The sequence below is a fragment of the Anopheles ziemanni genome, chromosome 3 (assembly GCF_943734765.1).
Source record: "Anopheles ziemanni chromosome 3, idAnoZiCoDA_A2_x.2, whole genome shotgun sequence".
NCBI classification, from domain to species: Eukaryota; Metazoa; Arthropoda; class Insecta; order Diptera; family Culicidae; genus Anopheles; species Anopheles ziemanni.
In genome coordinates, this window is record NC_080706.1 from 13739153 (window position 1) to 13861048 (window position 121896).

Consider the following 121896-nt stretch of genomic DNA (forward strand, 5'->3'; position numbering starts at 1 on the left):
GAATTTATCGATAAAACGAGCATTTTAGATCCGTTGCCTATAGTAACAATTCTTGATCGTGAACATGTTACTTTGAGTAACTAATGGTGTAAAGATAATCGGATCGATTAATGCTGCTCGGGATTCAACAATCGCCTCATGATTGTTGATCCATCCCACGTTCAGCATCTCTCGGCTCTTGCATGCAGAAAATTAGAAATTCAAATGGTTGGTAGTATGTTATGTCTTTGATTAATATATTGTAACATTTTTGAAAGGAAATGGTATTTTCATGGAATCAAATTTACTTTCCGTTTTGTGTAAATCATTCAGTATCCTTTTGACCCACGAACAAAACAGAAGCCTTTTTTATAGATATGCAGCATATCGGGCAAGCTTATCACCATACTGTTTACTGATTAGAACGCACTTAGCCAATGTTGGTTCGTCATTCGAACCGACCACAAACGCGCTGGCGCCTATCAGTTCCGGTCTGAGCTTAGTGGAACCAGCATGCATTTACCTCTTTTTTATTTGCCAAAAGTTCACGACACGGGAGCGACAATATTTTTTTTATTCCGTCCGTCGTACAGTGGTACGCGTAACAAAAAACCCGCATATCTTTGATGGTTGCAGTGGAAGGGAAAAATAAGGGAGCTAGCGAAAAATATACCATTTATGGATATGCACGTTATTTATTCCCAGTACGAGAAACTAATGACGATCACAGATCTTAAAACATATGGCGATCGCATGCAGGTGGATATTTTTATTATGTAGATCGCTCGATCTAGCCGTGTTCTCGCTGTTTAGATGCAACATCCCACGCACAGCGGCAGCGTACAAAGCCCCGTGAATCCGCAACCATCCGTTATTTTTAGCTACAATGTCGAAGCTACATAAACGCAGTGTCAAGGGGTTTGCTGCTGAATGTTGCTGAACAAACAGCACACGCCTACGGGTTTGATCGGTGCGTTTGTGTCCCGATAGAATGCCGATCCCCGGAAGCTCCGTTCGAATGACGACCAAAACGCAAGAACAGCAGTTCCACCCACATGACTATGATTGCAAACACCAAAAGAAAACACACCATTTTAGAAGACTGTATTATCACAAGCTAGTGTTTATTAAATAATGTAAACGGAAAGGGTTATAAATTTGAGATCTAGAGAAAAAGAAACGTTAGTTTTTGTTTTGTTAGCGGTTGCTCGATAGTACGTTATCGTAAGGGGTTTTTGATGAGCATCGTTGAATAATTTGTATAAGCTTAATAAGCTGTACCTAACTAACTAAGCGCTACAATTTAATATACAGCTATGTTACGTATCACCAAACTCTTTCCATAAATTAGTTGGCCGTGCTTCCTGCTCGGGTTAGTGAGGGGGAGGGGAGAATCAAAAGAACATATACATATGTTCCTCCATCACCCATGCCCCATCATGATAAATATGAAACTTCTTCTCCAGTTCTCGCGGCACAAACCTGCCCTCGTGTAGTGTGATTTCATCGTTGCTTTGTTTTTGTTATTCTTCTTTTCATATCCATTTTTCTTCTCTGCAGAAATGGATGCGCAACACCTTCAAAGTACCTGTGCTAAACCAATGGTGGCAAACGGAAACCGGTTCCGCCATTACGGCGACGTGTGTCGGGTTCGCACAGAACCTACAGACGCCCCCGTTCACGACGGGACTTCCGTTCTGCGGATACGACATCTATGTGCTGGACAAGAACGGCCACGAGGCGAAACCGAACGAGCTGGGTCGCATCGTGGTGAAGCTTCCGTTGCCACCGGGGAATATGGCCACACTGTACCGAAGCGATGAGCTGTTCCGCAAGACGTACTTCCAACGGTTTCCGGTATGTTTGGACCGGCTGTTTTGGCCCTCTCGAATGGCTATTCACGATTCCCCTTTTTTCGGACTTCGTAGGGTTACTACGACACGATGGATGCCGGGTACAAGGACGAAAACGGGTACATATTTGTGACGGCCCGCGACGACGATGTGATCAACGTGGCCGGACACCGCATCAGCACGTCCAGCCTGGAGGACGCGATCCTGCGGCACCCGGATGTGGCTGATGCGGCCGTGTTCGGTGTACCCGAGCCGACCAAGGGCCAGATTCCGCTCTGCCTGTACGTGACGAAGCCGAACGTCTCGAAGCCGGCGGCCAAGATGTCCGTCGAGCTGATCAACATCATCCGCGAGGTGATCGGACCGATCGCAGCCTTCAAACTAGCCGCCCAAGTACAAAGCCTGCCTCGAACTAGATCCGGTATGCGGTGGCCTTCAAACACAAATACCCATCTCCTATCCGTCGATGGTTAATTGTTTTTGCTATCTTTGTCTTTTTTTTTTTGTTGCCTCTTCTTTCGGAAGGAAAAACGTTGCGCAAAGCCATGGCAGATCTGGCGGCGAACAAGCACATCACCCTGCCAGCGACGGTGGAGGATCCGCAGGTGTTCGGTGACGTCTTGCGAGCGCTCCGCGAGCTCGGCTACGCTATGGCCGCACCGGATCCGGAGCTACGACAAACCGTGCGATAGAAGACCTGGCCCATCGCTCCGCGTCGGGGCGCGCCTGCATATTATGTTGGTATTGTCTTTCGTGTTTAGCTCGACACGTTCCACACGTGTTTCTTTTCCCCTCTTCTGTTGTGTCCCACAGTTTCGCTGAACTTTTTTTTGTATTCCTTTCTGTAGTGATAACGTTATTATGCACGTAATAAAACTAGCAACATGGTTAAAGGCTTAGAAAGGAAAACTGAATAACGCATCATATCGCGTATTGGCCGAAAAGAGGATCCACAAAAAAGGGACGCGTTGGGGTTGTTGAACGCGCATTGTTGGCGTAAGCTTTTTTTTTTCTTCATCTCGCAAACCGAGCCCTGAGTTTTGTAGTTTCCCTCCGGCGGATTTCCGTTCTCTTAGGAACACGTATCGGGGGTACGGAGCAGTTCATGGACACCCTTTTTCCTCCCCCCTTCTCTGGATCGTGCGCTAATGGTGTTGGTCGATTTGTTGTTTCACTTCAGTTTTAGTACTCCAGATGCTTTATTTCATAATCGTGCCCGTTACAATCTTCGTTAAAGTAATCTAATAAGCTGTTGTCCGGCAAGTAGGTAAACATGGGCTTGTCCTGGGCACAATCCAGCACCATCCGGTGGCAGTTGTTGGCCGTCAGCACGCTGTCCGTGTCGGCGTCGGTGGTGAGCAAGCTTTCAAAGTCCATCGCATTGTCCTGGAACGAGTCGATCTGATCGCCAATCAGTGTGCCATTGTTGCTGGTGCTGGTGCTGCCGCTACTGCTGACGATGGAAGATGGAGCTGTTAGTTGGGACATTTGCTGCTGCTGCTGCTGCTGCTGATGGTGTTGTTGGTGGTGGTGCTGCGGCTGATGGTGTTGTAGGTTAAAATGTTGCTGCTGTTGATGGTGTTGATGGTGATTCGAATGCAATGTCGGTTTGCTGAGGTTGGCGTTTGTGGAGGAGATGGCCACGGTCTTGAAGCAGTTTGCAGGGCTGCTGCTGGTGCTGGTACTACTGCTGCTCGTACTGCTGCTTGCCACCGGTTGCTGCACTTGCATCGCAAACCGAAATGTCCCTATGGAGCGGTTCGCATCGTAGTTGCTGTTATTATTTGTGTCACTTTGCTGCAAGGCCTGCTGTTGTTGCTGCTGATGATGATGGAGATGATGATGATGGTGTGTTTGTTGTTGTTGTTGTTGTTGTTGTTGTTGCTGCTGATGCGATTCGAGTGGATTTTGTTTGACCGTTATGCCAGCCTGACGCACGCCATGGTTAAGTAAATCTAATCGTAGCGAGTTCTCGCTACCAACACCATTTAAGATGTTATTGTTGTTCACGTACGTTTGGTGATGATGCAGCCGGGGATCACTGTGCATCGGCTGACCGTGCTGTTGTTGGTGTTGATGGTTCGCAAACAGTTCGCCGCCTCCATTAAGATCATCCCGGCCCCCGAACAGACCGACAGTCGTCGTCGTCGTCGTCTGGCCCGTGGCCGCCGAGTGCGCCTGAACGTAGTGATCGGTGGTGGTGCTGCTGCTCGGATCCAGATCGTGATTCGTAAGCATCGGAAACGGACCATCACTGTCGAGCGAGTGCATTTGAAAGTCCACCAGATCGATATCGCCGAAATCGTTCAGCATGATCGTATCCTGCTGCATCGAATCGTCGCCCGTTCCAGTTACCGTGTCAAAGTTGACCGATTTTAGGCTCAGCGATAGATCGTGCATATCACCGACCACCGCCCGACCGCCACCGGGAACACCTCCTCCGACGATCGCAGGCAATCCGGCCGCCCCGTTCCGGATGGAACCGGACGACACCGCCGACCCGCCGACGGTGTTCCTTTCGCCCCCGGTCGGGTCGGCGTTCATCGCAATGCTGGAAATCGTTGGCTGCACCTGCCCGAGCACCTTGTCCAGTGTGGCCATATGCGTTGGGCTGCGATCTGGCACGGGCAATGTGCTAGCGGCACCGCCTGTCAGTTCCGGTGGCAAGATTTCCTCCATATCGTGCCCATAGTCGACAGTGGTGGAATCGGGCGCGGAGAGTCCATCGAGGAAGAAGCTGTCCTCGAGCACTGGCATTGTGGTTGTGTCGGGTGGTTCAATATTCGGAGCTTCTCCACTGTCCAGTTCCACCCCACCGCCAGTTTCCGTCGGTTCTCCGACGGGTATTGAGAACGGCGAACCAACTAACACGGCCGATAGCTGCGTTGATGGAAGCGGTGGTGGTGGTGGAGGTGCCGGAGACATTTGACACCCAACCAGGGCAGCCTCCGGTAGGACGGGCGCACTCGGCCCCCCAAATTGATTATTGCACAGTGAGCGAAATTGTTCCAGCTCTTCTTGGCTTTTCTTGAGCTGAAGCTGCAGCTCGGCTATTCGCTTCTGCTGCTCCGCCAGCAGACTATCATCCAGCTCCTGATCAACGGCCGCGGCACTGCTAACGCTCAGAGGGCCACTGTTTGCCGGGGATCCGGCGTTAGGATCGATTGACTTCAGGAACGGCTTTAGTCGTTCGATGAGGTTCGATTTCGTACCGGATACGGCCAGATTGTACTGCTTGCAGTACTTTTTCAGCTGCGACACTTTCAGCTTATTCAATGTGTCCAGCCCCAGGTCCGCTACGGCCAGAGGGGTCGTCGTTATAGCTGGCGCTGTACCACCACCGCCACCACTGGCCGTAGCTTTGCCACGTGAACTACTCGAGACTGAGCTACATCCACCACCACCAACCCCGGCATTGCTGAGCGGCGAGTCGAGTGGTGTTAAATCGCTCCCGGCAATATCCTCACCATCGGTTGTACCCTGTTGCTCACGGTTCGACGGTGATGGCATGCTTCCGCCGGCTGGCGTAGGCTGTTTACACATATCCTCCAAGTACGACAGTAAGGTTTGCTGCTGCATAATTAGCTGGTAGTTGTTATCACTCGACGATCCATGGCCCGGCGTGGATGACGACGAAGACATCGAGCTTTTGTACGCCGATGGCGGACCCTTGTACTCGTGGAACTTCATCGGTTTCGCCTTTGTGATGCTCTTCGATTTACTCTTCTTCTTCGACGATTTGTCCTTGCCGCCACCTCCACCACCACCACCACCACCGCCCGATGGGACGCTGCTGGCGCTGATGAGCTTTATTTCCGACGGGATCGTTGTCATGGTGAGTGTTGGTCGGGCCGAGAGCAGATCACCGCTAGTGTTGGCACTTGGTGTTGGCAGTATGGGTCGTAGGTTGGAAGTGGTGGTGGTGCTGGTGATGCTATTGATACTGCTGCTAGGAGTATGACTGGTGCCTTGATCCATGGGGACATCCGCAATGGTGGCTATGCTCGCCCCACCACCAACGGTGGCAATGGCGGTGACGGTTGTCGTCGTGGCCACGACGGGTGTGGCGATTGCCGCCAGCACCGTACCATCGTTCGTAACGATCGGTATGGTTGGTTTAAGGGCGAAGAATTCCGGCTGCGTCGTTAGCACCGCTTGTGGTTGTGGAACTGTCTGTTGCGGATGTGTGTGAAGCGGTTGCAACTGTATCTGATGGTGCAGCAGTGTCCCACCGCCACCGTGTCCCTGCTGGGCGAGCGGCTGGCTCACCAGTACCACACTGTGCAACGATTCACCCTCGGAGCTGAGCGAATCTTCCCCCTCACCGACCGTCGTCGGGGTGGACACGGAAACGTTCGATTCGTCGAGCGTTAGCGCATAGTCCACCAAGCGACCCTCCTTCACGATGCGCTCGATCGGTTCCTCCACGTGCAGGATGTTTTTACCGATCAAATCGAGCGGGCCCGGCCGATGCGATATCTTCGAGTTGAGATGATCGACCAGCAGGGCCTTCTCCAGCATGCGCCGCTTTTCCGCCAAACTCGGATCAATGTTGGAGTCGCAGTGTTCCAGGATGTGCCGCTGCTCCAGCTCCACCCGATCGGGACGCTTTTTAATCTTCGCTTTCAGCAGATCACCGGTTTTGGCCCGCTCCAGCTGCCTGCGCTGTTCGTATATTGCCGGTGACGTTTTCAATGCTGTGTGGTGGTATCATAACGAAGGACAAATACATTTCAATAAAAATACATTTATGCTCCACAATCATTTTCCGAGACACTCACGTGGCATTATTCCTTGCTGTACCAGCTGGTCAAAGGACCGCCGCACCAGCAGCTTCACTTTCAGTGCTATCGTATAAATAAGTAAAAACCCGTATTGTTGATAAAACTGAATACTGTAAAGCACACAGGCTTTTATCAATTGGTTTGCGCTTTGGTCGGCTACTTACATTCCTTGTTTTTGTCCATCGCGCTTTGCAGTGGACTGCTATCTATGACCGCCTTGGGGGGAGACACTCTGGAGTAGGAGGTGCTAGCATGTGCTCCTTCGTCTAATACTACGGTATGTTGTTGTTGTGGCCGATCCGGCATGTTCGGATCCATGTCCGTCTTGTCTGCGCGTGAAGAATGAGGGGGTAAGATAAAATCAGTATCCTGCCGAGACTCCCTTTCGCATTCCGCACACTCTCCCGTGCATTCGTGTGTGTTTGCGTGTGTGTGTTCACGTAGCCACCGGCACGGTGCGGCTGAAGGACGCATACCCAACTGGTAGGAAACTTTTATCACAGATCGGACGTTCTCCAATGCATCCTAAAACAAGCCATCTTTCACCGACACACAAACGAGATGATTTTCGACCGTCGCTAAAACTGTCCTCTATTCCGGCGGGGTAGACCCGTCTACAGGACGGCCTAATTTCGCACCAACCAACCAGACCGTCGTCATACGCGCATTTCGATACGAGCTTCGCCGCTGGGTGGTAGGCGCAGATTAGTCATATGTTTTTTTATAAGTCGTTTTTCCGTACGATCCTGGGGCAGGGACGGCCGGGGGTTATTTTAAAGGACGACAATTCTCCTAAATCCCGTATCTAGCACCGTTCGAGTCAAGTTGCATAAGTTTTACCGCACAAAAAGAATCACACAAGTCGCTGCACCGTATTTACACCGTGTACGCATAATTTGCTATTGAGATTTTTTCCTTCTATTCTTTCCTTCCCTTTTCTGCTTCTTATTAGCACACCGTGGGAGCAGCAGCTGCAGGTACACCGTTTCGGAGCCATCGCCCTTTTTGCGGAGGGCGCACTGCAGTTTCGCGGAGGCTATCGGCTCTTACCTGCCAGAAATGAGTTATCCTTGTCCATTTTACTGCTGCTGCTGGTCGTTTCAATGGTAAATAAAAAGTTTATATTTTAATAATACCGTAATTCAATGGATAACAAGTAAACACTAGATTTTTTCCTGACAAGCACGGCTATACGTTTGAGTTCAGGAATCCATCTGCATTTGGGCACGAAAGAATGATTCACCTAATCTAATCATAGAACGTGTAGAACGCCCAACATTGACTGAGGTATGACAGAAGAGTAGATTGTTTTTCAATTTTCTTCAAATTCAAAAGCATATTATTAAAAAAGTGTTGCAGTTTTTTACGAAAATAGCTTTTAAAAGTACATAAGCTACCATGTAGTGTTTACGAATCCTGCTATCAGGCTCATCAAGTATACTATATAAACGAACGACATATGTTTTGATCTCGCGCTTTTTAAAAGCTCCTCGGGCTTTTACGTTGTATGCACACCTTGGTTAAAGAAATAAAAAACGCTTCGACACATCAAATGCGGTGAGATATTTACAATTTTTCTTCTTCTTCTTCTTCTTGGCGTAACGACCTCTTGGTCATGCCTGCCCGTTAAGGGTTTACGAAACTTGTTTCCCTGTTGTACGTGGATAGTCAGTCCTCTCGTACAGGGGAGGGTCCGGTCTCGGTTGGGATTCGAACCCACGCCGTCGAGGTGGTGAGCCCCGGCGCTCATGGGCCGATTTTCTAACCGGCGCTACCGCTCGGCTGTCGCGGACCCAAAATTTACAATTTTGCATGGTCTATTTTTTCGACTCGATTTTGTTATTATTTACTACATAATTTAAGCAGTTCGCTACCGACAACACACTGAACCATAAATAGATCGTTGAGACTGTCTATCCATGGTTAGACAGAAACCCAACAAACGCTTCAACGCAGTGCGCTTGCGGGAATATTTACAAATAACTGAGGAATCGGATTATGCTTTCAGTTTACTAGCTTCTTTTATTGTCTAATGCCTAAATAAATAAGTTCGCTAGAAAGATTTACATGCTGAACAACAATTAAGTTAGAAAAAAAATTGGTCTTGGAAACACTGTAGTGCCGCTGTATTAAACCACCAGCAACTGTCTAACAGATGTCATTGTGAGTCGTCTGAAGAAATGTTCACCTGCTTTGCTCATGACTACCTTGGTCAGAACTCACGACAAAATATAGTAGTGGTGGACGCTAAAACCCCGGAAAAGAATCATATCTATAAACTCCAACGCGGCAACGGAGCAAATCCTAACCTGATCTCGGGACTCTAAACAAAGAGATTTGTTTTTTCATTATTCTTGCGACGTTCTCTCTTTACATGTGACATGTACACGAACATATTTCAATCTGAAGCGATGCATTGGCCGATATTAACAAAACTCCCGACCAATCACTTGAAAACTTCGCTTTAACCTTTATTTCGGTGTTTTGTAACAAATTGGTAAAATGTAAGGTTACTGCGAATGGTGGCGCGTCGGAAATCTGTTGCCAAGTCCACGGCAAGTGTAAGCACAAGCGAAAGCATGAGAACCGAATGAGAAGCCCAACTTATATTCAATATTGTTTATTGGGCGGAGCAAAAGACTATCAATTCTTATTCGAACCCGGAAATGAAATCGTGTTTGCACCAGGATAAGAACCAAGTTCACTTCCTCATCGAACAAAAGTCAAAGTCCCGCTCACTGCCGGAAATGTTCATACGTACGAGAAATGCCTGCAGTATGAACAACCAAATTGGGCTGATAGGCCTCTCAAACTGGGATCGGAACTAAAAACGCCAACCAGGATCGGAATGTGCAATTGGATCCAGCTCCGATCTCGCAACCCTACACTCCATCATAGCTACCTGCACTTAAGTTACAATCTAGTACTTTTCTTAAATACTACTAGTACTATATCCGGATCGCATCGTAAATATTACCGAAAACTAATCGAATTAACTCAAAAAGGCACCCGAAGCATAACTTCCCAAGCAGCACATCCATGTTGAGCTTTCTCGCTTGATGACTCAGTGCGAAACGACTGGATGCACAAATCCTTTCATATCGTATTTGATACGTCGACTCTGCAAACAGTGCAAATTGTACTGCAAGTGAAAATAACGCCCTGCGGCCCAATGTTCGCCGATGCCCGAAAGTGGTAGAAGTCAGGCTTTCCCTGATCTAAGTTAATAATTTTCTTTCTCCTTCCATTCGCCACAACGAACCGCTGGCTAGCTCAACCATCATTTCCATCGAGTCGTCAGAAAGGTCGGTGGCAATGGAAAACAATCGCCCGCAACCGAGTAGTGGCCATCGCCTAAATGCGAATGATTTTTACTTCGGGAAGATGCTCGGCGAAGGTAGCTTTAGTTGTGTCTATCTGGCCAAGGAGGTGCGAACGTCGAAGAAATATGCTAGTAAGTTGCCCAGAGAAAGCTTTTTACTTTGTTGTTGTTTTTGTTGTTGCACTCGGGATAGCGGGTCATGTCCAGCCTGCGCTTGTATGTCACCGGGCAAGAATGAAAGTGTGCTAAAACTTGTTTGCTTCGATTCGTTTTCCCCTCTTCAACACAGTAAAAGTTTGCGAGAAAAAGTTAATCATTCGCGAGAACAAACAGGAATATGTTAAACGAGAGCGCGAGGTATTGAACCGGCTGACGGGAAAACCAGGCTTCCTAGGGCTGTACTGCACGTTTCAGGACCGCACCAAACTGTACTACGTGATGACGTATGCCTGCAATGGAACGCTGCTATCACTGCTGTCCCGACCATCGTTCAACCTTGATTGCGCCCGGTTCTATGCCGCCGAAATGTTGCTGGCACTCGAAACGATGCACAACATGCGCATCCTGCACCGAGACATCAAGCCAGAGAACATTTTGCTCGATCAGCACATGCACGTGCTGATAGCGGACTTTGGCTCGTCGAAACTCGACTATCAGGAGGAGGAAGAGCTAAAAGATGCCCCTCCCCCTTCGCCAAAAATGTCCACCGCCCGAAAACACGCTCAGCAAGTGCTGGGGAAGGCGTACCGCGAAGACGAAGACGACGATACGGACGACACGGAGGATGTGCATCCGGTGGCCCGCGGCAACAAACGGCGCAGCTTCGTCGGCACGGCCCAGTACGTGTCGCCCGAGATCCTTACCGGCACCCCGTCATCTCCCGCGTCCGACCTGTGGTCATACGGGTGCACGATCTATCAGATGGTGTGCGGAGTGCCACCGTTTCGGGCCGCCTCCGAGTACCTCATCTTTCAAAAGATCCTCAACCGCCAGGTGACGTACGGCGAGGGATTCGATCCGTGCGCGAAAGCGTTGATTACGCGCCTGCTACAAATCGAACAGTCCCAACGGCTAGGGGCACGTGATAATCCTCGCTACACCTCGATACGGGAGCACCCGTTCTACAAGGGTATCGATTTCGAGACGCTACGCAGCAGTCCGGCCCCGATAGCGCCCACGGAGGAAACAGTATTAAACGGGGACGCCGGGGCCAACTACTTCCCGGAGGGCATGAAGCCCGGGCTGGACGATAGACAGATAACGCGCCTGCTCGACTTTAAGCTCGCCGATCTGGAGGTTTCGGACGAAGGGCGCACCGGCGACGGAGACATCGATGCGGGCGAGCTCTACCAGGGTGGCGTTACACGTAGCGTCACGGGCACGCGGTCCGGCTCGTCCTCGATGAAGCTCGTCACCAAATCGCTCACGGACGGGTCGACGTCGACGCCTTCGTTCGATGGCAGCAAAAACGATCCCGGCCCGCTGAGCGTATGGGAACCGTTCACCGATGGCGAAACGATCCTCAAGTACGGCTACGTTAGCAAGCGCAAGGGATTGTTCCCCCGACGACGCATGTTCCTGCTCACCACCGGTCCCAGACTGATCTACATCGATCCGGTGAACATGGTCAAAAAGGGCGAAATTCCCTGGACGGCGACGCTGTCCGTCGAGGCGAAAAACTTCAAAACGTTCTACGTGCACACGGTAAGTGGACGGTGTGGCGGGGAGAGTAGCGGCCAATACCAGCGCGAACCGAAACGGTTGTTTGATTCGTTTTGTTCTTATCTTTTTCGTTTTATGCCCACCTTTCGTTGCAACCCCCGGCAGCCGAACCGTACCTACTATCTTGAGGATCCGGAAGGTTTTGCACTCAAGTGGTGCGATAGCATTAATGAAGCTCACCGTAAGGCTTTCCTCAACAGTGTAAACGACACTGGTGGTGCCCCAAACGTATGAAGCGTGCGTGCGTGTGTGTGAGTGTGCGTGTCCGTGTGTTCTTTTATTTAATAATATGTAATAGTTGCAAGTTTTCCTTCGCCCGCCAGTACTGCGGCCAGCGGCACGGACCGTTATTGGGAGAGTTAACTGCATCGATGTAAATCTTAATAAGTAGGATAGGGGCGGAAATTAAGGGAATGTTGAATTAAGCTAACGGATGGAACATATATTCAATAGAAAACACGCAATTAGATCAACAAAAAATTATAATAATAATACCAATATAAATGCACATTACTCGACCATTTTTTTTTCTCGAGATCAGCTTCATCGATTGTGCAAATTAAGTAGAATAAATTATTGCAAATTCAATTTAATCGTTGTGTATCGACTCTTTGTTTTCCTACTAGAAACCATTACCGAAATTGAGAAAGACAGCAAGCGTCAATGCAAAACGACCGAATAACACCGGCCGATATGTTTTTATGGGGCGTAGGGCGTCAGTTTGGGCTGTTGTACAACCGTTGCACATGAAGAGGAAAGCAGACAACACTTGACTCTCATGTGAAGATGAAACAGTCCCCATACCTGACAGACATTAGCACGAAGATACGGGACAAATATACTTTCTCGAAGGTGGACCTTTAGGGCTGTGGGCCTTATGTACAAATGCGTAGCCATGCAGTTTAGACTTCGAAACGCTGCCCAAACCTTCTAAAGGCTGAATTTTAGATGCGCAAAGAGGACGGGAATTCGTGATCATCGTCTTTTCTTCGTTACCGGAAGTACACGACGGTCTGAGACCAAGTGCGACTTCTCCCATGAAGGCCATGATATACTTCTACTGGCGTTTCATTCTGCGCACCAAAGGAGAACTAGGACTTTTGCTGAGGACAACCCCGCGAAACAGACGATGGGGCAAAACGGTGCGACACTTCCGACATCACATGGAAGAATGAAGGTTCCACATCTACACGGACAACAATCCGCTGGTGTACGCAATCTATCAGAAGTCGCAGTCGTCAGAAAAGGCCATGGCAAGCGTGGAAAAAACGTGACGACCGACGTACTCTCTCGCATCGAGTTCATCAGATCTCCCTCAACCCTCGACTACGACGAGTTGACCGAAGATCAGTCTCATGATCCTGAACTTTTCAACATCATCCTTCCTGAGATAACAATTCTTTGCAGCACCGAGGCGGTCTACTGCGATTACCCAACGAGTATCATCCGTCCGTACATAGCAAAGCTAATCCGGTTGCAACTGCTACACGTTCCAACCACGACATGTGCCACACCGGCACGAGAACCACCGCCAAACTGATGTTGGTCCGATCCTCGAAATGTTGGTACTAGCAGTTCCACCGTTGATACCTAGATGGCGTTGGCGTCTGCACATGTGGGGACCATCTGCAGGTGTTTGTTGAACACTTAAATATCATATCTACTCAAGTAAGGCTGTTAATAGCAAACAATATTATTTTTATTTGATTACATATTTGCAACAATATAATTTTGGGAAACATCAACTGAGGAGAAAGTTTGACGAACTTAGAGCAATGAAAAAAGTTGATTTTTCTGTGGGAAAGCAAATGAGCAGACCATTGGAGGTGTCATTGCACAAACTATCAACATAGCACTAAATCAACGCCAGTTCTACATTGATAAATACTTTGGTTCTGATTATTACCAGGAACGATAAGCACCGAGTATGAACATTTCCAGCGAGATCTGTCTGCTTTTCTAAGAGAAAAGTAGTTAAAAAGCTGAAACTAGTGCGGATAATAATTGGATTATGTTGCACTAATACTCTAATTTCTGTAGGAGGTTTAGTTTTAGTCGTCGACACCCTTCTTGCAATTGGCTTCAAACTAAACAAATTCTATACTCGGTGATAATTCTTAAAGCTGCATTTTTATTACAAATGATTTCCTACAACAACAAAAATATACGAACACATGAGAAAGCCGAAGCTTAATTGGAAACATCCTTGTACAAAAGAAATCAAAAACCCTGCCTAGATATAAACTGCAGCCTTGTGCGTACGATTTCTCGCCAACGACTAACGTTCAACCTTCGATGCACTACGCACGAACCCTTTGTTCTTATCTTACAACTATCCTACATGGCTTTGCTATCGTCCCGACGAACTTTTACCCATCCACGGTAAGGAGGGAGAGAGGGAAGGAGGGGGTCCCGATTTCTTTCACCCCGATGGCGATGTCTATTCTCTTTTTCTCTACGCGGCTGCTGCCTTCTTGTCTTACTTGTTCCTGCTTAATTTTCAAACGCCTCGACGAGGACAAGATGTTCGCCTTCCCACTTGCACCGCGCGATAAGACGTTTCCGCCTGGGCGGAAACTTACAACCGAGACCCTAGACCGCATGGTCAGCGGTGGCAAACTCTCATACGCGACGTTGACCATCGAGAGGACAACAAGCGTTCTCCTACCAGCTAGTTTCTTTCGTGCGATGGTGCCACAGACGTTTTCGATACTAAGGGTCATTACCCTGGCCCAGTTATTACTTTTGGTAAGTTACACTCCTGCAACACGGATTAACTAATTGATACAGTATATCTCGGTTACTAAATAATTGCATAATGTAGCTAAACAGGGCACAGTCGCTCAAAACGCAGTATGAAGTGTAAATCAAATTTGGAATAACATTCATAACACCAATTTTAAAATTAATAGCTAAAACAGCTTAAGTTCATCTTGCGAAGCGAATGAAGGAATATCAAGAGCACATTGTTAATTATGTGCCCGAAATCTGTTAGAAAACGTGTATTTGAAGTGCCGGAAGCGGAAGTGAAATGCGCCACATCAACTAACGGCGTTTCGAATTCAGTGCTATAGTGGCATTTCCGACAATGCTATACAACCAAACCATCAGACTGTTAGTTAAGTTTTACACTTATATTTATCATGCACATCACAACGAGTATGGTGAAGTTTCCTATCACAAAAGGTTCTTTTGAATGTATTTTTAGAACACGAAATACAAAGCCTTCGCTACCGTCCTGTAACAAACATATTTTTATTTTTATATCGTTTCACGGCGGTAGGCCATAGATGATACCGCAGCTGGCGAACAATCTTACGCACTGCTGGACTGTCCACCGGAGTGTTTGTGTGATCGGAACCAAGCGGAAGTGTCGGCTGGGTCAAACGGAGCAACGAAATCACAGCAGCATGTTGTAAGTAATAGTGATAACAAAATGAGGAAGGCTTTCTATAGGGACATGCAGTAATGGCATCGCCTTGTTTTGCAGTACTACCCCGCCGACGGCCAACCAACGGCCGATTTCGACGATCCAGCCGGTGAAGACTATTCCGTCCACGCCCTGTGCATGATTGGGCGCGGGGCAGGCTTCGAGGCGATTGAGGACCTACTGTCGCTGGACACTTCGGTGCTAAAGATCGTGTATACCTCGCAAACGGAACGTTTCCAGTGTAAGTCGATTTAATTCTACCTCGTACGCACGTGTCTCGAATACGTTTCGCCCGTTATAGCTGGTGCTAGGTGGGCGTAGCTGGTGCTGGAAGCGTTATCCAGCACACTCGCGCCACCTGGTGTATGCTAGAGAAAACTTTATTTTTATGGAATGGTTTATGTAGAGCGAAGACGTTTCACAAAATTGTGTTGCTTTAACAATTAACATCAATTACAACATGTTTGAACATAAAGTTTATTTGGAAATTCTAAAATTGCAACCAAATTACCATTCCCCGCAGTGAACGCCTCAAACTTGGCCCGGTTTGGGCAGCTACGTGAACTCCACGTACAATCACTTCAACCGCAACTGCTTCGATTCGAAATCGACACCACATTGCCCGTTGAACGGCTCCATCTCGAAGCGGTCGATCTGGTGCGCACTAAGCCCCCGCTAATACTCGACCGTTCTGCACCAAGCGCCTCCGATCTGGGACTTTCCAAGCAGCGCACCACGGACGGTGACGTACAGGGGAACAATGAGGCAAACATCTACCATGTCGTTGGAGAAGAGATGGAGATCGTGATGGACGATGGCGCAGATGGAGGCGAGCAACTCACCGAAACGTTCGAGGTCGAGATCGTGCCGTACGAGGTGTACAAGCGGGAACTGGCCAGCACTAGCAACGTGTCGTTCTTCGGCTGGAACAACCTAACGGCGCTCTCCATCCACGATTGCCAGCTGGAATCGTTGCATCCCGACTTCCTGTACGGCCTGGCGCACCTCGTGCGCCTCTCGCTGCAGCACAATAACATCAAGGTGCTCCCGCCGTTCGCGTTCTACGGTGCACCGAATATGCGGTTGCTATCCCTGGCCGACAATCGCCTGCTGGAGGTTAGCTACTACTCGTTGGCCGGGCTGCTCGAGCTGCGAGTCCTGGACCTGTCCGGTAACAACATTTCCAAAGTGTCCGAGCTCACGTTTCCACCGTTCCCGAAGCTGACCAAACTCGACCTGCGTCAGAATCCGATCGAGTACGTGTTTGATAGTTCGTTCGCGATCGCCAACATGACCCGCTCGCTGTTCATCGGCAGTGAGACGGTCGGGCTGCAGATTCGTACTCCCAAGCCCTTCCAGGGACTGACGCAGCTCGAGCTGCTTGAGGTGCGCAACCTTCGGGTGGACGCCTTAAACCAGTACCTATTCCGCGGGCTCCGGGCGGTACGTACCCTCCGACTAATCCAGGGAAACATCCCCTTCGTCGAGTACGATAGTTTCGCTGAAATGAAGAACCTGACCGAGCTGTACGCGTCCCGCTGCGGCATCGGCGCTGTCTCTATGGACGCGTTCTTCGGAGTGAAGCGACTGCGGACGATCGACCTGTCGTACAATTTGCTCGCCGAGCTACCGGTCGGTCTGTTCGACGAGCAACTGCAGCTGCTGGAGCTGTACCTGCAGGGCAACCGGTTGACTAAATTGCCGACCGAGTTCTTCCGTCGGCTAGCCCCGGCCGTGCAGGTAGTACGATTGATCGAGAATCCGTGGCTGTGCAGCTGCACCATGGTCGAGTGGCGTCAGGCAGCCACTAATCGCCTCAAGGTGGCCTCCACCGGTTCCTACGTGTACAGTAGCAAGTTGACACCGCGATGCAGCGATCCAGCACAGGGCATCTACAACCGCACCGTGTACTACGTGATCCGCAAGAACCTTCCCTGTAACAGCCACAAAACGTTCCAGCCAACCCGTCGGATCACCGAGCTTAACCATCAGAAGCAGGAAACGCTCATCCGAAGACGGCTCATTACAGCCGCTAAAACAATCCCCCCGGCGGCACTGCGCCCGATTGTGGTGCAGCAGACAAGTTTCGAGAATCCAATTCCACGGCATGTACCGGAAGCGGTCGTCGTTCATCATCATCAGCGATCGCCTGCCGACGATAAGTCGCTCCTATACGAGCAGAAGCGTCGAAGGCTACAGCAAAAGTTGCATCACAGCCAACGTTATGCGGCGCCTGCTCCGCCCGGGCAGCGTACCCTTAGCAACGATATCGAATACTAATCGTCCTTCAGCCTCTGGATGGCATTACGGTTTCATGGGTTGCTCTTCTTCAATCCGCGCAACCGGGAAGAAACGATCGCCATCCTTAATCATTACTACTGCCGTAGAAGTGGATGGAGGTCAACATGTTTGTAATAGTTGTAACATACAGCTTGATGAAGCAGTTTAGCTTAATTGTGCATAACACTTGTACCAACGGGACGGACTAGCACAATTACTTAATAGTTAGTTGTAAGCCCAAATGAATTAGAAATAATAAACGCTTTTTTTTTTTGAAAATATGTCACCCGATTCAACATTCTGCTTAGTAAGGTCCCAAATTAATTAAATTCAAAATTAGTACCTTCCCACTGCCTCTCGGAATCATATTTCTCGCATGAGTGAGAGTGAAGGAGGGGGGAGCTAGGGGGAATAAAATCAACGCAAGTAAATAATTGTAAACGCACGCAATACCCTCTAAGCTGGCTTGTAAGTTATCGAACACAGATGCATTGCATTTTGTATTTCTTGTTGGTTTCTTGGTAGCTTTTTTGTTTTTGTTTTGCTTCCACTTTTCGTCCTGTTTCACGTCGGTTTATAAGTATATCTTTACAACAGCGGTAGTTTTTGTTCCTTGCAGTTTTACCTCAAACATCCTCTACTTCTCTTCTTCTTCTTCTTCTAGCAGTGTTATGGCTTGTCCTTCTAGTTCCCTCCCTGGCTGTGTTTGTATAAGCGATGCAGCTTTGCCATTTGGCCTTACATCTCCCTCAGCATGTACAATAGCTTCTCCATACTGTCTCTATTATCCTGTTTTCTGTAGGTTTTTTTTTTTACTTATACTTTTGTTTTGCGTTTTCACCGGCCAGCTCTGTCAGTGATGCGAACGATCGCCTTAAAATTATGACAATGTTGTATTAGATATTCCTTTGCCCACGTGTTTGCGCCTTGTTGGCCGGTGACCCTAACACACATCGATGCGTATTTGTTCCTTCTGCCTCACATATGTATATATAATATATATATTATTTCCCTCTATTATATATCTACCCCATGCTTTTTCCCCATATCCCGGGCTCAGCTTAGAATCTGCTTCCTCTTTTCCCTACTAAATCGCTCTAATGCTGCTGGTATGTATCTTTGTTGTTTTTCCATATTCGATTTTACCTTGCATTTTCTTGTAGTTTTTTCTGCTTTATTTGCGTTTATTATTCCCATAAAATACTTTGTTTTTTCCGTTTTAGCTGTGCTGTGTCATTTGCTTTCTCCCTGCTGTTGGTGATCCTTCAACACTCTTCTTCCAGCTCTTTCTTCTAGTCCCATTGCAAACCTATTTCATTTTGCAGCGATCTGCCTATTATTGGTAAGTATTATCGTTATATTATTAATATTAGTATTATTATTTTCATTATTTATAATAATAATGCTATATTATTATCAATATTTGTTATTATTATTATTAATATTATTATTACTTCAGTAATAGTAAGATTATTTTAAATGTTATCATACTTATTATCCATTTAGACTAGGATGACTAGGATTATGTCAAGATTTGATTGATTCCCGATCCGTGCGCCGTTCGGTGGACAGCTCGAGTAGTTTGTTAAATTCCGATCCTAAAATTTGTCTGGCCTATGGAAGAGAGACAGAACGGGATTAACATGCGTTCCGTGGGTAACGCAGTCCGATTAGGATAGCGTCACGTGGTCAGCTTGCTTACCTGTGTGTTTTGTGTTGGAATTTGGAGGGCTAGGGCCATCGAGTTTGCATCGAAACTTTCGTCCAACGCTATCAATGCCCCATGTATACCGGATTCTAGCAGGTTGTTTGCGTACTCCTGAAAAGAGACGATCAATAGAGAGAGGGAGAGGGAGAGAGATATGCGTTAATTGTGCCTTGCAGATGGTCGCGTATGACGTTGGTTGACTCACCTTCAGCCCAACGCTCTGCACCCAGCGCATGGTGCGATCATTCGTCCACACCAAAACATCACTGAGGTTGTTTTCCGACGCCTTCCGTCGCTCCTCCAGGGCCGAGCGGTCGTAGTTAAGTCGCTTTAGGCAGGAGATCCCAAACTGTAGGCTGGTCCGATGGAAGCTGTCCACCATCTTCAGCTGGCCACGGAGATCCTTCTTGTTGAGGTGATCCAGCATGCGAGCGTCCACTAGACACTCCATAAATGTGGTACGGTATTGAGGTAGACCCAAGCTAGGCAACCAGTAGTTTCCTATCCACTCGTGGTTCATATCGCCTACAAAAGGAGAAAAAAATGGTTCAATAAAAAACTGGTTCAACACGCTACTGCCGAGGTTCACTTTTGCAGTACCGAACGCTAGCGTTGTTCGCGTGGTTTGCGGTGCCGATGGTGACGTGAGCGACACCATTTCCTGTATGGCAAGACGGAGCTTTAGCCGGTGCAGCGGATTGCTGATGCCAATCTCGCGCTGTATCTCCGTGTCGCTGAGCGCACTCATAATGGCACCGGATTTCACGTTGGCCCGACACGCCGCCACGTACCAGGCCGGCATGCCAACCCACAGCTCGAGCCAGGCCACGATCGTCGGCCCATTCCAGAGGGCGAAAGGTGTTCCGGCTTTCATTGCTTCGCCCAGTAGATCGTGTCGATAATCGTGTTCCCTGTGGGTGGACGTCAAGATAAACAGAAATATAAAAATAAATTGCCCAACACAACACACTGCCAAAGCGATCGATGCATACTTTTTCTTTTGCCTCGTGTAATCGATCGGATTCGACTTGCCCGGTGGTTTGTAACCGGATACGCTAATGTTATCGTACGTGGAATCGATGTCGCTGATCAACGAGAGCCCGCTCATCGACATCATACTGGTTGAGCCGTCTGGCATTGAGGAATCTTTTACACCCTTTACCTAAAAACAAAACAACAAACAAAGAGAAATCATTAACACCGCTAATCCATGCACTTCGTTTCGAGTTTTTCTTTTCCAATTCATTACCTTTTCCTTTTTGCTAAAGAACCGTCCCAGGCTGGACTTGATGCCCTTCTTTTTCTGGGCCGCGGAAACCGAGTCGCCTCCCCGGCTGGCAGTTGGCGTTTGCAGTGAACTCAGCGAGCTAACCATACTTAAATGCTTTAGCGACTCCTGGCTTCCGTGGCGCGAGTTAAGCGGCGACATGCCATAGTTGTTGCTCGGTACAAAGTGGTTCCTGCAAAACGGATCGGAATGTCGGAAAACCGCCATTGAAGATGGATTAGTTTCGGTAGATGGTAACACGTCACTCAACAAATATCGCCCAATCAATAAATGCTACGCCGGACAAGCACAACTGCACACTGCCATTGAAACGCTACAACGCCTTTACCAGGATTGATAGTACTCTTTGAACTTTACCGATAGCCTTTGCCATCGTTAAGTAATAGAATAAATCACCATCAAGTAAAACCTTTCTCTACCTAGCGTTTCTACTTAATACTAGCGGGTAGCCATATTCATCCAGCCAAAGTTCATCTTAAATATGGTAGAATGAATGTGGATGATATTTTTCTAGCACTAATAGCCTCTAGGGGAGCGAGTTTTCACAACCTTTTTATACACATGTTTTGACACAAAATGAAGTATGAGCAATATGTTGAGTAGTGGCGGAATGCTACAACGTCCACATTAAACGTCGAGCCAACGTGCCGAATGGAATGAGACATTCGTGAAAGGGGCGCATATGAAAGGCATATCCGATAGACGGAAGAAATGTAGTGGACTTACGTCGTACTCCAGACCACTTTCTCTGTGTCTCATTTTTTTCCCCCTGCATACCTATCTCCCGGTTAAAATGAACAGGGCACGCGGTCAGCTGCTGCTATCCTGTATGAAACAAAGGGATCTCCCAGAAGGAGAAGAAAAAAGAAAAAAAACACCAACCACCCTTCCTATCATCGCTACTAAATGCCGAAACTTCCGAAGTTGAGCCATTGGACAACGAGTGTATAATACTTGGTGGTATATTTCCTTACAAATCGATCTTTTTTCGTTTTGCACAACTAAACCCTAAAAATATTCAAACACGTACAAAGAGCTGTATTGATACCAAAAATCACATCACATTCAACAATGTACAGTCGAACCGGCATATGATGCGAAATCGGTTGCAAGAGTTCCACAACGAACCTACGAATAATAAATCCTCAAAATACATCTTATTTTTGACAAGCTTTAGTCTATGCAAGTCAGCGCTTGGTATTATTCGAATGGCGCCTTGATGGTGCCTTCTAAAGGCAGAGATGATCAGTCTCATACTTTGTCTTTATCGTACGTCTCCTTAACGTACTTGCAGAGTAATGCAAACCCAGGACAACAAATTTTCACCGCGTCACACGTACGAATCAGACATCGTGCTATGATGCAGGATGCCAAACCTTCGATCCGTCAGTGCGAACGGAGAGTTATTTATGATAATCATCGAATCGTTGGCGGTACCGATTAACGGCATGTTGGAAATAAGCCGCGGAACCGCGGAACCCGTCGACGCCGTCACCTCCCGTCTCAGATTCAAACGCATGATCGAGCGCGTAGGTTGAACGAGCCGGGCCTCCGAGGCTACCACGTGATGGGATGGGAATCGTCGACCAACGCTACTAGTAGTACCAGCAACTCGACCATTACTGCCGATGTTTCCTCCCGCGAGTGGATGCCTTCGGGTTGAGGGGGCACGTTTCCAATCGAAAAGATTTACGTTCTGCAATTGCTCCTGCAGCGTGTGGAAAGGACGCTGCTGGGGTAGCAGATTATCTCCTGCCTGCCGCCGGAGCAGCGCCACCGACGGATGCGGCGGCGTGGGTGCATGCATTCTGCGTTGCACCGGAAAAGATGTCGAGGAAATTGCATTGGTGGACGACGGTGGAAAGGAGTTCCGGAACGAGCTATAGTACGGATGATTGTGCGGATAGTAATGTTGTCCCGGCACTGCCGTAGGTGCCCGTCGTCTAAGTTTCGCGCGGTACGCCGGCAAACGGCCGATGACCGACGGAAGCGGTACGGGTAAGGATTGATGAAGATGACGATGATGATGAAGATGATGATGATGAGGGAACTGCTGTTGGCGGATCTGATGTGCGGCGGTTTGAAGGTAGCGGTGACGCTGTTGGTGACTGTATGGCGAATTGGCCAACAACCTAGACACGTTCTGAAAGCGCTCCATACGAGTATGTAGCATGGCACTGGACAGCGTACTGTTGTAGCGATTCGGTTTAGCAACGTGCTCATGCGACCGCGTGGGCGGAAACACGGATGGGAACAACTTAAATGATAATGACCTGGATTCGCCCGGAAACTCCGACCCGTGGACGGACACTCCCTGTGATCGTCTGGATTTTTGGGAGTTTGTGCGGCGGTGGTTAAGAGAAGAGAAAGAGAATATATGTAGATATGAGCAAAAACAAGCACGGCTGCCGCAGACCAAATTCCGTCAGTTGCGTAAGGCGCAAACAACCCTCAAACAACATCACCTTCAAATAAACCGTTGACGCTTCCCATTACACCCCCGCTCTCCCTTCTCATCGCACTTACCGTTTCAGTTCCTCCTGACTCTGCGCTAGTGCAAGCGCAAAGCGTTCTAGGCGCATGGTGCGAGCCGTACCCGGTGAAATCGTTCCACCGGAACTGTTATCGCCACCCAGCATACCTCCTCCGGCGGACATGTCGTGCTCGGCGTTGACCATTTCGTCGTGCTGTTGCATTTCCGATTGAAGGTGAGCTAGTTGGACCTGAAATTGGGGTGGGGGGAGGGGAGAGCGAACAATTAGCATTCAGCCGACGCTAAAATTTGAAACACCTACAAAACACAAACTACACCAAATTCAAACCCATGACATTCACAAGATAAAAAACAAAATAGATCCGTAAATGGTTGCAATTTACACCAATTGGGGCCATTGATGAAACAATTCTAAAGTGTAAATTTTGAAGCGCTCTGGTTTCTTCCTGAACAATAAAACAAACAACCAAATATGTCGAAACGGTTCGTAGTACTGGGCCCAATTTTTACTGACAAAAGCTCGAGAAAAAAGCAACACAAATGAAAATTCATACCAGGGTGAACCCCACCTACGGACGTCATTTCAACAACTGCACGATAAGCTGCTACTAGTAACATTTCTTCCCATTTTATCAAATTGAAATTGAAAAAAAAGTATAAAACATCGCATCATTCAGAACAATGCAAACAGAAGCGCCCAAACAGGGAATTTAGGTAAACCGAAATACCACAAATAAACTTAAAAGAAGCACAAATGTGTCGAAAAGGCCAATGTGAAAAAAGCACCGGGAATTAACACTATCGGGGCTCATCTTTTCATTTCATTTCGACTTTTCAACATTTTTGCCAAGTTTTGATTTCAGTTAGTTTTTCAACCCACGACGAATCCACTTTTTGAGGGGTTTTTTAACCCGTTTACTAAGATAACCGACTGCTTTGATAAACTTTCAGACAAATGTTCATTACCTATTAAAGATGTACATGTGACTTATTGTTCTATCTTCGCGATCTGCTCCTCATCACCCCACTTCACGCCAAAGCAAATTCCCTCGAGCAGAAAAGGATGAAAATTAGGAAAATGATAGGAAAAACACCATACCAAATCCTTCGGCGTCTTGGCGTAACCAACAATTTGATTGTTGAATGTTGTCGAAACAATCCACCAAATGTGAGATTTTCTGATAAGAATTATTTTACCACCATTTTCCCCCTTTTTCCAACCTTTTCCTATAATTATGCGTGAGGTGGAGCGCATAAAGTTTTTACAGATATCGGGGAAATGTGAACGACGAACACATTTAAAAGCAAGTAATGAGCATTTGCAAAAATAATAATCCAACTTTGCTAATTTTAGTTAGTGACCAAAGTAGTATCGAAATTGTGGAGGCCCGTTAGTGTTAACCACATCCCCGTTCCTTACGCCCAACCCCGGGCAACCGCTACTGCATTCCCTGTTCACTTCCAGCAAATAAGGCAAGTTCAATATTGTATGTGTGTCGTCATTTGCCGGAACCACTCACTTGGCTAGAGGGTAACGATTCGGACATCGGAACTTGATTCAAAGTGGTAACGTATTGGTGTAAATGCGCTGGCGACATCGACGCTGGCGCCTGTAACGATAAGACACAGACAGGAGGAAGAAGGTGTGTGGAGAGTAAAGATCAAAACCAATGTTCGAAAGCAGATGTATGAAGGAGGGAGGAATTATGCACAATGCTCCTTGATGTTTCCGAGACTTGGGCGCCAACAGCGGCTTCAAAGGATTTAGGGGAGAGGGGGAGGAACTACATTCCTAGTGTAAATCACGGAGGTTTAAATTTCGTTTGTAACTGTCACGTTTCTTCCGCAATTCCGATTGACCAACAGAAGTAGAGTTTTGTAAAAGAATAACAACAAAAAATGTGGCGAAAGGAGCAAAGATAACCAATCGTCTCCCTAAACCAAACCAAACCGAAACAAACAATTGGGAATAAAGGTTCCCAAGAGCGGCTCTACGCACCGTATGATACTTTTGTAGATAGTCCCGGTTGGGACTGTTCGGCGTGCTGCTTCCACTCAGTGGAGGACTCTGACGATCCATCGAACGACCCCGCGCGAGCAGATTCATATGCTCGAGGCTGCCTACGCGAGATTCCAGCTCTTCTGCTCGCGCTTCCGTCGACTGTTTTTCCTCCTGTATTAATCTGCATTTAGGAGCGGAAAAAATATTGGTTAAAAAGGAAAAGGTCGCATGAAAAGCAGGGGGCAAAGGGTAATATTTACCGTATCTCATTATTGATCGCATCGAGCTGCTCCTGCAGCATGATGGCCAGCGTTTGTGCGTCGGTGTGCCCGGTCGGCGAAATGATATCGCCCGTGCCGAACAGATTGTCCGCCTCGTCCGCTCCCTCGAGGACGCCACTGTCAAATACTTGTGCATTGCTCATGTGCTGCAGCTTATTCCAGTCCTGCTCGGCCATCGACCGGTTGAAGTGTTCCTCCTCCAGCGTCGACTTGTTGCGCCGTAAGCTGTGCGTGCTGAACGTGGCCGAGCCGCTTCGCGAGAACCCACTGTTGCCTCCCGCGTTGCTGACGGCATTCGGAGATAAGCTTCGGGTAAGTGCTTCCGTTTGCTGGATATTGTACGCGATTTCCTACGTTCAGAATCATGAACCCATGAGTTAGAGAATGCGGTCTAAAGTGGGAAGAAGTAAAACCCAATCAAACAAACCTGCTGCAGCAGACGGCGCTTGAACGTTTCCATCTCGAGCCGGTTTTTGGCGATCTCCTTGAGCATGTCCGACTTCTCCTGGCACAACTCCTCCGCGTACTTGCGCGCCTTATCGAGCTCCTGCGAAAGTGTGTTCTTTTCCTCCAGGGCCGTCATGCGCTCCTTAAGGTGCACCTGCAGCCGATCGTTCGATTCGGCCAGCAGTTTATCGACGGTCGACGATAGGCGCTGATTGTGCTCCTCGTTCATTTTCAGTCTTTGATTCAGGCGCATCACTTCGGCATTCTTCTCCTCCACGTTGTTCTCCAGGCGCGTGATTCTGTCCTCCGCCGAACCGTGCCGCTCCTGTGCCTGTGTGGAACAAGTGCGAAACAAAATGGGGTGGAAGAGAAAAGCACACACACACATGATCAGGGCCAGTAACCGTGAGAGAAAATGTTCACAAAACAAAAATCATAGGAACGGATGTTTCATGCGACTTTCATGCGAGTTTTCAAAAAAAAAACGATAAACACACATATCACGAGGAGGAGATAGAAATGAATCCGTTGTTGTAGAAAACCGGGGTTAAGAAAATTTTGACGCGCCCTTCCGGTTAGATGTAGCCTACCTTATTGCCTACCTGTGTTAGGGCTTCCATGCGCGCCTTCAACTGTTCCTCCATTTCGGGCAGCTTGGAGAACTGCGCCAGCTTTTGCTCCGACAATTCCAGCTTCTCCTGTATGGCCGCTATTTTACCCTCTTGCAGCTGTGGAATGGAAACGGTCAAATTTAAAGTTCCATGGCACTAAGGAGCAACGAAAAAAGGCAGATTTAACCTACCTTCAGCTGGGCTTCCTTGTGACGCAATTCCTGTTCCAGCTTCTCATTCAGGTCGTGCAGGGAGGTTGACTCACGCTGCGCGTTCAGATAGCGCTTCTCGAGCGTGGCAATGCGTTCCTCCTGGTCCTCCTTCTGGGCCACGTTTTCACGCAGGTCGCGCTGCAGCTTGACGCACGCCTCCTGCGACTTGGTGTACTCCTTCTGCAGCTTGCACATATTATCCTCCATCTCGTTGATCTTGGTGTTCAGATCGGACACTCGCCGCTGCCACTGGGATAGCTCGGCCGTCTGCTTCTCGATGATCGTCTGCAGTTCGTGCGTTTTGGCACTGTAGTCGATCATCTCCCCGCCCTCACCATTCTTCAGGGTGTCCTGTTGCGATTGGGTTGGGAAATTACACGTGAGTTATTGCTCGATTTGCGCGTTTGATTTGAGTTCGCTTTTATCGGCCATACCTTCTTATCACTGCCGCTCTCCAGTGACGCGTCGGATTGGTTAGACAATACACCTGACTTATATTGCTGAAGCTGAATCGGAAAGAAAAAGCAGTCAAAGATCAGAACACAACATTGAATTTTGGTTAGCGAATCAATGCAAAAAACCATACCTCATCTTTGGTTTGATTGAGTTCTTCTTCCAGCTCATTGTTCTTTTCTAGTGATATCCGGAGCCTCTCGCGAACCTACAATGTGATTGGAAAATGATCATTTACGAAGAAGCATTAGGCATCGGTGTCCATCACATTTGTGATTCCCTAATTCTGACGAAAACATAGTAACCATTGTAGTGTAGTTTTGGAGAGTTATTAAAAAAAAAAACAAAATAAAATCGCACATCATTAGGAATATTGGATGAATTAATCATGCGTTTTATAAACACAACAGAAAACAAATTCGTTTCCGGTTATTTTCGATAAATTACTCATAAATTTGTTGATACTTTTCATTCAAATTATTTGTATAGTTTGGTGATAAGCAAGCAAGTAAAATGCCGCTAACAATCATGTCGTAGGCAGTTAAAAACACTCATTCAAACGCAAATAATGCACATTGACCAGTGCGTAAGCGGGTAGTACTCGACTACCTTAGCACAACACGCTTGATAACAGCCTGGATCACGTTCGTCATAAAACAAACAGATTATTACTCTCGTTTACCACTTTTGCACTACTGAGTGCCGTACCAGAGAAACGGTTGCACCGGGAAAAAGGGAAGGTGGGTGTTTTTGGGACAGATTGACGCGTGGGTTCGCAATCGTTGTGGTCGTTGATCGCGGTTCGTTACCTTCTCATCCAAAGCCTTATGGTGCTCGAACAAACTCTTGAGGGCCTTCAACACCTCCACCTCGCTGGACACGCCACTCTGGGAGGCCGCCTGCCGCTTCACGACCGTCATGCGTAGCGATCGCTCGTGTCGGGACACAAGACATTCGAGATGTTCCAACAGGAGCTATGTGCACATGGAATGGGAAGATAGTAAAACAACGTAGAGCAATATGAGTGGAAAGAGAACAACGCGCGCAACCTCCGTGCTGGATGCTGATTACGGTGTTGGTACGTTTGTGCGGATAGCGGGGTCAAGGGTTGAGAGTCTTTCCCGACATAAAATCGACAACACATTGGCGCCATCCCGGCGATGACCTCGGGGTGCATCGCCGCACATCTTGGCATCGGTCGCAAGCGGCAACATCAGCACCAACAGCAGCAGCAGTAGTAGCTTACCCTGGTATTATTCCTTTCCGCCTTCAGTTCTCCGATTTCCTCGTCGCGCTCCAGCAGCGTCTCGCGGGCTTGCGTTAGTTCTTTGGTTAGAGTCGAGAATTCCTATGCCAGGGCAAGAGAAATAAAAGCAACATATCAACATCCAATCGAACGTAACGATACAAACGCACGGAACGCAAGTGTGGGACGGTGCGAGCGTGGAGAAGAAAAAAAACTATATGCGTAGGCATAACCAGTCCTTCCAAAGGGCTTTCCATACATTGACCCCTTAGGAGGACCGGAGAAGCGCGCACCTGTGGCAAGTTGGCCGCAATCTGCCGCTGCAGACTGTCCCGTTCCTTCTCCACGTCCTGGATTTTCATCTCCATGTCCGCCATCCGCTGCTGGGTTTCGCGCAAGCTGTCCATCAGCTTGTCCCGCTCGTCCAGCATCGAGACCATCAGCTGCTCGAAGTTGGCATCCTCGCCGCTGAACTGCGACGACCGCTGGGAGATATTGTCCTCCGAGATGGTCGGCATCACGTCGCACATCATATTCCACATTTTGACTTATTTTTGCTTTCCTTCGGTGGCTCCCAAAACAAAATTTCTTCCGCCTTTTTTTTGCTTCAGCTTCGCCGTGAATTTTTTCCTTTTCACGGTACCCCAAGAAACTGCCTACACACTCACTCGCACTCTCTTTATCGCTCGCGCTCGCTTTTTCGCCTTTTCCTTCACTCCTCTGCTCGCTTTCGCAGTTTCTTTCTCTCTCGCTCGCCCGTGAACAGCAACACACGCAATACTGTGACCACTTTCGCTCTTTTTTCACTATTTATCAGTCAAGCAAAGCACGGGGTTCGCACGGATGGGTGAGGGGAAAACGTGTGTTGTAGGATGGATGGGCAGGTGCGGCGGGGATCGCACAGAATCTTCTTTTCGAGGTGTCACGCACAACACGGTCCACGGCGGCACCCCCCAAGGTACGGGACGAGGAAAACACGGGTCCTCGTACCCGGCGGAGCTCGTAAGTGACCAGCAGGAGACCTGCACCACCGTGCGGGGGTGGTGAGCCGTGGGACGAGGGGTTCGAGGGCACGATAACGAGATGACAGAATGCCACAATCGGATGAACGGCGGGGTAGCGGGTTCGTAGCGTAGCGGCAACAACGTCGACGACGGCGACCAGTCTCTCCCCGCTTTTGCGCCGCCGCCTGTTATTTGCCTTCGTTCGTTCGGATGCCGTTTTACTACCGCTACTACTACCGCACGGTACTGCTGCTACCTATGCTGCTGCGGCTGCACGGTTTTCACACTTCAATTTTCTTTCGACACAAATCAACGCCACATTTGCTGGCCATTATGTAATTTGGTGGCAGCCCTGCAACTATTTTACTACACTGCACTGCATTCACCACCGGGCCGGGTACATTCCGGTCTGGTGCGAACGACCGTCCAACGCAAGCACGATTGAAGATTTCAGTATCGTAAAATTCCTCCGTTCGTGGACACACCTTTCTTATTTTGTGTGTGTCGCCATTATGTTACTAGAGATGGAAGGTTGCAGCTGGATCTACCCTACAGGAGCTCTTCGATCCAATCCCAAACTCAGAACACTTAGCTGTTTACGTTTATCGTGTTAAAGGAAAAATGTAATCGACCCAAGAGCGAAGAGGATTTTGATATGCATTTGACCCGTTCGAATAAATGGGTTTTGGACTACATTCGATCTGACTTGGGATTTCAATCCGGGAGCGAATGAATCTGACATTTTCTCGCTCCGGCATCGTACAGGGTTTTGTATGTTCGAAGTCAACTGTTTGTTCAATCCGCCATGTTCGAAACGATTCACCGAGGTGTTTAATACCAAGATAACAGAAACCGGTCAATGTTCGAAACGATATGTTCGTAGCAACAAAATCAATTTATTCCTATTTTTTAATAGAAAATCAAATTTTCATGTGAATAAACTCATTCATTATACCTTAGCTTCTAGATTGACATACAAACCCATATTAATAAAGAACTGCAGAAGATGCCCCAATGGACATGCATTTTCAATGCAGGTCTGCTTTAAGCGATATTCAAATGTTAAAGAGCAATTAATTAATAGAACTGAAAATAGTTTAGAAACTGTAGTTATAGATCTTATAATAAGATCAATACGTGATCTACAATACATACAAAAAGTTAACAAGAACCGGCAACGCGTTTTGTATCCGCAAAGACTCTCGACGCGTCGTTACAAAAATCGATAGTTTGTCGCGGTCGACCATTTTTTTCGACTTGTTCCACATGTTGTTTACATTGTGTATGGAAGTTTGACATATTGCGGCGTTATCTCATGATATCCTCAATTTGAATAGGTTCGTTAAAAAATGGAAACTCAATTGCTTCTTACTTACCATTCTTTAATATGCAATTTTATAACCTTCTTCTCATTTTATTTTTTGTCATCAATTGCATAACAGTTAAACGCTTCGGGATAATACATCATTGATACATTTCTATCAAAACTGGCATTAATTTATTTAAACTCTACGTTCAACATTAGACAGAAGACAAAAAGCGGTTGTATTGCTCGAATTGATTGTGTTGTGAGGCTCATTTCGTCGGTTTTCCGTTACTCAATATTGCACTTATTCATGATAACATGACAGAAATCGTTAGGCTCGCTTCAGTGTTCCAATTTACAGCATGATTCCCTCAAACCTTCGTTTCCTCCCGGGGCCACCGGCAAAGTTGGCAACTGCCATTGCCATTCGATGCTTTGCTTCTTGTGCACCTGCGTACAAAACAAAATATTGTGTTAACGGGTATTGCTGGCTCTATTTATCTTCATGTATGCCTTAATTACCTGAATATCCGCGGGACAGCCCAAAGTCAACGGTTCGCTTAGAGCTGTGTCAAACAAGGAGTAAAAAATAGATTAGGTTATACACTTCCTTTGAAAGAAAAAATTCCACCATACTTTTCTAGCTCATCTTTAGCTCTCAGCATTGTATGGCCGTATCGTGCAATAAGATCTATTAGTACATCGTCTGGTTGCTCCTTCATCTCTTGTTTGTAGCCTCGGTAGCTGTGAAACGATAATAAAAATATATATTTAATAAGTAAAATAAATTATTACTTCTCAAGACAAAGCTAGCCAAACCTTAAAGCAGATGATGTGTCGATTGTAGTTGTGAAGACTAGAAGAAGAAATGTTATAGCCACGGCTGAGGCCCACGTTTCAGTTACCTTGCGAACTAAATAGCAAACGATAAATAACATAAATTTGAGGATATCATTCACGATTGGTATAAAAATGTTAATGAATCATTCAAAGTTCGGTTTTTACTCCTTTATATTGACGTAGATTCTTTTATTCATTCATGAAAGTGGTATGCACGAGTCCAACTGCTACTCTAGTTACAATTATAAAATTCTTTTTGAATATTCGAACATCTACACGTGCTTTCGAAATGTCATACATCAAAACTGGTAATAATCTACTGGCAACACTGTTGTGCTTTCAGACATCAAACGTGCCAATTGGTTGAAAATAGTTTCATACTAAAAGTAGAAAATATCCAGGACATGAAATTTGTGTATGAATATGAAACACAACTCAAAAATATACATTCTCGCAAAGGATAAGTTTAGGAAAATAATATTCACAAAATAGAAAATATTGGGCGCAGCACGGCCAAAGCGATACTCGAAACGTCTATTTTGCGCAATGCAACTTCACATCGCCCACGTGCACCGGCATCGTAAATATTTTTACGCAACTCATGCTGTGCAGTGCGAAATAAATGCAATCCAATGGGAACCACATAGGATATTACATAAATAATCCATTCGAAAACATAGAATACAACGAGGATGGCATGAAGAATGTGCTTTTATAGAGCAGCAAGTTCAATGTAGTTGATTTTTGGTTCTGTTCTGTATATGTTTAAAGACATACTCTTTATTCCTTCGTTCAATTTTAAAATTGCTTTGTAGAGAAGGTATGCATTCAAACCTTTAATGTCCTATCGCTCGACCATGAGTACATTGTTTCCAGTTTTCTACCATAGCAGCAAGTATAGATAATAATTTTGTGTAGGATGCCCATACGTTCGTAGGTCCACACTCGGATAAGAATTGATGTCAGTTGTTCATGAACAATTTGAACCATGCTTCACTTGTAGGCATAATGCACCCCTCCCCCCCCATGGCCGCACAGAAAACATTTCTTCAACTTTTTCGAGTACATAATACATGGTTTTGTGTTTGTGTTTTTATTGGTTTTATCGAACTATTAATGTTTGTGTTGCTTGAAATAGAATCAGTATAGATTAGGGTTTCACCTTTACTGAGCAACGTGCGTTAACAAAAACGCACTTTTTCTGCCTGGTAAATGCTATTGCTATTGCTCCGTAGTTGCTGATGATGCTATTCTCAATTTCGACGATGGGTCCTCCCATCTTCGAGTGATGCGGCCGGATACCGACACCCGTGCCTGCCGAACAACCGACTGGTAGGTAATGTACAACCCATTTTTGGTGGGAGGTTAATTTTTACAACGAACTCAACGCGTTGGGCCAAAAGAAGAGCTCAAACTCAACCCTAACGTGCAACCTCCTGCGTTGTAGTGTTTGCGACCCATCGGAATTCATTCAATCTTTTCCCTGTAAAGAAATTTTTATTACACATAAACAATGTTTTCGTTTACGTAGGGATTATTTTAGTACATAAGTGTTGCATGTTTGATTCTTCGTTCATTAAATAGGATTGCTAGCAGGCTTTTCTCACAAATCTTCCCCATAACCCACTGGGGCATTATTTCTTCCATGTTGTTCTGCGAACAACGAGAGTTCAAGATGAAAACATTCCTTGTAATCACCCAGCTCTTCTGCGATAAATGCAGACGGTCAATTTACCCAGTTACATTTCGCGTAATACGATGGTTTAAACCAAATGAAATAAGCATAGTCTTGGTTTCAGTTTGTTTTCAATAGTTCTGCTTTGTTCTCATTAACTCTCAAATTATTATCTTTTTCGTGATCAAACCTTCCGGGGTGTTGTTTGCGGTTTTCTTTCCTTATCTAACTTCCTGCTAGTAGTACTTCTACTTTGCTCATCTGCTTCCCCCGCCGTGGCTTATCATTTATTTACGTTTGCGTAAGTGGGTGAATAGTTGGTGATCGAAGTCAGCATCTCAATCAGCAGCAAATACACGCCTCATAGTTACGATTTCCTTGATTTGTTTTTTTTTCGATTTAATTATTTTTCTTTTTCAAGTAGTAAAACTCATTTGCAAACATCGGAACAGATTACAGAATAGTACGATTGATGTACAGGTTATTCTTAAGTTCGTAAGGAGCATAAATTCGGCGCTCCATAATGCGGTGAGAGGGACAGTTGAGAGGGGCTGGTGGATTGATGATATCGAAAACAACGAAAAGCTTTTTGTTAGTACGATGTTATTTAAAATAATAAGAATGATAATTGAAATAATCAGAAAAATATGAATTCTTGGGGCAGTAATACCGCATGAGGGCAGGAGAGGTGCATAACCATAATATTGCTGATGACGGGAGCGCCGCAAAAAGACAAAATAATGAATGATCCATCCACACATACACACGGGTATGCTTATTCCAAAAACTGTGACCACAGGGCATCTCATACGACAAAACTCTGCACGAGCAACGGAACTAAACGAACTTAGTATGTAGACCCTTCTCCGTTTCTTTGCTCCCCGAGAGCAACAGCGTTGAATTGAGAAAACAGATTAGAAGACTTTGTTTTTTTTGTTTGTTTTTGTAAGAAACGTATGGTTTGTTTTGGCTATAGGGTGATATTTATGTTTTTGTTTTCTCATGGCAAACTGCTTCCTTTACCGTATGTGCCAGAGAGTGTCTGACATAAGTAGCTAAAACTTATTCGAAGTAACTTGAATCTCCTACTGGTTACCTTGAAAACGGGAACACCTGGTTCCTTAATCTGTTGTTCGAAGAAAAGTACGAGCTTTCGAGCACTATTGCAACCCACTGTTTGTATGTCCTGTGTCTCTCGTAATGTGTTGTAAAGCACGTCATCGTGCACATTTGAAACATTTTCAAAACCTGCTCTCTGTACCACACCACCATTTGCTTGGTGCTCTTGATCAGATTATGCATAAGATTATTAATCAAAAAAAAGTTATCAAAGAAACGTGTGTTGCAATACATTTCTCCCTAGCGTGTATGTGTGTGTGTGTGCATAGTTTACTTAATCCTTCTCTAAATACTCGCTCGCTAGATTTTTCTTTGTGGCCGCTGCGACCCGACTGGACTTTGCATCCATGTGTATGGGGGGTGGGTGGTGTGTATTTATGCTTCACCACTTTCCACGCTTAACCTAGCGACGGGAAGGCATGCTCATCGTCCACCTTCGGGGCAGCTGGGGTGTTCTGCTGCTTGGAAGCGCGCGGGTTCGGTCTGCTGTACTTGTTCATGCCACCATCGTAGCTTCGCTCCGGACCGCCACCGGCGCCACCGAACGGTGGTCGATTGTTGCGCCGGATGTTGTCCCGCTGTGGCCGCTCCATGCCACCCTCATTCGTGCCGCCAGCGCCTCCATCTTGTTGATAGCCGTAGTCTCCTCCACCGCCGCCGCTTCGATAGTTGTCGCCGCCAAAGTCACCACCACGCCTTCCACCCGGTCCGTCGCGTCCCATTCCTCGGCCTCCACCCTTGCCGCCACGGCCGCCACGAGAACGTCCCAGTCCACCCCGACGGTTGTCATTGAAGTGGAACTCGATGTCCAGCACCTGCTTGCCCTTGCCACCGGCCGATGCCTTTTGAGTATCGTTGTTTTCGTCATCGTCCCCTTCCGCTGCTTCACCCTTGGCCGATTTCCTGTCCAGTGCCACCATCTTGTCCCACTGAGCCGAATCCTCGCCCTCGCCCGCCTTACGCAGATTGTACTGGGGCTTCAATCGAACCGCCGCCTTTTGTGCTTTCCATTCGTCCAGAGTCATTTCCTTGGCCTCTTCCTCAGCTTTGGCGATAGCAGCCGCGTCGGCAGCACCCTCGCCGTCGCCGTTGGCCACGTTGTTCGTGCGCTCCGGGTTGGTCTTCTCATCGGCGCTCGTATCGGCATCCTGTGGCTGGTATTCTTGGTCCAAGTTCGAGTACTCCTTAGCGTCCTGCTTCGAGCTGCCCCAGTTGTGCGACCCGGCACCGTCGCGCTTATCCACCGCCTTGATTCCGGTTTTGTTGGAGCCAGATTGACGGTCAAAATCGCGCTTACCGCGACCATCGAAGCGCTTCGGTCCACCGGCACCACCAGCACCACCACCATTCTGAGCGTACGGTTTTCGCTGTCCATCGCTGTCGTACTCACGGGGTTTGCGCGGATACTTATCATCATTGCCACCTCCGGGTGCTACCGTTCCGTTCTTGTTGTTCGGGCCTCGGGGGAACTTTGCACCGGCGGCAGCAGCAGCGCCGACTTTCTGATTCTCTTGGTTGCGGATGTTGTCCTTCTGCGTTTCCTTGATACCTCGTCGTTCCGTGCCGCGCTGATTATGTAAATTGCCGGTGCCGTTCGTCTGTGCTGCCGTTTTATCCGGGTGTCGATTTTCCGCTCCGCGCCCACCAGCCGACTTGTTTTCCTTCTCACCGCCCTTCGCGGTCGATTTCGCCTGTCCGGACGACGGTTGCTGGGGCTGAGCTCCAGCTGCTGCCGGGGTTCCGGCAGCGGAAGCGGCCGTATTAGCAGCTTGCTGCTTTTTCTGCTGCTTCTGTTTGTTCTTCAGAATGGACTCCATCGGATCGCCGGCATCGTCGTCGATGCAGAACAGATCGTAGCGGTTCGCCACATTGATTCCGTAGGAGGTGTTCTCCATCTCGCGTGCAACTTAGGATGGCGAAAGCGAAAAAACGCCGTCTCGGAAGCGGAAAAAGATTGCCGAAAGCAACTCACACGCACACACGCGCCCGACTAGGCTCGTGCTTCACAACCACACTCGTTCACGCGCACTGTGCTGCTGGTTTCAGCGAAACCGCGCCGTTTGACGGATAATTGTCGTTCGCACACGCGCTCGCGCTCCGACGAACAAACTTGCCAACCCTGTATGGTGGGCTGCGCTACTCTGTGGCAACGGTGGATGGACGGGCCTGGCTGTGTGGTTATTACCAACTGCGGCGTTTGCTCCTTGTCCCACCCGTTTCAATACACCATTTCCTTTTTCACACTCTCGTGCGCACACGGAACCCTAGGCAGGCGGCCAGGCACAAATCGATCCACGAGGTGTGCGACTTCTAGATTCGTTTTTCGATTCAAAAACGAACTATTGTTTCCATCTGTGGCTTTACAGGACGGTTTTCCAGCTAAGCACGATGCGTGTGTTTGATGCTGCGATGGTCCAGACGCGCTCGTACCGCGTTCCAGTAAATGTTGCGTTAAAATACACTTCTTTTCCCACACTTTTCGCAACCACACTTACTACAGTGCATTTTCCGTTCGCTAGGACGAACAAGATTTTCTTCACTGCGTTGACATAATTACTCTTCAACTGTCCTCTGCGGCGAACCACATGAAACGATCCCTCGGACAAGCGCATGGGTGTGGCCGTTCCTTTTTCAGAGCAAGGTGACTAGTGCTTTTGCCAAGGTGTATATACATCGACCAAACACGCTGCAATGGCATGACATACTTTATCCGAAAAATTAAACCCGTTTGATAACAGCAAAATAAAAGCTATGCACTAGTATCCAAATTATATTCTACATGCTTCGAAAGTGTATTTAAATTGTTCAGTCAGGTGAAAAACTATTTAAATAAATTTGTGTTTAAAAACGATTCACACAAGTCCGTTAAAATGGCGGAAGTGTCACATTTTAAAAATCAAGATTCACATGTACGGCCCGTTTCGTACCGTTCGCAAATTGTGATGTTTTTGTCGAAATTTAATAGCATATCACATTGCAGAATGAGTTATGCAATTTAACACACTGAAAGAAAAAAATTAATCTTCAATGAATCACTCCCAGCACGTACATGCACTCAACAAGAATTTCTAAAAATAGAGCCAGGAAATTGAACGATGCAGCATCCATTACCTATTTTTACCACCAAAAATATGTTGCATGATTCGAGCGCTTCAACGTGCAACTATCTTCGTTGATTTTTTTTATACAATTCCTATTTCTACAAATCTACAACGGGTGTCGAGTTTGTAGAATGGAGATATGGAAAAGAACGAGAAGTTCTCCACAAAATGTGCACATTTTTTGTTTAAGAACAAATGCAACAGGCGATTCAATATTCATGCTTATCGATCGATGGCAAAAATTTCATTTTCGTAACGAGATGTTTAAAAAAACGATTATACATTTGAATATACGATAATTATGCTTTAATGTTTGACATGATAATATTACTGAATGGGCATAAGCTCTATATATAGTCTAAATGAACATTGTTTATAAATTACTCCATATGTTGAAAAACATATGCGTTTTCATGAAGACAATCTTTAAAGCACTTTAAAGAAGATATGTGAACACCAACACAATAAGCCTTCGTTAGTGAACACGACCCCAGAGGCTGTTTTTTTCCATGACAAAAATGCTAGAAATTTTGTCATGTTTCACCCAGAGCACGGTTTTGCCTTTGCCTTTATATTTTCCCTTTCCTAACACGCATTCCACGTCGGGATCAGTCACATTGCTGCACAGCGGGCAAAAATAAGCAATACCCTTATCAAGAAACCACCGACAAGGAATGGCTGAAAACATATACGTTCGTACGTACGTGTTGCTCCCATCTCCTGGTTCCCTTTCGGGTTGTTATTACCCTTTCGGTAAAAGTATTAAAAAGAAAATAAGGACATGAGTTTTGTTTTAAAACCATTAGTCACACGTCTCCGTTGTCAGTCAGACTTTTATTATTCATTGTGGGTGTAAAGTACCCCGGATGTTTTTCTTTCATTAAGTACGACACCTGCACCACACTGAAGGCAAGGTAGGACACGATAACAAAATGAAGTAAGAAATCTCTAAGGGAAAAGTTAGCATGAAGTTGAATGTGAAGTAATTGAAAGATTTTTTTTTCTAATATGGTAGATTCCTTTTAGGACAACTCCGGTACATCAAAGGAAAGTCAACTGTAATAGCTTTTAAAAATTATGTTTTGCTTAGGAAATAGAAAATGAAGCTACTTCAATCAATATTCATGTCACTTTGTCACATAATGTTTTTGCTTTTCTTTTTTTCATTTATCTATAACAAGGCCTGTTAGGCCTGTTAAACTTTTCACCGTTTTACGACTTCAAATTTAACTTCAACGAAAATTAGCGTTTTCGTATTTCTTTGTATGCAAAAAGGTACTCTTATTTCACAAACAATTTATAAACAGTATAAGTCATCATAAAATATGATAAGAAACAGTGAAATAGTTACATTGCATGTTGATGACGCGTTGATACCGCCTCGTGCAGCCTAATAAGAGATTCACAGTACACCGATGGAGGTTGCTGGCCCTGTAATCAATCAAAATCCAAAAATCAAAGCACAATCCTGCAGTAGATCGCTCGCACACTTCCTGTATAACGCAGATCGTATCAGAAGCTGATGCAAATTCAGCATCTGACCGATCAAGTGCACAATAAGTGCTTGCTGTGATTTGCTTTGCACTACAAGCACTTCACCGTGCGCAAACACACACCCGCACACGCACATAGAGTTCTCACTCCTTCAAACGAAGAAGATCGTCTTGCCACTGTTCTCCGGGACGAAGCGATTCGAATTGGGTTTTTGTTCTTGTGCATTAAGCTTTTCATTTTTGTTTCAATCCGAATCTTTCGAATCCGTCTGCCATCGCCTGCAACAGGTCAACCCCCGGAGGCCAGTGGCCAAGAACCACGACACTGTTCTACCTGATGTTACACACCGTCGGAAACGGTACACTACACGGAGGCAATTTCCGCCCGCAGATCCTGCTGCAGGTTTTTGGTTCAGATTTTGTGTTGTGTTGTGTTTGCGCGGAAGCTAACCACGTGGTTGCACACTCTTAATACAACGGTGAATCATGGTAGGTGTACGCTCGGTCCCCTATATTTATAGTGCTCCGGGTAACCCGGGGCTCGGACCCGAGCTCGGGTTGGCAGGTGTTGACGGCGAGTACCGGTGGAGCGGCGTGGGAGGGGGGGAGTTGGCGATAGAGCCCGGTGGAGGAGAGCATAAAATCTACACAACTCTACAGGTAGTCCTTACCGCCGACATACCGCCGATCTCGCACACATTCCAAAAGCGGGCAGCAGTCTGCAGCAAAAGCAACAGTTCGGCGCTGGAACCGAAGCTACGGGTTTGCGTTGGGAAAAATGGGGAAGGATAGGAACTGAAGTGCGCCAAGAGGCTGGGCGCAGACAGGGTGACTGTTTGGGAAGCAATCTACACACAGATAAGGCTTTCCTCCTTTTTTCTTCCTTTTTATCGCGACCAGAGTTTGAGAGTTTGCGCAGAGACGGCCGTTTGCTGGCCGTACAATCCGATCACTTTCGGGTTGCTTCGATATATCGCTTGGACTGTTTTATTTATTTTTTTTTTTGCAGGACGATAAAAATCGTGGGGAAAGATGAATGAAACGGAGTGCAGAAGATCGGGAAAGAAAAAGAAGGCACGAGCCAGCGCACAAAAGGAGCAAAATATTTGAAAAAGGCCAGAAGGAAAGCTGTCCCCACAATTGGGTGTGAAAACAAGTTAGCAAAGGATGAGTGCGAAAGAAAGATGGGCACACAATGTGAGGATGTGCGGATGCTGGGAATGTTAAAAAAAGTCACATTGGAAAAAAATATATTCAGATGCATTATTTACTTCATGAAAATACGAGAAGCCGCCTCTCAACTGCACGAAATGCTTCGTCGCATATTTTATTTTCAAACATATAAATCGTATTCGTTGAACTTCCGCATTCTTCGCATGCTGTCTGTCCCGCTCTTACTCGCTGCAAGGTGATCAATATACTTCCTTGAGGACCATTGCCAAGCAGCTTCCCTCTGGGTTGCGTTAAGCGAATTAAAAGGAACAGGAAAAGGCGAAGGAGCCCACCAGGACGGAACACAACCGTGTACGCAAACAAACAGTGGCCACCGTTGGAACGCAATGTGGTTTCGTCCTGGCAAGACTGCATACCGGGCACCGATCCTTTCGCTCCTCACCCTGGCCTATGCTGAAGCCCTCGAGCATACTCCAGAGTGACCGTTACACTCGGTCGGAAAATGCAATCCCACACCACTGGAGTATGGTACTGTAACAAAAAAGAGTAAGGCTACGGCTAGGCCAGGCAACGTAGAAGTGGGGTAATGTTGCTCATTTAACCGGCAGGACTCCTACCCCTAAGTACATTTGTTTCATCCATTTTGTTCCATTTTCCCCTTTCGGTACATCTCGAGCCCTTCCTGAATCCAGCATCTTTGGCGTGGTTTCGGATAAGTAAGGGTAAAATAAATCGTAGAAATGCCCACACACCAGGGCACACAAACAAACGGACACAAACACGTGTGCCTTGCTGGAAACATGTTGAAAACTCACTGGCCTTGGGCCCTTCCGATATGGAGTAGTACCGTTTTCTCCGAATTCTTCTGTGCAGCAAAAGCACAGAAAAGGCACCGAGAGCGCTGGGATCGTTTCCCACGGTGGGAAGTAGGAGTGAAAATTTAATTTTCCCTCCATTACGGGGACAACCCAGCCAGAAGCTGTGTGCGATTTAGGGGAATTCCCAATTGAGGACAGGCTAAGCTGGTGGGGTGGGGGAAAGATATAGCGCTGGATGGCTTTGGGAAAAGTCAGTGAATTTTGTCGGCCCGATTTGAAGGCACACCGTCCATGAGCGTATGCGTCAGCGCGTGGAGACCTCGTAGAGATTTTGACGCACTTCCACCGAAAAGCGCACGGCAAGAGCATAGTGCAGGGCAAGGGAGGGAGCTGAGCGAATGCAAATGGAAGGAGACAGCATTAGCCCGACCGGTTCTCCGAAGACAGGACTGGACCGATTGTTCCTCGCCATTGAACAGTTCCATTTCGTTCGATTTTCTCCTAACGAAGATGGTTAACAGGGTAATATTTTTTCCCTATCAAACTCGGTTTGAAGACAACCCATTTTTTTAACGCAAGTTTGCATCCCTTGCGTTAAAAAAATGGGTTGTTTGTCGTTTAATGGCATTCCGGACATGCACTTGGTGTACGTCTCCTGTGTTGATGTTGATTCCTTACAGATGAATGGACTACTTTATGGAAAGCGGACTATCAATAATAGAACTTTTATTTTCTTCTATTTGAAATTGAATCTAATAGAATATTTGATTTCAAGTTTTAGTGATTTAGTGTTGATCATGTCATCTTTTTAACAAAACCAAATCTCTCTCTAATAAGAGATTTCTATTTTTTAGAAAGTAATAAAGTATTAAATATTTAAAGTGTTTCACTGAAAAACCTCTCACGTCTTGAAACGAATAAACGAATAAATAAGTGGTCGAATGGGATCCTGACCTGCCGAGGATTACCGGTTACCGTTAGCTGACCTTCTTGGGAGAGTTTTGCAATGTGCCTCAAGCTAATTATGCCACACTTATGACGCTGACCTTTGGTTATGTAGCAGGTAGCAGGGTGAATACGGTCCGTACCGATCGTCCTGTTCGAGTTAGTTTATTTTTGGTATTAGGGTTTGGAACAATATGGAAGAAACCATCATGCTGACGGAGTATTACGAAAACAAATATGTAACTCAATTTAAAAACAAATATACTCGTTACGCTTAATGCAAGCTTAAACCATTCAAACCCCTAGAGTTGCTCTTTCTAATGTATGAATACAAAATTCTACTGTTCGATATGATGTTGGCACGTATGTTTTTGAGCATTATATTTAGCTCAATTTACATTTACAACATACTAGGCGTCTCCATCGTTTGCTGGACCAGTTCAATCATGTCTTGTAAAATGAATAAAACATGGTAAAAGTGGTTGTTTAATTCAATTGATTCTATATTTATTCAGTTTTTAAAGTGCATTCATGAGATCCCCTTTTACTATTCTCTCCTTTGGCCAATCGAACAAAACATGTCTCATACAGCTAGTAACACTACATTGTTAATTCGAAATTGAACTGTCGACGATACGAGTTAAGAAAAATGTGTACACACTCATGTGTACCATCACATTACAAGGGCTCCAAAAGCAATACCATACAGATCAGTTTCCCTTAGTACATGAGTTCGAAATGCATTGAACGACCTAGCACCTCAATTTCCACCAGGCGGCTCCATCGGTAACTGCCTTAGCTAATACCACAAATGATTTGCGTGGCTACCACTCTCATTCTGTCTCCGTAATTTCTAAAATTCGTTACCATACACGTTTATAATACCAGTAAATCCAACATAGGGTCAATTCAGGAACTCAACAAAACATGTGCAGTAAATTCACACAAATTATAATAAATAGCCATTGAAGCGTGAAACATTTGATATTGGTAAGAAATAATTCGACGCAAATACATATTTAAAAACAGTTTTGAAATCGTAAAGGTACTGGACGTACGCCGGTTTGAAGTTGAATCTCAATCAATGGCAATTCTGGTTTAAGTTAAAGCTTAAATTAAAAAGTTTAAGTTGGTAGAAAAAATTAAAAAATTATAATCCATTAAAAATAGCAGCACAGTGTTGCTTTTGCAAATTCGCACTTGGCCTCACCAGCGATATCTATAGTCTATATACGAATCCCATCAGATAACGAGATGCTCCAGATAAGGTGAGGTGCGAAGGGCGAGCAAGATGAGGATTGGACGTTCCGAGCCAACGCCACCCGTGCAAGCATATGGTCATATTTACCAACCGTATCAATTTGACAAATTACCTAAAACGTACTCGAAGGAAATACGTCCTCCCCCGGTTCCGTCTCCACTGCAATACTGCCAAAGGGGACCATGGTTTCGGCCAGGGAAATATGATATGCAAACTTTACCGTTCCGTTTGCTCTTCCCCTACGCAGGGACATGGACAACCGTAACCTAGATAGGGGTTTTCGCCGCCCTCACTGGCTCTTCGACGGGACCGTTCGGGAAGATACTTTATGTTCCTGCCCGCCCCGCTCCAGGGTAACGCTGCAGCATCGTTATCATTTGTTGCGCGTGAAATAAATGGAACTGTTTGCTTTTAATAACGTTTTTGGTCATCGCTTATCCGCCGGTTCCCTTTTGCTTTCGTTTCACAGCCAAACAAGCGGGGCGGCGTCTGACGTCGGTTGGATCGATGGAATTTTGTTTAATTTTCCGATAGCGAGCAGCCAACGCGCGCGAGTCATTTTAGCCCACGGGATGTTTTGTTTTATTTTTTGACGCTATTCCATCCCTTCCGTTTCGGGGTGGTATGAGTCTGTTCCAGAGATCCGAACATCACACCGATGTGCACAGCATTGATGGCTGAACAGGTGCCGGCCTCGTGCCGGCCAATATCACCGACAATCGAGATAGTTATTGATCGTGCATATCATTTAATTTCATAACGGACCATGCTCCACTTACCGCATGGAGAGCCCCCCACCCTGGGGAAACCGTTTTCCGATGTGGATGCAAAGTGCATAAAATTTAACACCTTCCGTGCACCATCACCCACCCCCAAACCCTCCTTCTTTTCACCCGACCCATAACCCATCGACAGCGTAACGAAAACTTCCCGTCCTTGACCTAACCCTATCCCAGGCAAAAGTCTTTCCATTGTTATCTGCTCGCCACTTCAACCCACCACCAGACCACCGTGTGTGTATATGGTGTGGTAGGGGAGGTTTGCGGAGGGACGTACCAACGGCACGTGGCATCTATCCAGCGTAACGTGGGTCCGCGTTTCACTGTGTGAACACCTTCGCCTTGCGTCTAACAATGTGATTGGAAAGTTGAACGAAAGATTCACGTACACGTTTATGCCATTTTCCGGTTTTTGATAGATTTCGGATCGTTTGTTTTTCTTTCAGATTACTTTTCAATCGTTTCTCTTCGAGTAACAACGGATTTTCTTTCTATTTCCATTTACACTGAGACAGTAGTTCGAAACAAAAACTTTCTAAAATAACCATAGTATGTAACTTCAATTTAAACTTTTTTTTTTCTTCAACCACTCAATTACTATGGCGAGGTGCATTCTTTATTTGATAGATGCTTCGCAAACGCCATTCACTTTAATCTGTTACAGCCTGCACAGACAAACCTCGCTCGCTCCCCCCGTTTCTGGAAAACTACTTTCCGTGTTGTGTTTGTGCCGGCAACGGCGGTTCTCCAAAGTTAATTAACTGCCAAGCACCAACTGCCGAGAGCTTACCGCTCGCGATAAAAAACCGTCGATGGGAGTGCGTGCACCACCGTTGCGTACTTCAAAGCGACCTCTCCCCAAAGCGGGGCGTGCGAAAGGGGCACAATTAAACGCTTGCACATCATTTCCCGAACACTCGGAGATGCAATTTTGCTGCGAAGATGGGTTCGCTTTACTCAAGTGGGGACGTTCGATTTACAGTTGTTGTGCAGGTTGGCGTGTAAAATTTGTCCAACAAACTGGAAAAAAGGACGCTGGTAGACGGTTCGAGGACCATCCGGTCGGTTCAGTTACACCTAACGCTTGGGAATGGGGAGAAGTGCTGTGCTATCTACCATATGCATCCCTTTTGCACCTCGTCGTTTGGTAAATACAAACTATTGCGGAAATGAGTGGAAGAAATGCACCGGAAGACAAACTACTCGATAGCAATTTTCAATCCAGATGGAGTAGAAACACTTGAACAGCTTCCATCTGCTATCCACACCATCGTTTGGCGTATACTCACAGGACAGTCCAGCCTTAAAAATGCCTGTATGAATCCACCGGCTATCTATTTTTACCCTTTTTATATCAGGCCCAGCCGGAGTGGGACGGGTCTGTCTACCGGTATTATTTACTCGAAGTAATGACCCGTAACAGATGGCAATAATACCTATACCGTACGGATAAACAAATAGCCAAGTAAATGGTATGACTGTTAGCAAATCGCCTCAAATAACCTTACTGATCGTTACATATCTAAAATAAAAATAACCCAACCTTAGAAAATCTCATTTATAAACATTAAATTTTAACTTTTGAATTAAAACTAATCAAACGCTTCTAAAATGCTTCTGCTTAAAAGCAATAATACAACTCTATTCGGTCACTTATAAGCTTTTAGCTTTAAGCCTAGGCCCCAAAGCGTTTACCGGATACGTCATGGTGCTTGATGAATTGCGTGCTGCTCCTCCTGCTTCCCTCGATCCCCCACCCATGCAATTTTATCTTTTCACAATGATCTTCAATAGCTCCGTAAGACTTACTACCAACACTGCTACAGCACAGTAAACAACGTTCGTCCCGGAGCCACTAGTCCGGGGAGGCTTTTATTTCAATTACCATTCCCCTAAGGGGTAACTAGATTGGATGCATGATAACAAGCTGCAATACGCACATCAGCTTTCACATGGCGCATAAGGTCAGTCATCAATCCATTTGTTACACGTCGAATGTGTAAATCTTCTCCGGTCTCGGAAATAGATGCTTCCCCTCGGTTCTGCTTCGATACTTCTCAGTCTTTGCTCGCTTGCCATGATAGTTTCCATTATTTGCTGTCAACCACTTCGCCGGCTCGGGATGGAGTGAAACAACTCGAACTCGAACCATCCATCGTCGTAATAACAACCATAGCCAAACCATCGTCCATTCACACTGGCGTGGCTTTTGAGGTCGAAACTCGCCGATAGTAAAACAGTAACGCGTTCACCAATGATTAATTTTATTCATAAATTAAATCAGCCACAACTATCGCAAACAGATTGTTGATATTTATAAAAAAGGATTCTCATTTTCCATTGTGTTTCTTCATCGATTTATGCTCTGCCTTCAGCTGGCTTCATCATATCATTTACTTGAATTGGTTTTTTTACCACCTTTGTTGTTTTTTACTTGGGTTTCTTCTTGTATTTTGTTTTTGTTTTATTTTTTTGTTTTGTTTCTGTATCACAAACTACATCCAATACATTATTAGATTATATATTTATATATTTAGATAATATGTCATTAGATTTAAACACGTTCATTCATCGTTAAAGTAATATATACAGCCAAAGTAGTTTACAACCACGCTAAAATTAATATTTTGGATATACCGAACGAATCATTGCAAGCCGCTGCAAGCCTAGGGGATGGGGGATGTTTGGTTTGTAATTGTATGTGTTTCTGTGTACGTGTAACTGTAGTTCCAATGTGAGTTTGTGTTGTGTGTTGTTCCTATCGTCCGTGTTGCCCTTCTGTTTATTCCCGAATTGTGATAGTTTTCTTGATTTATTTTGTATTGTTTGTTAAAACATTACATCTAAAATAATTTACCATAAAGCTGAATGGTTGTTGTTTCTTTTCTTCACACTTCTCTTTCACTCTAGCTCTCTCTATCTTCCCTCCAGAACACATCTGTATAATCGTTATCTTCTAGTGCGTTATTATCAACAACTACATCCTCGACTTCAGTTGTGTGTATAGCTTTATACCGACAATAAGCTTAGATAACGATTTATCCAGTGCGAACGTATGTGTGTATGTGTTTTAGGTTTTTTTTTGAAGAAGTGTACTTGTGGTTTAGGTTGTTTCTTTTTGTTTTTAAATTTTGTTCTCATTTCATTTGTCAAGGGGATGTACTTTTGACTTACGATGCACGACTTTTCAAAATAACTTATTTGTTTAATGATTCACTTTGCTTCATTCTCTAAATACCTTCGGGATTTTTTTCTTTATTTATTCTTTGTGTGCTTGCTTTACTATTTCGCTCGGCCTTTTTCTCTACTTATAGCACGATTTATCGGAAGGAATCACACAACAAAAGACATAATAATAATACCTCTTCCAAATCATTGCACGATTCATTTTATGTCAGTTGTGTGTCTGTTTGCTTTTACATCAGTTATTAGATCATATGTCTCGATTAATTTATATTTAGACTTTTTTCCTACTATTTTCAAAACCGCCACATGCGCATTCGCGTATGATTCTGCGCAAGTGTAGGGCTGTGTGTGTTTGTTTTTTTTTCACTTCAAACTTCTTATATATGATGCCGTGTTTGCTTCGCATTATTTTCACATAGAGTTACTAGTTCAGCTGCTAGTTGATATTCAGGTCTTTTTTTTATTGCTTGCCTTCGCTTCATGGCAAGCAGCACGGGGAAATTAGAATATTAGTAGTTACGCATTACTCAACTAAGGCTTCTTGAGAGACAGGATCGTCCGTTGTTTGTTGTTTTGTTTGTTTGCTTGCTTGCGTCTGCACGTTCCAATCGTCCGCAGGATCTACCAACCAACGGATGGGAGACAGTAGGAGGTTTGCGGATGCATGCGATTGCGGTTGTAGCGTTTTCTAACTAACTGAAGAACACCTATACAGTGAATCCGGGTTCCATATGCTGGGGCACGCGAACAAACGGTTGTTGTGCACCGTACACACCGTACACACCCGTACGTCAGTCGGAAGAGCTTTGAGTCTGAAAAGGAACGAGAGAAAAAGGAAGCGAATTAAAACATAGTTAGTGGTTTGAAAATTACAAAATACATAGTAATGCATCTGCAATAGAACGAAGAGAGTTAAGCGGATTATAATTGTCCCGGAATGGGGACAATTTACTGAACACGCGGATTTTGAGTGGCAGTACACAATTAGCCAGTTGTTGGTAGGCGAAGAAAAAGTTGATTTTTCCGTTTTACCACAAAATTTAAACTGTCCTGATTTAAGACTAGGTTAGCTGAACACCTCTCTCATGCACGTTGAGGAGGAGGACACCTTCCTCATTATCTTTGATATGAAAACGGTAAGTAAAAGTGTCAACATCTCAGTATCAAAAGGTGGTCCCCCAAGATGAGATAGAATCAGCCCGGTTCGCCCTCCGTACCCTGCATCAAGCTACCGTGAGCTAACTGATAAGTTGTCCTCGAATAGCCCGTGGCCCTGTGCCCGTCGTGCAAACCATTTATTATTGCCACCCCCGTGCTGTTCACGTACCCGAACCAACTACCCCCGGATCTGTCCAACGAACGAGATCTCCTGTCCAGTAAGGCGCGAGAGATAGAAGCGCGAAGTTGCCTGCCTGATTCGGGACACAGGCGTTCATCTTTTTTCTTATGTATCTGTCTGTGTCTGTGTGTGTATGTGTGCGTGTACGTGTGCCTTTTTTGTTTTGTTTTTTAAATAGGTCGTCGTGTCGTATCTTTCTTTCATTTTTATCCGACGGCCGGCAACCGACCCACGGGCGAACACGATACGAAACCCATCGACGTAAACGACATGGACGGGCTGCGGACGGAACACCGCACTCTCCCCAACCTTCCTTTATGCGGCCCATTTTTCCTCTCCCCTCCTCGACCATCATTGGATAACCAGGCAATGGAGCCGGGTGGCAAAACGTGGGACGAATAGGTGGGGGAAAGAGGGAGGGAGTGCTGCGCCGAGAAGCAGTTCGTTACAATTTTGCTACACTGACAGCGCCAAGAGCCAAGAGAGCAGAAAAGGCCATCTCAACCACGGTGCAAAACCGGAGACGACGTGTCGGGGACGCATCGGAAACGCTGGGCGATGGCCCAGAAGAATGAGGATTTAATCACATCCCGTTTATCCCGTTCTTTTATTACCGTACGTATCATTGCGACGGACGAGTTTTATGGATGTGTTCACCGTTGAGTGGAAGAATTTATGAACAAAATATCGCCCACTCGAAGTGTGCGAGAGTGTAGAAGCATTGAATATTTTTCAAAACTTTGATAAGAATTGAATTACGTTACACTCGCTTTCTTCATTTGCAATACAGCATTTCTGTTCAATTCTGATCTAACATAATTTTACATTTATCGTTTGAGGATTTCACTTAAAACTACACTTTAAGAAAACTACAAGAATGGAAATAAATAGCTATTTAGTTGCCATACATGTATGCACATGTTTGTCACAATGTCAACAGACTACATTTATATAAACCCCAGCGACGGCGAGTTTGCTCGTCATTTCTGGAAGGATAAGGGGGACACAGCACAAGTCAGCAAAATAGTCAGCGCATAAAAATAAACATATTTTACGGCCGTTTCATTCGTGCAGTGTGTGCGTGTGTTTTGCAGTGCGATTTTTTAGTATGCCCTTCGAAAAAGGAAAAAAGTCTCCTACCAGCTCCACACGAAGTTACGGGTTGCGAAAGGCACGTACGCGACACGGCGACACAGCATATAACTGCTGCATGCCGGTCATGGCAAAGGCACGACCGAAAGAGCGAACGCCGTTTCGTGGACTCTTTGCTTGCTCTACAGTGTGTACAGTCGGTTAGCAGCAGCAGCGCCACTAGATTAGTAGTCTCCCGTTGGTGATGGAACGACACTAGGACTACATTCCCCCTCCCCCCGTCATACCTTTCATGTTCAGCAACACCGTTATGATGGCAACCTGTCAACGAACGCACTACAGGCGGGGCACACATACACCCCGCATGCATGAAGAATACACACGGCGAAAGCAAAGTAGCATACGTACAGGGCCCGACGAACACGACGTATCCCCAACATCTCCGCCACAGACGCCAACAACTGCCATGCACGGATTGATTTTTATTTCGCACAGAACTGCCCTTCGCCTTCTCGCAGTCCGGGGATCAAAACGGGGTGCAAAAGCAAAAGGAAACTCTGCAGGAGAGGCAGAAGCATCCAGTGCACAGTAGGCCATAGCATCATTGGACCTTACCTTCAAATCAGGCCTTTCTTTAGATCTTTTCTCACGTGACCGCACCTGAGCGCACAATTCTCAGCCATCCAAGTGAGCGTGTTATCGGAGCTGTGGTAACCATCCCCTACAAAGCAACCCCCACCTCCGCCGGTCCGTCGTAAACTACTGTGTGATGTGTCTACACACCGGAGTCTTCAACTGCTGCTCCGGTTTACCTCCTTCTCGGCCTACTCCGTTCACCGAGTGTACACCTTGCCCCCGCGCAGCTTCTCATGCTACCCTCATAGCTCTGCCCTTTATCAGACACCTGATACCTGCTAGCTGACTAGATGATGTTGCTGCTGCTGTTTCAGCTGCTGCGGCTGCTCGCCACGACGATGACACGGGGTTTTAGAGCTGCAACCGTGTTGCCGTCACACCGTTTACGACACACCGTGTTTCAAAGAGATGTAACTACAGAAGACAGTAACAGGCGCGGATAAAATAATATTTTAACACTAAATCTATGCTAGCAACAGCAGCAACAAAGTTCTTTCTACAGAATTCAAGGCAAACGACAATAGTTTGCGTTGACCTTTGTTATATTTGTATTTCGTTGTCGTCATTTTCCAAAGTTTCGGTAATTTCTAATATTCTAACAAAGTTCTTGTCACCACCTTTAATGAAACTCTTGCCCCTGTTTTGGTGGACTGTAAGATTTATTTTCCATTAAATAAATTAATCCAAATTCATTGCAAAAGTAACTTCTTTTAAAACATGTCGTTTAAATTTCATCTTGGAGAAACCAATCAAGAATTTAAAAAAACTTAATTCCAACTTTGTTCAACTTTCCGATACCACTAGAAAGGACCGCTTCTCTAAAAACCGACCCATATGAAACACCGTTTGTTTCCCAGAAGGATCAACAGCATCTTTTGAAAAAAGAAATAGAGTAACGAGCAAGTTTTGTTTTTCGTATACATTATTATCAGTGAGCATGCAACCTTTTATCATTCTACAAGGTGTCAATGTCGGAACGGACGGCGAAGAAACGCAAGCTATATAGCGTTATCAGGGGTTGTTGGGGTAGCAAGTAAAAAGCAAGAAAAAAGCGAAACAGGCAGCACCCAACGCCAAGGCAAGACGTGTTTTCTAGCACACATGAGGTACGCAACCACCCTTGGGCCTATGGTGGTTCGGATGTAGTGAAGAAAAGGATGCAAAGAAGAGAAGAAACATGACACACGGCATGGAGTGATGTAGCTCGTTTCTGAGCCCACTCGAGAATTAGTCAACGAGCACGGTTATCTTAACAACTGAATTGCTTCTGGTGTGTACTACCACCTTCCCCCCGCTCTACTATCCCGTCCCAGAGCCTCTTGTGTCTCTAGGCCGGCTCCGACCTGCTTGTTCTGCTAATCTTTTGCTCACCTCGAGACCGAGTGCACGCAGCAGCAGCTCTTTTGCGTTCATACTCTCTTCCCAGGCTCTCTTTCCCATTCTAGGTAAGGTAAAAATCGTACAGCCGGGAAAGAAACCATCGCTATGCGCTACAAACCCCCACCACCATCTCCTCCTTATGTTGGGGTTTTCCCTTCTTAGGAACATCATCCTAGAATATAAGCGTGCACAAGCTGAGCGCTGCGAGAGGCACATGATTGTTCCCGCGTCAATGTTCTAAGCAGTCTCCTCTAAAGATTACTGTCAACCTTTGAATTGCGAACTCCGACGGTGGGAAGGTCACCCGGAAAGGGGGCGGCAGAGTGATAATCTTCATCCCCAGTATAGTGAGTACTGAGCGTAGGCCAAATTTCTTGAAACCCCTCATAGCGCACAGTGGGCAGACGCTTTCGTCTAGGAAGAAATTGCTTACGTAAGGCCAACCGTGTATTGGTGGAAGTGGGTGGTTTGAAGGAGCATGACGGAGGAAAAGAGTGAGAGAGGGTATGAGGGAGGGAGGGTATGAGGGAGGGAGGGTATGAGGGAGGGAGGGTATGAGGGAGGGAGGGGAGGGGGTGTTAGGAGGAGGCGATACTTTTCGGAAAGAAAAAATAAAGTGTATATTTTTCAATCCCACGATGTTTTTCTTTTTCCTTTCCGTTTTCGGTATTGAGCGGTACCGCTAACAACACCCGCGGTCAGCTGTTAGTTTTTGACATTTAATGCCACAGCAAATGCGCTAACGGTATTGGTTCTAAAAGGCGAATTTTCTATTTCGTTTTTCCTCTATCCGTAATACTGCGACACCGTTAGCGACGGACACAGGATGAAAATAAAATAGCGCCACCCTTTCATATGCATTTCAGACAAAGATGTAAAAAAATCAAACTAATGTATGGCAGCCAATAGATGTCCTTGCGCTCGATTTAGGTGCAAAAGGCGAGAAACCGTGTGGTCTACGTTGGGTGTTCGTGTTCCACAGCGACAGGCTGGGCTCTGCAGTGCCTGGCCGTTGCATCCACCGTATGGATGGTTATGAGGGGTACCTAAACTTCTACAAACTGCATACGAAAAGTTATCCGTTTGCAAACTGTTCGCATTGCAAATACGAAAGATTTTGAAGGATGAAGGGTTAAAGCTGCTACCTTTTCTATTATGTTATTTTAGTCAAAAGGAATTTCTACCAATAATCTTGTTGAACAACGAAATTGGACCACACATACACAATAGTAAAAAGTCTATGAACCCTCATGGGTAGTAGGCATGACCGCAGGCGGTCGTAACGCCCAATGAAAAGAGTAAAACATATTTAAAATAAAAGATCATGGGTTTTACACTAACAGGATATCAAAAGTAAGTCTTCTGTTCTTAAAAAAAAGTTTCCTACAATTATAATATATAATAGTTAATATCTAAAGAAATACTTGATCTTATACTTACTTATATAATTATAAGTTAGTATCTAAAGAAACACTTGATCAATTATATGTTGTATCAATTCAAAATTCAAAAGAGAACATAAAACAATTTAAAGGAGAATGTACAGATGACCATTGGTTTTCATATAACAACAATAAATAAACATCACAGCCGGACGGTTAAGTCAACAGACAGACAGCAATCCCCATTTTGGCGTTATATTGTAGTTATTTTTTTGGTTTATTATTAAGGGAATTGTTTGTTGCTTTAACTTGTCGAAAATATTTAGCAAAAAACAGTCATGATGTCAAAAAATGCATTATGCTTTTGTAGGTTAAAGTAATAAGCACAACATTAACAATAGGAAGCCCTTTAAAGAATCCGAAGAAACGGAGTGCACAGTACACGACAATGAAACTAGGAAAGCTATTACGCTGTCACCCGGATTCGCCAACAAATATACCAAACAGAGTCAACCGAAACAGATCCGATCAAATCCGGCTGGACACAATTCATATGGCCGGAGAGGTAAGTAACACGAATCGCGTAAGACTTTTGCAAAAGGAACGTTCGAAACCTGTACAATAAAAACAAAATATCTTTGCAAACCATATAAGTCGCACTATTCTTGCCGCGGTGTTGATCACACCAGTCCCAACGCACCTACCATCCTACTTCTCCTCCGGGGCCCAATTTAACACGTTCAGTTCACGGTGCGCAAGAAAATCATCTCCAAGGGTTTTGACTGCGCCCGATCATCAACGGATGAACTAACATACAAACGACCAACCAACGCTTACACCATACCCCACAGACGGATGGTCAGACGGATGAAAGAAGGCAAGATTATTGCATGTACCACCCGAGCCGACAGAACCAGTAATACCAGATCCCAAAACGATACCGTCCGTCGGGTTACCGAAGGTTGGGCGGGATGTGTGAGTGTGTGTGTGAGCGGGGTATCCTTTTTTGGCAACCGATCGAGGGCAACACGATCGGCGTACCATTTCTCATGGTGTTGCACTTTTATGTCTGTTCGCAACACGCGCTTTCCAATTAAACAGCTTCTCTCGCAGTCCAGGACCCAAGAGATGTAGTCATCGGTGAGGCAGTTAAAATTCGACCAACGTCAAAAGGAGGATGTGGGCGTGCAGAAGTTGCGGAATAAAACTATGTACCCCCTCCTGCTTTACCACCGTTAATTCCCCCCTCCAAATATGGTAAAAATCCCAATCATATAATACGCACTTACCTGATTTCAAAAATGTGTCCTAGGTTTTATCTCACTATATCCGCGCTTCCTGTCCGTCCTCTTCCTTCTCCTTCTCCTTCTCCACGCATGACGTATCGGGGGGGATGGGGGGAGCGCTTCATTGTTCCGTTCTTCCTCTCCAGGGCTCCGCAGGCCGCTCTTCTCGCCGCGATCAGTGCACGGGGTGTTCGATATGTAAACGTAATGTGTTCCGCTCTTTCGGGTCGCCGTTTACCACTTACAAACCACTTTGAAGACGCGACGCCGTTCGCAATCCAACTCATCTGATTAGTAAAATTGCTGCTGCCTAACCTACTGTCCTTTTACTTGCCCGCTCCTCCTATCGGTACCCCTATCAGCCCTGGCTCTCGCGCGCCCTGCTTGCTATCATACGTGGTTTTAAGGTAAGTTTCAACGTATTTTGTTTTGTGATGAGATATTACACCCTCTTTAAATTACTAGCTGCTTTTCTCCTAAATTATTTGGTGTACTAGGGGGCTACTAATATAATAATAATACGTATGTTTGGATGTCGGTTTGTGTTTGATGTTGGCGAGAGTAGTGTATCATGACTGCGTTTTGAGATTGTGTATCGTGGTTGTTTTTACTGTTTCTTGAAGCATCAATGAGAGTATGATAAGGGCCGACATGGTGTAATCTTCCTGGTCGTACCATTGCTCACTTTCTATCGCTCTCTCTTTCTCACACACACATACACACACACGCACGCTTAATGCTCATTAGATGTAAGCATTTGCAACGCGATATTATCTTGCCCTGGTTGTATTTTGGTTTGTATCGCTGCATTGGTCATCCCATAAAACGTGCATGCAGCTGCCGGAGCTGACACCTTTTAGTTAGAAATCCTAGTTTAAATCTCCCCCCTTGTCCTCCAATTTTCCACGATGCACTCGGGGGGGAGTGGAACTAGTACTACCGTACTACTAGACTAACTGGGGTGGTTCAACAAACACACTGCGGGTTTCAGCATCGAATACTAGATTTATAGCTAAACCCTAAAACACTGCGGTCCACGAAAAGCGGCCGCAGTCCCGAGGGTTGCATGGGAGAGTGTGGCAGTAGCTTACTCGGGTGGGTGATTGTGGTCGATAATTAAAAGGACAAAGACACAAAAATAATTTTAAAAACAAAATACTACTCCTTTTCCCCGATTGCTGCGTTATTTTTCCGTCCCTAAAAAGCTAGAAGTTCATTTTCCGTTTTGGAATGTCCTACCCTAACCTCTAACCTGCTAAAGTATTCCCCCCCCCCCCCCCCTCCTCTCTCAAATCCCCTCTACCCTACCACGCACTGGAGTCTATGTTTCCCTTCGAAGCAGGCTAGAAAGAAGTCTGACCAGTACAAACAAAACCAAGAACATATGTTAAACCAACCACCACACCCCTCCCCTATAAAGAAGAACAGATCAGCGAAACTAGCAAACGGCACTAAACGTTCGTCTAATGAACGAACCCTCTTCTTCGTCTTCCCTCTTTTCATACTCAAAATGCTCCTACTTTCTGTTTCCTAGCTGCCTCTACCCCGTGCCCCCCTACGACATCGAGGGGGTGGGCCGACATGTGAAGATGGTTCCGTGATCCTTTTTATCTCGTTCATGTGTGGTTGTTTTGTGATAGTGGAGCTGTTCCTCCCCCCTCACACACACACACACACAAACACACACATTCAGGCAACTTGAGCCTTCAATTTACTAATCGTAAGGATACACATATATGACACGTGCGTGAACAAACGTGCACCACCGCACACACCTGCACGTTTTGCTGGGTTGTTAATTTTTTTTCGTATTGCTGCATTGTTTGTTTTGTGTTTTTTTTTTGCTTTAGAATCGTCGCATTGTAGGAGTTTAGGGTGCCATGTATGAGTGTATGTTATTCGTGTCCGTGACTGTGTGTTTATGATCTGAAGTGTATTGCAGTTTAGTATTGTTATTGGTAATGATCTTCAATCTGTCACCGAGTCGGAAGTGGGAAGGATTTGTGTTTTTTCCTCTACGTATCATATGCTCCTCTTGTTCCCTCTCTATTTCTCTCTTCCTATCTCTTTTACCGAATGGTGCAAGATTTATCAAATCATTTTTTTTTTTTCATTATCCTTATCATCGTAACCGTTCGTGTGGAAACGGCAACATCTTCCAGTCGTTTATCGTCTGTCGCGCGCGTAATTTTCCTATGGTATGATGGAGAGGTTGTGGCTCATTTTGTTTGTTTATATCTGTTTGTATGACGCCCGGGTTTGCGATTCAATGAGTGTCTAAATATGGCATTGCTGGTTGTGGGGTGTATGGGCGCGCTGACAACTGATGCTGCATCTTATCTACGTCGTGCCCGAAATCGCCACACGACTGTGCAGTGATGATGCGCGGTACTGCGATACTATTTTGGGACCCCCAAAAAATGCTTAACCACTGCTCCGCTGCTAGAGATGGTGTTATCGTCGTCGTCGTCGTCGTTCTCGTCGTCGTCACCGTCGTTCGATGCAACTTTGTTACTACGTATTGTGTAGGGGTAGGGTGGATAGGAGAGGGGCGAACAGTAGGGCAGGCAATGCTCGCTTAATGACGAACGGCAACCAATTTTGATTGGAGTGCCCTTCCATGTAGCCGTTTTGAAAGAATACGCTGCAGGATTACCCTCGACTGGTGATCTCCTGTTAGTCGATGTATCTTCCCTGTTCTGCGGAGATGGGAAAGGTTTGATCTCTAGGGGGAGAGAGAGGGTTGTGTAACAGCAGGACAGATCGAACGAAGGGTGAAGGAAGTGGAGCGAAGAAATGATCGATGTAGAGATAAATACACGCTCCAAAAAGGTCCCATGGGACTTAGGATAGATCGACGGCTATTCGACTCTTTCAGGTATGTCCTTCGCCCTGCATCCCTTTCCCCTCCCCCTCCACCACACTCAATGGATCCATCGAGTAGGAGTAGTCGTAGTGCAACAAGAAGTAGACGTGGATCTCTGGAGTCACCGTTGTCTTCCCCATAATCGGATTCGGCGTCGTTTAGAATTCGGCAAACTCCTTGGCACACTTTTCGGTACTGGAGATGCGCAACGTTTCCTCCTCGTAGTCGTCGAAGTTGCTCGTGTCGCCTGGACCCTTGCAGCGTGGTATGAACGGGGCCTCGATGCGCTTCTGGAACACGGCGATCCAGTCGGTGGACGCGAACCATCGGTGGCCCTTGATGTCGTTCACGCCCGCCTTCAGGTTGCCGTAGCGCTTGGTCAGATCGACCTGCAGCAGGTTGCGCAGCAGCTCCTTCAGCTCCGAGCCGAAGTGCGACGGGAAGCGCACCTTGCCGCTGACGATCTTCTCGTAGATCTGTATCGGCTGGTCGGCGAAGAACGGCGGGTAGCCGGCGGCCATCTCGTACACCAGCACACCGAGCGCCCACCAGTCGACCGCCTTGTTGTAGCCCTTGCTGAGGATAATCTCGGGCGCTAGGTACTCAGGTGTACCGCACAGCGTCCAGGTACGGCCCTTGACGCGCTTGGCGAACCCGAAATCGGTCACCTTCAGATAGCCCTGCGAGTCGATCAGCAGGTTCTCCGGCTTCAGATCGCGGTAGATCAGGTCGAGATAGTGCAGATACTCGAACGCCAGCACAATCTGGGCGGCGTAGAAGCGCGAGTGCGGCTCCGAGAAGCGGCCGACCTTCCGCAGGTGCGAGAACATCTCACCGCCCGGGACGTACTCCAGTACCATGTAGAGGTTGGAGTTGTCCTTGAAGTGGAACTTGAGGCTGACCAGAAACGGAAACGAGATGGCCTGCAGGATGCGCTTCTCGTTCAGCGTGTGCTCGACCTGCTTCAGTTTGACCACCTTCTGTTTGTCCAGAATCTTCATCGCGTAGTAGTCCTTGGTCGATTTGTGTTGTACTATCATCACGCGCCCGAACGACCCGGTGCCGAGCGTCTTGATCCGCTCGAAGTCGTCGAGCGCGGCCGTGTTGGTCGGATTGCGCTTCCACTTCTCCTCGAAGTCCTCCTTCGCTTGGTCCAGAAACTCCCGCACGCTCTCCGCAGCGTCGACTTTCTTGTTCGCGGATGTAGCGTTATTGCCCATGGTTGTTATCAATTATGTTCGATCTTCTTCGCGATAAATAGTTACCTCCAAATATAAGTATATGCGTATGGATAGATAGATAGGTATTACATATACGGTGTGTATATATGTGCCGGTTTATGATAATGTATGAATGTAGGTATGTTTATCCGATTTTGCTTTTTTACTACCCCTTCTTGGGTGCTTCTTGGAGGAACGCAGTGTAAATCGATCTGTAGTATTATTATTACTTTTATTACTACGCAGTACTAGACAAACTGTCAGCTGGTTTCGTGCGTACTAGATCAATTTTTTTTGTAAGATGATAACGAAAGGGAGTTTTCTGGTGCAGCCTTCTCTCTCGCGCTCTCGATGGCCCACTCTCGCTTTTTCACTTCACCTCACTCTCGCTCTCCCTTCGCCGCTCGCCTTGCGATTGCGAAGACTTACAGGATGCCGCGGCGGCTGCACGGTATGCCAGATATTGTGGTGGTGGCGACGGCGGCGGGTGGTCAAACTGGCCAAGGCAGAAAAAGGATTGATGCTATTGTTCTTCTTCGGCGCGACGCGACACCCCAACGCCGATTTTCACACGTCAACTTCCTTTTCTTCTTTTCACAAAGTCCTGGGAAGCGCTGTTCAAATCGATCGATCTTGGCCCTCGGTGCGCTCAGCTCACTGTTCACTCCCGCTTGTTTCCATCCACTTCGTCGACGTAGCTCCGTCCTTTCCCCAGGAGCACGGGGTTAGTAGAAGAATATAAAATGTAAAAACGATATTGCTCACGTCCACTTGTCGCGGTGCCTTTCAGAGAACACAGGATGAACACGAAAAAGCTGAGTCCTTCAATTTGTATCCCCTCTGCTGCTGCTGCTGCCAGTTTCCGCCGACTCGTACCCTCACCGTTGGAGCACCTGTGCTTTTCCGGCGCAACGTCCGTCGATCCCGTTCCACGCGATGGGGTCCAGCTGCCCGAGGCAAGATTTTTCTAGCCCAATATCATCCAGCAGCCACCGAAGCACTGTTCACTGCTGGTGCGGGAGAACAGCAGCGATGTAATCACACTTTGCTTCCTCGAATTTTACAACAGCCCAACGACGGGGTTGGTGGGAACTTCTGGAAAGCAGCACACATCCGCCGATACGCTGCGTGGTGCACGTAAGATTTTCGCACGACGGAAAAACGCTAGTTTCACCACGGTGTTGCACCCTCTGCGGTAGCGTGTTACGTCCATCCACGGGTGTCCGGGGTCACTCCAAAACGGCGAGACGATGGCAACGACGACGACGGATGGCAATTTTCCGAAATACCGATTAGTACAGGAAAAAACACTTCGCGCAGTACAAAAAAGCGCCTGCCTGCTATTCTCTTCACAAACACACACGCACGATTCTCTCACGGGTCTTGGCGATTTTCCTCTCCCTTTCACGCTCTGCCTCTCTCGCTCTCTTGCAACAGTAGGCAATTGTGCGCTCCTGCTTTCTCACGCTCTCTGTTTCTCTCACTTCATATCTTTTTCTTCCACAAAATCACACGCACAAACACACACACACAACCTGGTACGGTCAAGCGGTCGTTCGATCGAATTGCCTCTCTTCCACCTGTGCTGCTCTGCTCGTTCGTGGCCCCCTGCACCCTGCTTCACATACCGCCGACACTTCTACTATCACGATGGGGTCACAATTTTCATCCAATGCTGACACACTAAACGAAAAAGAAACGAGTCAACAAATTAACAGCGTTCGACGGATTACGTCGTTACGTTTTGAGATAGAATCAACAATAAGATACTATTTATCGATGGAACGAAAGGAAATTGCATAAACAACTCCGCATCGCACAAGAATCTATCAGACCCCGTTGGACAGTCTTCGTTCGCCAGCAAATCAATGCACCTTGAAAAAAGCGTATACCTCAAATCCGAGATATAATACTCAAATCTAATAGTGCTCAAAGGCTCAAAAGTACTTGCACGACACACAAACACGCACACACACATGCATTCATGCACAGAGCAGTGATCCGGTAAGACTTTTCACTTGTTTTTTTCGTCCATCTTTGCCTTGCCCTACTACTGTCGATTTTCTGTCACTCGTGTCCAATTGGACCGTGCGCACGGGAGATTATTTTACCTGGCCAGTGGATTAAGGCCAAATGAAATAATCTTGGCACAGGATGGCTTTTTTCGAATGCTCAACACTTGCTGCTTATTGCAGGTACCCGTGTGATGGCTGCTGCTAAAACTGTTGGAGAACGTATCCCCCAAAAACGTACCAACGGGACACGGACGACAAGAATATTTACACTCGAGTGCAGGCAACACGAAAATCGACTGCTAGATCACCGAGCTCCGTGAGCGACGGTCTCCGTGAGAGTAGTGTTGGCAGAATCGGGTTTGGAAGACTTGAAGATTCGATCCCTCGACGGATTCCAAAGATTCGAATCCCATTTGACGGATTCTAAAGATTTGATCCGATTGGGAACCGAAACAAATTTGATTTGTTTGGGATTCGAATCCGATTTGATTTGTTTGTGACTCGATTTGATTCAGTTCTGATTTGATCCAAATCTATTCGAATTTGATGCGATACGAGAGTTGAGTCGAGAGAAAAGCCCCAATTTTTATTAAAAAAATATTCTCACATTTGACAGCATGTTCACTAGCGATACCTGGTAGGATTCAAACGAAACATAAAACTTCATCCCCAGAACAAGTCAGCTTCAAAATGACAGTTTGGTTGAATATTCTGGAATTGTCTGGACAACCGTATGCCGTCTGAACAATGTAACTGTTGTGTGAACAACAATCGCTTGAAACAGGGTAAGAATCGAGGTAGGCATAACATAGTCAGCGACTAAATCAGTTTAGGACAGATGGAGCAAATATTTACGTGTTTGGTTTGATAGGAAGTTTGTAAACACGAGAAACATTCGTGGAAAGAAGATATCGTACGAATACTCTCAAAATTGAAAATAGGAAACAGATCAAAATAAAAACACAGCCAGTATTATTCACTCTAATTCTATAGCATTCGCTGGCACCCTTATGCCCACACTATATGTGGACAATCTTACGGCGCTGGTGAGTATATCATTACTTTATTCATTAGTACAAACAAATATATTTTCATCTACTAATCGCCTTCTGTGGCGCGATCCCCCTCCGGTCAGCAATCACTAGCCAAGGATGTCCTGACAGAGAATGGCGCAAACTACGGGTTTGTTGGGGCCACAGAAGCGACGACCGATACTAAAGATGACCTTGCTTGCGGCGAGGCTGGGGCTATTATCCATTTTTTAAGCAATAATTATAAGAGAGGATTTGTTTGATTTTGTGGTTACATTACAGTTATCTTAATCCATCTCATGTTTTTCTTCGGCCGGTCCTCTTTCTATCTCTATTGCTCTTGACAGAGTTTGCCGTTGGTTTAAATACACTATGAATCTAAATCATCCTGCTGGGAACTGAAGTAGCTTACAAGCTCGCCGAAAACACTGGTACTCGTGCTCGATGATGTGGAAGCTGTCGTACTGGCCGCTGCCGGTCCTGCAGACGGTGGCAACAGTGACGCAGGTGCAACAGACGCCGTAGCTGCCGGTGCCGCGGGTGGTGGAGAGGATGTTTCCACTAACGACGGGTGTTGTGTTGAATCCGATGCTGCCGGTACTGAAGGGGGATGTGGTGGTGGTGGGGGACCACTTGCACCGCCACCCCCAGCGCCGTGATGAGGTGGTGGCAAACGTTCCACACTACCTGCCGAGCCTCTACCACCTCCTACATCGTCACCTGCCGTAGATGCTGGGGATGAAGTTGCACTATGATGGTGATGATGGTTGTCACCACTCGTTTTCAATACGTGCTGAAACTCGAGCGGTTGCAACGTAGTAAAGGTAGTCGGCGATAGAGTGCTGGTCCTATGCAGTTCCCCGATAGTCGGCGGTGGCCTCAGATGTGCTCGATCGAGAACATTGTAGTACGGATTGTAATGATTCGCCGGGTTGTACTCTAAATGGATGCAGACAATTTTTAGCAACAAACCTTAAAATTATTCAAACACAAACACCAACAAAGAAATTGTTAGCAAATATACCGACCATGGTAATGCTCCAGCGATCCAATCGATGGTGGTCCCACCATCATACCAGGCGGATGCGGCGGTGGTTGCGAGCTGCCAGTCGATTTTATTTTGCTGCTCCCCGGTGGAGGCGGCTTCCATCCACCATTATACGCGGTCGGATCTCCGTACACGGTTGGCGGGCCTGCCGCGCCGCTAATAGCTGCTATTCGCTGCAAACTACTACTGCCGGATGAAAGAATACTGCTGGGCAAAGGGCCGAGACGATGTGCAAACAGTGGGTTCTCCGATCTGTTAATAAGCGATATTTCCTTAGTGTGTAACACTTTTCTGATGATATACAAATAACGTTACAAATACCCCGATGTTAAACAATAGCAACTTTCGTCGATTGGTTACTTGCAATCATATTGGTTGCATTTGACTAAAAGTTTTGTAATGCTGTTTCTTCACACATGGCTCGAAACTTTTAGGGCGAGGTAGGACAAGATCATGCTCTAATACTTGCGTGAAAGAGGTAGTTGCTATAGTATAAATCGGTTTAACTGCTGCTTTCAAGTTCAAGACAATACTTACAAATACGACAAATGTGCTACCGAAGATGGAACCGACAATGGTGGGTCGTTCACAAGCATCCCGGGACCACCAGCACTAGCGCCTCCGTCAGCCGGCCGGGAATGTACTTTGATTGCTAGCTCCTGTGCTGCAGCGGCAGCGGCAGCCGCAGCGGCCATTGCTGTTGCACTTTGATGAGCCGCTACGGGGAGGTGGGTGGGGAACAGAGTGTTGAAGAATGGGAACAGAGTGTTAGTTACAGAAACGCCTTGTTCGTTTCGCTTCGACATCTGAAGATACTTACTGCTACTGTGGATACTTGTGGCCGATGGTAGCGGATGGCGCAGTCCAACTGGGGAAGCAGCTGCCGAAACGGGTGGTGGTGCATGGGTTGGAGGAAACCGAACCATGTGGCCATGATGCTGTGATGCGTGTTGTGGTGGTGGCCGTTGATGTTGCTCCTGATGGGCAGCGGAAGGAACTGCTGAAGGAAGCTGCTCATTGGCACCACCTGGAGGCGGAGGAGGTGGTTGCGACCCGGGTGGACCGGCTGGTGGCACATTTCCCCTTCGCTTAAGATCCTCTCGCAACGGTGTAATCTTCTTTCGCCGACCCGGTCGGCGTTCAGCTCCCGGAACTGTCAACGTGGGCGTACCAGCGGTGGCGGTTCCAGCAGCCGTCGGTCCTCCTAGAGCGGAGGCACTGCCACCAGCAGCACCAATGGCGGCTGCAGCCGCAGCCGCAGCCGAAGCTGCCGCTACTGCTGCTGCAACGGTGGAGGCAGAATGTGGCACAACGCCGGCCGTCGTTGGAGGTCCTCCTGGAGGTAGTTTCGTCGGCGTATGCAGTCCCAGCTGGGGTGCGTGTGGTGGTGGACCATGTCCTAGAAGACCCAATCCGGTCGGTGGCATGCCCAAGCCGACCGGTGGCAAACGGTGGCCGGAATGATGCGAATGTGGTGGCAACGACGGCATCGGTACGCCTGCAGGTCCACCTCCCTTGGCCAATGGTAAAGGTATGCCACTTCCTCCGAGTCCGGCCATCAGGTGCGACAGTTCGGACGGTTTGTGGTGTAGACTGCCCGGCGGCACCGGATGCGGTTGTCCCGTCAGACTCCTCATCAACACATCCGACGGTCTACCTGGATGTGGGGTTTCTTTAAGGAGCGGTGGCGGAGGTAACGTTGGTGGATGGTGATGGTGTGCAGCATGTGGGGCGGAGGTTTGCAGTGCGTTTGCAAGAATCGTATTGGAACCTCCTGATCCTGGAGGCGCACCTATCATCGGGGGCATGATAGCGGACGTTGGGATTCCGGTTGGTTTTAGTAAGGCTTTCACCGGGCTTTGCACGTGAGGCGGTGGTGGTAGACTCGCCGGAGCGGCAAGATTGACCGGCCCCAGCGAAGAAGGATGTTGATCCTTACGCCCTACCGTTGCCACTGCCGATGGATCCGTCGTGTTACGTGCGCGCTGAGAAAGAAGTACCTCGCTCGGATCCGGAATCGATTTGCGACGATTTGTTTTAGCCACCGGTGGAACCGAAAGAATGGGTGGGAGCAAATCAGCGGACGGTGGTGGCGGGGGCACGCCGACGCCCGGTGCTTTCAGCTGATGGTGCGCAAAATCTTCCTCTTCCATGATCTTTGCCAGCGCCTCATCATCCATTTCATCGTCCGGATCAAAGTCCTCCGGAAGCTCATCGTCAAAGTCCACCACCGAGTCGACGGTCGAGATGCGGGCCGTATTGCCGCTGGTGCTTTTGAGAAAGTCAATGTCTAGGATTCGCGCACTTTCGATCACCTGCATCGGCACGTCCGAGAGCGAATCCTTTGCAGACGAATCCTTAGACCCGCCGCTACGACCTCCCACCAGCTGATCGATCCTTGACGTTGCCAATTCCTTCGCCTTGGCCGCATTGTTCTCGGCCAGCATGCGCTTGATTTCCTCCTGCCGCCGGATGAACTGTTCACGCTCTTCCGGAGGCGTGTCAGGTCGCTGCACACCAGGTCGTATGCCGTCATCCGAGCTCTCGAAGTCATCATCCACGATGTAGTGGATCTTTTTGCCGCGCGTTTTCCGATCCGACTTTTTCTCCCCTCCACCACCTGTCGTGTCCTTCTTGCCACCCGACTCGGAACTGCGTGGTGTGGCAGATTTTTTGCTCGACTTTCGAGGCATCGTTTTACCACCCTTCCCAGCACTATCACTATCGGCACTGTCCTCCTCCTCCTCCACTCCGCTCGAATCCATCGTCTTCGCTGCGGGTGTCTTCTTCGGCCGCTCGATATGCTTGCCACTGCCCAATCCCCCACCGGAGGCGGGGGTCGATTTTGCCTTCGACTTCCCACCACCCTTCGTCTTTTTCTTCTTCTTCCGGCGCCAGTCACCTTCCGTGCTGGCGCTACTGCTACTGCTGCTGGTGCCATTGCTGCCGCTGTCACTGCTTCTGCGGCTGCTCTCCGTCTCCGTGTCACTGCACAGATCGTCGCTATCGTAGTCCTCGCTATCCTCCTCATCGTCATCTTCCAGATCCAGCTCTTCGTCGCTGTCGTCCAGCATACGCCGGTTCTTGCGATTCTTCTTCGCTATCTCCTTACGCCGTTCTTCCTCCTCGTCCTCGGAGTCGTCCGAGTTTTCCACGATTCGCCGACGCTTTTTGGCCGCCGCCCGTGAGCTCGGTTTACGTGATCGATCGTTCCGCCTACGATGGTGTCCAAGGTCCAACGAGCTTTCGCTCTCCCCCGATAGGCTGTTCTCGTCCTCATCCTCATCGTCATCGTCCTCCTCCTCGTCGTCGTCCGAACCGCTTACCTCACCGCGGAAGTCCTCGTCCGAATCGTCCTCCTCTTCCTCCGAGCTAAGCTCAATTTTGCATAGCTTTTTCTTCTTCTTTCGTGCCTTCTTGTTTGCTACCGCTGGCTTAGGTGCTCGATCTTGCCGCACTACCGCAGCTGCTGTATTCTTTACCTCACCACCAGCATCCGGCGCTGGACTGGTGGGACGGGCATCATCGTTCTTAGCACGAACCTGCGACGAACCGTTGACCACTTGGTCAGCAGCCGTGCCTTTATCTTCCTCCTCCTCTGTATCTTCATCCACTATTTGGAGCGCCCGCTTTCGGGCTTCCTCGTCCCGTGCTGTCGCCTCGATGATAGTGCTAATGTCTTTGCCCTTAGAAAACCCGTGTCCAGCGTCGTCATCCTCGTCGTCTTCGTCTCGATCCACATCCATCGGTATCTCGCAGTCGCGCATTTCGCGCCGGATCGCCGAATCGATGAGGCTATCGTACTCGTTGAACTTATAGCTCACCTTGGTCGATGCGCGACGCCGCAGATGCTTATAAATTGGCATGTCATCCGAATCAGTACAGCTTCCGCTGCCGTCACTGCCACTACCGCGGCGGCTACCACTGTCATCATCCGACCCACTCGATCGGCTCCCATCGCCGTCTCCGGAGCGTGATCGAGACGAACGGCGTCGTTTTGATCCCCTTCGATTCCTTTGACGCTGCCTACGGCGGCGCCGCTCGCGAGACGAATCCAACGATGGTGATCGCGAGCCGGAACGTTGCCTACCATTGCCTCCCCGTTCGAGCAAACGCTGCTGCTGGCGGGCTCGCTTCTGTGCCCGAAGCTGCTCCTCACGTTCCTTCTCAAGTGCCTGCTCCGCCAGCTCCGCCTCTCTTGCGCACTGTTCCTCCTCCTCGCGCCTCTTCGCTTCAGCTGCCAGCTTCGCCTGCAGCGCATCGTACAGCACCAGCTTCGACTGCAGCCGCTCGATCAGCTGCCGATGCTGGCACACAGGGCAAAACCAGTCGCCCTCGGGGATGGTGAAGAGCACCGGTTTCAAGCACGCGCAGTGGTAACCCTTGTCGCAAGTATCGCACAACAGTATCCACTCCGGCTGGTCCGTTTTCTTACACTGCTGACACGCATGGTCCTCGCCATCGTCTTCGTCGTCCTCATCCTCATCGTCCTCGTCCGACGCTGCCGTCACTTCACGCTTGCGCCTGGCCTTGCGCGCGGTACGCGCTCGCTTCAACGGTTGCGCTGGCGCTTCCGTCTCCAGGTCGGACTCGGGCGAAAACTCGTGATCCGACTTCAACACCGCATTGCTCCGTCGAACGTCTTCCTCCGAATGGTACGGTTCAGCAAAGTAATCCTCCGCCTCCGTCTCCGAGCTGCTTTCCGGTGACGTGGCACTATTCCAGGTGGTTTGCTTCTTGAGCAGCTGCGCCTGCAGTAGCTGCTGCTGCTGCAATTGCTGCTGAAGGTTTCCCTTTTTCTTCTTTTTCTTTTTTCGCCTTCGACCATCCACACCGACACCGCCATCCGACGAGCTGCTGTCTGACTGCTCCGGCGTCGACTCGGTCCGCCGGTACTCGTCGTCCGAGATGTGCATCCCGAGATCTTTCTTCTTCCTGACCGCATCCGCTTTCATCTTCTTCAGCATCTCATCCTCGATCTGCCGTCGGTTCGTTTCCTCCTTGATTTTCTGCATCGCGATACGGCGCGATTGGCGCACAGGCGGATTATTTCCCCCGTCGGATCCGGCATCCAGTACCATTGATATATCTAGACCGTCGACTAAATACAAACACAAACACAAACGAATGATGAGTTAAAGTTACATTTCAGAAAAAAGCTCCTTAGCGCCGGAAATGAATGAATCGCTTGGGTACAGTTTGTTTTGATAAAATAATAACCTAAAACATTCGCAGAAGCAAGAGCTCTAGGTAGAAGTTAAGCTAGCTCCAAAGTAAGTCAAAACAAAATTTACAAAGAGGAAAATTTTAGCACACATATTGAACGAAAGCTCTTTTCTCATTAACTTCTTAGCGCAGGTCAATGCATCCTTAACTTACCTAAACCGTTCCGTTGACGACGTTTGCGTTTTGCTGGACTTTCTCCATCCGGCTGTGGCGTACCTTCTGTAACCACATCTCCACTCGCTTCCATTGATTTTTTGGGTTCATTCACCGGTTCAGCTTTTACGGGTAGCGTTGCTGTATTCGATTCACTTGATTCCAATACTTTACTTGTTGTGTGGCTTTGGTCACATTTACCCAAATCCACCTCGGACTTGACGATTCCGGGAAGCGCTGCCACATCCGTTGACTTCTTTAAATCTGATTTGCTTTCCTTTCCTTTACAGTCTTCGGGGCTTTTCTCATCTTTGCTCTGTACTTTGTCACTTTCTGCTTCTTTCTTAACTGTGCTACTATTGTCTTCAGCTGGTGAAGTAGATTGCGGCCGATGCAAGTGATCGCCATTTTGTTCCAGCTCAATACTACCAGGTTTAATATCAGCCCGTAATTCCCCAACGGGTTCGGGGTTTCCTTCAGATTCTAGCTTCACTTTTTCTTCCAGCTCTTTTGGCTCCGGCATTACAATTGCCGTAGCTGAGATTGAATCTAACGCCTTCTTCGGAGTGCTGCTTTTACGTGATCCTCGTTTCTTTTCCACCGGTTTCTCGGGCGTTAATTCCACTGCAGAAGGCAACACCACGCTGACATTAGGTGAATCTGTTTCGTCGGATTTTTCCGAGTTTCTCTTGCCGCGCACGGTGCTCATCACTTTTGGACTCTTTTCCACACTCAATGGTTTGCGGGATCTTTTTTTCTGCGACAATTCCATTGCCTCACCATCGTCATCCGCACAGTCGTCTTCTGCAGCCCGTTCGCCCATGTCTATCTCATCACTGTTTTTGGCAGACACCTCGTTCTTAGACGAGGTTTTATCGTAATTGTCTCCACCATTATCATTACAGGGAACTTCTTTTTCTTCCTTTTCCTTCTCGCCCTTATTCGAGCCACTGCCATCCGAATGAACAAAGGAGGCCTTGGGGGAGGATTTGCTACATTCTTCCTTGCTTTGTTCCTTCGGGGAATTGCGCTCACCATTTCCCGCTTTCGACGGTACCGGGGTCTTTTCGTTTACCGTCGTAGCACCGCCCGGTACTGTTAGTGTAGGCTCAACTTTTTTCGTATTGCCCATACCATTTTCCATCCCGGCCCCTAACCCGTAGAAAAACATCATGGGTTCCTCAATGACCTCGCTGAACATTGGTACGATACCGCTATCGCATTCTGCCCCGTTCCCTTCACCACGAACTACGAGCGGAGGATCTTCGATCGATTCGCCAATGATCGCTTTTGCTGCCACCTCTTCTGCGACCGATTCATTTTCAACATCCACTTTCTTATCTTGCGTTGCGTGAATAGGTTCGGGGGGAAACGATGTTTTGGATACATCATCCGACTGTTTTTCAGTACAATCGTCAGCGGCACCTTCGTTGGTCGAGGGAGAATCCTGCCGTTCTTCAGTCTCTTTTTCATCACTGTTTTTCTCTACAATCGGTTCTGTCTTTTCGTGATCATCTGCATCCATCCCTTTGCCAACTGGGCTCTTAGTTTTTTCATGAACTTCTTCTACTGTTTCCGGTTCAGTCGACTTAATGCACTTATCGTTCGCATTTGATTCTTCGAAATCATCGGTGCTTTTTTTTCCTTCTGGAGGATCCATTTTAATCGACAGTTCTTCCTTCTTCGAATCTACTTCACATTGCATTTCTTTTGCATTTGCTTCTTTTTCCATTTCAACAGAAGACGTAGCAGCGACAGTTTCCGTCTCTTGTCCGGCACCTTCTCTTTTATCTGCCGTAGGAGTGTTTTCCTGCCCGACATCGGACTCGGCCACGATAGATGGTTCATCGGATTTCATTTCCACATCAGCTCCTGCAACAGTCACATTGTTGGTGCTCGGTCGCTCTGTAACATCATCAACTTTTACTTCCTTCTCGATCGTAGCCGACGCATTAATCTTGTCGTTCGTTTTGTATGTACGACGCGATATAATCAAACTCGGTGGCGTTTCCGACGGTGCGAGAATTGAGCCAAGCTTCAGAGCCTCCGAATCACTCGCACTACCGGCACTCTCGTCTTCCTCTTCCATCGCATTCCCAGCGGGAAGTGGTTCGATCGGGCGGTTGTCCTTCAACATTTCAATCATATTGACAAATTCGTCTCGGTTTCTGAAAACGGGAATAGATTATAAATCATCTGTCCAATGAACGCCGTATCGTTTACGCCGTACCTTGCCACCAGGGTCCAGGTTTCCATTTCGGCGTCTGATTGGTATATTTGTAGATTTGCAGTTTCATCCATAAAGTACCAGTAGCAATTACCCTGCCTGTCCCGTCCCAGTGGATCCAGTCGTAGCTCGCTGGCACCGGTAGTATTGATTTGCGTTTTGAACTTTGTATTCAAATCAAACTGGCCCTCCAGAAGAGCCTGCAGACAAATGAAAGAGAAAAGCTCGGTCATTTTTTTGCACCAAGCACGGAAAGGAAACGCAAAGCATCTGACCTAACAAAGCTTACCTTTAACACCCGTAATTTCACCGCCAAATTGGCCGTTTTATAACCAAATCTTTCGATTTCCCATGCATCCTGATGCGAGTAGGAATGGGCATACTTGGCTAACGCAAGCTCCCAGCGGGCGGCTGGTACTTTTTTATTAATCTTACGCATCAGCTTAATGTGTAGATCGGCCAGTGCTTGGGGAACTGAAATGTTTGGACCAATAGATTTAAAAAAAATGGCAAATGTATACAATTGACTTGGGTAACAATCAAAACTTACCAGTTTCACTATTCTCCAGCATCGACTTTAACTCGGCTATGTTAAATTCGCCGATGTCCAGCAATGGACCAAATTGTTCCACGAACGATAAAATGATTCCAAAATTTGGATCATTTTCACATGAAACTGGTACTCCGGCCATTTTCACTTTTTACACGATATTCTTATAAAGTTACAAACTACGTACAATATTAATCGCAAACCTTTTGCAAGCCTACGATGGATGATGATGGAGAAAACTGAGGGCTTACACTTTCTATACATTCATGGGAAGGGAAAAGTTCACATCGACAACGATGCCGACCAGAATGCCCATGATGTGGTGCTAATTGCGGAATTTTCCGAAGATAAGACACACTGATTCTCTTGATCGGGGGAGGTCACGTCTCCTCAGCCGAATTTCGGACACACTTGCTTTTGTGTATAGTAGCATCAAAAATGGCAAGCGTTCCTGTGTGTTGCTGCTTACACGACGTCCACTGGTAGGAACATATGTAATACAGTGCACCAAAGAGCTACCGGTACTGTCTTCTGTATATTCCGGATACTGCCCGGCCATAGGCGTACCGGGCGACATCCATCGTGGCTGTTTGCGGCAAATTTGAGACCGTATTTTCACTATTTTGAACCAGACCACCGATCACCGAAGAAAAACAGAAGCATTCTTTTGGCCCGAAGGTGTAATACAAATTGACTCTCTCGCTATCCCGTTTCAGCGATGGCTTAAAACCTCTTTCAGTCACGCACACACGGATCGGATTTGATTTCGATTCACAGAATTTTCTAATTCTTATTTGTAAATAAAAGTAACATCATTGTAATCAGTTGGTAGCTTTACACTTGCGCATCACACGGAGGCAGAGTTCCCTTTTGATGAAGCTTATTAGAATGCCTTAAAAATAGGATTAAAATCTAAAATGCCTTTAAAAATGACGCAGATTTCTTGCGCTTGTTTGTGACGGTGGTGTAATAGCAATAAACCCATGCAGCAAAACTTCCTTTGTATGCTTCACAGTGCATATGGGGAGCGAAGGTGAAACGTAATTCTTGTCTTGCACGCAAAATGGCAGTAGCCATTTTTACAGCTGCATTTTAACCTTCAAATCCCAAATTCTTTTGAGAAACTAAAAATAGTTCATGGAGGATGACCGATCGCATACAGATAAGCTTGCGAGATTGCGGAAAAAGAATCGAACATTGGGATGTAAACGATTTGCTACAGGTTATTTGGGTATCGCTGTTTTGATCAAAAGAAAGAATAAAATACAGTCTGTTCCCGAGTTACGCGGTTTTTGCGTTCCACAGAAATCCGCGTATCTCGAATTTCCGCGTATCTCGAATATTGCTTGACACATAGTTTATATTAGGAGTTAAGAGATCGAGCTATTGTGTACATGTATCATAGAATATTCAAAATTTGTCTTTGTCCATTAATATGAATGCAATGCAAGCGTATTCAAACTACATAAATTGCAACAAACGAAATTAAAAGCGTAAGTTATGCAAATGTGTAATTTACACATTTTTTCGTGTGGTTGTACATCTCAGGAATTTAAATCGATGTAATAAACCCAATCTACTGTCAAATTTTGAAAACCGCGTATCTCCGAATCCGCGTAAGTCGAGAACCGCGTAACTCGAGAACAGACTGTAAATTGGAATGGATTTAAGAGCAAAATATGAACAACCGCTAGCAAGCGGCCGAGCTAAAAATCCAGAGACGTAATTCCTGCTTTTGTATAAAACTCTGTATGACATTTCATAAGCCTTTGAAGCTAAATTATGTCCTTACTCATAGGGCCTTTGATATAATTGTAATAAATTTATTACAATTTAAAAATAATGATTCACATGAGCTGCTACTGCTTTTGTTGTCATTTGGCCATCGTTTTAAGAGCAAAAAGAGTTATTTTTCTGGTGTAATATGATTGAATATGGATTTGATAGCTGTTAGGTTAGCAACATCTCTGGGAAAAGTATCATTTCTGAGTTTTGTATGCAATGTTTCCATTTTTTTTATTTGTGACGAGCTATATTTTGAGCTTACAGCACAATGGGACGACTCTACAGTTCTGCGTCAAAAAATATTTACGGTGGTTGAAATTGGTTTCTTTGCGCTATGCTTTTCCTAAGCGGCAATCAAAATGTATCCTACAAAGCATACAGAATACACCTATCAGTTTCATTTGTATGGTAGTTCACAGGCTTGGCTATCTGGCAATATCGCTGATGGCGCACATTCCGGGTCCAGCAGATAGGAGATATGCTATGGTGTTTGGAAAATATTGATAAGTATTACAAGCAATCGTATACGTGCGATTGATACCAGCCAGAGAGGTGTGTTTTATACCTATTGGTATTGAGGCACGATTCAGTAAATAATAGATATTTTTTATATTGAGAAGGATAATACGCGACACCGCGGCATGAGAACATGGTGAATAGCTAATTTCGCTATTTGCACAGTTGTGCATTCGTGCCAAGTTCAAATAATCGTTTTTGCATTCAATAATCCCTATGGAAATCGATAGAAGATGCATTTCGGAGAAGAAAACATCGCCATTGGTAACGTTATTAGTATCACAAAAATTATGGCAATGAACCCGCGACACCAAGAAAACTACCCCAGCGCTATAGAGCTGTATTGCAGCTGCTATTCATGGGACAGCTGCACAAAAGATACGCATACAACTGTGCGTTCAACGAAGAGTTGATCGGATCGAGCTGAAAGATCGTGTTTTAAATAATCAGGGAAAGCGTTCTAGTTTTACTTTGTTTCTTGATGATAATCGTTAAGTATAACCTAAAATCGTTAAGTATAACAAATATGAACCTAAACTTTTCTAGTATGTATGTATACATATATACTTCTTCTATACACATGCTTCAAGATGAGGGATGAGGGTAGCGATAGGAGGGATGAAAGGTGGTATGAATAGAGTAAAGGGAATAGGCATAAAAAGCACCAGTAGGTAAAAAAGTTTCTGTTCAATTCCGTTTCTTCGAAAAGCCAACACCACCACAGCGGCCTTTGGTCTTTGGTGCGTATACCGGAACTTGTGCGTTCCAGCGATGATATGTGCACGAAAACGTTTGGCCGCTTTTGCACGCGTATGTGTTTCCCTCGCGTTTTTTCTCTCTTGATGTTCTTTCCGTTACCTGTTCTTCGTCATACCACCCATCCCAATGCCCCTATGTTCGATCGGTTCTCCTGCCCCTCAGGTAGCAGGAGCAGTACTTTTGTACGTCGCTTAGCGCCTTCTCGTTCGCGCACACACGATTCTTTCCCACGCGGCTTGCTTTGACCGTCCCGTTTGCGCGCTCTCATCGAGGCGCGTCGATGGTCTCTTTCACTCTCGGGAGCCGAAAACGCACGCCGACAAGAGATGCGATCCCTCCAGATCCCTACCCGGCTCACTCGGCGGGAAGAAAGTATCGAATATTCAAGGCCACTGGTAATCCTTGAAATTGGCCGCACCGTTTCAGGGAGGTCCCAAACGGGAATGGCGGATATTTCCCGGATCCGGGAGTCAGCCACCGCACGGTTTCCAATGTTCCCGGTGCTTCTTGGTTCCCACTTGAGAAGCGGGAGATGGGATTTTTATATTGAAATTACGCTTTTTACGGGTTATGGCGCAAAAACTTTGCCACCGAAAAAAACATGTTCGCCTGCAGGGGAAAGACAGATGCGAACATATCTATCGGGAACGACACTCGGAATCGTTTATATTCACAGAATTGTAAAATAAAACTATATGACTCCATGTACGAACGCGAATATATCGCGTCTCCATAGTGTGTCCTACTTTATCGAACACGCTTCTTCGTTCGCTCTATCTCGCCCACTCCCACCCACCAATAGCCGGTGGTGGCGGAGCGCTAGATTGCTCCATACGGTTTTCGCGCCCTCGCGGAGACATTTTTCCATTTTTGCGCGATGAGCAATTGTTGTTTTTCATTTCGTAATTTACTTTTTCAAGTTATTACGGGTTCCTACATTGTTTGTTTATGGTGAACGTGCGCTAATCCGTGTGCCAGCGAGTGAATGCGGATCTGCCGGGAACGCTTGAACGCTAATGCTTTCCCGAAGCGGAAGATTATCGAGCGATATTCAATGACTGCGCCTCATTTATGGTTCGTTTTAGTATTCCAGGTTCCATTATCGTCCACTTGGCCGCGAGATGGATGCTGAATTGGATTTCAATGATGATGCCAAGATGAAAATGCAATCTCTTTCTCCTTCTCACCCGCTTCCAACGCCTACTTTGCTTTCATTTTACAAGCGTCAACACCAGGAGGAAAACGTAGCACTTCCCCGGGTAGCTTTTAATTCTTTCCCAAATGGCGCGCATCCGTCCAAAATGTACACCAAACCGGTGTCCTGTGAAGAATTCGTAACATCTGCCGGTGACCCGGGTACCGGCCGCTTTAATTCCTTTGTTTCGTCCATATCTGTCCGTTTCTTCGTCGAGCTCTTTTCTTTGCCTTTCGCTTTCGGCTTCATTTTACCTGCACCCGTTTCGTTCGATTGTGGACGAGCAGAGGCGCAGGCGACGCTTTTTTCTTATACGATTTTTTCGCTTCGCTGGCGCTGCGAATTAGCGCCATATACAACAGCTACATGGATTTTGCGGTGGAAGGTATTTTAAATGCGCTTTGGCGTGGCCCCTTTGGCATTATTCTGTTTTCTGTAATACTTTCAAGCGGCTTCCTCCTTCCTCTCCCATTCGCGTCATTACCAAGTAGGATTCGTTTATTTTCACCAAATTGGCGCAAAGTGTAACCCAGATCTCTGTTTGTGACGCCCAAAGAAACCATGATCAATAAAAACAGTACTCAGGGCGAATTTGTGTGTTGTTACTTCCAGAAAAGAATAGTTTATTGAATGTATGAAGGATTGAATTGAAACATTTGCGACGATGATTAATATATAGTTATAGTTTATAGGTTCTAAGTTGAAACTTCCTCGGCAGCTTTGGCGTCGCTGCTCTCGTCCAGTTTCGCCTTCTTCTCGGGCGTCGTATGTTCAGCACCATCAACCTCTACGGCAGCACCATCAGCCTTCGCTTCGGTGGCTTTCCTCTTGGTGGCCTCGGCGACTTTGTCGGCGCCCTCCTGCTCCTTACCCTCCTCCTCCTCCACCTCGTTTGTCGACTCTTTCGGTTCGGTTTCAGCCGCGGCGTCCTCCTCAGTGGCGACACCGTTGTCTTTCTTTTCCTCCTCACCGTTTTTCTCCGCCTCTTCGGTTGTGGCGGCGTCAGTAGCGTCAACCTTTTCGGTTTCGGCGGCAGTTTTGTCGGTGGCGGCGGTTTCCTCACTTGCGTCCGTGGACGCTACTTGTGGAGTCGCTTCATCCGACTCTACCTCTTTCTCATTGGGGACTGGAGTAGTTTCCCTGCCGAAGGAGAAAAGTAGCATTTAATACAATTGCAGTGGTTTAACTATCTGTTCGATCACCGCGTTTGGGACCGGGTAGATGAAAACTATCACTTAAAGAAAAAAAACTAACTAACTACACACTAGTGTAACACAAGGAAAAAGCGCGCGCACAAACTAAATAAAAAAACACACACTTTACACAAACAGTTCCAAATAACTTACGTCTTTGCCGTAACATCCGTCATTTTTGTTAAAATGTAGTTAGAACTAGTCACCGAGAAACTTGGTTAACAAGAAGAGCGAGGACGCTTGCCGAACTATACCGCTAAGAAAACCGACGCCAAATGAGAGAATATGAGTGATTAAATTTTGTACACCGTTTGCAACGGTGTTACGTGCTACCAACATAAGCGAGTCAAATGTAGAATCGGGACTCGGAAGATTCGAAGATTCGATTCCTGGACGGATTCTAAAGATTTAGATCCCATTTAACGGATTCTGAAGATTTGATTCGATTGGGATTCGAATCAGATTTGATTTGTTTGGGACTCGAATTAGATTTGATTTGTTTGGGACTCGACTTGATTTGGTTCTGACTTGAACCCAATCTATTTGAATTTGATATGACTCGACCTAGACACGAGATGAGTTGGATTAGTAGATCTAAAGACAATGTGATAAAGGTTTTTGCACGATTTAACTTAGGTTCGAAATACAGTAGAAAGAATACGAATACCCAGAAGAGACAATGATTCAGCGTTGCATACAAAAATAACTGTTCACGATTTTCACTGCCTGCGAAGAAAATCGTTTCCATACGTTAGTTGATTTTCAACATCAACAGAACTACTTACACATTTCCGAAATGTGTGGCATGTTTTTATTACAGAAAAGAGACTTATCAATTGTGATTTGATAGGGATTAAGATTAGGATAAATGATTTCCATACCTTGCAGGTCTAATTGGTTTACCTCGTCTCGCGACTGTTTGATGGATTGGGATTCGGATTTGGGGATTCGATGTACCCACTACTAGAACGAAACTGCAGCGCGCCAAACTGACATCTAAACCTTGGCCACAGCTTGAAATAATGACTGAAATAGGTAATTTGTTAATAACTTTTTAATGGCTTGACCAATTTTAGCACCAGACCCCTCAAATAAAAAGTCTTATGAAAACAAACAATTTGATACATTAAAGATTCAACCTCGAAACGAGGCTTACGAAATAAACAATTATATGGGACGAAGGTACAGATATCTTGGTTAGTATTTTCTGCTGAAATAACAAATTTGTCAATAACTTCATAAACGCTTAAGCGATTTGAATACGTGACCCCTCAAATGAAAAGCCTTTTCTAAAAACACAACTTTGTCCTACAATAGATCTATTCATATTTTCTAGTTTTTGAGAAAACTAATCGTGTGGAAAAGAGACAGCACTCTACCGGGAACAAGGTGAATAAACTTCGATTACTTAAAGTCAAAATCTGCCTATTTGTTAATAACTATTGATTCTTTCAACCGTTTTTCACGATTGACCCCTTAAATGAAAGGTCTTTTCAAGACGCACATTTGTGTTGAAGGTAGATGTTACCGTACTTTCTTGTTTTTGATAAAAACCACACCTGGAAAGTGTTCGCCCGAGGGGGCGAAAAGTTAAATCAGATTGATTGGCAATTTAGGTTAAAAAAGCCAATTCTCGCATAACTTGTTAGTTCCTTGACCGATTTCCACAAATGACCCCCCAAATGACAGGTCTTTGCAAGACGCGTAATTTTGTCTCAAGGAACACATTGCATTATATTCATCTTTTCTAGTTTTTCTACCAGCTCTCGTCGAGAGAAGCGAGGACAATTTCCTCTCCGAGAGACCAAATTTGGTCACGCACACATTTGCATTTGTTGCACCAACACATGCGTGGTGCGTGTACAGACACAACATGTCGCCCGAACCGGTTTACCGGTTCAGCGTTTGAAGGTCATTTGCTAGAGAAGACCCGCTACCGCAGAGGTCGTGAACATATTTCGCCCGAATCTCTCAAAATTTTGGGAGAGAATTCGCCTTTTCCCGCCAAAAACGAGCGGCGAAAAAAGTGAGCTAGTGGTGGGTCTTACAAGCTTGAACTGTGAATAAACCAAGGTGTATAAATATAGAAGGTGACTTTATGTCGCTTTGGAAGGGGTGCCATATTTGAGAAGAGTTATGTCAATAGGCCAATCCTTTTCCGATACCCCCCCTCAAAACCCATATGAATACCCCAGAAGTGTTATGTCAAGTCATGAAATGTAATTTTACACTGAACGACTTCACCTTCTAATTTATACACCTTGTGAATAAACAGCTTATTTGGGCCACCAATGGCTCAGCGAATGTAGGAATTGAATATCTCAAATACGTCAGATATATTGTAATGGACGCAAAGCACCAGTTTACTTACCTGTCACTGCAATCTAGCTTTAAATACATTATATCAGCCATGTCTGAGGCGCCATTTGTAAAGAATTTTATCAGAACCTCAAACATGTTCGTTCGGCGATAAAGTCCCCACCGAGAAAATGCGGAAAAACATCAAAAGGACTTGCTTTACTGTTTCAGTGACCCACGATAGATTCAATTTGAATGATAACGCTGTCATAATTGTTTTTGAAACATAATAAATGCTACTCTTCTTCTAATAAACTCGGGTAAATCAGTTAGTCTGCATATTTTCAAAAAGGACTAGATTGTTCGTGTTGTTTGAATACAATTAGAAGAATAATGTCAACTACACTGATATTCTTATGTAAATCATGCATTGAATTAAACAAATAATATGAAAAATTGGCATTAGAAGAGCATGTATGGTATTCGGAGATCCGGATCTCCAAATAGATTTGAATCGAAAGATTGGAATCCCAACCGGGAATCGATTTTCCCAACACTAGTCGAATGAAAATTTTTCAAGCGGTCTTCTGGGCCGGTGGCGCTCTCTAGCGACTAAATTAGAGCGCCATCGCGAACGTACAATTGGATGACAAATAGCGTCGGAAAAAGATTTATTGAAAATTATGTGAAAAGGGTGGAGTGCAAAAAGTTAATTCAATAATTGAAATTGCATGAATTTTGTTCAAATTTTTTTTTAAATTTAAGAGAAGCATCCAGGTTCGGTTGGATTTTGTTATGGAACTAATATTATTTATATGGAACGATTGCAATCACGTAAACACATAATTCTGTAAAGCAAGTTTCATGTATTAATAATGCCTCAGCTTTTAGCTGTAAATAGCGTGTGATATTGATCTTTGAGCTCGAAATAGTCATCAGAAAAGACAAAAACTGAAACAAGATTTCTCCAACCTTTTAGCTCGGATAACCAAGAAACTGTCACGCTGATGATAACAAACAAAGTGCATCACCGGACATCGACGGCAGTATTTCGTGGCCGGTAGCTAAAAGCTACGGTAGCATTAATCTTTTTCGTTGCAACAAACGGCTTCTAGAGGCCAATGATGGCGTTTCGGGCCAATACAGTAGCTATTTTTATGCTGCTCTTGGTTCGTTTGCAGGCAGCTCTGTGGTCCATCATTTCTGATTGCGACGAAACATACAACTACTGGGAACCGTTGCATTACCTATGGAAAGGCAGAGGTTTTCAAACGTGGGAATATAGTCCGGAATTTGGCCTCCGCTCGTACAGCTACTTGTGGCTACACGCATTGCCTGCTACGATACTGGGCTTTTGGGTGGAAAATGGTGTGGTCATTTTCTACTTTCTACGCTGTCTGCTTGCTTTAGTTTGTGCCACGTTGGAATATCGATTCTACAAGTAAGGCATATTTTTTTTCAACACGCATTGACTTAAATTAACGAACACATTTTATACCACTTCTAGGACCATAAAACAAAAATGTGGTGCCAGCGTAGGCAACATGTTTTTATGTTTCCAGCTGATTTGTCCAGGGATGTTTATCTCCAGTGCTGCCTTGTTGCCAAGCAGCTTCGCTATGTATGTCACCATAGCAACCATGACGGCTTGGATGAATGGTGATGTGAAAACAGTCATTGCTATCACAGCATTTTCTGGCCTGATTGGTAAGTATAAAGGTGACGGTCACCTGAAAATAAAAAATCCTAGTCTAATCATTTTCTTCTGTTTCAGGATGGCCATTCGCCGTCATCGTTAGCATACCTTTTGTATTGGAACTGCTAGTAAAGGATAAAAAGCTGGGATTTTTCATGAAAAACGCAATATTTTTCGGTCTGCTATTTGCCATACCGATCGTGTTGATCGATAGTGCCTACTTCGGCCGCCTTACAATGGCAGCATTGAACATTGTCCGATATAACGTTTTCACCTCACATGGACCAGATCTGTACGGAGTCGAACCTGCGTCATTTTATTTCAAAAACCTATTTTTGAACCATAACGTTGCCTTTTTCTTGGCTCTATTGTATCCTGTGGGGGTCCTGATAAGCAAGGCATTTGGAATGAAATCAGCAAAAAGCAGACTATCCCACACGGGTGCACTATGGAAGCTCTCGCCATTATTTCTGTGGCTAGCGGTGTTTGTTGTTCAGCCTCATAAGGAAGAGAGGTAAGTGGGATCACTTTCCCGTAAAGTTTTGACTTCATAATGAAAAAAAAACTACCATTTCTCTCCGTAGGTTTGTTTTTCCGGTCTACCCGCTATTTTCCATGGGTAGCGCTTTTTTTCTGGACATAGTTTTCAACACCTTCGACCGCTACAGAAGAGTGAAAATGATTTTAAGCCTGAAACGCATGCTTTCGTTGGCCGTTATAGTGACAGCGCTACTACTTAGTTTGTCGCGCATTATTGCAGTGTGCATTAATTATCGTGCTCCTATGATAATACTCAATGGACTAGAACAAACGAAACACGATGTTAACTTGTGCTATGGTAAGGAATGGTATCGCTTTCCGGGAAGCTTTTTCGTTCCTGACAACTACCGTGTTCGTTTTATTCCGTCCAGCTTCACTGGCATGTTGCCAGCCTACTATTCGGAAACGGAAAATGGTACTAAATTAGTACATAATTACTTTAACGATTTGAATGTTGGTAATTCCCACATGCTCTTTCCATTGGACCGCTGTGACTTTCTTGTCGATTTGGATACGGGAGAAAACTACGACTCACGCGATCCCGAACCAAACTATTCTGCCGATGGCGTACAGTGGGCCGTCATAAAAAGTGTGGACTTTGTTATTGCTTCGAGAACCAACACTTTCGCGCGAGCATTTTACGCACCATTTTTCTCAAGTCGGTACAGAGTGATGGGTAAATATAATTTGTTGAAAAGGAAAAAAATAAAACATGTGATTTGATCTGCCTGTACGTTATTTTGAAGTGTGTTATTAATCTGAACTCACTAGAAGCAGGTGCGTTTAAAAGAAAGGAAGTTATTTTATGACCTAATTACTCTAACACCACGTGCTCCATGGTTTGTTAGCGAAGATCCCACAAAATCAAAACGAAAGCATAATAAGTCGATAAAACATGCCGCTGCATATATCCTACGTGAGTTAACCTATTTGGCGGTGGCACCGTTTCCGTTTCATAAACGCTTCCGTCAAATATCGTCCATACTGAAGGATTCAGTTCTTAGAAGAACACATTTGCGTAGTTTTCTCTTTTGGTTAATGAACATAATGCACATCTTTAAACTGTAAAACATTAACATTAACCAGCTTCTCATATCAATCCAGGACCTGCTACTGCATCTGTCGATCATACGTTGCTAAAAGGAATCCTCTTTACCCGCAGCATACATATAAACGAGGCGTGCCAAGAGGACACATAAACACGCACACAATGTATAAATATGCAACGCGGGGTGCATCGCTCTGACAGATGTTGGGTGTTGGATGTTTGTGCAAAAAGATGCATCAAGAAACTCCTGTGTACACTCCTTGCGGTGTGGCCTGAAATGGTTTAGGTGGCTCCATTTCCCCGGTCGATAGGCGTTTCGCGGGTATACAACGACGGTTCCAATGTGAAGAAAACTCGACTGCGCTAACAGAAGCAATTGGACTTATTGCAGCCCGTGTGCACCAATCTCTCGCAATCGTTGGTGTTTTTTTTATCGTGTTATCATTATTTAACCCGTTCACTGTAACCCTCCTGGGGACACAACATACTCACAGAGTAGATAATCAAGCTTCAATCTCATACGAACTATAAGGTAGGTAGGTATTAAGATAACGAGCCCTACGAGTGTATGAAAACAAATGTTAGGAACGAACACAACAGCAGTTTATCTTTGAAATGCCGGATGAAAGTTGGAGTGTTGGGCAAAGATTGTCTCTTACCAAACAAAAGTTTGTTAGAATTCGGCTCATTGAACATTAACTATGCTTTCGATTACATTACTAGCATTATTCATTTTCTCAGTGTACGTATGGGAATGGCTGATTGTGGAAAAGAGGCCATTCGCTACCGTGTTTTGTGTGTAAAGCCTTCCGTTTCCGTATTTTACCTCTAATAACATTATGGATTATCCATTTCCCTCTTTCAGAATCATGTCAAACTACCGTCCCCGGGGAGCTATTGCCAAAGTGTTCTTTGACCGCATTCACAACGACGATGTTATCCAGCAGATTGATATGACGACGGTAAGTATGGCAGGATTGGCAGAATCCGGAAACCGGAAACTATGGATGGTTCCAATGTCTTCCAAAGAACTCTCTCAGATCAGTTGGACATATTTCATGTTATCAAATATGTACCATAAGAACGAATACCGTTTCATCCACGGATCGATAAGAAACCTCGCGGGAAACTGTCGTATTCGTGGGTCACATATGTTCAGATAAAGGGTAATCGGAACGATGACATCGGTCACGTAAACTCGTCCCCTTATTGTACGGAATTTGTTAGGTACAATTTACTCATTCGCCCTCATTTGTACTTGCAGTGGTATACGATGACCAAGCTACCTCGCAAATACGGATGCTTATATCATCATCTGAATGGCCCAGATGCATTCACGCTCGAGTGGCTGGACCGCTCGAAGAAAACTTCTGGGCGGTTCTGGCTGCAGCTGTGCCACGAGGTAGCCAAGCTGTTTCTCAACATGTTTATGACGCAGACCGATATCAATGGCTTCCTGAAGCGTGGCTCAATGTTCATACTCTCAGAGGGCCAGTTCGACGAGTTTCTCACCGCTGGGGGTTTCTTCCAGAACCGCGAAAGGCAATCGATGGTACGTTAAATCGTGCCAAAGCCCACATGGATAGCCGTGTGGGTTTGATATCGTTTAATAATACCTTGCCATAATCATTTATGCCACGCAGCTTAACATTTGCGACATTGGTGCCGGCGATGGCGAGGTGACGATGCGACTGGTACATACATTGCAGCAGAAGTCCAACTGGCAGGTGACTACGTACGCCACCGAATCCAGCTGGACCATGCGAAATCGTCTCAGCGAAAAGAATTTCATGTAAGGCTCCAAAATTTGCGGCTGAACTCGTTTGAACCTCCTTCATTAATATTTCCTCGTTTGCAGTGTACTGGAGAATCTGAACCAAATTCATGGGGCCGATCTGGTCGTGTGTTTCAACGTGTTAGATAGATGTTTCGATCCTCACGTGATGCTCAGTGAAATCTACGAATCGTTGGATCCGTCAGGATTTGCACTGATTGCTCTCGTACTGCCGTATAGCCATTATGTAGAGAAAAGTAAGTGGCATCAACAGCACAGACTGTTCGTTGGTTGGAATTTATTTTAAAACTATTTACCATCCTCTATTTGCAGATTCTAGCCACTTACCATTGCGAACACTTCTGGAACCGTGGCCACCCGAAAAGCGACTTACGGTGGAGGAAGAGCTGGAAATGTTTTTCGATGTGCTGCACGCGGTCGGATTCAAGATACGGATATGGACGAAGGCCCCCTATCTGTGCGAAGGCGATCTACGCCAGTCGTTCTACTGGCTAACGGATTACGTTGTACTGTGTTCAAAATAAATGTGCAATCATTCCAGCAAAATAAACGAAAGGAAAAAAAAGCAAGAGAAAATATCCACGAACAAATGGTGAGTCCTTCTTATTTTTTTGGTATCATTACAATTTGGGATTTGGTGAAAAATAACGACTTCAAAATTATAACTTAAAAATAACGTTTCTTAAAGACTTTTCTATTGATGCTAAGTAGATTGCTAAAACCCGATTGATGAGATCTCCCTTAACTGTTTTTGGAAAGTCTTGAAAGCATGTTAAATATTGACTGCACCAATTGAGTGGGCATGCTAAAACGAGGGAATACAATGCATATGATAATTACAACGAAACTTTTTCATCTACACTGAAACTAAAGGCTTGTCTTCAAGTTTTCAATACCTGACAGAGTAGAGGAGATAAACAAGAGTATCTGAAAATGTTGGTATATCAGAATTTTATTTTATTCCTTTTTTGTCCTATATAGGTAACATATGTATAGATTGATATTTTGTAAACTTGAAATATTTTCTACATAAAACATGTTATACGTTTGCAAAATGGTTCGTGCGACAGAACCAGACAGTCGAAAAACACGCCTATAAACCATAAACATGACGATTGTGTATAGTTTGCTCGTGCGCCGATGACGAGAGGCCAAGAGAGGCCGAGATCAAGTGTCGTCGGCGGTTTGGCAATACTTCCAAGTGCTTCAAATATGTCGTACATGGATGTGTAATGCTGCCTGCCAATGTAGTCAACTATGTTTTGTTTGTTTTTATTAAATTACAGCTACAGGTGTGAGAACCATCATTGTCCTATTTTCAAAACCTTTGGAGTGTTTTTTTATGTGAAGCCTAACAGTGAATAGCTCCACTTCCATCGTTTCGTCGCTTGATTGTGATTGTGCTTCCGGATGTTGTTGTTATTTTTTCGTTGCTTGATTGGAGTTAACTTTTCGTGCTTGCTTTACGAGAATAAACGCTTCTTCTTGCGATTCTTCACGTCAAGCTCGCGCGAAAGGCTCATGGTGCGTATGAATTCGCTCCTGCTGGCCCCACCAGAAGGGCCACTACTGCCGAGCCCACCGATGGCGCCGCCGAAGGAGAGTTTTCGCACGGGGACGGGTGGCTCGAGTGTTGACGCCGACGCGCCCGTCGCTGCCCGGCCAGTCGAGTAACGGCGCGAGTAGTGTACCGGTCCGGCGGCCAGCTGCTCCTTCGAGTCCTGGAACGAAGAACGTCGAGAGCCGGGTAACGACTTCGAGTAATCCTTGCCGAGTTGTTGCACCTCGAGCGTTTGCATCTGAATTTCGGATTGCGTCGAACCACGCCGGCTACCGGACACCGACCAGTTCGGGTGTAGCAGGTACCGGCCCTCGTCCAGGCTGTCCACGTCGTCGGAGATAGAGCGCTGGAAGCGCGACCCATCGTTGCTGCCACCGTAGCGCCCGAACGACGAACCGATGCTCTCGTCGATCGAACTCTGCGAGCCGCCAACGGTCGAGCGGCGCCGTAGCGTGCGACCAACGGTTGGGCCACCCGAACCGCGCAGCCGGTTCGGATCCTCTAGCCGGTACCAGACCGCCACGTCGTCCAGGCAGGCCTTCTGCAGCTTTACCGAGCACTCGCCGAGGAAGATTGGCTCCGAGTGGGGCAACAGATCGTACAGCACTATCTCTATCTTACGGTCTAACAGATTGTCACTGAACACGTCCTGGAAGGTAATGGTCGCGTTCCAAATGGGATTCAGAGAGGGAGTGGACACCTCGGTCTGGGCGACATGCGATTCGTTCCTAGAAAATGGGATTAAGGGGGTAGAAAGAAACCGAATTCAGTGCATGATCAGTGACTCTTCCGATTCGATAGGAGTGTGGGGGGTGGGTGAGGGGGAGGGAGAATAGGAGATGAACGAGGGCAAATGTTTGTGTTCGTGTTTGTGTTTTGTGCAAGGAAGAATGGTACAGTTAGCTCAACAAGAGCCTGAACGGACGGAAAAGCTCACAAATCAAGTTAAAAAAATATGTTTAAAAAATCGAAAATAAAATCATCAAAACAAACATTTTTTAATACATAGAATAAAAAAAACAAAACAAAACAATCTTTCAAACTTGTAGTAAATAGAAAGCAACGACCTAATATAAATTAGGAAGTAAAACCATTGCTCAAACAAGGGGATGGAAAAAAAAATAGCGTATGGAAGAAAACTTTTATATTTTTTGTGACTGGCTAGGTTCTTGCTTAGTGCACTGTATCTGTTCGTTATAATTTAATTGATTGTAACACGTGGTGGTTTCAAAATGTATCGTAGCAAACAGGTAACTGTCATTCAAAAGGACAGTTAAAGACACTAAAGGAGCATGGGATTTAGGAGCAGCTTTGGGTGTGTGCGTTTTTGCGTGTGCGTGTATCTGTGAGTGTGTGTGTGCGTTGGTTTGTACGAAAGGATAACGTTTTTATATTACGTTTTGGGTAGCAACTTGATCGACGCATAGGCTTCCGGATACATGCCATAGCCCAGCGATTCATCGCGCTCCGGCAGGTCATCGGCAGCCATCACCGAAACGACAAGTTCGTTTCGCTCGCCGTGATAGTAAACATGCACCTGAACCCTACCGGACACTAACTTGCCCTTTGCTATCTGTTCCTGAAGGAAAGAAAAACAGAGAAGGATACACACATTAATCTTTCCACTCGTGTACGCGTACGTGCGTGCGTGCGTGCGTCTGCTACGACCTATGTGTGTGTGTGTGTTCTATGTTTTAAGGTTTGCCACTTTCCTAGCATACAACATTGGATCGGCGGTATCCGGTACTGCTCTAGCGTACTTCGAAACGGAAACGGAACAAACATCAACACAACACTAATAACACTCCTAAGTATAAGGAAACCAACTTTGGTAAATTATGAGCCTGTGTGTGTGTGTGAGTATTTAAAAAAAATTAACAAACTGTGTAATGGTCCCAAAGGACAACAGGGAGGGAAAAAAACGAGAACAAACAATAGAAAGCAATCATGAATGAGAGGCATTCCAGTGAGCACAGCTAAGTTTTGCAATCTGATTGAGCATTTCGCTTGGAGGGCTGGATTTGTTTTACTTGCTCTGGTACAAAAATAGACACCGACACAGTCAGGAAAAAAAAACAGAAACAAACACTTGTGTTAATTCTTAAAAATGAAACAACACTGAACAAGAAAGCAAAGAAGAAGCAAGTGTCCAGTGTAACAGTTCCGGCGGGCAATATGATGCTACCTATTTGTTTTTGTTTGCTTGTAACAACGAAAGAAGGTAGAACAACATGGTGGTGCTGGTGGCGGTGGTGGTGGTGGTGCATGTGGTTTAAGCAGGAGGAATAACAGGACATTGGTGATAACTTTTGGGAGTTTTGGAAGGATTGAGGAGGGCCTAGGGTTGTCCGAAGGGTAAACGGGGATGTACAAAAGTCCGGAGACTGTCCACTACATCCCTAGGTTCTTGTCCTAGATTTGGCTCCTTTTCCATCGTTTCACTACTTTAGCACTATTCGTAGCAGTTCTTGGGAATTGCTACTATCGCCGGGTCCTGTACGTCTCGTTGGATCTGATCGAGTTCTGGAACGAATCACATGTCGCGCCGGTTGAATCGCGGCAGGTCCTGCGTATAGACAAGACATTTTTTCTCCATTGGGCACACAGATACGCTTATGGGTGATGATGAGATCGAGATGGCATGAGGATGATGATGCTGCAACAGAAAGGTGGCCAGTAAGACAGCGATAGGCAGAACTTTCTGTTCCCACGCAACAAAGAATTGATGCTAGGAAGAGCCGTGCAAAGTAACTTTCGCCGAGAGAGCCGGAAGGAAAGCCTCCAGAAAGCAGCTAAGAACGCAAAGTCACAAGTGGTCTAAAGAAATTGGACGAATTGGGATGGCGATGAGATGGAAGCTACATTGATTACTGAGTACTAGCTCAACTAGATTCAGCCCCATTCAGTAGCGGCCGTTTTAGATGAGGTGGAGCGCTAAAGCCACCGCAGGACACAGCTACTGCTACAGAGTTTGATCCTCCGGTTTCGTGGCTTGCAGGATAATGCATCGAAGGCTGATATTATGGAACGTTATGGAAATGAGATGAGTTGATTTTTTTGTTTGGTTTTGCAAGTATAAGAGCAGAGACAGAATATATAACAACTAAAACAACAACGATAGTTAAAAAGAAACACAACTACAACAACATTTTCTACTGCAATTAATTTGCCTACTGGATACAATTTAATTGTAAGTTTGCTTGTTGGCTTATTTTTGTTGTTTTGTTTTTGGTTATCCTATTTTTTATATGTAATGTCACAAACAGAACAAGAACGACAACGTAACGCGAAACACAGATCTCGTGAGTAGAAGGTGAAACGACTAACATAAATCTAAAGCCAGCAGCTGTCGCCATCTTCCAGTTAAACGTAACCCATTTCAATCAACAAATGTTAGCCCGAAGGAATTATCCAATTGCTTCATTAGTAACCGGCATTGAAGGAGATTGAGAAAACTATAAACTGAGCTGATTGAATGCACTTACAATGCTTTAGGGTGGAGTCGCTTTTTTCCATTGTATGAAGAATGTTTATAACATTAGCAGACGATGGGCGAACAGCTGTTGGCTATTGATTTGTTTCAATCTTTTTTTGTTTGTTTTCATACTGTAATTTTGCTACTGACAAATATTTTTCCATTATCTTCAAATATTATGTTTCGACTATTAGTTTCCTCACGATTGCGCTCATTTAATTGCCTCTCCTTCGCCCGCGCTCAACCGTCCGACTCAAACCACTTTCTGGAGACTTGTTCGAGCTCTGATTTGTTCTCCCTTTCTCGACCAACGCATAGTTGTTCATATACTGCAGTCTAACCTTCCACAACTATTTTTCCACAAATGTGTTTTCTTTAATCTTTGTGTACGAGTGTGGAGTTGTTTATGATTTTGTTTTACTGTGTTTGTAGAAACATTAGTTTGTGATCTGCCATGCGAATTAGTTTGAATTGGAGTGCCAGTATTCGCAAGTACCCGCGATGTTGCAATGAAAAGAATATTCATATACAATATCATTAATCTAAGCTGGGTTAGTAGGCTAACTTTGTGAGTTGGAAATTATATAGAGATAAGTTTATTAAACAAATTCTAAGCTGTTTCAATGAGCTGCTCCCTACGTTCAGACGTGCAATAAATTCGGATTATTAGTCGGGTTTTTATTGGCTTCAGAAAACGGTGCTTAATGTTGAGTGTTCAAAAAAGCTAGATTTACAACCCTTGATGTTGTACAATTCTTAGTTGTATAATTTTATGTTACAAAAGATACGATTATTAAACGATGAATGAATGAAAGACAATCGATAAATTTGAAGGTTTTTTTTACTACAAGTGGCGTAAGATCGAATACTGTTTGGCCCCAAGTTCACAACGCAGGTCACAAACATAACTTTTCTTATCTTCGTTTTAATTTTATGTTGATCTCTTAAGTTTTGTTTTATTCTTGTGTAATGCACACCGCAGCGATTACTATTTTGCATTAGTTAGTATTGTTGTTTAGTTTGAAAACTTATCTAAACTGTTTATAGAAAGTTGTTTTATGTTGTTCGTACGCTGTTCCTCTTTCATCGTACGGTGGTAATGCGAAGCAGATAAACATGTAACATTGTTTTCATCCAGTATGTACGTGTATGTGAATGCGTGTTTTGTGGGCATGTATTTTTTTATAGTTTATATGTATATATATCTATATACGTACATTTGTATATATAGATTATTGTATTTTGGTTTCTGATTTTCTTTAAGTTTGTCTTATACTAATCAAAATATAAAATATGAAACTCTCTCTAATCACGTGTATACGCTCTAACCAGTACGAAAAAGACGACAGTTCACCCGATATATTTCTTGAAAGCACACTACTGAATTTTACCTAAAAACTACGAGAACCGAACATTCCTAGCCCCAGTCGGGTACACGTTTGTCCATTTCTACTTCAGAGGAAAATAAACACCCAGCGCTATGAATGCTTACGGAGATTATTGTATTCGAATGCTTAAATGAAATATTTTGCTACTGTTCTTGTGGTTCCGAACGCTTCCCTTCTTGATATATCAAGCATCTTCATCATGTTCTGCCGTTTGTCAAGTCTTCAGGAATGTGGTCAAGTATTATTAGTATTTTGTATTATCTCTATTATACGTTGGTGAGAATCAGTTTAGCAACGTTTTCTCTACTCTTTTTTTTCTTTTTGAGTGCATAGATTGTTCGTTTCTGCGGTTGGCGGTTTTTGTTTTTAGATAGTTATGTCTTTCCAAAGTTTTCCTGGCTACATATACACGCACACCAAGTGGTAGAAAAATAGCGTATGGATTTATACCGGTGTTTTAGGCAATTTGCGTCTGGTTGGCGAAGAAGGAGATTTGTCCATCGTTGACTCGCTTTCTGCTTTATCGGGATGCGATGCAGGGAAATAAAGAAGAGAACAAGATGTGAGTGGAAGGGCTTTGAAGGAAACCTAAAACATTTCTAAACTGGGAGAATATGCCTTCACGTTTCAACAATTTATGTAGCAAACGTTGTACGCTTTTCCATAATTGACAAGTAAAAGTAGTAAAAGGTTTTCGAAAATTATGGAAGCTTGTTTGACGGAGTGTCAGAACGTGTCACTTTAAGGCCACGTGCGTGCTCACCTGACGTTAGGTTGTGGACGTTCGTGTCCGGCAAAGCTCGTTGCGAATTGTTGCTGCTGTATGTCGAACCGACGTTCATGCCCATGCCGCCCTCGTCCAACAGCTCGCACATCTTGAAGTCGGTCGCGTGCTCGACCAGCAACTCGGCCGTGTCTCCCGTGCGGTCCATAATGGCGCACACCTCCTCGAAGCTGCGATCCGTCAGTGAGGCACCGCACCACTCTAAAATCTACACCGTTTCCAACCCCCATCGAGAAAAAAGGATTCAGTTAGGACCAAGTCTTGGTCGAATGTCGTTTCGTGTGGCTATGGGAGGCCTACCTTATCGCCCTGCTGCAGGCCTCCCTTCTCCGCCGGGCCACCGGGAACCGTCCAGACGATGTAGGCGAACAGTCGACCGTCCGTGCCAGTCTTACCACCGACCACGCGCATACCGAATCCTCTTGCTACAAATGAATACAACGCATTAGTTGAAAGTGTCGGCGATCCTAATGGCGGAACGCTTACTTCTGTGGGCCTTATCGGAGGGATCCCTTCGCAGTGTGACACTTCGCTTCGCCGCGCAGAGCGGGCCGGCATCGGCGTCATGTATGACGATCTTGATGCCTTCGCCGTCGAGTGATGTCTGGCGTTTGGGCGCCTCCAAGTCTTCCAAAGCCGGACACTGGTAGACTGATATGTTCGCTGAGTTTTGGGCAGTTTTGTCTTTCAATGCCGATATGTCGGGTCTGTGGAAATGCAGGATCGTAAAAAAAGTTAAAACACGAGAGGTTTTACGAATCAATGCAATGTTCAAAAATGGTCAAATGAATTTCTGCAAAGTAAGGAAATAAAACAACCCCCCCGTTTGGGTTCCGGAAGGTTCATAGTTAGTCATGAGGTACTACAGACTACACGAGAGAGGCTTACAGTTGCGATCCTCGCCGCTTGTGTCGCCGATCGTCGTCGACGATCAGTCCAGCGGCCTTCATGTCGGCCACCGTATGACTATCACCACCGAACTCGCTCCCATCGTTCATGATCTTCATCGAGGATCGGCGCGACGTGCTGATCTTCTCCGAATCGTCCGGCGCCAGCTTGACCGACTGCATGGCGTTGACCAGGACGCCCGGTGCGTACACGTCGTACGCCGACTTTCGCCGGGGCATCGGGGGCGGCAGGTTAAGGCCTGCCTCGGCCAGATTCGTATCCGAGCTCATTGTTTTGAACTCGTCGTCGTAGCTCCGCTGGCGCGACATTTTCGTCGACGGTCGGCGGGAGATGACTCGCGGTGTGCCGAGCTCGGTGTCCTTGCGCCCGGGCGGACTGGACGATCTGCTCGGTGCGGCACTGTGCCCCTTGCGCCAGTCCATGTCGTTCTTGGGCTTCTGGACGCCCTTAAGCTTCTCCAGCTCTTTGAGCGAAGCTGGCGACACGTCCGAGTGGCGGCGTAGCTCGGGGCTACGTGGAGGCGCCAGCGCGGACCCTTTGCCGTCGTCCAGGTGCTGGCCGAATCCCAGCTTTATGTCCGAGTGGCGCCGCTGCAGCGTTTCCATGACCGGTACCTCCAGTGCGGAGTCGGTAGATTCCTGCGGTATACAGATGCGGGACGCCATCTTTCTCCGACAGACGCTACATCGCCAGAGACCCTGTGGATTGGGGCGAAAATAAAAAGTAAACTCCATAACCACTCGAGGATAGGTGAGAAAAGCCTAATTCAAAACATCAATATAACTTTCTCTTACAAACGATTATTTACTTTACTTTCTGACTTTGGGGTTTACGGCCGCTCTCAAGTTTTGTTTGCTTAACGAATCATTGACCTTGAATGTTTGGACCGGTTGCATGGTCTGCACCACAAGGATACACCAGAGAACACTCTCAAAACAAAAAAAGAAACCCATCGAACTTACCAAGTCCTCTGCTTCCTGGAGCTTGCTGTAACTGGCGCAGTCTTCGCAAACTTTCTGGTCACACTCGACGCACGTTTTCTTGAAGTCGTTCGGTTTGAACGACTTCAAGCATATCCGGCAGGAGCCGGAACGTGTGTTGAACTTGTTGTTGGTGTCGCACGAGCCAGCACGCTCGCTGCTGCCAGCGTCCTTATACGGGTCGTCGCCACCAGCGTGCGGCGGTGGTTCCGTTGCGTCCGGCACCAGCGATGGACGTGGGGACATTTTGTTCACTGCACCAAACGAACGAACGAACCAAAGTGAGATTCCAATTAAAAGGATTGCACAATCGAAACCCGATCCTCCCTTCCCTCCCCCCCATCGAATGTATCACAGGTGACTCCTACACGAAAACCTACCTCTATCCTGGGCGGTCAGCAGCGACGTTGACAGCGTTTGCTTCAGCTTCCCGAACGCTCCCGTGTTCTCCATCGATGGCTGCTGATGCGACGCCTCGTCCGTGGCGACGATCTGCAACCCAAGGAGGATCAAAAGAGAATAGTGTAAGCCGTGCGAGGGGAAAAAAAACCTTTTGTCCGTCATTTCTTGGCCATTGTTGGTTCGCTCCCTGACCGTTTCTTGGAAACGTTATCTATTCAAATTTAGAGCGCCTCAATCTTCGACGCTGAACGGCCAAACAATGACGCCGTCCAACGTCAGGTCCTTGTTCGAGCAGAGAGTCCTCTAACAAAACTGTGATGATTAAATTCACTCTACCACTTCACGTTTTCCAACGAAAAATTACTTCCGCCCAGCGTCCCGGCGTTCGATGCACATCAAAGCACATCCATTGTCGGGCGCTCCTCAGGAGTCGGCTAGCAATCAGAAGAACTCGTGGTACAGCGTAGGAGTGCTGTAAGTGCTGCAGCGGAGCCTGAAACCTTGGAGCCAGCGATGTTGAAGTGGTAGACGGGTGAAATTAATATCGACTATTGACTCGAAGTTTTAGCACCCGCCATCACTATGACTGATGGTGGCAAACGTTGAATGGCTCCGGTCCTTGTGAAGCTTTCTTTTTCGCTTCCGCCCTGTACCGCCCCTTGCGCTACCCGGTTTCTTCCTACTCGGTACTGCGCCCAGTCACGTGAAGGAGCACATACCGGAAAGGGATGTGCGTTCGGGCCCAGGGTGCCACGTAAACAATGCCTTCGAGCAAGTTCGCTGTAGGCGGGAATTTGCTGCCATCTGAAATGCATTGCGTTTCAGGGAATAATCTTGCAGGGGAGGAACATAACCATTATTTTCCTTTCCCCATCCAATCGTGAGGGCTGCACCTTTGTGCGTCGTTTGCTTTCGCTGGGAGTCTTGCTTTTCCCTGTTTCGTCGGAGTTGTTGTTATATGATTGCTTCCCATTTCTACTCCTAACAAGGGTGAACATTTCCAAGAAAGTATACTTTCTAAGCATCAAGCATGGTATGGTTTCTGCTTTGCAATGCATTTCCTCGCTACTACTTTTTATTTGCTTATGGCTGTACACAATTGGGCTTAAAGTAACAATGAACAATTTAAGCTTGTAAATGTTAAACAGGTTGCTTAAAGACTTGAAACTAATGAACGATAATAATAGAAAACGATAAGAAGTCACATTAAAATGAGCTATATCAGGGATCATTGAAAAAGACCCCGAAAGCCTGAACCGGATACCTTAAACGAAGGTTTAATGTTTTACCACCGTTTGAACGGAGGGCCAACTTTCTAAATATTAAAGTTACATGAAAAACCGATATGTATACCGATACCGCGGGGGGTCCGCGACACCCAAGCGGTAACGCCGGGGCTTACCATCTCGACGGCGTGGGTTCGAATCCCAACCGAGATCGGACCCTCCAACAGGGAAACAAGTCTCGTATGCCCTTAACGAGCCGGCATGACCAATAGGACGTTACGCCAAGAAGAAGAAGAAGTAGACAAAACCGACATAAGATAAAATATTTGAAATTTTATCGTTTAACTTTTTTAACTAGTCACCAATTCCAAGCTTCATTTTTGTGAAAGCGTGACATCGTGAACAAATGTGAAAAGAATTGAGATGGGTTTTTCGTATGTAGCACTGAAAAGAATTTAGATGTCGGGCCGAATTTGGCCCGCCGGCCGGAGTTTGCCGACCCCTGAGTCAGATGATATATAACCCCTGAGCTAGATGACTGTTTAGTACTGATGAAAATACCTATACTGTAGGTATTACGAATTCTAGTTTGAGTGTGCCTTGAGGAATGGGCAATTTAAAATATGTTGCACAATCTTGTGTTTGTTTGACAAGAACTGCAATGACGGTTTAAATTCTTAAATAAATATTCATTTTTTATTTTGTTTAACATAGCTGCGGATAATTAAACATTCATCATGAAATAAATCCTAGAATGTCAGTAGTTTGATTAGATGTAAAAAATCTTTTTGCCTTAAACTCCAGATTTACGATGAGATTTCTAGCGACAACTTGGTTTGAATAAATATATTCCACAAGACTTTCGTTCTCGTGCAACTTTGAAGGGAGGGCTTCCAGGGGCCAGTTCTGTCTAATCCGACTCTCCGAATGCGGAACGGGCAGGGTTTTGCAGCATCAATGGGGCTAATAATTTTTGGATGCAAATTAAATTATGCAATGGTGCCGGCCAGATTCGTGCTGGCATCGTTAGCAACGGATTTTTTGTGCGACGGTGGTATTACGACAGGGGTAGCCAGCAACCAACTGCGAATGGCCCGGATGGCGGACCAGCGGTGACCGGTGGTATCCTTCGGGGGAGCCGAATCAGAACCGGCTGCATAAATGAGCCGACGGAGCAACGCTTCCGGGCACATCGGTGCAAATGTTATTCCCTTCCGGGATCGTCCGAAACGGACATGGGGATTTAAGTATCTCATGCTCATGCTGCCGCTTGTCGATGCCTTTTCGCCAACGGAACGGTCCTGGTTTTCTCTCGTTTTTTAACGTAAACTGTCGGATGGATGTCTGGTCTCTCGAACCCTTGTGCCAAGCCCTGCAGCACTTACCTTTTTCATGAACGACATTACGTTTGCTGGAAGCATTTTGAAGCGTTACGGATTTCCCCCGTAGGTCCCCTCGAGCAGCGATGATGATGGCGATGACGCAGGTTCTGCAAACAGAGAGTTGGGTTGAAAATGGTTGTAGGTTTCTTTTTCCCTGCCGCTTCTATTTGTCTCCGTTGCGGCAGAGGTAGCAACAGTTGACGGTTTGAGACCAACTGGCAACTAATGCGGAGGCGATTTTTCCTTGCAAACAAGCCGGCACCGATGGAGAAGGAAAAAAAATGGGATGAAATGCGATTTCCAAGCAATTTTGTATGTAATGGGATATTGAAAACTTGATACATATTGGAAAAAGCGGGCATGGCCATGAACTAGTCAGGAACCGAGGAGAAGGAATAGCAATCTGTTTACAAGGTTAGAAACTAGAAATTTCAATTACCTACGGCTCAAATTCGTTGCAAAGTAGTTTAAATTGAACAAACAATTATTTTGAGATTCAAATAATTGGCATTAATTTTCCATCCCGAACAAAACCAGGTGCCCATTGTTAAAGTGTATGAAAAAATGTAGGGTTTAACAGTAAATTAATACAAAAATTCCACAATTTCATAATATCAGTGTAGTCTTAAGATTTGCAAAAGTACAATTATGAAAGAACATTAATCTAAAGAGTACTAACCGTGCTTTTGTTCAAAGTCATTGTCAAAGTAAAAAACAAGTTGGTGATATAATGTTTCGGTAGCTTGATATCAGATACAAAGTTCCAATAGTAAATAATTAAAAATATTTTCATATCAAACATTACACAAATAGTGTATGACAGGCCACCGGTAAATGATTTTGCGTGTCTGCAAAGGTTAAGGAAATAGAGCACACAGCCAAGTATAAGAAAAGGCAACAGAAAAACCAGACAACCAGGATTTTTGAAAAAGGATGCCTACGGAAGAGGAAGCAAAGTAACAAACCTAACACCAGTAACAAGCAGCAAGTTGGTCCAATAACCGACCCGTTGCACAGTAACTTAGCCATAAAAACTTCCGTAGTTGGTACATGAATAACCGGCTGAGTGCAGCAACAAGCGGGTGCCCTGTGGGCTTATGCTATCTTTTCTAATAAATAAGGTTCATCGTCGCGGGAAAGGGCGAGGATGGGCAGACCACCAGATGGGCGACGCCATTGCGGTTGGTTGCAACCCCGCTCGCGACCTCGGACAGCGGCTCTGCGCCAACGCGTTTCCCTTTGGAATGCATTTATTAAACCAGGATGGGATCCGCATTATGTTATGAAATGTGCTTTCTACTCTTCATGGTTCTCCATTAACGGGGCATAAAGAGAAAGAGAGCGACCGAGACAGGGAGAGAGATAGAAAAGGAGCGTAAGAAGAGTAAACAACAAAATTGCGATGATGATGCTGATAGAGTGAGTCAGATGAAGAAGCACCATCGCGGGAGTCGATGCAAGAGGTCAGAAAAGTGAAGAAAGTAGTGTGGAAAAATAGTAGCATAAAACTTCCATTGACGTTAGTTGGTACTAATGTTTCAGCGGCCTGCGACTCGATGTACGTTGGACGGTTGGCCAGACTGTTGCCTAGTTCTGGATGACGGCTTTGGTGAAGGAAGAGGAAACCATCCTTGACCTCTCCCGGATATTATGGCGGAATGCACGGGAGCGTGATAGTGGGGTTGGGTGGCTGGGCAATCAAGTGTGAGCAGAGAAGGCGAAGTTCGCAAGTAGTATTATCTCGAATGGATGGTTGGCAGGCAAAGGGATTCGCTCGAAAGGTTCTAAGTTTGCGTAAGGGCTTTTCGGTATCACATTATGTTTCTGTTCCGGACACCAGTGGGTAGGATGGGACGGGTCGGGGGGTGGCATTGGGTAGGCGTGGAAATGTATTTTGAATGTGTGGTTGAAGTTTGTGAATAATTTTAGCTAGTTTGCAGCCCTAATTGGCCCGTAGCGCGTATCTGATTTTAAACTACTCGACACCTCCTACATCTATTTTTTATTTGTTTGTGGAAGAGAATGTTATAATTTAAGCAATAACGAACCATTCCTCTCTTTTCTGGGCTTAGTGCCGATAGAGTTACTTGCATTCCACAGCAAATTACACAGCAAAGATAATATTAGATATTTAAAAAATGTCTTAACTCATTGTAAATTTTGAATTGTGTTTTTATAAATAGTTTATTGTCGATAACAACAAAAAGAACAAGCCACCTTGTACGTGTTTGATAATGTAACTTATTTAAATATGATTTACTAAGCTAATACCAAACCCAATTAAACAAAAAAAATTAAATTGAAATGGTTCTCGAAGTGGTCCGTATTGTTTCTCTCCTTTTAGTGTAAAAGATGGTAATGAAACCAGACTTTATTTTAAAAATTTCAAAATTAGAACGTGTTGTATGTTAGAATAATCCAAAGGCCAGTGTATATGATGGCAGAAGGAATCTGGATGTACTTCTTATACACTTCGCTCTACGTGTACGAAGGGAAATTGATTTCGACAACACTGTCGAGGTGCAGCGAAACGACAAATTCGATTGGATATTTTTGAAAAGTGGTAATGAGTTTTTCGAACCACACGCCGGACGCTTTCGCAAGAAAAATTCCAACCGTTTAGCTGCAATCTTAAAATCCACACTTCGGAAGCCATCATCGTCAGATCTCGAACAGAACCGTCGCAACCATTCGTAGCCGCTCTGCATTTACTCGTTACTTTTTCCACCCCTGTCGTCCTGGTGGTGGGATGCCACCAGCACCTGATCCATAGCCAACACCGTCCACCGGGTGGCAGCGAATCGTCTATTTCGATTGGTAACATCCGTTGATCCGTTAGCATCTGCTCTCTCCTTCGTTACGGCCCACTAAGTCCTGGAGGTGGCGAATACCAGCAGCCAGCATTAATCGATAATGTCTAAGTGTGGATCACCCTGCATATGGGGGCCAACAATGAAGCTGGTTTGCAAAACCAACGTTTCAAGAAAATAAGTTTATTTGACGCTCCAGCGGCCCACTGTGCCGCCGCCTGTTGCTTGCATCAAGGAAAGAAGTCACGAAGGACTAGAAGAAAAAGGATACCGGATACGCTGCCCACGAAGATCTGGCGCCCGGTGGGCAAAAATAAAATATGATTGATTATTATCGTTATTACTACATTATGAACGTATTAGCAACCGATACTATTTATAGCGCAGAGAGCTGTATAAATCAACAGCCCCGTCGCGTCGTTATCGTCGACACCTTCACCTGGACGATGATGGGTTTGGTCGACCGAGGATAGCGATGGCAGCGAAAACAACTGGCTTGCTATGACTTTCCCGTTCGCACTCACACATACGCATATATACACGTATATACTGAAATATTAGTTTTTTGTCTACTTCAAGGATACATTGTAAGTGATAGGATAAATTATAAAATAAAATAAAAATATTAGATATCCAAAAGACCTTGCGGGTAAAGTCGACTAAAATAGCTTTTCTGTTGAATACATGAACGGAATCCTGAATCGAAGCTGGTCGCAGAAACGAGTATCCAGTTGATAGGTGATAGGAAAAATACTCTTAAAGTATATAATATACTACCACAGGCGATGAAGTCGACGAATTTTTGGTTGCGATTATTAGCCAATGAGTGGAAACGTCCCTTGCTAGGGGAGGGTGTCAGAGAAGGCTGTGAGTTTCCGTTTAGTGCGAGTATGTTTGTTTGTTTTCTGTTCCAGCTAGTTTATGTGCAGTGTGAATTTAAGGACAATTGATGAGGGTGTCCAGAAGAGGAAATAGTGGTCATTAGAGTGTTGGTTGGGGTAGGACTTTATCGGGGAATATTCCCCTCTGTTACGGCTTCCATTGTTGTTACATTTACCTAAGCTTCCTCTTCTAGACTGGCAGCTAGAAGCTTTCCTCAGGGCTGACGCTTCGTCGCGGAATTCAGCCCGCTGTTCGCTGCTTCGTTCCCTGTTTGCGACACAATGGCGGCGCTGCCTGGGGAGCTGGAGCTGACTTCCCGGATGTCAATGTTGTCATGTGGCTGTTTCATGCGCGGCAGCTGATGGGTCTAAATGGGGCACGTTCGCTATTTACCAGCTGCCCGTCCAGTTGTTGCACACTTTTGCCACTGCGACTGCTGGTTTTTCGACACGCCAAGACGTTGGCGGGGAAAGCGCCACGGTTCTCACTGATAGCGATCGTCAATTAAAGGAAAATATTGGAAACGACACTAGGATATACTTTTTTCCATCGCAGATAGCTCTATGCTGCTGCCACGTATCTAGGATTCTTGCTAAAATTTGCGAAGGTTTCTAAATTGTATTTCTTAAACGAAGGTTTAGCAGATGCCCAAGCATCGTGGAACTTCCATTTTCATAAGCACTATTTGAGTGCAACAAGATTTCACAGGAGTCCTCTTGGGATTCGAAACTTTTGCTCGCAATTACCGATTTTTGCACAACCCATAAGCACACAACACAATATACACCTAGTGTACACTGCCTACTGGCACCTTCCTGTTAGAAGTTCCAGCTGGATAGAGAGAGTCCTGACCCTGGGGTATCAGTTTCTGGTGAAGCAACACTTGGTCCATTCATACCACGGGATTAGCTCGAAAAAGGGATGGTTCTTTCGCCAGAAAGCTACCAGCCAACACACTGGCACAGAACCCTATCGGGACGAAAAGAAAAACACACAGACCACAGAGCAATGTAGCAATGGTTCACAATCAATGCTCCTTACTACACCTGTGGAGCGGATGTTGGACAGTTTGCTAGTGTTCTCCCCTGCAAACGTTCACATCCTATAGTAGTCTCCCCGCGCGAAGACATGCCGTAGACCACGGCGATGGCAAGCGGCGGATATTTCTCTTCATAGGTGTGTTTGATTTAAAATCTCACCGAGAGCCACACACAAACTAGAGCGTAACGATTATTTGGCTGCTGTTTAGTGCCATAGTGCCCCAGGAAAATCTCTTACAAGAATGTCCTGCGGGACATGCGCACCATCGCAACGGGAGAAAAGGACGTTCGCATAGCAGCGTGTTCTGTAGGAATGGAAACGAAACAAATGCGAGAGTCCTGTTGCTGCCACCAGCCACGGTTGATGGCTCTTACCCTCGCATCCGGTATCTGCTCATCAAGCCCACCCTTTCGATCCCAGTCCGGTTTGGAATTCAATTAAAAATTGATAAACAAACGGAAAATGACCGTACCAAGAATGTGGCGACCAGCACAGATGATGATGATGAGATGGGCCCGTTTTACACTTATTTTGCGGTTAGGTAATTTATTGTGGCAACGTTTATTTTTCTGTTTGGTTCGTTTGCAGGTATGGATCGAATTAGATTCTGGTAATCCAGATTCACAAGAGGGGCGCTTTTCTATGATTGCTCTGCAGTGGACCATGTGATTGGTACAATCTAATTGGTTTCCGGTTATGGTGTACGTGAGGCCAAGATTTTTGTTGCTCCAAGTATTACAATTCTCTTGCGATTAATATGACAACATGCGCCTATGATGGATGTTGTGTTTCGGATTGCAGTGTTTGTGGACCCATTACTTGTTGCATGCATAAAGTGGGGAATCATAATATGTAGTTTTGACAAAGAGAAGGACATTTTGTTTAGTTTAGAGTGAGCAATGCTCCGCAAGTACAGTTACTTACAGGTTCGAGCTACATGTAAGTTTAACTGCGTGTGTGGTGGATTCTAATTTTCAAGCGAATCGAATATGCTTACAGAAAATTTGCGAAGCTTGAAACATGTAATACGTATGTATGTATACTTTTGCAATTACTAGGAAATTTCCAATGCATTTGTAATGTGTCTTTATGTGGCCTATATCTTATTGTTCTTGTGTGAAAAATAAAATAACAAAATATACAGATTACCTTTCAGCTCTGTTGTAACTGCCATTATGAAAAATCGAATGTTAGATCCGACACGAACAGCTGGTAACCAGCTGTCAATCGAACGAAAATAGGAAACGCATTGCTGGCATCACTGCCTCGACTGGACTATCTGTGACACTTCTGTCAACCTATTATTTTGATGTGTTATGAGCATTCTTTAAGAAACGGCAAACGAATCTCGATAAATCAGGCCAAGAGAAGTAAGATCAACATTTTCTGCGTGAATTTGTCCAGCAATTGCTTTTCCCAAACGCGTATCTACCACCAAAGACGCTAACAAAGTAGTAAGACGTATGCAGTCGGCCCTGGAAGATGCTGCCGTTGTAGCCCTTGGCTTTTCCTTTCTTTTCTCGTGTCATTGCCTGGTGCGGTCGTGTTTATGTTTGAGGCAAAATTACGCTTACTCATGGGATGGCCCTGAAAAAGGAGCAATAGTGTCGTAGAAAATGCGTCTTAAATCGCTTGTCACTCTCTTCTAGCGTTGCAGAACAGCGGAAACGGGAATGTCGCTCAAACCGAGAAGGATAGTGTTCGACGAGGTCTGGAAAGTGCTCCAGGATTTGCTGCAGCAGCTGATCACTCTGCAGCCCGTCAAGCGCGATGTCTGGAACGATCGTTTCGTGTAAGCCATCTGTTTCGCGACAAAGAGAATGTGATAGAAACTAGGCCACTGGTCGTCCTTGTACTACGATACAGTCCGGTTACAATGTGCCCTCTTTGTGGTGTTGCTCATTATTCGCTGCCAAACGTTGTGCACATCATACTATTCTTCTTTTCCCTTTTTTTCTTTCTCCTCCCGTAGTGATGTGTACGCAATCTGCGTCGCGCATCCTGAGCCGCTGGCGGATCGGCTCTACTTGGAGACGAAAACGTTTCTGGAAAACCATGTGAAGAAATTGCTGGAAGAGCGAGTTTTGATAGCGGATTCGGAGGCCACCGCAAAGGGGCAGACCGTCGAGGAAACTACTTCCCCTGCAGTAGTACCGACGTCCGATCTACTGCTCGCTCGGTACTACGAGGTCTGGATGGAGTACAGCGAGGGTTCACGATACTTAAACTATCTCTATCAGTATGTTCGCTCTGTGTTTTGTTCGAAAATGAAACGTACCGCCATACTCACGGTGTTCCCTCGCCCGTTGTAGGTATCTCAATCATCAACACATAAAAAAACAGAAGCTCAACGAGGCCGAAGTTGTGTACGGTTGCATCAATAATAGCGACAACCAGGAGAAGATGGAGATCGGAGAGCTTGCGCTCGAGATCTGGAACCAGTACATGATACAGCGGCTGGGGAACGAGCTGGTCGACCAGATACTCAGTGGTATCAACGCCGAACGAGTGAACAACATCGCTGGGCAGTGTAACAAGAACACTGAAATTATTCGTGGCGTCATTAGGAGCTTCGTGGCTGTGCAGGAGTACCGTCGCAAAGGGTCGCTACAGCTGTACCAGGAGCTTTTTGAAGAGCGAATGTTGCAGGAAAGCGGACAGAACTTCCGTATCGTGGCAAGTTCGCTACTCCAGGTAAAATCATTTCTCCCATAGTGGTTATTTGATTTGATGATTTAACAAACATTTTGTGAGATTTCTCCAGGTGTGCAGCGTTAGTCAGTACATGGAGCGTATAATTAAAAAGTTTGCTGAAGAGGAAAAGCTAGCCAATATCTACCTACATACAAGGTGTGGTTTTGTAATGGAGGTACCGATATCGAGTGTTACTTAACAGAACATTTTACGCTCTCTTTCGCCCGTTCCAAACCCAGTTCTCTTCCGAAGCTAAGAAAAGTGTGCGAAGAAGAAATGGTTACGAAGCACATGAACTTCCTCTACTCGGAGTGCAAGGAAATGGTGGCGGACGAGAAGAGTACTGACCTGCAGAACTTATACATCCTGCTCAAACCGGTCACGGACGGACTGAAGCGTCTTATCGAGGTGTTCCTGGAGCACATCAAGGAGCAGGGCAAGAAAACAATCGCTTGCATGAAGGGCGATTCGGTAAGCATTGGGGATCCGCAGGGTCCGTGTGCCTAACTCATTTATCATATTTATTTGATATCGCTTAGGTGCACATACAATTCGTAGAGAACATGCTCGATGTACATCGAAAGTATGAAGAAATGATACATAGCACTTTCAAGTCTGACCCATTGTTTCTGGGGGCGCTGGATAAGGCCTGCGCTCGGATCATCAACGAAAAGCACAGCAACAATCAGGTATGCCGCAGTGCCGAATTGGTGGCCAAGTACTGTGATAGTCTGCTGAAGAAATCGAAAACGACCGAGGGTGAGATCGATCAAAAATTGACCCGCAGCATCATCATCTTCAAGTACATCGAGGACAAGGATGTGTACCAGAAGTTCTATAGTCGCATGCTGGCGAAGCGGTAAGGATAAACCCCAACTTGTTCAGGCTCGAGGGAATAGAAGTTATTTTGTGTTCGATTTCGCAGATTGATTCACGAACAATCGCAAAGTATGGACGCCGAGGAATTGATGATTAACAAGCTTAAGCAGGCGTGTGGGTACGAATTCACCAACAAGCTGCACCGCATGTTCACCGACATTTCGGTGTCCACGGATTTGAACACCAAATTCGGCAAATATCTTAACGATAACCAACTCGAGACTGGTAAGAATGGTTTTCCTATTGTACTTCAGCTATAGTTGACGGTTTAATTCCTCCCTTTGTGTTTGTAGGTATAAATTTCTCCGTCAAAGTTCTGCAGGCGGGCGCGTGGCCCCTAGGGCCGACCCAGGTGGTAGCCTCCTTCGCCATACCGCAGGAATTCGAAAAGTCGATTCGCTTGTTCGAAAAGTTCTACCATATCAACTTTAGTGGCCGCAAGCTTACCTGGCTGCACCATCTCTGCCACGGCGAAATGAAGCTGTCGTTTGAGAAGCGCAACTACATCGTCACGATGCAAACGTACCAGATGGCGATACTGCTGATGTTTGAAAACACGGACAAGTACACGTGCAAGGAGCTGCAAACTTCGCTGCAGCTGCAGCAAGAAATTTTCCAACGACACTTGCAAAGTCTGGTCGAAGCAAAAATCCTGCTGCTCAGTGAGGAGGTATGAAGAACTGTTTTGGGGATGTGAGAGATAAGGAATGTGTGCTTATGGTTTTGTATCATCTGTCTTGCAGAAAATGACTGATGAAACAGAAGTGAGCATAAATGTGAACTACAACAACAAGAGGACGAAGTTTAAAATAACCACTAACCTGCAGAAGGAAACTCCCCAGGAGGTAAGGAGTTTGTTTTTAAGATATGATTTGAGCGCCACGCTCTTCACGTACGAATTTGTACTCTTATTCTACAGGTGGAACACACGATGAATGCTGTCGATGAGGATAGAAAAATGTACCTCCAGGCAGCTATAGTGCGAATTATGAAGTCGAGAAAAGTACTTCGCCATAACGCTCTAATACAAGAGGTATGTTTATCCCTAGTTTACGACAGACACATATAGCTTTCGGTGGTGTGACGTTTGTTGCAATCTATATCTTCCAGATTTTATCGCAATCGAAGGTCAGCTTTGCGCCGAATGTATCAATGATCAAGAAGTGCATCGAATCGCTGATCGATAAGCAATACATTGAGCGTACGCCCAACTCTGGTGACGAGTACAGTTACGTGGCTTAGATGGCGTCCTTCGGCCGGGTACGAGATAGACTCTGCGTCGATAATGGCAGCAGCAACATAATACACATAATCGAAACTAGTTAGCTGCGCGGGTCCCTTGGTACCATGATGGTTTGAGTTTGTTGGAACTATAATATTTCGTTTGTGAAAGTTTGTTTTAAATAATAATGAAAAAATTTGCCGAAACGGCATTCACAACAGCCCTACATCTATTCCGTTCGATGCGCGACTCACTTGACAGAGGGCTACAATAAATTTTTCGTTTCACTTCAATTCTAGTGGCGTTTCACATCGTCCGATCGTCGTTTGTTTCAGTTTCCAACGGCACGGGCAACAATCAAAATTAAATGCTGTTGAACTCTATTTAGTGGAACTAAATTGTTGTGATGGAAACAATCTGAAATTGAAACCAAATTTATATTACTAATTACGCATTGCGAAGTTAGTTACGTTTGATATTTATGGTGGTTGTTTGTTGGTAAATTCTTATTGGCCCTAAACGAGTGTGTCCCAAAACAATAGCTACCAGCGGTTATTCTAAGATAGATTGGAATGTTTCATTTTGTAATCGGTAAAACGTATGCTTAAACAAGATTGATTTTTGTACTCCCAAGTCCCATGTACTTGTTTGCGTTAATATACCCTTCCTGTGTGCCTGTAGATGTTTTCTTTCGCATATATGAACAAAAAGAAAAAGTACTTCAAAGTTTATCATTTTGAATGTTTCATTTTTTCTTCGTTAAATTTATATTCTGTCGGCATTCGATCCGACGTCCACAACCACAAAACAAACCAATTAATAAAAAAAAATGCTTTCGAGGTGGGTTACACCTGTTTTACGTACCGGTTAGACAACAATATACGAATCTAAAACATTACCAACGCTAACCAATCTGGTGGAAAGATCTGAGAAGTAAGGTTGTAAACAAAACCAAGAAATCGCACAACAATAGAAAATGAAACATGTCAACTCAGGTCGCGACTATAGCAACGAGTCTTGTCGTTCTATGATTAATGCATCGAAATCTAGTTCCATGCGGAGTACCCTCTTCCGTGACAAGGGTGGCAAGAGAGAGACAGAGAAGGTGTGGATTTAATTGCAGATAAAAATGCACAATGATTTCGGTGAGCAAATGCACGCTTTCTCCGACGTGACGCTGCTACGAGGGTGGTTTTGCTTACTACAGCAAAAGGAAGACGATATAGCTAAGGGCTCCGTACAGCCAGAAGGTGCCGGCGGACGATCCGAGTAGCGTTGCCAGCAGCCAGCCGAGCAGAGAGAATATCAGCACCTGAAACACCATGTCCACTACGAATAGTCTACATGGCGGAGCGGGAAGACAAAAAGAACGTCAAATGTAATGGAATGCAATAAATAAAGGGTAGTTGCCATGAATGTCGGTTGTGTGCTAGCCTTACATTTTGTCCTTCTTCCGCGCCGCATTGAGCGATTTGGGTTGTTCGTTGTTGAGATATCGGCGTACGCCCTGCGTGAGGTGGTCAAAGTACTCGGGCCACTGCAGCTGTACGATGTTGAAGTTGAACAGGTTCTTGTCTGCGGAGGACAGGAGTTGGGCAAGCTGTTGCGTGCCCGGATTGTGGTACTTCCACTCGGTGAAAATGAACTTTTCGAGCCGGTTTAGTGAGTCCCAAACGTTGGTGTGGAGTCGCATCAACCTAGAGGAAAGTCAAAATGGAAACACGAATGGTTATGGCGTTCTGTGCAGCTCGCGGTGTACACCGATCATACGTACATTGGGCGTCCACCGGTGAGCCGCAGGATGGTATCCAACACCAGGGCGGGTAGAATGTGTACGAAGATGGAAGCCACCTTGTACAGCCATAGGCTCGTTACAAACTTCAGCCGCGGGTACCTAGAATCAGGGTGGAAAAAACGATGCCATCACGATTCTCCCGAATCATCACATTAAATCGCAAGCCTTTAGCTCTTACCAAATTGCCGACTTCAGTGGGTACTTGTGGAGACATCCGTCGATCTGATCGATCACCGAACGCCATTTGAAGGGGTTCGACGTGCTGGACGTACAGTGGAACACTTTCACCTCTCGGAAGCTGCGAATGAGTTGAGGCTCGGTTAGTCAAATGCATCGTCGATGTTTCCGACGGTCAGGTAATACCTATTTGTGCCCATATACCAGCCAAGCACGAGCGTTTGGTTGACGACAGCATCGACCGGAATGTAGTCGTAAACCAGGTCCACACCAACCGGAAGACGGCGAATGACGCCCTTCGAGGCACCCATCAGGAATCCTTGTGGGCCGTTCTTGGATATGGTCCAGCCAGGGGTCGGTTCCTTCCAGGCGCCGGTGACTGGGAGAAAAAAGAGAGAAATATCGTAACGTAATACACACACATCACTGAGAATTTGTCCAAGGGAGTAAATCACGTGGAAATGAACGTACTCATGCTTGGTCGGATGATGGCACAAGGAAACTGTGCTGCGTGGCTGTTAACCTCGTGCTCCGCCAGCTGTTTGGTGAAGGTGTACGCATTTGGATGGTCCTTCAGAAGCCTGGGAAAGGGAAGAAGCGAACGTTTCGGTTGTATACTCCTGGTTCCGTCGACCCTTTCCTCCCTTGTGCCCACCACTCACTTGGGCAGCAATTCGTCTAGGGCCGAATCATTGAGCGTTTCTACCAAGTCGATCACTTTCTGGGCGCTTTCCGTGCATGGGTACAACCGCTCCTCAGCCTCCGTCAAGTAGGAGTTCACGTACGCACTAGACACGTGCACCATGCTCTAGAACCAAAAACACGCGGACAAAATGAATCTCGTATCTTTCTTGGGTGAGGTCCTAGGATTAACCGGCGCTTACCTTGAGATTTCTCATACGCGAGCACAGCTCCAGCACACGCTTCGTGCCGAGCAGGTTAATGTTCACCGTTGGCCGGAGCGTCGCCTGGAAGTCGAGCGTGGCGGCCGAATGGATGACGACGTTGGTGTTCTCCACCAGCATTGCCTGGTCCTCCTGGGAGAGTCCGAGAAAGTTCTCGCCCACATCGCCAGAGACCGGGATGAGCTTCTTAAAAATGTCGGTGGATTGCGTTTCAAGCAATTTCTCGAACACCTGAAAACATGCACATCGCAACCGATTTTTATTTTTTTCAACCTTGTGTACTCTCTGTGTCATTTGGTTTGAGCTTACCAAGTTTTTCGTCAGATCCTGCAGTCGTTCTTCAATGGATTTGCCTTTCTTCGGGCGCATCAACAGGTATATGCCAGCAATCTATCGAAGAAAATATTTGATTTAAAAAAACATTCTAGTGCCAAATCATCAAAATGACCGACTTAAAAATACATAAATTTTAAATTGGCAAGTTAATTTCCATAGAAATCTTATCTATAAATTGAAAATAAATATAACTTTTACCATCGATCCACAACCCTTCCCCCAATGCAATTCATAACTGAAACGTAAAAGTTAATGATGATAAAAACGTTTTCAATATCGTTAAACCATATTGCCACGATGCATGCTGTACGCTTCGAAGCATTTCCGCATGAACAGAAGATGTTAGGGAGTAAGAGAAAAAAAACAACGTTAACGATGCTCCTCAGCTTCGGCTGGTAAGTGGCTGGTTCAACAGCAAAAATCTACACAATTTGCACCAGGGTTCGTATGAAACACGTTGAACACCACCATGTACATGGAGAAGCGTTATTTACGCTGTCTATTTTGCAGGCCGAATAATCAAAGCATGTGTGGTTGGGAGGGGAGAGCCCGATGTTTTACGTAGATCGTGTACAACTTCTTCTCTTGTTTTGGTACGGGTTGAAGACGGCTTTTTACGCCATGCCGTGCCGCGAGAAACCGGCAGTAATTCAATGTCAGGTGCGCGATAAATTGCTCCGTAGCTTTGGACCACTCATGCAGAAGGAAACACTTTTTTTCACCCAGCAGTCAAAAATGAATGGAAGCTGAGGGATACTGAACTAGAACAGTGGATGGCATTTTTTCTAGATAGAACTAACAAAACCGCTCGCAGGTTTTTTTAGTAAAAGTGATTTGTTTAATTTTTGCGGTTTGTGAAACGAAGTTGTATCATTTCTTTGCTGTTTTTTAAAGAATATTTTTACATTTTAGCAACACCATTAGGCTGATCTTTTGCTATGTTTGTAGATAGTTGACAGGATTTTAGAATAAAATATCCAAAGCATAAAACAGAGAGAAATACCCAGCGGTGTGGCCAGTTATAGTTTGCCGACCCCTGATATGGCTAGCCTTAGGATTGACGTAATGCAAAGAGCATTGTCACGGTACCGTGAAGAAGTGGCCGATCCGATCATCTCCAGTCCGAGCACCACGTCGACGCAAGTGACGCAGATCGCGAGCGGAAATTAATAGGAAATTGGGCTCACCTTGGATGGCGCGGATCATATGGGGTACGGGGCCGCTTGACCAGTCCCTCAACAAGGGAGGTAAGAGCTCGAGGGTTGCTACAGTAGTGCAGCAGCGAGGGCTCTGTTGTTGGTTTCATATTACGCCACACCATCAGTGCGCCTCTGAGAGGGAAAGTGTTTGAGTGCGCGAAGCAAACCAAATGCAAACATTCAATCGACGTAATCACGGTAATGGAAAATATTTGTTTCGAGATGAGATTGTCCCGATCTATTGTTCGATCTATTGGTACTTCCAATCTTACTACAACGTCACTGTTGGTGAGACGTGGTTTCAAGCAACGAACAAAAAAAAATTGATGATAGCAGCAAGCTTCAGCGATGATTTGATGCGCCCAACGGTCATTTCTGTTAATCTTTTTAGTTGTGCATCTAAATGTGACAAATAATACCTCTGTGGCAGCTGCCCGTGTGGGACGATGAATAAATTTAAATTCTTAACAAATATCTCGATCCGGAAGTATGCGCATACACTATTGGGTAAAACGATCTGGAAACTTACCTCAGGCGAGGAGCGTAGGATTTTGTCGATAATGGCGACCCCAAGAAATCCGGTTCCACCGGTCAGGAAAATGTATTTGTTTTTGTAGAAGTCCTGCACCTCGCTGCCCATCGTTGCGGTTTAGGAATCGGGTTTATGCACGAAATGTTCACAGATGCCACAAGGATAGTTAATATTTGTACCTCGTTTTCTATATCACTCACACGACTGTTGAGTTTGAAAGGAAATAAATCGGTGCGTTAGATGTTTTGTGCTGATCCCACACACTCCCGCTACGGTTTCGCGAGACGTTGCGCTTCGAGTAAGCGCAGATTCGGAATGAACTGATGACCAAGCAGATCGCCACGCGCACTTCACGGAGCCGCAGTGTTGGGAAAACGCGATCAGCCACAGCTTCGATCCACTGGTGACGCATATGCTGTAGCTGCTGGTGGTTGTGCGCGACTACATGCGTATTCGTTTCCCGTGCGTTCGTTCGATAAGAGTGGCCGCTGCACAGCTTTCCTAACCGTTCAACCTGCTTGACTGCAATGCACCCAAAGAGACGAACCGCTGGCGATCACTGCGACGACGACGAAGCTTTATGTAATGGTGAAAGTTAGCTAACGGAACGAACAATGTCTATGACCATCAAGCGAGGAACCCCAGCTCGACTGCCGAGGACTTGTTGTTCGGTGCACCCTGGAGATAGGTGGAACGCGGGCAGCCGAATTAAAAGCCTAAAGAAGAGATAGATTAGGCGACCCTTACGAAAGACGAAGGTGGGAAACCAAAAGACAGTGTGAATGCGTGACGGGAAGGAAAATTCGGAAAACGTTTGTGAACCAACAAACATTATTTTGCTTTCGCTCGATCACCGAAATTTTCATCTTGGGAATGGAAGCTCTTTTTCTGCACGGCCCAAACCGTGGCCAAAAGATGATATTCGAAAACGCTAACGATGTTCGTTGCTATTCAATTAATTCACACTACCTTTGGACCGTGGAATTAGTTGCACCGTAGAAAGCTACGAACGCGCAGTCGACTTTTTTAACTACTGAAAACACTGGCAAGATGCCGATCACGATTAGCAATCGAAAATCAACAACAATCACTGCACTGTCACACGTTCGTCACGGAGTATCTTGACCGACACTGATTTTATTTCCGTCAACATATGAGTAGAAAAATAACTACAATCTCTGGATTGTCTCATTTGGCAACACTGCCGATCGTGCATTCGTGGGTGGGGAGGATCATGTTTGTTTTTGTAGAAGTTCATGTACTACTCATCAGAAGTAGGCAAATTGATGCAATGAATGGCAATATTCAGAATTTTGTGAAAATTAATATATAGAGTAGGATGTTTGAGCAAAACAAACAAGGATCTATTGAGCACGGAATATTACATATAGAGAATGTAATATGTTATCTCCAAACCATTAGATCGTTTGGGGTAATATGAACCGGCAGCATATGAATAACAATGCAGTCGATAGTATGGTATTAAAATAAATATTACAAGAAAAACGAATATCCAAATTCCAACATTCAGTTAGCGGTATCTATACATCTTGGGATAAAAACGCTTCGTGCACTTTGGCGTTTCTTATGTATATTTACCTTTTTGGGCGCTGAATGTGCTTGACGTTTGTGATCATAATTTTTTGTGTTGTTTTGTACAAGGAAGTCTGCGGGAAAACTTTCTAAATTACAGTCCTCTTCCTTGGTGCGTGGAAAATTCAAACATTCTCGAGTAAAAACTATAATTCGTATAGCTATGTATGTGATTTTGCTGCCGGACATACACAAATTACCGCAAGAAATACTCTAGAGGTGACCGATTGGATTCTCGGCAGATCTTCGACAATTTCCATTTCTCAGGTGAGTGGGAAGACGGCATGGCGCATCGTTTGCACAAGACACTGAGCACTGTAAATAAACGAAGCGGAAAGAAACAAAGATGGTACCTTTGGTTCGGGGGTACTCGTTACTCGGAGGCTATATTAGAGTAACACGGTGGTAGAACCGTAATCGAAAAGTTATCCAAATAATCAAAAGTGGTACGATGCAAGTGCCCCTGTACAAGGCTGTGTGAAAAGCTGAAGCAGATCAAGGTTTCCGGTCGGTGTGAACTTGTGGTGAAGGACTTTAAATGGTCAAAAAATAGACGCCAGCGGAGTGTAAATAAATGGTATATATGGTGTATGGAAAAACAAACCAGGTGTTGTTACGTGTAATAATTAATGGAAAAAAGGTTTTTTTTTCTACAAGTGTTCCATAATATTCAGAAGTTTTGCACTAAATGAGTTTCAAAACTTGGTTAGAGTGGTTTTTAACAACGTTTAATCACCCAATGTTTTACCAAAAATAGGTAGTTTTGGTTTTTGGGTGTGTTCCGCTCGGTGACTTCAACGAACAGAAAAGCGAGGAACAACCTTGTTTGAAATATTGATTTAAAAAAAAACTTGAATGCATTTTATATGTATAGGAAAAGTTCTGTATATTCAATTCGTTACTCTTTTTTTACCCACAAATCACAATATAATATTGATCTGTTCAATAACTAGGTATCAATTTCGGAACCGGTGGAAGGATGTCCAAATTGTTTAAAAATTTCCAACATAGAAGGATATTCCTGCTACAACATTCATGGTTCCTGGTCTCACATTTTGTCTATTGCTGCACAGTTACGCACCCAAGATTTCTTTCCGTGGCACACGCGCACCCTAAGTTAAATGTTTCCAAGGTGTGAGAAATAAAATGAGCCATTTGATTTGATTACAGGCGGCAATCTTCAAGCGTAAAAACAGAAAGATCATGGTGCTAAAGTTCACACTATCAGTATTGCATTGTTGTTTGCTTTTCATACATGGTAAGTAGTTTGTGGCGCTAAGGTGCGAACGGAAGTGGCGCCGTCCAATCTGGTTCCAAAGGATGAGTGTGTGAAGGGTAAAGGGTAACAAGGCAGAGTACAACGAGTAGGAACTCTCAGTAGCCAGTTGGCAAATAAAGTCTTTAGCGTGGTGCGATTCATTTCAGGAGAGAAAATGCAATGTGTCAACTACAGTACGATGATACATCTCATTTCTTAGCAGGGAATTCAAATTTGCAAAAGTTATGAAAATTGTTTGAGAAATGTGTTTTTATTTATTTCGAAATTTCGAAGAAACGCGGATATTAATTCTTAAAAAAGATATTTCAGATAGTTGTACTCTTTCAAAAATTGTCACATGTATCGATAAAATCATAATTTTTCTGTTGGTCCATCAAGTCTACGGTCAGTTGCTCGACAATCGATGCTACTTGGACGGCGGTGGCTCAGCGGTAAACTTCTTTGCCAACGAGGACATTGCCGTCGGCTCGGTCGTTGGTAGTTTGCGAGTGCTGGGCGACCCGGGCAAGGACATTGTGTTGACGTTGCGTGAAAAGGACTCGCCAGTGTATATTGCGCCCGGGACGAAGGATCTGATCGTTGCCAAACCGCTGGACAAGGAAGGTCTCATCGGTCCGTCAGCCGTATTTGTGAATGTGATCTGTGAGAGAAAATTTTCCGATGATGCGGTAAGTGGGCAAGGGTTCAATGTTTAATTCGAAACACAAAAATCAACTATTCTTAACCTTTGCGTTCCAAGGGGATTATCATACCGGTCAACATACGAGTTACGGATGTTAACGATAATGCTCCGATTTGGATCGGTGCTCCGTATAAGCTGAACCTTTCGGAGGTAACGGTTATCGGGACGAGGTAGGTTTCTAACTCAGCTATCGTCCGATTATCAGCTAGCAAAAGGGTTTCTTTTTTCTCACTCACAGAATACTACAAGGGATTCGAGCGCACGATCTCGACCAACCGGGCCCATACTCGACGGTAGAGTACCAAACCTTGCCCGGGCCGTACTCCGAATATGTGGCCTTCGTAACACCGCTCGAAGGAACGCTCGTGCTGAAGAAATATATCGACTACGAGACGGTGCAAAACTTCACCGTAAAGATCCGCGCCCAGGATCAGGGCAAACCGCCGAAGTATTCCGACACGTACGTCACGATCCGGGTGCTGGACTCGGACGATCAAAATCCAAAGTTTGCACGCGATGTCTATTACGGGCAGCTTCCGGACGAAAAGGGCGACATTGCCGTTACACCCGAGCGAATCCGGGCCGAGGATCAGGATCGGGGCATTCGGGCAGACATACGCTACTCGATCGTATCCTCGAACGGCTCGGAGGATGACGGCGGGTTTGAAATCCATCCGATCAGCGGAACCATTCGGATGACGCGTACCTTGGCATCGGGGCAGGTGCCCCATTCGCGTACGATCGTAGTAAAAGCGACACAGGTGGACAACCCCGACCGTTACGCGCTGACCACGGTTGTTCTTTCGCCTCCGAAAGTAGCCGGAACTTCATTAAGCGACATCAGTGTTCAACAGCAGCAACAACAGCAACTGCCGGGCAAGATCGAAGGGGCAGCATTCGTCCGGGGAACGTTCTACGCTACGGTGCGGGAAGATGCGAACCCTGGCGCGAAGATCGCGCAGCTCCCAGGTGGCGGTGACGGTCGGCTGCGGTACACCATCGTTGGACCCTCGGTAGCGCAGGAACAGTTTCGTGTGGGACCGGGCGGAGAGATCGTCCTAGCGAAACCGCTAACCTACAGACGGACACCACAGTACGGTTTTACGGTTGACTCAATCGATGCGCCCGGAGGACGTAATCACACCACGAACGTGGTAATCGATGTGCTGCCGGCAAACATGTGGGAACCACGCTTCCGGAAACCTTTCTACTCCTTCGTAATCGAGAGTCCACAGCACGCACAGCAACAACTGCCCCAGCTAGTAGGTCGGATCGAGGCGGCCGACGGTGATCGTACCGATGAGCTGTCGTTCGTGCTGAAGGGTAACTACAGCAATCTCTTTCGGGTGGATCCGTACGGAAATCTGTGGTTGGTTTCAAACCGAACTGACCTTCCGCTAGCGATGCGCTTGCTGGCCACTGTCACCGACTCCGGTACGCCTCAGAAATCTGCGACCGTTCCGGTGGTCGTGAAGTTGCGCCCGGAAACCGCTTCCCTTACGTCGAACCTTCTGATAGTGAACATTGTCGTTGCCTGTCTACTAGGAGTGTTGCTGGTCGGAGGATTGGTACGCTGTGTGTACCGCCGCCGGAAGCGAAAGGTGTCGTCGGCCGAGCAAATCGTGGGCCATGCGTCGGGTGTTCCGCCCCTGAAGAACCAAGCCAGCTCGAATCGATTCCTGTTGCAACGAGCAGAGCAACGGATGCTGGAACGACCGACCCTCAGTAGCGGTGGCCGGCTAACGGATTGCGCCGCATCTTCTACGCTGGGTAGCGACAATCAGGACTTTATGGACAACGAACGGGGTATGGGCTTATTTGTTTGTGGCTAAGGCATTTACGGTACTTAAACGCTCTCATTCTTCCATAGAAACCGCGAGACGCACACATACCCAAAACACCCGTGCATTGGAACAGGAGGAACTCGCGGGACAGAACCTCAATCACTTGCTTCTGCATTGGCAAGAAAAGTATGAAGAAAAGGTAAAATTTGTCCGTGTGTGTGCAATGCAAAGGAAATATATTAAATAGTAAATAAGTATCACTTCTTTCGTTACAGAACAATTGCACTGAAGATATGTCAGTGGACGATAAGTTGATCGTATACTTTTAAGCAAACCCAACCCAGCGGCATACTACAAACTGACACTCTCAATCAGACTGACAGAAATGGACTTCTAAAGATTGCAGCACTTTTTGATCACCACCGATTTACACAAACACGTTTGTCGGTGTAACTACTTTTGATAGGATCTCTTACCTCTTGCCAACAGTGTCGAACCGAAGCTGAGTTGATTTCTTTTTTTGATTATTAATGGGCTTTTTGCTCTTTTATTTTTTAAACATCAACCTTTTTGTAGTGTGTCGGACAATAAAGTGTACAATTTGCGTAGTTGGTAGCTTTCTACCATGCATGGTCAACAGAAAGTATTTGTTTGTCATGAAAACGTTCGATATCACCTTTTATTGTAAAAGATTTAAAAATAATTCTATTGTTTTCCCTGACCACGCGCTCGGTACAGTTTCTTTCGACAGATAGCAAACTATTTGCGCTGTTAATTCGTCCCCGCTAGGATACCACCTTCCTTGGCGTCAGCTTGACCCACAGACCGCCTTTCGCCCGAAGAGTCATGCGGAAGATGGGTAGCACCTCCTCTTTGCCCGGTGCCGGCGAAAGGTGGAAATTTTGCAGCACTCGTGACACGATTGTCTTCATTTCTATGTACGCAAACTTGTACCCTATGCAGTTGCGCGGACCGGCACTGAACGGAAGGAACGCGTACGGGTTCTGATGGGGCGCTCCGTCTCCGAATCGCTCGGGATTGAACCGCTCCGGATCAGGATACACGTGTTCGACCCGGTGGGTGGCGTAGGGTAGGATCAGTACTTCGCTACCGGCCGGGAGTTGATACTTGCCCACCCGTACATCCTCGCCAATCTTGCGCGCCATCAGCGGGACGCTCGGGTACAGGCGGAGGCTTTCCTTGATGCACGCCTCTAGATGGCGCAGCTCGCGGATGTTCTCGGCCGTGGGCAGCATGCTCGGGTCGGAACCGATGTGCTGACGAATCTCCTCGTAGCACTTTGCCTGGTGGTCCTGATGACGTGCGAGCAGGAACAGTGTGAACGCCAACGCCGCACCGACCGAATCTTGCCCCTGAAAACAGGCGCCATCGGACCACATTAGCGGCTGTGCTTTTCAAACGTTTTTTTGCCACACTTACCGCCAGCATGAATGTGCACGCTTCGTCGATGATGTCGTCCTCGGTGAAGTCCGGGTTTTCATTGGATATCTCAATCATAAAGTCCATCAGGCAGCGCCTATCGGTGGGTTTCTGCGTCTTCAGTGCTTCCCGTCGGCGATCGATCATCTGTAAGTTTCCGAGTTAGGTGGTATTTAGGTGGTTAAGATAAATTTTGAATGTCTTCCGTACCTTTCTAGAGAACTCCTCCAACTGTTTCTTCTGGTCAAGTTCGACGGTTGCCGCGTCGGTCAGTTTGTAGATGAAATTAAACAGCAACCACGGGTGAGTAAGCCGGTACGGTGCCACTACTTTTCCTCTAGAGGTTTAAAAAAAAAAACAAAACGATAAAATTTTCTCAAAACTTTCTCAACATTTCGTTAATCCTAATCTTTAAGCAAGATTTACACAGTTAAACCTGTTTGTGTGATAGATGAAACAAAATTCTGCAATAACATTGTCCAAGGGCCCCAAGTACAGCCTCAACTCACAGGTGTTTTTAACATTTTTTGGTTCCTCTAAGTTTGTACCTCTATTAGAGTACTTACTGTCGGAACGGTGACGTTTCCATCTCCTTCTTATCAGTCGATTTTACGGGGACTCCTAGCACGGCCTCTGTGGAGAGAGAAGAATACAAAAACGATCCATTTATACGATTAACAGCATCGATCAAAGTAATAAAGTGTAAATACGATTACCATTGAGGATGTCCAGTACGCAGTTATTCACATACTCTGTGACGTTAAGAACCGTTTCCTCCTTTGGCAGCTTGTCGATCAGCGCCGATGCACTGTCGGAGAATGTTTCGGTGAATTTCTCCAATATCGCTATACTGAACGAGGGCTGGATAAGCTTCCGGTGGGAGCTCCACTTATGACCTGGCGAAAAACGAACGACGTTACGAACGAAAAAACCTTGTCCCCGTGCATATGGCCACTTACCACTGCTAGTGATGAGACCGCGGCCGAGGAAATTGTGCAGCAGCTTGTAAAAGACCGACTTATCGGTGTGCTTTTTCGACGACAGAATCACCTTCAGGTCGTCCGGATCGAACACGACGAACATCGGATAGGCTGAAAGCCAGAAGCGTGCCAGCGGGCCATATTTTTTGTACGCATTGGCCATCTCTTGCGATACGACTGGGAAGTGAACGAGGAATGAATATTTCAGCAACCGCCCATATTAGTAGCACAAACACTTACGTCCCGTTTTGGTGATTTCCAAACAGCTGCCAATGATTGGGTAGGCCTTTGGGCCGGGTAACCGCAGGGCAAGGATACATTTTTTAAAGTAGTCGGAGAAGATATAGAGCAGCACGCTTGTCAGTAGAAGAATGATGTACGTGTACAGCTCAACGGTAGACGATTTTTCTAGCTAAAAAAATACACAGAAAAAGCCGCAACATTCAAGAGGACGTTAGTACTATAGAAACAAGTAATTAACATGTCTGGGGTCTACGTAATAAGCGAAAGGTAGTATTTGAACTGATGAGATCGACTAGAATGTAAGAGATGTTGTGTACATAATGCGTAAAAGAACAACAGAAGAAGATTTTTTTAGGCACTTTCGATTATTTGATTTGGGCACAGTTGAGTACAATGTTACTTGATGAACAATACGATCCGCTTGAGCCAGACTCCCGGATGTTTGATAGAAGTTATTTTTTGCCCACTTCCTATCCATCCATTATTACCACACTGAATAATCCTTCTTAACTGATCGTTTTGTTTAACACGTTAGACGTAAGAAAAAATAACATATTTTCATTCCTTCAGTGTTGCCACATAAACTCATTAGGCTTGTTTGTATCGCCGTTCGTAGCACCTCCAAGCTACGGCGTAATTACAGTTCAATTTCAAAATTACATCTACCTGGTGCTGCAAGGCGTCGCTCAACGAGCGCCAAAATTCGATTATGAAAAATTCGGTACCACCAAGCGGGTCGGCCAGCGGTTGCCCAACCGGGGCTTACTGGAAGGTTCGTACAATTGACGATCGTCGATCATTGTAGCTGCGTTTATTCAGGTTGGAGATGGTGTGACCTTCCTCGCGCCATTTTGGGCGTTTGTCTGCCGGCCCAACGAGTTGGGAAAACTTCAAAAAGGAGTAGCTTGTGAGCAAACATGTGTTGGAACCGCGCAATTGAACCTCTGAATGTGGCCTTGGTTCGTTAATGGCACAGTGCATTTTCATAACCGAAACTCACCGAATGGATCGATCAAACGGTCGATGAACTTGCGGTCTCGGTAACATTTGTTCGTTATGAAGTTGTCACAAGTTATTGACATGACGAACTATTGAATTATGACTCGAAATAAATTATCTGGAACGTAAGTCTTTTGATTCGAGGAAGAAAATACGATTTGACTAAATTGTGAACAGTGGAGCATTCTTTGAAACCACTACACACTTGCTCGAGGCTGGCAGTATGGTCCGTCCTATTGCATCTTTTAAGGATTCAATACTACAGTGAAGTTGTAAAATGGTTAAGATATAAATACCAATTAGCGGTTATTTGTTGCAATGGTTTCTTTTTCTTCAGCACTACACCATTGCCACCATTTTATTTACTTCGTGTGAGATCAATATCAACGCCTTCGACATCATGACATGTAATGCACAAAAGATGCCATATTCTTCCGCATGTCCGGATCGTTTTTACGTTGTATTTATTACCAAAATTGATATCCCACTGAGTTATACGTATTGCGCTCCCCTGTCCATCATGATTGAATGATAAAAGTATGTAAGCTATGCTCGAACTTATGAGTCGAGCTATGAAGAGGAAGCAAGGTTCAACCGGATCCATCCCGATTGGCGTCATTCTTGCTGACCATGATAGTCCTCCATGAGGTACTGCCGTCGAAGAGCTAAAGCTTGCCTCTTCAATTGCTAATTGAGGTTAAGCTTTTTGAGAGCCCCAGTTGGTAAATCGGTATGGTACAAACGGAAACACGTTACAGTGTGGCAAAAAGTGTGCAGCGTGCGCAGAGCCGGAGGAGTGGTAGCAATTCTGTACGCGCCAGGATGAGTGTTCAATATTTGCTTACATTATTCGTTGCGGCGCGCATCACTTGCGCGGGATGGCGTTAAAGGTGACGGCGCAAAAACAACTAATACTGCCCTGAAATACGTCGGGGAACGATTGCGGCAAGCAAAAACATGGGAAAATAAAGTAAAAATAGCTTCGCCATGGAAAGTACTCCAGGAGGCAGCGTCTCGAAGGGCGTGATGCGGATAATTGATGTTTACTCGGAGAGGAAAAGTACTTCTTCAAAACACACGCGCACAATGAAGTAGGGAATCTGAGGGGATTTTTTTTAATTTTTGCTGTTCGGCTTCTATGCAGATTATGTTTCGTTATTGCACAGCATCAATGGAGCAATTGTTCTGGACATATACTGAACAGTATTCTAAAACATATTGGTAAAAAATTGAACCCATTCTAAAGATCATTGATGAAATTGAATTGAAATTTTAAAACAGCTTCTTATTTTATATAACCTAAAATATTGTGTCAAAAACAAAAAAGTAGATTAGCTTTTGTCATTGGCACAAAATAATATTCTATTTAAACTAATCAAGATTCGTCTATTACTGATATTTTTTACATGGAATTTTAGGCATCGAGAAGAGAAAAAAATACTTTTTTTTGTGCAAAACCCTTTTCCACATTCGCTGGACGAATATTCAAAGGACGAATGTTCGCTAACTATTTTTTTTTCAATCGAACTTAGTGCATAACACTACATCAGGTTCTTGATCTTATTTGAAACCCGAAACACATTCACAGTGTAAAAAATAGTTTTGTTAAAACAGTATCACTTCTGTACTGGTTACTGATGATAGATGTACGAGACTTTTTCTTGTAGTTTGTAGGTGTTTCACGACACCGCTGTTGCGCCACTATTAGTATTTTGCACAGTAGTACGAAATGTGTAGAGTTCTCGCAAGGTTTATTTATTTACTGCAAATGAATTCTTTTTCCGTTGATTTGTGTGGTCTTTTGAGATTACGCTTTGCGCCCAGAAACTTCCAGAAGCCAAATCGTGCTCACGGGTCAGTTATATTTATTGTTCGTACAACTGTTGCATTTAAATTGCAACCGCCCACCACGTGACTGATGTCTGCCAACATATGAACTGATTTGTATCCGTTTTTGTATTTGATTTCATCAAAAAACAAAACACCATCGGCAATCACTGACGATGCGCATGAGCCTGCGCAAAATTATTTACTTTTGCCACCATACTTACTGCTTGCAAGAATGTCATTCTGGTATTTCTAGTTTGTCCCTTTCGGCTGCCAAGCGTCTCAAGTTGACGGCGTTGTACACGGACAACAGCTACACTCCCTAGCCGATGGCTCTATCTAATCAGATCACGTAAAGTCGATTGGCCGACCGTGCCGGACAGTGTATCGATGCGCGCGGATACCAACTTCCCGGACGATCGTTCACTTCCTACGCGAGCGGAATCGCGCCCGAAATTCGCGGGTATATAACTATGGCGAGAATCTTCACGGAACGATCCGACAAGGCGATGTCGTGTCCGACGGATGCGTGTCGCACTTATCACCCTGGAGGCGGATGGCTTCACGTTCTTATATAAAATCTGCCAGTCCTGCGAATCCGCGATTTCCCGATATCCACAGCAATCCATCGACGGTGTGGTGGGGAGACTTTGCCTATCGGGAAACGTCATGTTCTCGACACACTAGAACGTGGCGAAGTGTGCGGCCCAAGAGGGACGCGCAATGTTTGCCGAGACGGCAGCATGTCCGTATTGACATCGGTATCGAAGGAAGCGTTGTAAATGGTAAAAAAAACATCAATTTTTGCGCCAATACTCTTCACAGATCTCCTTCAATTAACGTGGCGTACAGCATATGTACATTTGTACCAAAAGCATTGCAGCGCCTCTGCAGTAGCAAAGGGAAGTAAAAAATTCCCCCGTCCTTTCCCAACCACCCGGTATAGTTGGGTTTATTTGCTTATTTACCTTCATCAATACCGTAAGCCGCCTTCAGCGCCCAGAAGGTTGTGGTGCATGGTTTTGGTGGTTTATGGCGTAGTATGAAGCGATTTATTTAACAAAAATAACGAAAAATGCAAACTTGTTATAAAAATGTATTGAACGTACAAATGATGTATAAAAATGCCAGTACCACCATAAGTGGAATGTAAAGAAAAAAATGGGCTCTCGTAATTTAGAAGAAGTTATTTACGTATAATTTCTCAGGTCAGAACCTGCGCTACAAGTAGCCTTGGTAAATACGAATGAATGATCGTTCAAGAGAGATAAACATTCGACCATTTTTTAAAGGATCTATTGCTGATTCTCCATGTCTGTTCTTTTCCCGCTTTGAAAGTTTGTATGTGCTGTTTTTTGTTCGATCTTTTTGAACGATCGAGTTGTACGATCCACACACCATG

The 121896-nt window shown here is 45.7% G+C and overlaps 17 protein-coding genes across 17 annotated transcripts in view; 7 read left to right on the forward strand and 10 right to left on the reverse strand.

Annotated features, from left to right (window-relative positions):
- The window catches only part of LOC131287556 (acyl-CoA synthetase short-chain family member 3, mitochondrial), a 5318-nt gene extending 2794 nt beyond the window's left edge, over nucleotides 1-2524 (forward strand). The window contains exons 6-8 of the mRNA XM_058316614.1: nucleotides 1540-1836; nucleotides 1908-2253; nucleotides 2358-2524. Coding sequence (XP_058172597.1) covers nucleotides 1540-1836; nucleotides 1908-2253; nucleotides 2358-2524 — 810 coding nt within the window. The remainder of the gene's footprint in view (nucleotides 1-1539; nucleotides 1837-1907; nucleotides 2254-2357) is intronic.
- Nucleotides 2525-2810: 286 nt separating this feature from the next.
- On the reverse strand, nucleotides 2811-7805 carry LOC131286334 (homeotic protein female sterile). The gene is made up of 4 exons (XM_058315272.1): nucleotides 7667-7805; nucleotides 6781-6945; nucleotides 6614-6679; nucleotides 2811-6529 (listed from the first exon to the last, which is right to left on the reverse strand). Exons 1-4 carry the CDS (start codon nucleotides 7692-7694, stop codon nucleotides 3015-3017), a joined length of 3774 nt encoding a protein of 1257 aa, XP_058171255.1. The 5' UTR covers nucleotides 7695-7805; the 3' UTR covers nucleotides 2811-3014.
- Nucleotides 7806-9597: 1792 nt separating this feature from the next.
- Nucleotides 9598-12204, forward strand: LOC131289853 (3-phosphoinositide-dependent protein kinase 1). Its single transcript, XM_058319190.1, has 3 exons — nucleotides 9598-10070; nucleotides 10228-11642; nucleotides 11766-12204. Exons 1-3 carry the CDS (start codon nucleotides 9932-9934, stop codon nucleotides 11892-11894), a joined length of 1683 nt encoding a protein of 560 aa, XP_058175173.1. The 5' UTR covers nucleotides 9598-9931; the 3' UTR covers nucleotides 11895-12204.
- A 2144-nt stretch (nucleotides 12205-14348) lies between these two features.
- Nucleotides 14349-17370, forward strand: LOC131284140 (insulin-like growth factor-binding protein complex acid labile subunit). The gene is made up of 5 exons (XM_058312993.1): nucleotides 14349-14408; nucleotides 14944-15072; nucleotides 15151-15331; nucleotides 15614-17199; nucleotides 17254-17370. Exons 1-5 carry the CDS (start codon nucleotides 14349-14351, stop codon nucleotides 17368-17370), a joined length of 2073 nt encoding a protein of 690 aa, XP_058168976.1.
- A 1238-nt stretch (nucleotides 17371-18608) lies between these two features.
- On the reverse strand, nucleotides 18609-28789 carry LOC131288747 (liprin-alpha-1). The gene is made up of 19 exons (XM_058317920.1): nucleotides 28406-28789; nucleotides 28113-28214; nucleotides 27676-27840; nucleotides 27000-27074; nucleotides 26848-26919; nucleotides 26393-26764; nucleotides 26181-26318; nucleotides 25571-25921; nucleotides 25123-25493; nucleotides 24860-25043; nucleotides 24381-24470; nucleotides 22893-23089; nucleotides 22640-22690; nucleotides 20328-20538; nucleotides 20071-20240; nucleotides 19679-19989; nucleotides 19284-19603; nucleotides 19073-19189; nucleotides 18609-18984 (listed from the first exon to the last, which is right to left on the reverse strand). Exons 1-19 carry the CDS (start codon nucleotides 28652-28654, stop codon nucleotides 18898-18900), a joined length of 3633 nt encoding a protein of 1210 aa, XP_058173903.1. The 5' UTR covers nucleotides 28655-28789; the 3' UTR covers nucleotides 18609-18897.
- Nucleotides 28790-30635: 1846 nt separating this feature from the next.
- On the reverse strand, nucleotides 30636-31360 carry LOC131284141 (diuretic hormone class 2). The gene is made up of 4 exons (XM_058312994.1): nucleotides 31242-31360; nucleotides 31059-31166; nucleotides 30945-30988; nucleotides 30636-30872 (listed from the first exon to the last, which is right to left on the reverse strand). Exons 1-4 carry the CDS (start codon nucleotides 31358-31360, stop codon nucleotides 30778-30780), a joined length of 366 nt encoding a protein of 121 aa, XP_058168977.1. The 3' UTR covers nucleotides 30636-30777.
- A 1466-nt stretch (nucleotides 31361-32826) lies between these two features.
- LOC131288833 (SERPINE1 mRNA-binding protein 1-like) lies at nucleotides 32827-36586 on the reverse strand. Its single transcript, XM_058318011.1, has one exon. It carries the CDS (start codon nucleotides 35949-35951, stop codon nucleotides 34455-34457), a length of 1497 nt encoding a protein of 498 aa, XP_058173994.1. The 5' UTR covers nucleotides 35952-36586; the 3' UTR covers nucleotides 32827-34454.
- A 19860-nt stretch (nucleotides 36587-56446) lies between these two features.
- LOC131288292 (cAMP-dependent protein kinase catalytic subunit 1) lies at nucleotides 56447-58793 on the reverse strand. Its single transcript, XM_058317412.1, has one exon. The coding sequence runs from the start codon at nucleotides 58011-58013 to the stop codon at nucleotides 56952-56954; it is 1062 nt and encodes a 353-aa protein (XP_058173395.1). The 5' UTR covers nucleotides 58014-58793; the 3' UTR covers nucleotides 56447-56951.
- Nucleotides 58794-61061: 2268 nt separating this feature from the next.
- On the reverse strand, nucleotides 61062-70649 carry LOC131284142 (uncharacterized). The gene is made up of 8 exons (XM_058312996.1): nucleotides 70264-70649; nucleotides 70003-70187; nucleotides 69717-69913; nucleotides 67487-69654; nucleotides 62931-67208; nucleotides 62645-62825; nucleotides 62088-62362; nucleotides 61062-61998 (listed from the first exon to the last, which is right to left on the reverse strand). The coding sequence occupies exons 1-8, from the start codon at nucleotides 70403-70405 to the stop codon at nucleotides 61430-61432; spliced, it is 7995 nt and encodes a 2664-aa protein (XP_058168979.1). The 5' UTR covers nucleotides 70406-70649; the 3' UTR covers nucleotides 61062-61429.
- A 4460-nt stretch (nucleotides 70650-75109) lies between these two features.
- LOC131288293 (uncharacterized) lies at nucleotides 75110-76023 on the reverse strand. Its single transcript, XM_058317413.1, has 2 exons — nucleotides 75865-76023; nucleotides 75110-75658 (listed from the first exon to the last, which is right to left on the reverse strand). Exons 1-2 carry the CDS (start codon nucleotides 75885-75887, stop codon nucleotides 75214-75216), a joined length of 468 nt encoding a protein of 155 aa, XP_058173396.1. The 5' UTR covers nucleotides 75888-76023; the 3' UTR covers nucleotides 75110-75213.
- A 3074-nt stretch (nucleotides 76024-79097) lies between these two features.
- Nucleotides 79098-80968, forward strand: LOC131284143 (alpha-1,2-mannosyltransferase ALG9). The gene is made up of 4 exons (XM_058312997.1): nucleotides 79098-79450; nucleotides 79517-79716; nucleotides 79784-80219; nucleotides 80290-80968. Exons 1-4 carry the CDS (start codon nucleotides 79131-79133, stop codon nucleotides 80966-80968), a joined length of 1635 nt encoding a protein of 544 aa, XP_058168980.1. The 5' UTR covers nucleotides 79098-79130.
- A 1154-nt stretch (nucleotides 80969-82122) lies between these two features.
- Nucleotides 82123-83680, forward strand: LOC131287975 (protein-L-histidine N-pros-methyltransferase). The gene is made up of 5 exons (XM_058317070.1): nucleotides 82123-82255; nucleotides 82558-82845; nucleotides 82937-83085; nucleotides 83152-83324; nucleotides 83401-83680. The coding sequence occupies exons 1-5, from the start codon at nucleotides 82133-82135 to the stop codon at nucleotides 83610-83612; spliced, it is 945 nt and encodes a 314-aa protein (XP_058173053.1). The 5' UTR covers nucleotides 82123-82132; the 3' UTR covers nucleotides 83613-83680.
- Nucleotides 83681-84551: 871 nt separating this feature from the next.
- On the reverse strand, nucleotides 84552-95234 carry LOC131287366 (regulating synaptic membrane exocytosis protein 2). The gene is made up of 10 exons (XM_058316409.1): nucleotides 95199-95234; nucleotides 92566-92677; nucleotides 92168-92439; nucleotides 91185-91903; nucleotides 90783-91003; nucleotides 90597-90721; nucleotides 90276-90504; nucleotides 89963-90027; nucleotides 86047-86228; nucleotides 84552-85377 (listed from the first exon to the last, which is right to left on the reverse strand). Exons 1-10 carry the CDS (start codon nucleotides 95232-95234, stop codon nucleotides 84552-84554), a joined length of 2787 nt encoding a protein of 928 aa, XP_058172392.1.
- A 5998-nt stretch (nucleotides 95235-101232) lies between these two features.
- Nucleotides 101233-105016, forward strand: LOC131286301 (cullin-2). The gene is made up of 12 exons (XM_058315235.1): nucleotides 101233-101298; nucleotides 101578-101720; nucleotides 101901-102167; nucleotides 102241-102622; nucleotides 102693-102778; nucleotides 102862-103093; nucleotides 103162-103481; nucleotides 103548-103726; nucleotides 103795-104171; nucleotides 104245-104346; nucleotides 104421-104534; nucleotides 104612-105016. The coding sequence occupies exons 2-12, from the start codon at nucleotides 101602-101604 to the stop codon at nucleotides 104741-104743; spliced, it is 2310 nt and encodes a 769-aa protein (XP_058171218.1). The 5' UTR covers nucleotides 101233-101298; nucleotides 101578-101601; the 3' UTR covers nucleotides 104744-105016.
- A 908-nt stretch (nucleotides 105017-105924) lies between these two features.
- LOC131289909 (putative fatty acyl-CoA reductase CG8306) lies at nucleotides 105925-109775 on the reverse strand. The gene is made up of 10 exons (XM_058319249.1): nucleotides 109665-109775; nucleotides 107910-107990; nucleotides 107580-107831; nucleotides 107358-107503; nucleotides 107167-107276; nucleotides 106882-107074; nucleotides 106697-106816; nucleotides 106498-106617; nucleotides 106163-106420; nucleotides 105925-106063 (listed from the first exon to the last, which is right to left on the reverse strand). The coding sequence occupies exons 1-10, from the start codon at nucleotides 109773-109775 to the stop codon at nucleotides 105925-105927; spliced, it is 1530 nt and encodes a 509-aa protein (XP_058175232.1).
- A 2688-nt stretch (nucleotides 109776-112463) lies between these two features.
- On the forward strand, nucleotides 112464-115334 carry LOC131289907 (cadherin EGF LAG seven-pass G-type receptor 1). Its single transcript, XM_058319248.1, has 6 exons — nucleotides 112464-112518; nucleotides 112918-113207; nucleotides 113279-113391; nucleotides 113460-115027; nucleotides 115092-115204; nucleotides 115281-115334. The coding sequence occupies exons 1-6, from the start codon at nucleotides 112464-112466 to the stop codon at nucleotides 115332-115334; spliced, it is 2193 nt and encodes a 730-aa protein (XP_058175231.1).
- A 456-nt stretch (nucleotides 115335-115790) lies between these two features.
- LOC131286934 (probable cytochrome P450 4aa1) lies at nucleotides 115791-120736 on the reverse strand. The gene is made up of 8 exons (XM_058315945.1): nucleotides 120719-120736; nucleotides 117666-117837; nucleotides 117405-117602; nucleotides 117162-117341; nucleotides 117012-117078; nucleotides 116656-116782; nucleotides 116446-116592; nucleotides 115791-116378 (listed from the first exon to the last, which is right to left on the reverse strand). The coding sequence occupies exons 1-8, from the start codon at nucleotides 120734-120736 to the stop codon at nucleotides 115791-115793; spliced, it is 1497 nt and encodes a 498-aa protein (XP_058171928.1).
- Nucleotides 120737-121896: the final 1160 nt, after the last annotated feature.

What these genes read in the sequence shown, in the direction of transcription:
- LOC131286334 (XM_058315272.1), bottom strand. Translation starts at nt 7,694, where the DNA reads ATGGACAAGGATAACTCATTTCTGGCAG. An exon ending in GGATAACTCATTTCTGGCAG is followed by an intron (nt 6,946 to 7,666) that starts GTAAGAGCCGAT and finishes CTTCACGCGCAG; the next exon opens with ACAAGACGGACATGGATCCG. An exon ending in ACAGCAAGGAATAATGCCAC is followed by an intron (nt 6,530 to 6,613) that starts GTGAGTGTCTCG and finishes ACCACCACACAG; the next exon opens with CATTGAAAACGTCACCGGCA.
- LOC131289853 (XM_058319190.1), top strand. Translation starts at nt 9,932, where the DNA reads ATGGAAAACAATCGCCCGCAACCGAGTAGTGGCCATCGCCTAAATGCG. An exon ending in AACGTCGAAGAAATATGCTA is followed by an intron (nt 10,071 to 10,227) that starts GTAAGTTGCCCA and finishes TCTTCAACACAG; the next exon opens with TAAAAGTTTGCGAGAAAAAG. An exon ending in AAACGTTCTACGTGCACACG is followed by an intron (nt 11,643 to 11,765) that starts GTAAGTGGACGG and finishes AACCCCCGGCAG; the next exon opens with CCGAACCGTACCTACTATCT.
- LOC131284140 (XM_058312993.1), top strand. Translation starts at nt 14,349, where the DNA reads ATGGTGCCACAGACGTTTTCGATACTAAGGGTCATTACCCTGGCCCAG. An exon ending in TGGCCCAGTTATTACTTTTG is followed by an intron (nt 14,409 to 14,943) that starts GTAAGTTACACT and finishes TCACGGCGGTAG; the next exon opens with GCCATAGATGATACCGCAGC. An exon ending in CAACGAAATCACAGCAGCAT is followed by an intron (nt 15,073 to 15,150) that starts GTTGTAAGTAAT and finishes CTTGTTTTGCAG; the next exon opens with TACTACCCCGCCGACGGCCA.
- LOC131288747 (XM_058317920.1), bottom strand. Translation starts at nt 28,654, where the DNA reads ATGTGGAATATGATGTGCGACGTGATGCCGACCATCTCGGAGGACAAT. An exon ending in ACAAGGAAGCCCAGCTGAAG is followed by an intron (nt 26,319 to 26,392) that starts GTAGGTTAAATC and finishes TCCATTCCACAG; the next exon opens with CTGCAAGAGGGTAAAATAGC. An exon ending in GCGAACAACGCTAGCGTTCG is followed by an intron (nt 19,604 to 19,678) that starts GTACTGCAAAAG and finishes CTCCTTTTGTAG; the next exon opens with GCGATATGAACCACGAGTGG.
- LOC131284141 (XM_058312994.1), bottom strand. Translation starts at nt 31,360, where the DNA reads ATGTTATTTATCGTTTGCTATTTAGTTCGCAAGGTAACTGAAACGTGG. An exon ending in GACACATCATCTGCTTTAAG is followed by an intron (nt 31,167 to 31,241) that starts GTTTGGCTAGCT and finishes ATCGTTTCACAG; the next exon opens with CTACCGAGGCTACAAACAAG. An exon ending in GCTAAAGATGAGCTAGAAAA is followed by an intron (nt 30,989 to 31,058) that starts GTATGGTGGAAT and finishes TGTTTGACACAG; the next exon opens with CTCTAAGCGAACCGTTGACT.
- LOC131288833 (XM_058318011.1), bottom strand. Translation starts at nt 35,951, where the DNA reads ATGGAGAACACCTCCTACGGAATCAATGTGGCGAACCGCTACGATCTG.
- LOC131288292 (XM_058317412.1), bottom strand. Translation starts at nt 58,013, where the DNA reads ATGGGCAATAACGCTACATCCGCGAACAAGAAAGTCGACGCTGCGGAG.
- LOC131284142 (XM_058312996.1), bottom strand. Translation starts at nt 70,405, where the DNA reads ATGGCCGGAGTACCAGTTTCATGTGAAAATGATCCAAATTTTGGAATC. An exon ending in GGCCACAAGTATCCACAGTA is followed by an intron (nt 62,826 to 62,930) that starts GCAGTAAGTATC and finishes ACCTCCCCGTAG; the next exon opens with CGGCTCATCAAAGTGCAACA. An exon ending in GTAGCACATTTGTCGTATTT is followed by an intron (nt 62,363 to 62,644) that starts GTAAGTATTGTC and finishes ATCGCTTATTAA; the next exon opens with CAGATCGGAGAACCCACTGT.
- LOC131288293 (XM_058317413.1), bottom strand. Translation starts at nt 75,887, where the DNA reads ATGACGGATGTTACGGCAAAGAC. An exon ending in ACGGATGTTACGGCAAAGAC is followed by an intron (nt 75,659 to 75,864) that starts GTAAGTTATTTG and finishes CTCCTTCGGCAG; the next exon opens with GGAAACTACTCCAGTCCCCA.
- LOC131284143 (XM_058312997.1), top strand. Translation starts at nt 79,131, where the DNA reads ATGATGGCGTTTCGGGCCAATACAGTAGCTATTTTTATGCTGCTCTTG. An exon ending in TTGGAATATCGATTCTACAA is followed by an intron (nt 79,451 to 79,516) that starts GTAAGGCATATT and finishes TACCACTTCTAG; the next exon opens with GACCATAAAACAAAAATGTG. An exon ending in CAGCCTCATAAGGAAGAGAG is followed by an intron (nt 80,220 to 80,289) that starts GTAAGTGGGATC and finishes TTCTCTCCGTAG; the next exon opens with GTTTGTTTTTCCGGTCTACC.
- LOC131287975 (XM_058317070.1), top strand. Translation starts at nt 82,133, where the DNA reads ATGGATTATCCATTTCCCTCTTTCAGAATCATGTCAAACTACCGTCCC. An exon ending in AGCAGATTGATATGACGACG is followed by an intron (nt 82,256 to 82,557) that starts GTAAGTATGGCA and finishes TTGTACTTGCAG; the next exon opens with TGGTATACGATGACCAAGCT. An exon ending in CTCAGCGAAAAGAATTTCAT is followed by an intron (nt 83,086 to 83,151) that starts GTAAGGCTCCAA and finishes CCTCGTTTGCAG; the next exon opens with TGTACTGGAGAATCTGAACC.
- LOC131287366 (XM_058316409.1), bottom strand. Translation starts at nt 95,234, where the DNA reads ATGCTTCCAGCAAACGTAATGTCGTTCATGAAAAAG. An exon ending in GCTGACCGCCCAGGATAGAG is followed by an intron (nt 92,440 to 92,565) that starts GTAGGTTTTCGT and finishes CGTTTGGTGCAG; the next exon opens with TGAACAAAATGTCCCCACGT. An exon ending in CTCCGATAAGGCCCACAGAA is followed by an intron (nt 90,722 to 90,782) that starts GTAAGCGTTCCG and finishes ATTCATTTGTAG; the next exon opens with CAAGAGGATTCGGTATGCGC.
- LOC131286301 (XM_058315235.1), top strand. Translation starts at nt 101,602, where the DNA reads ATGTCGCTCAAACCGAGAAGGATAGTGTTCGACGAGGTCTGGAAAGTG. An exon ending in GTCTGGAACGATCGTTTCGT is followed by an intron (nt 101,721 to 101,900) that starts GTAAGCCATCTG and finishes CTCCTCCCGTAG; the next exon opens with TGATGTGTACGCAATCTGCG. An exon ending in AATATCTACCTACATACAAG is followed by an intron (nt 102,779 to 102,861) that starts GTGTGGTTTTGT and finishes TTCCAAACCCAG; the next exon opens with TTCTCTTCCGAAGCTAAGAA.
- LOC131289909 (XM_058319249.1), bottom strand. Translation starts at nt 109,775, where the DNA reads ATGGGCAGCGAGGTGCAGGACTTCTACAAAAACAAATACATTTTCCTG. An exon ending in TCCTACGCTCCTCGCCTGAG is followed by an intron (nt 107,991 to 109,664) that starts GTAAGTTTCCAG and finishes TTTCTTCGATAG; the next exon opens with ATTGCTGGCATATACCTGTT. An exon ending in CTCACCGGTGGACGCCCAAT is followed by an intron (nt 106,421 to 106,497) that starts GTACGTATGATC and finishes ACTTTCCTCTAG; the next exon opens with GTTGATGCGACTCCACACCA.
- LOC131289907 (XM_058319248.1), top strand. Translation starts at nt 112,464, where the DNA reads ATGGTGCTAAAGTTCACACTATCAGTATTGCATTGTTGTTTGCTTTTC. An exon ending in CTTTATGGACAACGAACGGG is followed by an intron (nt 115,028 to 115,091) that starts GTATGGGCTTAT and finishes ATTCTTCCATAG; the next exon opens with AAACCGCGAGACGCACACAT. An exon ending in AAGAAAAGTATGAAGAAAAG is followed by an intron (nt 115,205 to 115,280) that starts GTAAAATTTGTC and finishes CTTTCGTTACAG; the next exon opens with AACAATTGCACTGAAGATAT.
- LOC131286934 (XM_058315945.1), bottom strand. An exon ending in CGGTCTCATCACTAGCAGTG is followed by an intron (nt 117,342 to 117,404) that starts GTAAGTGGCCAT and finishes GTTTTTCGCCAG; the next exon opens with GTCATAAGTGGAGCTCCCAC. An exon ending in CGTGCACATTCATGCTGGCG is followed by an intron (nt 116,379 to 116,445) that starts GTAAGTGTGGCA and finishes GCCTGTTTTCAG; the next exon opens with GGGCAAGATTCGGTCGGTGC.